At 41.4% G+C, this 144,179-nt stretch overlaps 1 protein-coding gene and 2 pseudogenes across 7 annotated transcripts; 2 read left to right on the forward strand and 1 right to left on the reverse strand.

Annotated features, from left to right (window-relative positions):
• Nucleotides 1–5,413: 5,413 nt before the first annotated feature.
• On the forward strand, nucleotides 5,414–89,384 carry PTPDC1 (protein tyrosine phosphatase domain containing 1). Of its 7 annotated transcripts, none has more exons than XR_006655163.2 (11): nucleotides 5,422–5,715; nucleotides 36,165–36,249; nucleotides 63,649–63,820; nucleotides 65,847–65,927; nucleotides 66,157–66,275; nucleotides 67,269–67,406; nucleotides 69,399–70,627; nucleotides 82,482–82,667; nucleotides 84,822–84,932; nucleotides 87,444–89,067; nucleotides 89,160–89,384. XR_006655163.2 is itself a non-coding variant. In XM_045193664.2 (11 exons), the coding sequence occupies exons 3-11, from the start codon at nucleotides 36,171–36,173 to the stop codon at nucleotides 87,558–87,560; spliced, it is 2,232 nt and encodes a 743-aa protein (XP_045049599.2). In that variant the 5' UTR covers nucleotides 5,422–5,715; nucleotides 25,178–25,326; nucleotides 36,165–36,170; the 3' UTR covers nucleotides 87,561–89,384. The 7 variants fall into 7 exon arrangements, 6 of the variants coding, with proteins under 6 accessions (XP_045049600.2, XP_045049599.2, XP_024414051.2 ...); XM_045193664.2 differs by adding an exon at nucleotides 25,178–25,326 and having other exon boundaries at nucleotides 87,444–89,384; XM_045193665.2 differs by having other exon boundaries at nucleotides 5,414–5,477; nucleotides 87,444–89,384.
• LOC112302910 (diphthine--ammonia ligase pseudogene) lies at nucleotides 72,105–82,053 on the forward strand (annotated as a pseudogene).
• A 2,412-nt stretch (nucleotides 89,385–91,796) lies between the features above and the next one.
• On the reverse strand, nucleotides 91,797–92,530 carry LOC112302898 (eukaryotic translation initiation factor 6 pseudogene; annotated as a pseudogene).
• Nucleotides 92,531–144,179: the final 51,649 nt, after the last annotated feature.

Consider the following 144,179-nt stretch of genomic DNA (forward strand, 5'->3'; position numbering starts at 1 on the left):
TACACTCTGCACAGTCCCCTGCTCGCCAGCTGTGCTGGTCAAGTCCCACAGTCCCTTCAGCATGACTCTATCACTCTCGGTTCTTTGTTGGCAGAGCCACTACCAGCGCTCACATCCACATGCTAGCACAGGGTCCTGTCCCAGTCTCTAGTCTTGCTTCAGCTCCTTTTTTAAAAGAGTTTCCACCCTCGCTGGTGTGGCTTAAAGGATTGAGTGCCAGCCTTGGAACCAAAGGGTCGCTGGTCCGACTCCCAGTCAGGGCACATGCCAGGGTTGTGGGCCAGGTCCCCAGTAGGGGGCATGTGAGAGGCAACCACACATTGACGTTTCCTCCTTCTCCCTCCCTTACCCTCTCTCTAACCTCTCTCTAAAAATAAATAAAATCTTTAAAACAATGTTAAAAAATCTCCCTGTGTGACCAACCCCCCACACTTGTAGAACCAAGCTCTGAAGGGGCCTGTTCTGCACACATCTCCCTCCCCCCAAAAGCACAAAGTCTCTGTCTCTGTCAGGGCTGCCCACAGCCTGCCAGAGTCTCTGACAGCATAAAGTTTCTCTCTGGATCTCTCCTGGGCGGCGCTGAATATAGTCCTGCAGTGAAACTGTAATACCTGGCAGTGGCAGGTACTCTAGCCACTCCCTCTAGTGATTGTGAGCCTCAGGCGCACTCCCACCATGCTGTTTCTGCACCCAGCACCGCCCTGGCCACCTCTCTCCACCCCTGGAGCTGGAGGCTCATGAGCCAATTTGCAGTTTCCTCAGTCAGATTCTGTCCCATTTTCAGCTCTCATGGTGCCTGGGGTCAGGGAAGGGCTAGCCCCTATCCAACTAAGTACTGCAGTCCCTGGATCCTAGCTCCTGGCGGTGACGGGGGTGCATGGCCCTGCCCAGGGTGGAGGGCACAGAGACTGGTCTGGTCACCACAGTGCAGGGACTCTGGAGGTTTCTTCCTGAGGAGGATATTTTAAATTCCTCAAAATGTCTCCCATCCCAAAGCTGAGTGGCTTCTGGCTGCTCTACTAGAAGAACCTGGGCCTCCCACTCCCAAATGTCCCACAGGCTAGCTGGATCTTGCCCTCTCATGCACATGCCCTACACACTCGTCCACATACACACTCACTCACACGCAGTCTCACTCACTCTCAGCTGGATTTTTTAGTTGATTGCTCTGCGGTTTAGCTGCAAGGCCAGTTCAGGGCTGGGAGCAAATGGATGGAGCTTCCAGCTACTCTGTAGCCATTTTGGATCCTCTGCATGACTCTTTAATGTGCTCTTGCACCTCCTCTCTTTTCATACCCTCCCAGCAATCATATGTACCACTATTTTTGCCATCTACATACTTTTGTGCTATCATTCCCTACACTTAGCTTGGTCCTCGCCAGTTCAATTTTCAAGACTGTGCTCAGTTATCATCTCTTTAGAAAGTCTTCTCTGACAACTCTTTCTCCCTCCCCTCCAGGGGATGCCCTTCTCACATGTTCCCATACCACCCATCATTATCATGGTATGCTCAAATTTTCTTGTGTACTTTCCTTCTACCCATAGAGTGTGGGCTCCCTGAAGGAAGGCAATGTCTAACTTAGCTCACTAGTCCTTGATGCTTAATGGAGCAGCAAGTATACAATAGGCATTAAAACCCATTGAATGGGAGAACCAAGAGGGAGGCGTAGGTAGACACACTGCGCCTCCTCGCACAACCAGAACTGACAGAAAATCAAACGGCAAGGAAGTCCGACACCAAGGAAATAAAAAAGAAACATTCATCCAGACCGGTAGGAGGGGCGGAAATGGGCACCGGGGTGGAGAGGACTCACGTGGCTGTGGCGGGACCAAGACTGGCGGAGTGTGGGACAAACGGGGCAGGCAGTCTGACCACTAGCAGACCCTGCGGCCCCACATTTGCACACAGATAAACCGAGAGGGCCGGACTCAGAGTGGCAGAGAATGGGGCAGGCAGAGCGGGGGGTAGCACCCCGCAGCCCCACATTCGCTCACAGATAAACCGGACAAACAGTGGGGAGCGAAGGAGACCGCGCAACCCAGGGCTCCAGCATGGGGAAACAAAGCCTCAAACCTCTGAGTGAAAATGCCCGTGGGGGTTGAGGCAGCAGCAGGAGAGACTCCCAGCTTCACAGGAGAGGTCGTTGGAGAGACCCACAGGGGCCTAGAGTGTGCACAAGCCCACCCACTCGGGAACCAGCACCAGAGGGGCCCAGTTTGATTGTGGGTAGCGGAGTGAAAGACTGAAATCCGGTGGAGAGGGGAGCTGGCACCATTGCTCCCTCTTGGCCCCTCCCCCACATGCAGCTTCACAGCGCAGTGACCGGTGTTATCCCGTCCTGGTGAACACCTAAGGCTCCGCCCCTTAAAGTAACAGACGCACCAAGACAAAAAAAAAAAAAATGGCCCAAATGACAGAACACTTCAAAGCTCCAGAAAAAATACAACTAAGCGAGGAAGAGATAGCCAACCTATCGGATGCACAGTTCAAAACACTGGTTATCAAGACGCTCACAGAATTGGTTGAATCTGTTCGAAAACCATATGAAAAAATGAAGGCTATGCTAAGAGAAACAAAGGAAAATGTACAGGGAACCAATAGTGATGCGAAGGAAACTGGGACTCAAATCAACAGTGTGGATCAGAAGGAAGAAAGAAACATCCAACCAGAAAAGAATGAAGAAACAAGAACTTGGAAAAATGAGGAGAGGCTTAGGAACCTCTAGGACATCTTGAAACGTTCCAACATCCGAATTATAGGGGTGCCAGAAGGAGAAGAGGAAGAACAAAAAATTGAAAACTTATTTGAACAAATAATGAAGGAGAACTTCCCTACTCCGGCAAAGGAAATAGACTTCCAGGAAGTCCAGGAAGCTCAGAGAGTCCCAAAGAAGCTGGACCCAAGGAGGAACACACCAAGGCACATCATAATTACATTACCCAAGATTAAACGCAAGGACCTACATCCAAGATTACTGTATCCAGCAAAGCTATCATTTAGAATGGAAGGGAAGATAAAGTGCTTCTCAGATAAGGTCAAGTTAAAGAAGTTCATCATCACCAAGCCCTTATTATATGAAATGTTAAAGGGAGTTACCTAAGAAAAAGAAGATAAAAAATATGAACAGTAAAAATGACAGCAAACTCACAGTTATTAACAACCACACCTAAAACAAAAACAAGAGCAAACTAGGCAAACAACTAGAACAGGAACAGAACCATTGAGATGGAGATCACATGGAGGGTTGTCAATAGGGGAGTGTGAGGGGGAGAGGGGGGAAGGTACAGAGAATAAGTAGCATAGATGATAGGTGGAAAATAGACAGGGGGAGGGTAAGAATAGTGTAGGAAATGTAGAAGCCAAAGAACTTATAAGTATGACCCATGGACATGAACTATAGGGGAGGAATGTGGGAGGGAGGGGGTGGGCAGGATGGAGTGGAGTGAGGGGGGGGGGAAATGGGACAACTGTAATAGCATAATCAATAAATATACTAAAAAAAAAGAGTTCACTCATTTGCAACATTTCCTACCTGCAAACTGGATCTTTGTAAGAGTTCATTCTATCTAATCTAAATGGAGCTAGTGCCTTCTGAAAGTGTACAGAAGATCCAAATCACTCTGGGGGATTGCTAGGTGCACAGATTTGCTAGCTCAGATTTTCCTTGGGGAAGCGAATGAGGAAATTTTAGGACATATTTGGTTTGCTTTACTACTAACTCTTTAGAAGTGCACCCCCAGACATCTCAGCCCAGAAGCATCCCCAAGAAAAGTTGTCTGATTCTTGCCTCCGTGGTTTTTTTTTTTTTTTTTTCCCATTATATGGAAGCTGAAGACCACGGGGCTTAAACCATTGGCTCAAATAAAAAAAAAATCAGAGCAAAATAAAACAGAACAACAACAACAACAAAAAAACACCTCTAACTTTGTAAAAAGGTCAAGTGAAAGTTTGATGAAAAATTACTTAAAAAAAAACCCATTGAATGCATAAATGAGTTCCAATACATATTAATCACCCTTGGTCCATATTAGGAAATATGAAGTTCAAAATTTTCAATTTGTTTCAATTTGTTTTTATACCATCATATTGGTATTTGACATGAAGATATCTTTATATTGATACATCATATAGAGCCTGCTTCCAGAGATACAGATGAGTGGCCTTATCTTTATCTTGTTGATTCTTGTCAGCCTTAGACAGAGTGGCATTTGCTTACCTAGCACCCAAACTTATATTCCTTAGGCTTATGTGCTTGCAATATTGTACAGCAATTCATATCAGACCATTTGGTCTATCTAAAGGCTCTTCTGCATTCTAGTTTGTTACCATTTTGCCTTCCAGGGTTCATCTGCATCATGGGGCTAGAAATGTCTGCCCTGCAGAGTTAATTAAATAGAAGAAAAGCTTATATGTGAAGCATCTGACACAGTGTGAGTCACAGAGTATGTTTTTCCTAATAAATTGTTGAGTGCAACCAGGGGGAAGGTCTTATTTCTACTGAGCTGTGTGATACAGGGCCCCTTGCAAGTGCTTTAAAAGCAACGACATGTAGTAGGCTCTGTGAGACATCTTATCCAAATGCATTTTATTGAGAGCAGATATGTGCTTAGACTACATCTCCCAGCTATGTGAGGCCTGTGGCTAAGTTCACATCTATAAGATGTGGATAGAAGTTGTTGGATGTGGCTTCTATAAAGGCCCTTTTGAAAATAAGGATGTGATGGCTGGAGCTTCAACACCTATTTTGGCCCATGAGGTAAATCCAAGGGTGGGAGCCAAGCTGTAAACATGATAACACAGAGAGTTTGGATCCCTGGGCTACCTAACACATTCTTTTATGACAGAATTTAAAAAGCCTAGGGATTTAGAATATCAAAATTTTGGGGTTTTTTGTTACAGGTATTGAACCCCATCAGCTCATCTGTTGATGTAGCAGGCATGGGGTGCATACTTGGCCGTGCTCTAATTCCAGTATTTCCCAACCCTACTGGAAGAGTCCTTGGAAACATCATGCCACCAATGGAGGCTGGGTGTCCACTGTAAGTAGAGGATAGCAATAGCCATACAAAGGTGGGAAACTAGAAGCAACCCCCCATCCTGGGAGAAAGGAGAGCCAAACCTTGGCCTCTTGTTTCCCTTCAGTCTCTCACCGCCTTTCGAGACTGGTCTATGATCTCAGAAGGAGTCAGAGCCGCACTTGGACGCCTCGCAGCCTAGCAGAACGCAGCCCACGCCCGAGCCCTCTCACCACTCGAGGCCCAGCCTGCCACTCTCTCACGCCCTTTTCTCCGCCTCTGCACGGCCCACCAACCCCACAGTGACCGCGCCCTCTCACCACGCCCAGAAAGTCCGGTAGCGTCATGGGCCGCTACGGGCTATCATTGGCCAGCGTGCGTCACGTGCGGCGGCGCACGCGGCAATTGGGGCAGACAAGGTGGCGGAGCAGCGGCTTCTCCGCCGGTAGCCTCTGGTAACGGTGAGGGGCCGCACGCTGCGTGGTTGTGGGGCGTGTGGGTGAGGCGGTGATGGGTGGGAGTACTGACAGTCCTGTGGAGGGCGGGCGGGGATCCCGCTGCCCCTGAGTTCAAAGCGTGGCTTGTGAAAGCCCCATCGGGCGGGGGCCGCATCAGCAGAGCTGGGAACTGGGTGCCGACCAACTGCAGAGGCAGCAGCACCAATGGCTCCCGGGCGTCCTGGTGTTCGGCTCCTACGCGGTGAGCGCTGGGGACCCTTCGTTGGGGGGCAGGGGGGTTTCGGGCCTCACGTTCCGGGGCTGCAGGGCCCGCGCCGCTCTGGACCGACCGGGTCTCGAGAAGCTGAATATCGGGATTCTCACTTGGAAGCTCCCGATTTTCTAATACTGGCAACTAGTTAAGAGTAAATCATTAAAATACGGGGGAACCACAGGAGACCGTTGTGACCGATGGAGAACTGATTCTGCCCTCATTTGCAGTGTGACCTGACCGAGTCATCTCTCTCTAGGACGTGCGTTCCATGCTCATATTCTTGGGATCAAAAAGGGCTTAGAGAATACAGTGGCTCTTGGCATCCCTAAAGGCTGCAGAGCATAAGCAAGTGTACAAATCTCACTGTGACTTTTAAACGTCAGGGGGGCTAGTGGATTAGGAGAGAAAATGTCTAGAAAGGATCCTGGAGGGAGAGGGAAGATAATGAGAAAAAGGTAATGTGAAACACTGCTTTTGGGGAAGAGAAGCAGATGTTTCTAGATAGTTGTATATAAAGGGATTAAAGCAAACTAGCATTCACACCCGTACCTACACCCACTCATAATTTTACTTGGTCTTCACTTTCTGTATGAAAACAATTGAGGCTCAGAAAGTTGGGTGACTTTCTGCAGTTAGAACTATTGAATGGAAAAACTGAGATTAAACCCAAGAGTGCAGGATTCCAAACCCACCCGCTCATCATGTTGTCTCTCAGCCTCCAGTCCAGTATGTCCAGTGTGCACAAATAACTTTGTGCACAAGTCTTCCACCTTGTGACTTTTAAAAGATGCAGATCCCCAGCACCCCCCCGCCCCCTTTCAGAAATGTGGATTCAGTATCTGTAACGGGGCCTGGGAATTTGCATTTTAACCACTTTCCTAGGTGATTCCATTTTGGTGATCCAGAGAGCATTCTGAGAACTACTGTAGTCTTAATTTCCCACTTAGTACCCGTGGGGCTTAGTGTACATGGGGTTGTACCCAAGGGACTCAAAATTTCCCTTCTTGAGCAGGGATTCCATCTCCTCTGCCAGACAGGTGAATGACCAAGCTTCGGGAGGAAATCCTTTATTGGGAGAAGCTGAGGCTTAGGAGGTAGCACCTTGCACTGCTGAATACCTCTTCAGTTTGAGAAAGTGCTGACAATTTGCTTTGCGTTTTTGGTTTTTGTTTGTTTTTTGTTTGGGGGGGGCAAGGGGTTGGTAGAGCTTTCTTCAGTGATATTCTGACCTTCCTAAAAAAAACAGATCAAGGCATTTATTTCAAAGTTAATGTTAAACAAGCTTTAAAACACCACAAAAAAAAAAACCCTTTAAAAACCACAATTCATCCATAAATGCCACCAGTCTAACAGAATTATTTTCATGTTCTGTTGTATTGTCCTATAAATATTAACTATCTCCTTGTTGTTAATCGTGTAGATCAGGGGTTTCAGACTCATTTTCACCAGGGGCCACATCAGCCTCTCAGTTGCCTTCAAAGGGCCGAATGTAATTTTAGGACTGTATAAATGTAACTACTACTTAACTAGGGGCAAGGAGCTCAACACTGCACCTGGGTAGAAGAAACAAGATGCCCAGCCAGATAAAACAAGGATTTGGCCCTCGGGCCTTGTGTTTACCACCTGTGATGTAGATTGTTCAGTTTCACAAAATCTAGAAAATTCTTCTGAGAGATGGGCTTGAACTTTAAATTCCAGTTGGAAATCTGAAAATTATCCTGAAGATAAATCTTAAATCATGATTCTATTGAAGGCATGTCTCTTCATTTTTCCAAACTAAAAATGCCTTCAAGTCTGAAGATTTTTAGTTCTACAATAAATGGTGTAGTGGGTTTGAAAATGTATACATTGAAATGTTTCTTTTCTAGTGGCTTTATCTGTTCTTTCCTATATCACTTTAATCTCACCAAAACAAACATCTAATTTAGTTATTTAATTTACTTATATATTTCCTGTTGTAAAAATTATATAAATTGAATAATCTAAATAGTTCTTTGCAAATAATAACTGTCATTTAATGCATTTAGTGTGTGTTACTGGAAGAAGTTATATAAATATTTTATATATATATATTTTTTTTTTTCTGTAGACACAACATGGAGTAGAAGAAATAAAGTGGGCTTTGGTTTAAGGAAGAACTGGTATTCTAATCCCTATTCCAGCACTTTCTTGACCTTGGACTAGTGACTTCCTCTCTCTCACTTTGCTTATGTTTAAAATGGGGACAATGCCTCCAGAGTTTTATTAATATGCCATGTATTGTATAAAACCCTGGTAGAGTAATAAATATAACTTTTTTTCTTTTGTTAGTTCTCTTTCTCCTTCACTCTCTTTAGAGCATATTTGTGAGTTCCAACCCTGCTGTAATAATTCAGGGTCATTTTCATTTCCAAAAAATGATGCAACTTTTTTGAGGACCTACTATGTGTGAAACATTTTTAAAAGTCCATAAAAATAATTATCTAGCTTTTAAAATTTTTCTGAGAAATATAGGAACACAGACTACTTAGCTCTTTGTCATATTTTGCTCTCTGTGACTGAAATCATCCATTTGTTAATTCAGTAAGTACTTCTGAACACTTGTTAGTGCCAGGTACTGTGTTAGATGGACAAGGTACACTAGTGAAGACAGGGTAATTACTGATTGTGATAAATGCTTGAACAGTAAAACTGTAAAGTCTCTGAATGTTAACATGGCGAGAAAATGTGTTTCACACTGAGTGTCATTTGTAACAAAATATTGGTTAGAAAATTCTCTTAAATTTAGGTCTCAATTAAGATTGTGCAGGTAGGTTGTGTCAGAAAATGGGGAATTTAAGGAAAATAAATTATCAAAGTTAAAGATTTCCCAGGTCTGAAATACTGTTTATGGGTGATCCAAGAGATATAGTTTTCATCTGTTCCATTAAAATGTCAGTGCTTTGATAGTCTTTTGGCTTAATTTCTAGGAAGTTATAATCTTATTTTTTCTTGGAAATCATTCCCTTTGACAGCAATTATATGGGCCTCTAGTTTGGTAGAAAATTATGTCCAAAAATCTTTCTTATTTCTGTAAAATTTACTGATTTTTAAGCCAATGAGAATTTTAACACAAACAATGAGTATGGACTGACCATTAAAACAGGTGTGTGAGAGAACTAGCCCAGTAACCTTAGACATACTTCAGAAGTTACCTATTTTAATTTTTCTCATTGATCAAACAGTGATCCATCTGATCACAACAAAGTGAACAGATTGGGTTTTTAAAGAAACTGAATTTTGCAAGTGACTATTTGTAAAGAAGATTCAAAACTCCCTAACTACTATTACTTGCATGAAAAAAATAACTCAAAATATTAATAGGGATTCTGCTTTAGTATTTTCTCAGTTTGTTATTAATCATGCTTTTCGGCTTTCTAGTTAAATATTTGAACATTACTTTTTTGTCATGGTTTAAAATCTAACATTTTTTCTGTTTGGTGCTAAACCTTATGATTTTAATTCATAACCTCTTGAGTGGCAGTTTCTACCAGGACATGAATCACCTTGCCTCATTCTAGCTGCTATGAGAGAATACTTCCTTTCTTTGTACCTTCTGTGTGGGCATGAATAAGTATCAATCTCTGGATCAGACTTTTTGTTTGCACGCTGCTTGCAGTGTTTATAGCACAAGGAGCTGGCCTTTGCAGGTAGAGGATAGTTAGGAGAAGGCCCACAAATTGTTTACTCGAGGGAAACAAAGGCACATACCCTTTCCATCTCTGTATCATTTCTATTCACTGCACTTCAAGCAGCACCATTTCTTCTGTCTTGCATTTAATCTAGTAATTGTGACATTCTACTCTTCAAAAGGAGAGTTGTCTGGAGATAGATACACAAGGTCTGTCCAGAAGGTATCCAGTCATGTAATATGGAAAATAGAGACATTTACTGAAGAAGATACAAGATATAAGAAACACTTTAGGTAGGACAGTGACGCCTCAGTCCCCTTCAAAGTAGGCACCTTGGGACCTCACACAGTTCCCCCAAGCACCATCAGCTGCCCCATCATATTTTCCTGAATCTCATCAGTGGTCTGAATCTCTTCCCTTTCAAAGGTAATTTTAATTTTGGGAAAGGCCAGAAGTCCCAGGGCGCCAAATCTAGGCTGTAGGGGGGTTGAGTCACCTGAGTGATTTGATGTTTCTCCAAAAAGCTCTGTACCAGATGTGATGCATGAGCAGGTACATTGTTGAGATGAAGCTCCCTATCACCAGTTGTCTATAGCTGTGGCCTTCTGAATCACCCGGATAGTTTTCATGGAGGAATGTTAAAGCTTCACACAAAATTTGATGCAGATTCATTGCTCTACTCACTCAGTCATTGTGAATGCACTGGCCACACAAGTATACATGCTCACTCAAGGGTGTCTGCTGCCCCCACTGACTAGTATAGTGAAGTTGTCATTGTTCACACATGTTCATTCTAGTCCATTGTCCTTCACTGCCAGGTTACATTGATGTTGTGCAAACCATTCTTTTTATGTTAACAGTGGCTGGACTTTTTCCGTACCATATATATATGTTTTAGAAGGGCCATGTGATCTTAGCTACTCATGGAAACTTTTTTCATTTAGAATCATGCTTTTGCAAAATCATCTTTGATAAGTTACTTTTATAGCTTATAAAGTTTAATAACTAGGTGAAAAAGGTTCTAGAGAATGACATTTTCTTCATTTTAAAACATCTGTTTTAGGAATTAAATTGCCCAGTCATTTACTTAGTGTTGTGACTGTGTTTTCTTTTTATTCTATTCCCAATACTGTTTCCCAAGAAATTTACATGTAATATATATGGTCTTTTAAAAAATAACATTTTTTAAAGGTAATGTGTATTCAGTGTCAAATATTGCTAATCAGGAAATAATAAAATATACTTAATATTTTGATATACTTTGCATCTTTTATCTATGCACATATTTTATATCTTTATAAAAATGAGTTCATACTCTGCATTCTACTCTATTGCTTGTATTTTTTAACCTAGTATTACAATATATGGTAAATAAGTGCTTTCTAATCACATGATTCCAATTCTTTTTAAGCAGATTTATTGCTAGAATAGGGACCAAATTATCCATTTACTGAATTGCTCTATAGGATAAAGTTAGAAGCCCAGACCACCCCCTACTCAGGAAGAAAATCTGCTACACTCTGTTCCTTAATTCCGATCCCCTGAATCCCCTATCAGCCACCCTCCTACCCCTACCTCCAGAAGGGTTCTTTGGGGGGAATCTCTGAAGGAAGATTTATCTAGTCAGTTATACATAGTTATTAATATTTCAAGTTCTCAGCCAACCCTTCAGAATTTTTATTTTTTACTTTATTTGCTCAAGGCAAAGCATCAAGGGTGGAGTTGGGAAGATATGAATTAATATGGGGAAGTAAAATCATATGCTGGAATTCTTTTTCAGAATCGTAGGGAAGGGAAAGATAACTGAATATAAATGTGTTTAGAGTTGAGCAGTACATTCACATTTAAAATCTGTGTGTTCCAAAGAAAATGGCCCAATTTTTAAATTCCATTTTGCCTTTTGTATGTTACCTCAAACTTTCTAGCAATTTTATTATATCTACTGCTAATGTGCAAATATATTTCACTATTAAATTATTGCTGTTTTGAAATACACAATATTTTTGTCTTCATTTTTAAGGTTTGATAGTCTATATAAATGACTCAGGTCACAGGTTAAATTTGTATTAAATATTTAAAACAATGGTGGGAATATATTTTAAAATTTAGCATTAAGTACCTAAAAATGCATGTAATAGTGACCAGTGCAACTACAGAATATTTTAAAATTAACATTTTTATTTCTATAAAAGTAAAACATTGAGTATAGAAATTTAGAAAATACCCATAAGCCCCCTCTTAAAAACCTAAAACTACAATCCTACCACTGTTAATATTCTATTAGTTTATTAATCTAATTTGCTTTTATCTTAATCTATAGTAGACTTTATTTATAACGGTCATATAAAATGACAGATCTCCTATGAGGGCTTTGACTTTCTTCATTGAGTTGAAATTTTGAACCATTTCCATAAATGGATGGGCTTATTCTTATTTTAAGGTCAATTTTTTTTTTTTTATCCACACTCTATAAACCACCAGATTTTGACTTCCTTTGGATCTCTACAGGCATCTGGCCTGTCATGTGTATTTAGGGAAAGGTGTGAGTAAACTAATTTGTTAAGTTTGTTTTAGTCATCTGAGTCATAACAAAATAAGAAATAATACAAATAAAAATGGAAAATTCAGAAATATAAAGGAATAAAAGTCAACCATACTCCCATTATCAGCATTTAGATTAATCTCTTTCAAGGCCATGAAAGAGATTTTTTCTCTGTCTATTTGTCTTTATAAACTATGTGTACAATTCTTTAATAGAAATAATTTTACCATTTTAGTCCTGACTGGTGTGGCTCAGTGGGTTGGGTGTCATCCTATAAACCGAAAGGTCACCAATTCTATTCCTGGTCAGGGCACATGCCTGTGTTGTGGGCCAGGTAACCAATTGGAGGTGTGCTAGAGGCAACCGATGATGTTTCTCTTTCTTTCTCCTCCCATTCTCCTCCTTCTTCAAATAAATACAGTCTTTTTAAAAATTAAAAAAGAAATGTTTTACCATTTTAAGTCAATTTTTAACATTTTAGTATGTTGCTGAAATAATGTATTGCAGCTAATTCCAGTGTCTGTCTTTCCCAGCTCCTCTACCTGAGGTTTCCTGCAGGCCAGGTTCCTCCTAGATGCTGACCACCCTGAGCTGCACACTTAAAATATTCACTGTCATTATTGCTCTTATTTCTTTAGCTTGTCTTATATTTCTGTACTTTATATTGTCAGCTTACTTAAACAAGCTTATCTTCACCATGTCCTAGTGAGCCCTGTTACTGGACTGCTAGCCCTTTCTTCCTCACAGCTGAGTTCATTTTGTCAGCCCCAGTGCTGACTAATCTCCACATTTCCTCTACTGGTCTGTTTTGCAAAGGTCCTAGCATGCATCTGATTTAGCCTGCCTAATTTTATCAGTAGAAGGCTTTACAAAGTTAGCTGACTATTCAGTGTTTTCTTTCCTCTGAGCAAAAAGCTCATTGAAAACAGATGATTAGTATGACCCCAGGGGAGGTTTTCTTCTCTCTTTGATTAGTTGTGTGTGTTTTGCTGGTGCACATGGGGAAAGTATTCTCATTTAGATAATTTTCTTCTCTTCTATCTAATGCAAATGATTTGATATTTCAGCAAGGAAATGTGGATTTTTAAAGTGTGAATGCCCTTAATGGTCTAAATGGCTGTAAAGAGATTGTAGAGATCAGTGGTAGACCTTGATAGACAAATCAAACTTTAAAATTCTTTACATTTGTGAAAATGAAATAAAACTGAAATATTTTTCTTTATATTAAATTTTGGACTTTTATGTTTTATACTTTCGGAAAAACTAATTTTTCTAGGTGACTTAACAACATAGGGTGGAAGTAATATCATTTTTGTCACGTAAATGGTGACATTTATTGGTTTCAGCAGAGAAAATACTGTTGTATTGGGCATTAGGGGAAGAGATCTTAATATATATTAATCACTAATTTTGTACCAGCCATTGAGCCCAAGTCAGCCTGTTATTGTAAAAAGAAGTTTTTGTCGTGAATAGATGTCTGATTTTGTTTCTGCTAGATATATTAATATGATCACATGATTTTTCTTGTTCAATCTATTAGTATGGTAAGTTACATGAATTGATTTACAGAAGTTGAATCAGCCTTGCATTGTTGGGATGAACCCCACATGATCATGATATATTACCTTTTTTATATGTTGCTGGACTCAGTTTGCTAGTATTAACATCTAAATTAATGAAAGATATTGGTTTATAGTTTTCTTTTTTGTAATATATTTATCTAGTTTTGGAATAAGTAAATGCTGGCCTTAGAAAATGAGTTGGGAAGCGATCTCTCTTCTGTTTTATGGAAGAGATTGTAAAAATGGTATTATTCTCCTTTAAACAGTGTGGTGAAATTCACTAGTGAAACCATCTGAACCTGGTGTTTTCTTTTGGGGGGAAGGTTTTCTACTAATTTAATTTCTTTGTTAGATATAGGTCTATTTATATCACCTGTGTATTCTTGAGTGAGTTTTGGTAGTTTGTAGCCTTCAAGGATTGGTCTATTTAAATTATCAAATTTATGGTCACATATCTGTTTGTAGTATTCCCTTATTATCTTTTTGATATCTGTGGGATTAGTAGTGATGAGCCCTATTTTATTTCCGATATTGGGAATTTGTGTCTTCTTCTTTTTTTCTTGGTTAATTTGGCTACAAATTTATCATTTCCATCCTTTTACTTTCTTTATGTTTAATTTGTTTTTCTTTATCTAGTTTCCTAAGTTGGAAGCTTAGGTTATTGGTTTTAGATCTTTCTTTTGTTCCAAAATATGCATTTAATACTATAAATTTCTCTGTAAGCACTATTTTAGCACTCTCCTATAAATTTTGATGTTGTATTTGAAAAAAATACCAGGATCCTGGAGCTGAGCCAACCCCGATATGGCAGCAGCCATCCTGCTTAGGCAGACCAGTCTTCTCTGAGCAGCAGCAGCCTGAGGACAATAGCTTTCACCGTAGGACAGATTCTGCCCTGCCCTACGGTGCTTAAACCTGACTGCTGAGTGCACAGTGACTAGATTAACAACTAAAGGTGACAGCCAGGGACAGTACATCCATTAAAGTCTGGAACATGCTGCCTAAGGTCAAGGCAGGGTCAACATCTGACATCACCAGAGGTAGATCCAGAAAGAAAAAAACAGTGGTAAATACAAGAGGCTACCAAGACGAAATCCACTGTGGTCTTCTCTATTATTTGTGTATCTTCTTTCCTGCATAGCTTTTTAATATTCATTTCTTGTCCATCAAGTTTGTACATACTAAGTTACTAGGTTTTATACTATAGTATATTCACCATATACATATTCACATATTTTGCCCCTCCCTTTTCTTACCCCTTGTTACCTTCCCCTTTACTGGCATTATTTTCATTTTAAATTTTGTTTTTTTCACTCGATACAACTTGTTTCCATTCCTCAATCTATTTCTTCCCCGTCCAGACACACAAAACCAATTTTCTTGTCAATAGTTATCTCACATCTTTTTTCCCCACTCTTAAAATACCCTTGTTCTCTTCTCCACCTTTAGCAATCTTTGCTAGTTGGTTGTGGGTAGGGTAGTTGTTACCTTTTTTTTTTTTTCAATTTTATCTCTATAGCTTCACTAATTTTGTACTTCAAATATCAAATTTTACTGGTCCCTTCCTACTCCTTTTTTTTTTTGTCTCAAATTTTTAATTTTGCCATCTTAGCCTGTTCTTTTCTTTTTTGTCTTCTATTTCTCTTTCATCCTGCCCTTTTTTCTTCATTCTTCTTTGTTTTTCCTTTCTCTTATATTCCCAATTTTAATTTTTCCATCTTAGCCTGGTTTTGGTTCCTCAGGTGTAGTATTCCCTCTCCCTCTATCATTTCAAACTCACTTCTCATTCCTCTACATAACTCTCAAACTTTTCTTTGTTTCTTTTTTCCTTCTTATTCCCATATCATCTATATTAATATTAACTTTAGTTTGTTCTTGATACTACTGTGATTTTTATTAATTATTTTCTATTTTCCTTCCTTTTTCTCTCTCACTTTGTTTTATTATTTTAATTTCTGTTTAAACCAATACTATATGTTTCCCTTATTATACACCATTCCGCAGTCATCATTCCCTTTTGTATACGTAATATAAATTTTACTTTCATAATATAAATTTTACTTTCACTCTTTGCATTGTTCTACTTCCCAACTCTTATTAGTGCTCCTCCCTCAGCCCTATCCAAATCATTTTTCTTTCAGTAGGTCATCTCCTATCCACTCTCCTTTCTTATAATAGTCTTAATCTCTTTACACCCTTGTTAATACTGGTTCATTTGCTATTGATACTGGGATTACAGAAGGGTGTTATTTTCTGGAATTTGTGGTTTTGTTCTGGCAGCACCTGCACAACAAACACGAGACATGGTGGGCTGAGTGACCCTCACTCAATTGACTGGAGCGAAGGACACACCAGAGAAAGAACCAACAACAATCAAAACCCAGTTACATCCAGAGAACCAACATAAAAGGCATAAAGGGTATCCCAAGATCATCTATTTCATGTGATCAAGGAGACTGCACCACTAAATTTCACAGGCCTCCTACCATAGAAGTTCAAAATCAGGAAGTCAAAACAGATCAATTAAAGAAGCAGAAGCAAACAAGACAAGTTTTACAAATAAAGGGAAGACAAAGAAACCCCCACTTGAAAGGAAAGGAGGAAACCTCAGAAAGAGTGCTAAATGAAATAGAGGCAAGTCAACTATCAGATATTGAGTTCAAAACAGTGGTTGTAAGGAAGCTCAATGAGCTTACTGAGAATTACCACATACTGCAGGCAAAACATAAGGAATGTACTACAAAGTATATCAGCATTAAAAAAGACATAGAAACAATCAACAAGAGCCAAGAGGAGATGAATACAATTTATGGATTTAAAAATCACAGTAAAAGGAATCAAAAGCAGGCTAGATGAAGCAGAGGATCAAGTCAGCAAGCTGGATGACAAGATGGAAAAAAATTCTCAGAAAGAGCAAGAAAAGGGAAAAAGACTCAAAAAGAAAGAAGAGGGGTTTAAGTGAACTGCATGATAACATGAAATGTAATAATGTCTGTACAATAGGGATACCAGAAGGAGAAGAAGAACAGCAAGGGATAGAAAACCTATTTGAGAAGTAATGATGGAAAACTTCCCTAATTTGATGAGAGAAAAAGCCACACAAGTCCAGGAAGGACAGAGAGTCCCACTCAAGAGGAACCCAAAGAAGCCCACACCAAGACACATAATTAAAATGGCAAAATTCCAAGACAGAGAATTTTATAGGCAGCAAGGGAGAAATGGGAAGCAACATACAAGGGAGCCCCGAAAAGGCTAGCAGCTGAGTTCTCCACAGAAACATTACAAGCCAGAAGAGAATAGCGAGGCATATCCCAAATAATGAAAAATAAAGGCCTGCAGGCAATACCACTCTATCCAGCATGGCTCTCAATTAAAGTGGAAGGCAAAATAAGGAGTTTCCAAGACAAAAGAAGACTAAAAGAACCCACCTCTACCAAACCAGCATTGCAAGATATGCTAAAGGAACTCCTTTAGGAAGATAAAGAAACAGAGTGAGAGAGAGGAACGGAACATAGGTACAAAGGGAGTAAAATGGCAATGAATAAGTACCTATCAATAATAACCTTAAATGTAAATGGATTAAATTCTCTAATCAAAAGACATAGGGTAGCTGAAGGGATACAAAAACATTACCTGCCCATACGCTGCCTACAAGAGACCCACCTCAGAACAAAAGACCTACACAGACTGAAAGTGAAGAGTTGGAAGAAAATATTCCAAGCAAATGGACAGGAAAAAAGAGCTGGAATAGACATACTTCCATCTGACAAAATAGACTTCAAAACAGAGGCCATAAAAGGAGACACCAAAGGACACTTCATAGTACTCAAGGGAAGAATCCATCAAGAAGACACAAATATTATAAACATACATGCACATAACATAGCACCCAAATATATAAGGAAATTCTTGAAGGATTTCAAGAAAGTTATACACAGCAAAACAATTATAGTGGGGAATTTCAATACCCCACTGTCAACAATAGATAGATCTTCAAAATAAAATATCAACAAGGATATTGTGGAACTGAACTATACATTGGATCAAAGGGTTTTCACTGATATATGTAGAACCTTTCATCCCAAAGAAGCAAATTACACATTCTATTCAAATGTACATGGAACATTTTCAAAGATAGACTACATGATGACACACATAACAAGCCTCAACAAATTCAAAAATGAAATCATGTCAGGCTTTTTCTCAGACCACAAGGGCATGAAACTAGAAACCAATCTCAAGGAGGAAATTCAAGAGTATACAAACTTATGAAGACTGAATAGCATGCAATTAAACAATGAATGGGTTAATAATGAGATCAAGGAGGAAATCAAAAAATTTCTGGAAACAAATGAAAATGAACCCACAACAGTCCAAAACCTATGGGAAGCAGCAGAGGCAGTCTTGAGAGGGAAGTTTGTAGCAATTCTGGCCTACCTAAAGAAGATAGAAACATTTCAAATAAACAACCTGATCTTATATCTACAAGAACTGGAGGAACTACAACACACAAAGCTCAGAGCAAGAAGAAGGAAGAAAATAATCAAGGTCAGAGCAGAATTAAATGACATAGAGACTAAAAGAACAATTCAAAGGATAAATAAATCCAAGAGCTTGTCAAACAAAATCGAGAAGACTAACCAGATTCATCAAGAAAGGAAGAAGAGAGGACCCGAATAAACAATCAGAAATGAAATGTTACAACTATACCACAGAAGTACAAACAATTGTAGGAAATTACTACAAACAATCAATGCCAAAAAATTTGAAAATCTAGATGAAATGGACAAATTTCTGGAAATGTATAATCTTCCTAAACTGAATCAAGAACAAGCAGAAAACCTAAACAGACTGATAACAGCTGGTGAAATTGAAACAGTAATCATAAAAATTCTGTCACACAAAAGCCCTGGACTGGACTGTTTCACAGGAGAATTTTACAAAGCATTTAAGGAAGAGCTAACCCCTATCCGTCCCAAGCTATTACAAAAAAACCAAGAAGAGGGAAGGCTCCTGAACTCTTTTTATGAGGTCAGCATCATCCTAATCACAAAACCAAACACACAACAAAGAAAGAAAACTACAGGCCAGTATCGCTGATTAACATAGATGCTAAAATTCCCTACAAAATATTGGCAAACTGCATCCAGCAATACATCAAAAAGATCATGTATCATGATCAAGTGGGACTCATCCCAAGGATGCAAAGATTCTACAATATTTGCAAATTGATAAATGTAATGATCACACAAACAAAAGGAAAGACAATCACATGGTCATATCAATAGATGTGAAAAAAGCATTTGATAAGTTACAGCACCCATTTATGATAAAGACACTCAGCAAAGTGGAAGTAGAGGAAGCATACCTCAACATAATAAAGGCCAGGTACAAGAAACCTACAGCAAACATCATACTCAATGGGCAAAAACTAAAAGCTTTTCCACTAAGATCAGGAATATGACAAGTGCGTCCACTTTCACCTCTTCTATTCAACATAGTATTGGAAGTCCTAACCACAGTGATCAGACAAGATAATGAAATAAAAGGTATCCTCATTGGAAAGGAGGAAGCAAAACTGTCATTGTTCACAGATGATGTGATAGTGTACATAGAAAATCCTGCAGACTCCACCAAAAAACTACTCAACCTAATAAGTGAATTTGGCAAAACAGTGGGATACAAGGGCAATATTTAGTAATGGAAGGCATTTTTGTACACCACCAACAAAATATCAGAAACAAATCAGGGGAAAAAATCCCATTTCGTACAGCAATAAGAAAAATAAAGTACCTAGGAATAAACTTAACCAAGGAGGTAAAAGACCTGTACTCAGAAAACTAGACAACACTGAAGAAAGAAATTAAGGAAGACACAAACAGATGGAAGCATGTACCATGTTCATGGATTGGAAGAATTAACATCATCTAAATGTCCATACTACCCAGTTTATAGATTCAATGCAATCCCTATTACAATAAGAATGACATATTTCACAGATATAAAACAAAACACTTCAAAAATTTATATGGACCCAAAACAACCCCAAATAGCTGCATTAATTTTGAGAAAGAAGTACAAAGTAGGAGGGATCACAGTACCTGACATCAAACTATACTACGAGGCCACAGTAATCAAAACAGTCTGGTACTGGGATAAGAACAGACATAGATTAATGGTATAGAATAGAGAGTCTAGAAATAACCCCAAGTCTCCACGGTCAATTAATATTTGACAAAGGGGACAGAAGCATAAAATGGAGTAAAAATAGCTTATTCAACAAATGATGTTTGGAGATCTGGACAGCTACGTGCAAAAAAGTGAACCTCGAGCCACCAACTTATTCCATACATAAAAATAAACTCAACAGGGATAAAAGACTTAATTATTAAGTCATGGCACCATAAAAGTCTATAGGAGAACATAGGCAGGAAAATCTGTGATAAACCATGCCACAATATTTTCTCTTTTTTTTGTTGTTTTTTTAATTTTAATTTTTTATTGTTATTCAATTACAGTTGTGTGTCTTTTCTCCCCATCCTTCCACCCCACCCCAGCTGAACCCACCTCCCTCCCCCTCCTCCGCCCTCCCCCTTGATTTTGTCCATGTGTCCTTTATAGTAGTTCCTGTAATCCCCTCTCCTCACTGTTCCCTCCCCACTCCCCCCTGACCATTGTTAGATTGTTCTTAACTTCAATGTCTCTGCTTATATTTTGTTTCCTTTTTACTTTTGTTGATTATGTTCCAGTTAAAGGTGAGATCATATGGTATTTGTCCCTCATCGCCTGGCTTATTTCACTTAGCATAATGCTCTTCAGTTCCATCCATGCTGTTGCAAAGGGTATAAGCTCCTTCTTTCTCTCTGCTGGGTAGAATTCCATTGTGTAAATATACCATAGTTTTTGGATCCACTGGTTTGCTTAGGTTGCTTCCAGTACTTGGCTATTGTAAATTGTGCTACTATGAACATTGGGGTACACAGGTTCTTTTGGATTGGTGTTTCAGGGTTCTTAGGGTATAATCCCAGCAGCGGAATTGCTGGGTCAAAGGGCAGTTCCATTTTTGGTTTTGTGAGGAAATTCCATACTGTTTTCCACAGTGCATGCTGCAATATTTTCATCAATATGTTCCCTAGAGCAGGGGGCATAAAGGGAAGAATGAACAAATGGGACTTCATCAAAATAAAAAGCTTCTTCACGGCTAGAGAACATCAGCAAAATGAAATGGAACCAACTGCATGAAAAGATATATTTGCCAATGATATCTTGGACAAAAGTTTGATTTCCAAAATATTAAAAGCACTCACATGACTACATTCTAGGAAGACAAATAATCCAATTAAAAAATGGGCAAAGGACCGGAACAGACACTTCTCCAAGGAGGGCATATACAAGGCATAGAGACATATGAGAAGGATGCTCAACATCACTAGCCATTAGAGAGATGCAAATTAAAAGCACAATGAGATACCACTTCACACTGGTCAGAATGGCCATCATAAACAAATAAACAATAAGTTCTGGTGAGGTTGTGGAGAAAAGGGAACCCTAGTACATTGTCAGTGGGAGTGCAGACTGGTGGAGCCACTGTGGAAAACAGTATTGAATTTCCTCAGAAAACTAAAACTGGAACTGCCTTTTGATCCAGCAATTCCACTGCTGGGATTATACCCTAAGAATCCTGAGGCACTAATTCTAAAGAACCTGTGCACCCCAATGTTTATTATACCAGCACAATTTACAGTACCCAAGTGTTGGCAGCAAGATAGTTAGCCATCCATAAATGAGTGGATCAAAAAACTGTTGTACATTTACACAATGGAATACTATGCAGCAGAAAGAAAGAAGGAGCTCCTATATTTTGCAACAGTATGGAGGCAACTGGAGAGCATTATGCTAAGTGAAGTAAGCCAGGTGGTGAAAGACAAATGCCATATGATCTCACCTATAAGTGAAACCTAATCAACTAAACAAACAAGCAAGCAAGAACCAGAGACATTTAAATAACAGACTGACAATAAACAGAGGGAAGTGGGGAGGGAGATAACGGGAAAGAAGGGAAAGAGTCATCAAGGAACGTGTATAAAGGACTCGTCAACAAAGCCAAAGGGTCAGTAGGATTGAGGGTGGGAGGATGGGGCAGGGAGGGGGGAGTGGTGGTGGGAAAATGAAGGCAACTATATTCGAACAACAATAAAAAAATGATATAAAAAATCCTCAAAAAAGTTAAAAAATCTATAAAGTAACATTTTATACAGTATAATCTCATCAACTAATTTTTGTAATTGTTTTATGCAGTTGTCTTTTAAAACAGGTGAAGAAATTAGTTATATTTAATGTATTTTCATAATACCTGTTAGGTTTTTTGTGCTCTTCCTTTTTGTGGGTTTGTGTTACCTTTTAGTGTTTTTTATTTCAACCTGAAGGAAACCTTTTCATGTATTCTGTCGGGTAGGTGCTGGCAACATATGTTCTCAGTTTTTGTGTTGTTGTTTATTTTTATTTGTTTTTAATCTGGAGATGTCTTAATTTCTCCTTTATTTTTCAAGGAGGGTACAGCCGGATGTAGCATTCTTGGTTGAGCATCTGTTTCTTTCAACATTTAGAAGGTGGTCATCTCACTGTCTTTATCTTTTCTGATTACGTACCTCCCCTGCTATATAGGGAGCCTATCTGTGTAGAATGGCAAGTGTAGCTCAGCGCTATGGGGAAGCCCATAGGTGCGTGTGGCATGCAGGATGCCAAACCCACAGATCGGTTCTCCTGTGGAAAATCAGGCCTGCATTATACCTAGGCTGGTTTGTGACTTGCTCTTGCTAAAACTCCCTCACCCTGAGTTGAAGCATCAAATGCTTACTGCAAATCTTTAAAGTAACTTCCCAAAGTCTGTACTAATTCTCCCAAGGACTGAAGTGTAACCAGACCAATTACTCTTATCGTTCCCTTGCATTTGGAACATTTTTTCCTTGTTAATCTGTAGGAAGTAATCAGTAACATCCTTTCCTTTGTTATCTGCAAAAAGTAATCACGTGAAGCAAACCTGAGCATAATGAATGAGAACCTTTTTTGAGGTTTGCTATTGAAAAAGCCAATAAATACCTGTCTGTGCAAGGGTCGGCGTGCTCTCTCCTTGAGAGAGTGGCCACGCCATCCCTTTTTCTCCATGGGACTCAGTAGTCTGTGTGAATTTGTTTTGTCTCATCCACACTGCTGCAGACACTGCTGGCTAGCGTCTGCATCACTGCTGTACCCTGTTCATGATTGTATTCTGGGCTACAACTTCCTCAACTCAATTTAGTTTCTCTGGACTTTTAATTTCTTCTTACTGCTTGCATTCTCCCAAAAGCTTACTGAGGTAACTAGTCCATTGATCACTTCCTCCTACTCCTTGCCCTGTAGGCTTATTCTCTTCAAAATTTCTTTCACCAGGGCCTAAGGAGGAAGGGGAAGCTAGTGTGTGAGCTCAATCCACTACTTAAACCAGATGTTCTCTATATCTTTTATGGAAAGTCCAATCTAAGCCTGTGAAGTCCCAGGAGCCACATACCTGCCTTTGTTTTAAGTCACCCAGATTTGTCATCCAAGTACTTGAAATATGTTTTGTGGAATGTTTTTTTCTTAGAGAAATAGTTCAGGAAATGGAAGAAATAGAAAATCTTATCCTTCCTAGTCTATAAATAAATGGGAATAGTAAGGTGAATACTCCACTCTACTCAGTACTTTAAGCTTTTCATATTGAATTAATTCTAAACAGTATGTCATAAAATATGTATTAAAATGTTAATATAATCATATATCCACAACATTTATATATTTATGAAAAGGACTATTCAGATAGTGAACATTTATGGGTTAGGAATAAAATTATGGTGTCCAAAATGGTGTATATCTGGTGCTTGACCAAAAAGTGGCTGGTGTGGGTAGTCTTTCTTCTTCCTGATATCACCTGCACAGCATGCCCTGATTCCAGGTGTTGTGTTTGGTTTAAAATAGAATTTTTGTAGGAACATTAGTACCTAGGCCTTACCCAGGAATATGAGGTTCTTTCTAGATCTGGTTGATAAATGTGGAGCTTCTTCGTGTATTTAAAGATTTTGTGAAGACTGGCTCAGGAACTCTAAACAGGCTTTGTGGTTTGACACCTAAACAACTCAGGAGACACACCTTCATAGTAACCTGTATGAATACCAGCTATTAGGTAAATGCAAACTGCTTACCTAATGTAGTGGTTCTCAGAACATCAACATCACTGGAATCTAATTAGAAATGCAGATTCTCATCCCTACCCAGACCTCTTGAGTGGAAAATCTGGAGTTGGGCCTAATAGTCTGGGTTTTAAAGAAAGTCCTCCAGGTGGTTCTGTTGAAGTAGGAATTGTTGACCTCTTGATGAATTTAGAAGTATGTGTGGTAGAGACATTGACATGAGGTTGATTTAAACCTGTAGGAATAACTAGCCAAGTGTGGCTGTTTGTGAGAAAAGGCAAGGGAGTATGGAAATCTAACTTGTGAAAACAAGCTTTATCTCATTAACATTTTACTCATCTGTTTTGTCATAGTGTATGTCCTGTAGAATCTGAACCAAACAACATGCTCTCTTGAAGTGATGCAATCTTGAGGCTCTTGCTATAGTGTTGTTTTTCCCTAATGTGTGACAAGTCTCCTGAGAGTGGGGACCCTCCCTAAAGTGTATTTAAGATGTGAGATCATAGAAGCCAGTGAAGTCTATAGTGAACTGCCAGACATGTATATTCAAAGCAGCCCTTAATATTTTCCCTGAGGACTTGTTAGAAGGCTGTGGCAGTTGGTGGGGGACTGAGAAAAAGAAAAGGTAATTTTTTAATGTTGCCTAACTGCCCCAGGAGTGATTGGAAGAGAAAAGGGATCTTATGCTCTGGCTGGGTGGCTCAGTTCATTGGAGTGTTTTCCTGTGCAACAAAAGGTTGCAGGTTCAATCCCTGGTCAGGGTGCATATGGGAAACACTGATCAATGTTTCTGTGTCACATCAATGACTCACTCTCCTTCTCTCTGTCCCCCTTCCTCTCCCCCCTCCCTCCCTTTCCACCCCATGCCCTCTCTAAAAATCAGTAATTAAAAAAAAATCCTCGGGTGAGGATCAAAAAAAGAAAAAGAGATTTTATATAGTTCTGAAATTTATTTGAGGTTGCAGATTAAGAGATAAGGACATTTCAATTTAAAGAAACCTGTTTTGTTTTACTACATAAAGAATCTTAAGGAGTACTTTAATTCTTTAAGTACAAAATACTATAATATTACGAAACTATGTTTTATAGCATCTGAGCTACTGGATAAATCTTCAGTCAGCCCTTCATGAGGAGGAAATGTGAATAAAATGTGTAATTGATGTCAGGTAAGGCATCCTGAGGGAGAGAAAATTCAGGCAGAGGGTTGGAGTTAATGTCACCATGCATATTTGTTGGAAAAGAAAACAGATTCAGCCTTCAGGGAATTAGAAGGAACACAAATCTGTCAGGTTGAAGATCAGCAACAAGTTAAGGAAAATACTTTGTCTTGTATTTGCATAGTGCTGCTGTCATGTCATTGATATACTCTTAGCAATAACCTAGAGTTCAGTAAGGCATGATTGTCCTCCTTTGTAGATGAAAAAGTGAGGTTCAAAGTGATTAAGTGGTGGTGGTGGCAGCTATTTTTATTGATTGTTTATTTTTATTCAGGCATTTATTCAACAGATACTTATTTAGTACCCATCATGTGCCAGACCTGGTTGTATGCTTTGGAAATAGAAGAGTTGACAAAGAAGACAGAAATCTGCCTTCATGGAGCTTACATTCTAGTAGGGGAAAGCAGAAAATACATGGAATAAGTAAGTAAATTATACAGGGTCCGGCACAAATAACGCTCCCCCCCCTTTTAGGTGAAATGTTCAGATTAAAACTAAATTATTACACCCATATTATTTCCCTACCAACATTTAAGCAGGTGTTACTTCTGCTGGACCCTATAATATGTTAGATGTGTTTTCTTCCGAAGTCCTGAGGAAAGGAGTGAAGCAGGGAAGGGAGCTGATTTAAATTGTAAACAAAGTAGCTAGAAGGGTTTTGAAGAGAAGGATGACAATAACCCAGCCAAAGTTAACGAGATCACTTTGACTGCTTGTTGAGAGCAAACTGAATTATGGATCAGGCACAAATTAAGTCTGTACAGGCTCTCAGGTCATCTTTCAACAGCCACAAGATAGGTGATGAGTCTCAAAGATGTTAATAAATGTGCCCAAGATCACAGAGCTAGTAAGTGCTGACAACTCTATTGAAAATGTGTTTGGATTTTATACTCTTATGTTCAGACCAGCTGCATTTGCATTTCTGTTCGGAGGGAGGAAGCTAAAATGTATGAGGAGCTGTGTTCTTGATACACTCATGAATTCCTTGGCCCCACCCTTAAAACATCTGAGTTAGTAAGTCTGATGAGAAGTTTAACAATCTATTATCAAAACACTCCAGCTCATTCTGATGTAGGAGGTCCTCTGCCTGCACTTAAATGCTGTCAATATGATTAGATTCTACATAGCAATCATGGTAGCAGATTCTGAGGATGAAAAACTTAAGTATGTTTAGGGAAAAATAGAGATGGAAGCCTGGGTATATGAGTAAACCTATGAAAGCAATATAAATATTTTTATGTTCACAAATAATACAATAATAATAATAACTAAAACACATAAGCTTACTCCATATCAAACAGTGTTCCTGGTACTTCATATAATCCTCGTCACAATGCTATTGAGTGAACACTACTATTACTCCCATTTTTAAAAAACAGTTGATTGAGAGGATCCAAGTAGGCGACAGAGCAGGTAGAAGCTCAACTAACCTCCCAGGACCAAACTGGAATTACAGCTAAATTATAGAAAAATCATCCTGAATAACCAACTGAACACTAAGTGGAGAGAAGCCTGTAACCAGGGACTTACGGAAGAAATACCACCACCACAATGAGACTGGTAGGAAAGCAGAGGCCCAAGAGGGCTGACTGGGCTCCAACAGGCAGCCACTGAATGTTTCCAAGGGATATTTCAGCAGCTGGGGGAAGGGGGAGCAGCCCTCCCCCTCCCTGAGGGGGTGTGGTGTCTAAACCTCAAGCTTGCCTCCCCAGCCTAAAGCACTAGACTGGGAAAGGCACCCATGTGACAACCAGCTGTGAAAAGCAACAGGATTTTTGTCCTCCAGAAAGAGACTGTTAGAGACGTAGCCACCTTCTTAAAGGGTCAACACATAAAATTTAGTTTGTAGCCACTAACCCTTGGCTCTGGCAGAGGGAGGGCCTCTCAGACTAGAGCCCCATGAGGGGTTGGTGGCTCTGGGGAGAGGACTGAAGGGTCAGCCACCAGAATCCCTGTGCTCAGTCATTCCCTATAATGCAGAAGCTATCTTTCTCAAGCAGAGCACTCCCCCCCATGCGGCATCAGCCTAGGGGGAAGCAATAGCCTCACCCATAGGAACCCCTCTTTCCCTGCCTTGTAGAGCTTAAGCCCTGCTGAGGAGTACAGCTAGACACTCTTTCAGGGTTTAAGCCTAAAAGGCAGCCTGCTGGCAGAGATAGATCACTGGGTGCTTTGAGACTTTAGCTGACCCTCCATGGGGCCCAGTACTGGTAAAAGCTAGCTTTGGTGTGCACCTTGGTTCTTTATGCCTGTATCTAGGCCAAGTAGAGGGAGCCGCAAGTAGTGGATCACTGATAGCTCAAAACAAGTTTCATGGGGCCAGTCACAAGCAGTGTCTGATACAGGTTTGCACCAGAGTCTTTACAGATGTACCTAATGCATAAAAACAAACACAAAGACACAGCCAAAATGGGAAGACAAAGAAGCAGGACCCAAATGAAAGACCAAGAGAATTCTCCAGAAGAATAGCTAAATGAAATGCAGACAAGCACTTTATGAGATATACAGTTCAAAGTAATGATTATAATGATGCTCAACAGCGTGAAAAAATACATAGAAACCATAGAAAAGGACCAGTCAGAAAGCAATAAAGAATGCAATATCTGAAATAAATAATACACTGGAGGGAATTAACAGGGTTAGATGAAGTGGATTGATTTAGCAATTTGGAAGACAAGGTAGGAAAATAAACACCTAATCAGAAGAGGAAAAAGAATTTAAAAAAATGAGGATAGTCTAAGGGACCTTTGGAACACCGTGAAGTATAACAACATCCATATCATAAGGATACCAGAAGAGAGAAAAGGGATTGAGAACCTATTTGAAGAAATAATGACTGAAGACTTCCCTAACCTTGTGAAGGAAAAAAACACACAAGTCTGGGAAGTATAGAGAGTCCCAAACAAAATGGACCCAAAGAGGCCCACACGAAGACACATTATAAATAAAATGTCAAAGCTGAAAGACAGGGAGAAATTTTAAAAGCTACAAGAGAAAAGCAGGTAGTTACCTACAAGGGAGCTCCCATAAATATTCCTCAACAGAAACATTTCAGGCCAGAAGAGATTAGCAAGAGATACTCAAAGTGATGAAAAGCAAGGAACTACAACCAAGGCTACTTTACCCAGCAAGGCTATAATTTAAAATTGAAGAAGGAAAATGAGCTTCCCAGAAAAGAAAAAGCTAAAGGAGTTTGTTACCACTAAACCATCATCACAACAAATGTTAAAGGGCTTGCTCAGAGAAGATTAAGAAAACAAAAAAAAAACCAAGCAACATAGTTTAAAAAAATAAAATGGCAATAAATATGTACCTGTCAATAATCACTTTAAATGTAAATGTCTTAAATGCTCCAATCAAAAGACATAGGGTAGATGAATGGATAAAAAAAACAAGGTCCACATATTTGCTGTCTTCAAGAGACCCACCTCAGAATGAAAGATACACAAAGACTGAAAGTAAAAGGATGAAAAATGATATTTAATGCAAATGGAAATGAAAAAAAAAACATCTCAGGTAGCAATACTTATATATGACAAAACAGACTTTAAATCCAAGCCTATAGTAAAAGACAAAGAAGAACACAACACAATGATAAAAGGGAAAACTCCAACAAGAGGATATAATCCTAGTAAACATTTATGAACCCAACATAGGGCCACCTAAATATGTAAAGCAAACCTTGATGGGCATAAAGGGAGAGATCATTGGAAATACAGTTATGGTCAGGAATTTAGTTTTGAGAAAATCCAAAAGTTGCAGGGCACCAAATCTGGGCTGTAGGGGGGCTGAGTCCCCTGGGTGATTTGATGTTTCACCAAAAAAACTGCATGAGACGTGATGCATGAGCGATGCATTGTTGTGATGAAGCTTCCAATCACCAGTTGCCCATAGCTGCAGCCTTCTGAATTGTCTGAATAGTTTCGGTGGCGGAATGTTCAAGCTCAATGGAAAATTTGATGCAGATTTGTTGCTCTACTTGCTCAGTCATTTTGAATGCAACAGCCACACAGTACACATGCTCACTTAATGGTGTCTGCCACCCCCAATGACTAGTACAGTGAAGTCATCATTGTTCACACATGTGCATTCTGTTCCACTATCCTTCACTGCCAGGGTACATTGATGTTGTGCAAACCATCCTTGTTATATTTGCAATGGTTGGACTTTTCCCAAACAGACCTTGTATATTTTCTACAAGCACCCAAGGTGATTTTGATGCAGTTTGGATGCTGGTGCTGTGCGAGTCTAGAAAGAAGTACATCACATTTCTGACCTCCCAGGCACTTCAGTTAGTTCCCACAAATTTGCTCCAAAAAGTACCCATGTAGGTTTTGGCAGAACACTCTGTCTAAAAAATGGAAGGGAAAGTAGTGACTCAAGAACTCAGTCAACCTCAGAACCCAGTCTCTGTGTGAAATGTTTTTGTAGAGTAGAACATTTTTTATGTCAAACTCTCATTTTGTGACAACTCTTCTTAACAGCATGAGTTCGTTGTTCTAAGTTCTGAGTATAAGTTACTAATTAGTGAGCGTGTGCTTAATCCTAAGCAGTTGAGTCATTTGGGGGACATTTTTTGGATAAAAGCAAAATATATGATAGAGTGAGCAAAATATATGTCCTTAGCAATAGGAAATGAAATTAAATAATTTTTTATTGTGCATTGAAATGACAGGATTACTAATTAAACCCTTTTTCTCCTGACTCTACAACCAGGCCCATGAAGTAAGTTCAGTTGTGAATAGAATTAGTATTTTTCATGAATTTTCTTGAGAAACTCAACCATTACTAACTACTGGCAGGACTATTTTACAGATAATGAAGTGAATATACATTCTTTTTTTTTAAAGACTTTATTTATTTATAGAGAGAGGGAAAGGAAGGGAGAAAGGGAGGGAAACATCAGTGTGTGGTTGCCTCTCATGCACCCCCTACTGGGGACCTGGCCAACCACCCAGGCATGTGCCCTGACTAGGAAACAAACCAGTGACCCCTTGGTTCTCAGGCCAGCACTCAATCCACTGAGCCACACTAGCCAGGGCTGAATATAAATTCTTACTACAATAAGAGGGAAATGAAGTGAACACAGGCTAAGAAGGAAAAGAAACAAAAAGATGTTACAGATACTGGTTTGCAAATTAAAAAAACAAGCATTTATTGAACATCTATATGAGAAACTTTAGGAACACATACACACAATCTCCATCTTCAGAGCAGTCGAAGAAAGTAATCTTGTAATCTTGTTTCACAGAAGAGAAAATTGAGGCTCAAAATGGTTCACATAGCTGACAATGAACAGAGTCAAGATTTGAATGCAGAACTTCTGACTACTAGCCTAATTGAGCTATATATAATTGACCAGAAATTATACATAGTTGGACTATAAATTCATGTTTTTATGCAAAGCTGACGCACAGTGAGCATTGTTGCAGAGTTCCCTTGGATTCGAGTTATCTGAAAAGGGCCCACGGGATTTCTGCTTCCAACCAATATGAAATAACAGACTAGAATTATCCTCCTGCCTTAAAACAACCAGTCAAAATATATAAAAAATGGGTTTTGGACATTGGAAAGCAAGCAGCTCAGGACTGTGGCCTCTGAGGGAAGAGAAACAAACATGGTGAGCTTAGAATTGCACAAGTTGCCTCCCTGGAAGCATTTTTCAGGCTGTAATGCAGCAGGGAGGCCCTAAACAGAGCCTGCCTTGGAAATGAGCAAGAGAGCAAAGGTGGCTGGAATTTGCAGTGCAGGATACCGGAGAAAAGGGAGCAACAGAAAGAGTGATCTCTGGAGACATGCAGTGGACCTCCAGGTCTCTGTTGGCCTAAGCATTTTTGCATGACTACTGATGTGTTCATTTCTTCCTGAGTACTGAGGCCAGGGGAGACACAGGTAGGAGCAAACAGAACAATTTTCACGGTTCTCAGAAGGCTGGAAATAGTTCATGTTTGCACCAGTCAGTGAAGAAAGACCTCATGATACCCAGAGCAGCAGGTGAAAGCCTCAGAAAGGCATCGCTTGGCAGTATGGCCATTAGCCTTAAAATGAAGGCAGCTCTGGAGCTGCCATCCTGATTTCAAATAACAAGGAAAAGAAGTCAGTAATGAGACCTGTTGAATGAGTAATAGAGATTTCTCAGAGGAAGTCAGAAGGAGTAAACGTAAAACAGGATGAAAAGTATGCCAGGTACTTGGGCAAAGAGGAAAGTTATTTAATTTGTAGAGCAGTGGAACCGAGGCTGCTAGACTTGTAGATGAAGACAAATGATGAGCAACTGCAAGAAGAATGAGGAAGAATCTGTGCTGAATGCCTCTGAGGGCCCTACAAATATAAGTAGGGCTAATTCTTTGTTTTAACTCTCAGACTTTGACAGGTCTTGAAATACTTTGTTTCTCAAGCTAATATATTTTGTGTATCTTAGATCTTTGGAAATTGGTAGTTTAACTATTATAACCCTATATAGTAACTCTTAGGAATTGCACCTTTAATACTTTCCATTCTTCCACTGGTTTTGCTAGATTAGAAGAATTAATTTTTCTTAGCATGTATTCATGTTGTTTGATAAAAACATAGTACAATATTTAAGCTTTACAAATGTAGATAATTCACACATAAAGATATTTTATTACTCTTTATAGTCACATTAGGATACATATGACATTCTTTGAAGATGGACTATCTTTAATTCTAATGATAAACTATGAAAAAGATATTTGACAAGCAGAATCTAAGGACCAGAGGACTTGACTCAAGGATGTAATAAAGACATCCTAGGTTGACAGCTAAGTAGTGGGTCTGGGAAGCTTCTCATCCATACTGGAATAGGAATTCAGAGGGCTCAGGAAAATATTTTCAAAAAGCAGATAGATGGTAGATATAGCCATAGCATGATTAAGACATTGAAAGATCTTAGGGATATGATAAAGATTTACATTTATTTGGTCAATAAGAAAAAGGCAATTAAAAACCAGCAGGGGGCTTGGCTGGTGTGGCTCAGTTGGTTTGGTGTTGTCCTGAAAAGCAAAAGGTCAACTGTTCTATTCTCTGTCAGGGCACATGCCTGGGTTGTGGGTTAAGTCCTGGGTTGGGGCGCATACAAGAGGCAACAACTGATCAATACTTCTCTCTTATGTCAATGTTTCTCTCCCTCTCTTATCTCCCTTCCTCTGCCTCTAAACAAACAAACTTATTTAAAAAACAGGGAAGTCTATAAGAAACCCATGGTCCAAATTTACAGCAAAACCTAATTTGCCCTTGTTTTACGCAACTGATGAAAGAAGGGGAAGTCCATTTGACACTGCTTGGAATGTTTAACTTTGAGCAGCACAGGTGTGATAATAACAAGATTATACTTCTTTTATATGGGTCTGACCACAGTACTTGGTAAGTTATTTTCTAAAAAGTTGTATGTATACAAGTTATGTGTACATTAAATATTGTGCTGATTTCCTCATCTTTTATGGCAGGAATTCATAATATGGTTTAAAGATGATGAAATCATAACCGAGGTGTAAGTATAGTGACTACCTACCCCCCAGAAGAAATAAAGCCAATGATTACATTGTTACCTCTGATGAGTAAAACGTGGGCTAGGAGATAGGCGTGGAGACTTTACTTTTTATTCTCCACCATTTATTTCACTTTGAAGTTTGATGTATGTTTGACCATCCATACTGAATGTGTATATTTTAACCTTAGCATGTATTACAAATAATTTCTAGCCAGTTTTTTTTCCTTGACTGTTGATGTATCCTGATATGTATTGAGACTGCTGAGAATGCTAATGTGTTGATAAGCCACATACACTGTCCAGACAAGGGAGCTATTTTTGTTCTAATTTTCAGTGATCATACCACCTCTGGAGGATAGACTTCAGCTCTGGGCACTAGTATGAGTAACTATAGAATGTAAGTAGAAAGGGGTGGGATATCCAGGGTGGTGAGGTATAGACCGTTTTACACTTGAAGAGTGATGGCAAGAACTGTTGGTGTGTAGTCTGGGAAGATGTAATTCAGGAATAAGAGGAACATGATCACCAACTTTAGACACATGGAAGAAAGGGTTTTTTGTTCTGTGTGGGCTCAAAGGCCAAAAATAGGACCAATAGGCAGAAATTACAGAGCACTCATATTATGAAGAGTTTTCTAACTACCAGAGCTGTGTGATGACATCACTGTTAACTGTTCAAACAAAGACATTTTGGATGTCATGCTCAGGTTGGGTAGGATTCTGCTAGAGGACATCTCCCCCCACCACCCTAGAGACCTTCTAGCCTAGAGACCTGGGCTAAGAGATAGGAGATAATCATGGCTTGATTTTTCTGGTGACCAGCTTTCAGGTAAGAGCCCACCCAGAATCTCCTCATTAGAACAAAAGACTCTCCTAGTGCTCTTATGACTTAGGAATTTATAAGAGTTTAGTTACTCTGTGTCAGGAATCAGAGGCAGGGACCATTGTGTAAGTTTGTCATTTCACTTAGTAAAGAACTTAAGAAAGCTGAATGATTTTTGCTTTTCTGACATATAAAATGGTTTACTTAACTTTCTTTTTTTTCAGATTTTTAAAAATATTTATTGATTATGCTATTACAGTTGTCCCATTTCTCCCCCTTCACTCCACTCCATCCTGCCCACCCCCTCCCTCCCAAATACCCCCACTATAATTCATGTCCATGGGTCATACTTATAAGTTCTTTGGCTTCTACATTTCCTATACTATTTTTACCCTCCCCCTGTCTATTTTCTACCTACCATTTATGCTACTTATTCTCTGTACCTTTCCCCCCTCTCTCCCCCTCCCACTCCCCTGTGGATAACCCTCCAGGTGATCTCCATTTCTGTGGTTCTGTCCCTGTTCTAGTTGTTTGCTTAGTTTGCTTTTGTTTTTGTTTTAGGTATGGTTGTTAATAACTGTGAGTTTGCCGTCATTTTTATTGTTCATATTTTTTATCTTCTTTTTCTTAAATAAATTCCTTTAACATTTCATAGAATAAGGGCTTGGTGATGATGAACTCCTTTAACTTGACCTTATCTGAGAAGCACTTTATCTTCCCTTCTATTCTAAATAATAGCTTTACTGGATAGAGTCATCTTGGATGTAGGCCCTTACCTTTCATGACTTGGAATACTTCTTTCCAGCCCCTTCTTGTCTGTAAGGTCTCTTTGGAGAAATCAGCTGACAGTCTTATGGGAACTCCTTTGTAGGTAACTGTGTCCTTTTCTCTTGCTGCTTCTAAGATTCTGTCCTTGTGTTTAATCTTGGGTAATGTAATTATGATGTGCCTTGGTGTGTTCGTTCTTGGGTCCACTTTCTTTGGGACTCTCTGAGCTTCCTGGACTTCCTGGAAGTCTATTTCCTTTGCCAAATTAGGGAAGTTCTCCTTCATTATTTGTTCAAATAAGTTTTCAATTTTTTCGTCTTCCTCTTCTCCTTCTGGTACCCCTATAATCCGGATGTTGGAACGTTTAAAGATGTCCTGGAGGTTTCTAAGCCTCTCCTCATTTTTTTGAATTCTTGTTTCTTCATTCTTTTCTGGTTGGATGTTTCTTTCTTCCTTCTGGTCCACACCATTGATTTCAGTCCCAGTCTCCTTCCCATCACTATTGGTTCCCTGTACATTTTCCTTTGTTTCTCTTAGCATAGCCTTCATTTTTTCATCTAATTTGTGACCAAATTCAACCAATTCTGTGAGCTTCCTGATTACCAGTGTTTTGAACTTGAACTGTGCATCTGATTGTTGGCTATCTCTTTGTTGCTTAGTTGTATTATTTCTGGAGCTTTGATCTGTTCTTTCATTTGGGCCATTTTTTTCTTTTTGTCTTGGCACGTCTGTTATGTAAAAGTGCGGAGCCTTAGGTGTTCACCAGGGTGGGGTAATGCTGGTGGCTGTGCTGTGATGCTGTGCGTGGGGGAGGGGCTGAGAGGGAGCAATGGCGCTTGCCCTACTCTCTGCCGGATTTCAGTCACTCCCTCCGTTACCCACAATCAAATTGGGCCCCTCTGGTGCTGATTCCCAAGTGGGTGGGCTTGTGCACGCTCTAGGCCCCTGTGGGTCTCTCCAAGGAGCTCTCCTGTGAGGCTGGGAGTTTCTCCTGCTGCCGCCTCAACCCCCACAGGTGTTTTCAATCAGTGGTTTGAGGCTTTATTTCCCCACACTGGAACTCTGGGTTGTGTGGTCTGTCACCTGGTCCATCAGCTGCTGCCTCGCAGGGCCAGCTGCAGCTTTGCCCACCCCCCTCCACAATCAGCCACCCTGCTGAGTCCGACAGCCACCATCTTGCCTCAAGTCCTCTCAGACCGGCTGCCCATCTCTACCCCCCTACTGGTCTGGATGAATGTTTTCTTTATCTCCTTGGTCATCGGGCTTCCATACAGTTGGATTTTCTGTCAGTCTGGTTGTTTTTCGTTTTTAAATTGTTGTTGTCCTTCTTTTGGTTGTTCAAGGAGGCACAGTGTGTCTACCTATGCCTCCATCTTGGCCAGAAGCCAGTTTACTTAACTTTCCTCAGTGGATACCATAGTGACACAAGAATCACTTAGTCATACACTTTAGCCATAGATGAAAGTCTTATGTAAACCCTCATTAAACTGAATTAGTAAAGAATGAAGGGTTCTGTTTAATTGCCTAGTCCATTGTCAAGTCCACAATAAATGTTACTTCTTGAGCCCAGTTCAAAATCAAGTTTCTCCTTGATGCCTTGAAGCCATGCTAAAGTTGGACAGCTTTCTACCTTGTCCAAGCCTGTCTTGTGACACTAACCACATATTAGCATTATTTGTGTCTACTTTTTGTGTTCCTGACAGACTAAATGTATAAGGGAGAGTATGTCTTATTTTCCTCTATAATGTCCTTTACTCTCTAGCACAGCATTGTTCAGTAGACTATCATGTGACCCATGTGTTCAATTTTAGATTTTCTAGTAGCAACATTAAAATTAAGAGAATTGGAGAAAAATAATTTAAATAATTTATTTAAAACAGTATTCGAAAAATATTTCAGTGTAGAATGAAAGTAAAATATTTATTCGTGAGATATTGTACACTTTTTGTTTTTGTACTAAGTCTTAAATCTTTTACTTTACACCTGCAGCACTCTCAAATCTGTACTAGTCACATTTCAAGTACTTAGCCACTTACCTAATTACTATGGTGTTAGCAGAGGTTTAATACATTACAGATGATTAATCATCATTAATGCAGATGATTGGTAAGTGAATGTCCCATAGGCAAAATATGAAAAAATAATATTTTTTCCCCAACAGACTACCATGGCTGCAGGAGTCTTGCCTCAGAATGAACAACCCTATTCCACTTTGAATAATAGTGAGCATGCTGCAAACATGAAAGGTAATCATTCTTTAATAGACATATTTTGTCTTTTGTGCAAACTAGAGTTTAAAAACTATCTGAATGGACATGAAAGAAAAGGCTTGATTCTTCATATTGGAATGTCAAGTTGCAGGTACTATTTGTGGCCTTGAGTTTATTTCTGCCTGCCTATTTTGACCTATTAACATTTCTTTGCAAAATCTTGAATAATCACCTTGGCCTGTTAAGAAGGAAGTGTTGAAAACCAAGTTTGTTTCCTTCATTATCTCATCAAATGCCTGCTTGTGAACCAGACTTTCATTTCTTTCTTTTTCGACTTGCAGTGTCACTTGTAAAGCACATTCAAAAGTACACTAGCTCAGCTGCTCCCAGTTTTTGTCTCTCCTCAGTTGCCTTCCCACAGTTCTGATTTTTCACATGGTACCCCAGAAGGAAGGGTGCTGTGACTTGGACTCTCACTGCCATTTGCACTTCACACAAGTTCTAAACTGGAAGCACACCTTGATTTTTTGCCACTTTAGCGCTGTAGTCAGCCAAGAGATGTTGAGTAATTTTTTTTTTTTTTTACGGTATCCCTTGAAATCCCTTGCATGATTTTCTTACTGTGCACTCTGAGTTTTGCCCAAGTTCACTTTAGTTTTCCTGTATGGGGAACTTTGCATGGTTTTTCCCGCTAATTGTGGATTAGATAATAGGAGGAAAAGTAAAGGAGTATGAGTCTAAAGGTACTGGAGTTTAACACTTGCTGAGAATAATTGGTTCTCAAGAGTTGATTGTGTGCTTGTTGGAACCCAACCACTGCACCAGGGGGAGCTGTTACCATTTGTGGGCGGTTTATATGTGCCACACTTACTGTATGTTAGTTTCCCTGGTTCACAAAGAAATGCTGTCTAAAACAAACACAGTAATAGTTGTCTACTTGCTGTCTTCATTGTAGAATAATAGGTTTTTTCCCTAAGTAACTTTCTAGCTAACAAGTGTAAAAGACGAACCTTTTTCACTTTCCTTACTTCTGTTGGAATGTTACCTCTTAGTTGGTGTTTCTCATGGGGGATTTGGCCTTAGAGGTGAGGCACTTCTTCATTGTGCAGGAGAACCCCAGTAATGAAGACATTCAGTATCCCTGCCTCTCCCACAATTGAATCCAGTAATGTCCCCAAATTACAGGAATAATCAAAAATCCCTACACATCTCCAAACACCTCCATGAAGGTTATAACATCTCTTTTGTGATCCTCTGTGTAGGCTTATTATTACCTTTCCCCAAACCATCTTTTTAATTAAAATTGTCTTTATTGTATAAATATAGCTAACTTTTAATTTGGAAAAAAACTGGAAAAATAAAAAAATAATTTATATCTAATTTTTCAAAGTGTATTTCATCTATGAGGGAGTCAGTTGTTTTCTATTGGGTTAATATTGGGATGGGAAGTATTTTTTAAATGTTCACTAATGACTCATGGAAAAAATGACTCGAGATACTTCGATAAAGTGTTTAAACTATGTTTAAAAGGAAATAGAAAACTTATCAAGGACTAGTTTTGGGACTTTTGGCCAAAATGGAGGCATAGGTAGATATACTTTGCCTGCTCCCACAACCAAAATAAGGACAACAAATTTAAAGCAAAAAATAACCACAACTGCCAGAAAATTGCACTGTATGGAATTCCAACAACCAAAGAGTTAAAGAAGAAACATTAATTCATACTGCTGGAGGAGCAGATGAGCAGCAGTGGCAGAGAGGACGTGCAGCAAGGCGGCAGCTTGGGGACTGGGCAGGCAAGGCGGTGACTACCAGACGGGGGAGGGGAAGGAAGCAGCTGGTGGACCAGGAGAACAACTGGGGAGTGAGCCAGCCCACACAGCTAAGGTTCCAGCACTGGAAAAGAAAGTCTCAGAACCTCTGACTGAAAACCTGTGTGGGTAGCGACGGTGGAAGAAACTTCCAGCCTCGCAAGAGAGTTCATTGGAGAGACCAACAGGGTCCTAGAATGTACACAAACTCACCTACTCAGGAATCAGCACCAGAAGGGCTCAATTTGCACATGGGTAATGGGGTTAATGACTGAAAGCTAGCCAAGAGCCGAGCAAGTTCCCTCTTGGACCCTTCCCCCACATACATTGCCACAATGCACTGACTAGGGTTGCCCCACTTTGGAGAACACGTAAGGCCCTGACTAGGGTCACCCCACTTTAGAGAACACCTAAGGCTCTGTCCCTTACAATGTAACAGGTGCGCCAAGACAAAGAAATGTGACCCAAATGAAAAACAGATCAAAACTCCAGAAAAGAATTAAGCAATAGGGATATAGCCAACCTATTAGATGCAGGGTTCAAAACACTGGTAATCAGGATGCTTAGAGAAATGGTTGAGTGTGGTTGCAAAATAGAGGATAAAGTGAAGGCAATGCAAAGTGAAATAAATAAAAATGCACAGGGAACCAACAGTGCAGGGAAGGAAAATGGGACTAAAATCAACGATTTGGAGCAGAGGAAGAAATAAAAATTCAACCAGAACAGAATGAAAAACAAGAATTCAGAAAAATGAGGAGAGGCTTAGGAACCTCCAGGACAACTTTAAATGTTCTAATATCTGAATCATAGGGGTGGTAGAAGGAAAAGAGGAAGCGCAAAAAATCGAAAACTTATTTGAAAACATAATGAAGGAGAACTTCCCCAATCTGCCAAGAAAATAGACTTCCAGGAAGTCCAAGAAGCTCAGAGAGTCCCCCAAAAGTTGGTCCCCAGGAAGCACACACCAAGGCACATCATAATGACATTAGCCAAGATGAAAGATAGGGAGAGAATCTTAAAATCAGTAAGAGAAAAGGAGACAGTTACTTACCAAGGAATTCCCATAAGACTTATCAGCTGATTTCTCAAAAGAAATCTTATAGGTAAGAAGGGGCTGGAACGAAGTATTCAAAGTCATGAAAGGCAAGGATCTACCTCCAGGATTACTCTATCCAAAAAAACTGTCATTTAGAATGAAAGGGCAGATAAAGTGCTTCCCAGATAATGGTAAAGGAGTTCATCATCACCAAGCCCTTATTATATGAAAAGTTAAAGGGACTTACCTAAGAAAAAGAAAATGATCAAAACTATGAACAGTAAAATGACAACAAACTTACAACTATCAAAAATGGAACCTACAAAAATAAACTAAGCAAATAAGTAGAACAGAATCACAGAAATGGAGATCACATGTGGGGTTATCAGAGGGGGGAGGGAGGGGGGTGAATGGGGGAAAATGTACAGGGAATAAGAAGCGTAAATGGTAGGTACAAAATAGACAGGGAAGTTAAGAATAGTATAGGAAATGAAGAAGCCAAACAACCTACGTGTACAACCCATGGACTTGAACTGAAGAGGGGAGAATGCTGGTGGGAGGGGTGGTACAGAGCAGAGGGGAATAGAGGGGAGAAAAAAATGTGACAACGCTAATAACATAATCATTAAAATATACTTTAAAAAAGAACTAGCTTTGGAATGAGACAGGCATAGATTTAAATCTTGGTTCTGCTACTTTTGGGGGGAAAAACTTTTATTTTGGGAAATTCCAAACATTTACCAATGTATACAGAACACAATAAAGATAATTGTGGAAGTACCACACCCCCATGTATATAACAACATCACCCAGCATTAACAATTTCAGCTCACTCTCTTCCTCCATCCTTTTCTGTGCTTTCATTTATTTCATTTCACTCATTAAACATGCCATCATTACCATAACTAAAAATATTAATAATTGCTTTATATTATCAAATATCTAAACTGCTCAAATTTCTAATATTCTCGTAGATGTATGTATGTGTGAATTGGGATCCAACAAAGGTCAATATATTACATTTGGTTGATATATATCTTACACCTATTTAAACTTGGGGTTTCTCCCTATTCCCCTTATCTTTTTTTCTTACAGTTTATTTGTTGATAAAACCAGGTTTGTGCCCCATAGAGTTTGCCACAGTCTGTATTTTGCTGATTATATGCACATGGTATATTCTTTAAACTGAATTTGTTCAAGGATGTAGAGTCTAGTCAGGTTTTGGGGTTGTTCTTTTTTTGTTTTTTTGCGACAATATTTCGTAAATGGTGCTCTTCTCTTCTATCAGGATGCCCATGGTGTCTGGTTGTCTTTGTTGATGTGATGTTAGTTATTTTATTTTGAAATAGTTTCAGACTTAAAAAACGAGCACATAAAAAGTTTTTATATTCTGTTCACCCAGAGACCCCGACCCCCATTCAAGTTTCATCAGCCATCCCTATAGTATCCATTAACAGCAAAAGGATACTTGTTGTGGTTTTTTAGATTTTTTTCAATGACCATAGTTTGTTTTTTCTTGTCCTTTATGAAGATTACAGGCCATTATTTTGCAGCATGTTCCTCATTTCACGTTTGCTATTTTGTCATGATAGGATTGAGGTTATGTATTTTAAGCGGAAACATCATAGAAGTGACTGTGTGCTTTTCTCACTGTATCCCATTACGAGACACAAGATGTCATTTTGCCTCATCACTGGAAATGTTAAGTTTGGTCATGTCAGTAAAGTGGTGTCTGCCAAGACTAACCCATTGTAAATTATTCTTTACCCTTTCATAATTAATATTTATGGAGTGATGCCTTGAGACTGTGTAAGTATCCTGTTTCTTATCCAACTTTTACTCAGTAGTTTTATCATCCATTGATGTTTCTTGCCTGAATTAATTATTACTATGCTGGAAGGCTAAATGTTAGTTTTCTAATTCCATCATTCCTTCTGTATTTCTTAGCTAGCATTATAATGTATGGAAGACCTTTCTCTTCCCATTTATTTGTTCAGTTTCTTTTTTTTTTTAATTTTAAGTATATTTTATTGATTATGCTATTACAGCTGTCCCAATTTTTTGTCCACTTTTTCCCCATCCAAAAGGTACCCCATTCCCTCCGGCATTCCCCCTGCCTTAGTTAATGTCTATGGGTTGTACATGTAAGTTCTTTGGCTTCTCCATTTCCTATACTATTCATAACCTCCCCCTGTCTATTTTGTACCTACCATTTATGCTTCTTATTCCCTGTACCTTTTCTGCCATTCTTCCATCTCCCTCTCCCTAGTGGTAACCCTTTATGTGATCTCCATTTCTATTATTCTGTTCCTGTTCTAGTTGTTTGCTTAGTTTGTTTTTGTCTTTGTTTTTTTAAGTTCAGTTGTTGATAGTTGTGAGTTAGTTGTCATTTTACTGTTCATGGTTTTGATCATCTTCTTTTTCTTAGATCAGTCTCCTTAACATTTCTTATAATAATGGCATAATAATGACGAACCTCTTTAACTAACCTGGGAAGCACTTTATCTGCCCTTCCATTCCAAATGATAGCTTTGCTGGATAGAGTCATCTTGGATGTAGGTCCTTGCCTATCCTGACTTTGAATACTTCTTTCCAGCCCCTTCTTGCCTGCAAGGTTTCTTTTGAGAAATCAGCTGATAGTCTTATGGGAACCCCTTTGTAGGTAACTGTTTCCTTTTCTCTTGCTGCTTTTAAGATTGTCTCCTTATCTTTAATCTTGGGTAATTTAATTATGTGTCTTGATGTATTCCTCCTTGGGTCCAATTTTTTGGGTCTCTGAGCTTCCTAGACTTCCTGGAAGTCTATTTTCTTTGCCAGATTGGGGAAGTTCTCCATCATTATGTTTTCAAATAAGTTTTCAATTTCTTGCTCTTCCTCTTTTCCTTCTAGCACCCCTACGATTCAGATATTAGAACATTTAAAGTTGTCCTGGAGGTTCCTAAGCCTCTCCTCATCTTTTGGAATTCTTGTTTCTTCATTTCGTTCCTGCTGAATATTTATTTCTTCCTTCTCCAAATCGTTGATTTTAGTCCTGGTTTCCTCCCCTTTACTGTTGTTTCCCTGTCTGTTTTTCTTTATTTCAGTTTGTATGGCTTTCATTCCTTTATTTTATGTCCATACTCAACCATTTCTCTGAACATCCTGATTACCAGTGTTTTGAACTGTGCATCTGATAGGTTGGCTATCTCCTTATTGCTTAGTTCTTTTTCTGTAGTTTTGATGTGTTCTTTCATTTGGGCCATATTTCTTTGTCTTAGTGCACCTGTTACATTGTAAGGGACAGAGCCTTAGGTATTCGCCAGGGCGGGGCAACCTACTTCTCTGCACTGTAGCGCTGTATGTGGGTGATCAATCTGAGAGGGAATAATGCTGCTTGCTCGGCCCTCAGCCAGCTTTCAGTCACTTCGCCTGCTACCCACAAGTGAATTTTACCCTTCTGGTCTTGATTCCTGGGTGGGTCGGCTTGCATGTGTTCTAGAACCCCGTGGGCCCCTGTAACAGATTCTTCTGTGAGACTAGGAGTTTCTCTCGCTGCAGCTATTGCCACAGATTTTTATAGCCAGAGGTTTTAAGGCTTTCTTTTCCTGTGCTGGAACTCTATCTTACTCCCCAGTTGTTCCTCCTGGTTTTTCTGCACGCGAATGTCAGACTGCTGAGTCTGCCAGTCGCCACCTTGCTGTACATCCTCTGCCCCAGCTGCCCTTCTCCACCCCTCCTACCAGTCTGGATGAATGTTTCTTCTTTTAACTCCTTGGTTGTCAGACTTATACAGTTTGATTTTTCTGGCAGTTCTGTTGTTTTGTTTTTAAATTGGTTGTTATACTTTTTTTGATTGTGCAAGGAAGCAAAACATACATAGCTACGCCTCATTCTTGGTGGGAACTTCCTATGCAGGTTTATTTTCTGTTACCCAGTTTTATAATGCTGAGGTCACTGTAGCCATCTCATATCACCTCAGATTGTTCAGTTTCTTTATTTATTGTAGATTTCCTGGTTTGTTCAATGGAATATAATTCTTTGTTTTGATGCTCAAATTGTCCCATATTTGGCCAGTAAAAGCCTCCTCAAGCTCCTAGCTACTTCTTTTTTATATGTCCCCATCATTTCTGCATTCCTGCATTCCTTGCTGCCTGGCATATCGAGGTCTTTCAGTCTCATCTTGTACTTTCCCTGTGTCCGCTCTAAAATCAGCTATTTCCCCCTGGGTCCTTTTATTTGGAAGTGGTGTTTAGATGGCCTCACTATTAGATGTGCTCACTACTACTGGAGTGTCATCATTCCCAAGCTCCCTAGAAGACAAAGCTAGGAAATACATGCTCGTATATACACATATATGTATCTACCCACTTTTTTAACAAAAGGTTTTATTTATGTATTTTTAGAGAGAGGGGAAGGGAGGGAGAAAGAGAGTGAGAGAAACATCAATTTGTGGTTGCCTGTTGTATGCCTGCTACTGGGGACTTGGCCCACAACCCAAGCACGTGCCCTGACTAGGAATCAAACTGGCAAACCTTTGGTTCACAGGCCTATGCTCAATCCACTGAGCCACATTAGCCAGGGCTCTAACCACTTGTACATGCATATTTATTTCTGTTTTTGTTTGTTTGTTTTGAAAGTCATGAGTTTGTATTGGTACTTCCCACTCTAATCAAACACTATACCATCTTTCTAGCTTTTCTCATTTTTATGTTTGTAATTCTTGTCTCCAAGAGGTTCTTACTATCCCCAAAGCATGTACTTATTTACTCAATCATTCTTTTCATAACCGGTCTTTGAGCCCTTCCTGGCCATCACCCCACTCAGGTCTTTTTTCCACACAGGGCTCACACGGTGCCAGGTCATGTGGCATATATTGTATTATTTGCCTTCCCTAACTTGTCCCTGACCTCTGCTAAATAACCTTCACTTAGACCTTCCTTGTGGCTGTTTTTTTCTTTGACTATATATATATATACTTCTAATTAAAATACTGAAATGATGGTATAGTCACATGCAATTGTAAGAATACAGAAAAATCCCATTTACCCTTTACTCAGTTTCTACCAATAGTACCATCTTATACTTTACTAAAACTATGTACAAAATCACAACCAGGATATCAACATTGTTACAGTCAAGATACCAGTCATTTCCATCACTACAAGGACCCCTCCTATTGCCCGTGTATAGCCAAACCCACCTACATCCATGGCTCTGGCCCCTGATGACCCACCATTAATCAGTTCCTCATTTCCATTATTTTATTATTTCAAGAATGTTATATACATGAAGTTGTACAACATGCAATCTTTTAAGTTTTGCCTTTTTCACTAGGCCTAATTCCTTTGAATTTCATCTACATTGTTGTGTGTATCTACAGTGTTTTTATTTTTATTGCTGAGTAGCATTCTCTGGTATGGATATACCATACAGGAGTTTATCCATTCATTCATTCATTGAACAACCTCTGGGTTGTTTCTATTTTGGTGTTATTATGAATAACATGCACATATAGGTTTTTGTGTGAGCATGAGTTGTGTCATCACTCTGAGATAAATAGCCAAGAGTGTACTTCCTAGGCCATATGATTGTTGCATGTATAGTTTTATATGAAACTGCCAAACTTGTTTCCCAGAATGCCTGTACCATTTTATATCCCCACCAGCAATGTATGGGTGATCAAATTTCTCTGCAGCCTCACCAGCATTAGTTGTTATCACTGTTTTCTTTAGGCATTCTAGTAGGCATCTATGGTATCTCATTGCAGATTGCTGATCACTTACTAGGTCTAGGAGGGTTTTGGAGAGTCTTTCAGATTTTTCATATAAATAGTCATGTCTGCAAATAAGTATAATTTTGGTTTCTTTTCTTTACAATACATATGCTACTATTTCTTTTTCTTATTTTATTGTAGTGGCCTAGAACTCCTACTGAACAGACTTAAGAGTCATGAAAGCAGATATCCTTGCATCCTTCCTTATCTTAGGGAGAAAGTATTCAGTCCTTCACCTTTCAGTATGATGTTGAGTTTTCAGTAGGTGCTCTATGACAAGTTGAATTAATTGTCCTTTCTTGTTAATTTGCTCATATATTTTTTATTGTGAGTAGGTGTTGCAATTTATCAGATGTTTTTCTGTGTAATTGATAAAATCATGATTTTTCTTTTTTAGTCTGTTGATATGGTGGATTAATATATTGATTGATTTTTGAATGTTCATCCATTTTTACGTGCCTGCAGTAAATCCCACCTGATAATGGTGTATAAATCTTTTTATGCATTGCTGGATTTGGTTTGCTAATACTTTTGTTGACAATTTTGTGCTTAAGTTCTAAAGAGATACTGGATTATAGTTTAATTTTTTTGTATTATCTGTCTGACTTTGGTGAAGGAGTAATCCTAGCCTCATAAAAGGGGTTGGAAATGTTCCATCCACTTGTGTTTTCTGGAAGATATTGTGTAAAATTGGTGTTTAGTCTTTAAATGCTGGGTAGCATTTTCCAGTTTCTCAGTGGTAGTCTTTTGCCCCAGGAGGCTGCTGCTTTTTTTGTCCATCACACAGTATTTTCAAATAATGTTCATTACTTTTCTGCCCTGAGTACCTATATCAGTCCTTCAGGTATTCCCCAGAGAAGTTTGAACAAACACACCATTATTTGCAAATAAGGTCTACTTTGCTCCCTCTGGAAGAGTCCCACACTGGAAATTCAGACTGCCATTTTTAAGAGTGCCTGCCAAGCTGGGGAGTGGATGTTGCAGGGTACAAGTGACAATCTTGCCTTTTTCTTGATTCAGCATTTTAAAGTTGTCTGTTCTTGTTGCAGCATTTGCTTGGTTGTTGTACAGCTTTCAATATTTTCCAGAGTTCTGACAAAGTGGGTTCTGATAACCTCCAATTGTTTTTTTTTTTTTTTATTGTTATTCAATTACAGTTGTATGCCTTTTCTCCCCATCCCTCCACCCCACCCCAGGTGAACCCACCTCCCTCCCCCCTCTCCACCCTCCCCCTTGATTTTGTCCATGTGTCCTTTATAGTAGTTCCTGTAATCCCCTCTACCCACTGTCCCCGCCCCCACCCCCACCCCCGCCCTGGCTATTGTTAGATTGTTCTTAACTTCAATGTCTCTGGTTATATTTTGTTTGCTTTTTTCTTCTATTGCTTATGTTCCAGTTAAAGGTGAGATCATATGGCATTTGTCCCTCACTTCCTGGCTTATTTCACTTAGCATAATACTCTCCAGTTTCATCCATGCTGTTGCAAAGGGTATAAGCTCCTTCTTTCTCTCTGCTGCGTACAATTCCATTGTGTAAATATACCATAGTTTTTGGATCCACTCGTTTGCTGATGGGCACTTCAGTTGCTTCCAGTACTTGGCTATTGTAAATTGTGCTGCTATGAACATTGGGGTGCACACATTCTTTTGGATTGGTGTTTCAGGGTTCTTAGGGTATAATCCCAGCAGCGGAATTACTGGGTCAAAGGGCACTTCCATTTTTAGTTTTCTGAGGAAATTCCATATTGTTTTCCACAGTGGCCTCACCAGTCTGCATTCCCACCAACAGTGCACGAGGGTTCCCTTTTCTCCTCATCCTCTCCAACATTTGTTTGTGGATTTGTTTATGTTGGCCATTCTGACTGGTGTGAGATGATACCTCATTGTGGTTTTAATTTGCATCTCTCTGATGGCGAGTGATGCTGAGCATCTTTTCATATGTCTCTGGGCCCTCTGTATGTCTTCCTTGGAGAAGTGTCTGTTCAAGTCCTTTGCCCATTTTTTAATTGGGTTGTTTGTCTTCCTGGAGTGGAGTCGTGTGAGTTCTTTATATATTTTGGAGATCAGGCCCTTGTCTGAGGTATCATTGGCAAATATGTTTTCCCATACTGTTGGTTCTCTTTGTAATTCGGTGCTGTTTTCTTTATGCATGCAGAACCTTTTTATTTTGATGAGGTCCCATTTGTTTATTCTTTCCTTTATGTCCCTTGCTTTAGGGGATGTGTCTGTGAGGATGTTGCTGCGTGGAATGTCTGAGATTTTCCTGCCAATGTTTTCCTCAAGGACTTTTATGGTGTTACGGCTTATATTTAAGTCTTTTATCCATCTTGAGTTTATTTTCGTGTATGATGTAAGTTGGTGATCGAGTTTCATTTTTTTGCACGTAGCTGTCCAGATGTCCCAACACCATCTGTTGAAGAGACTGTTTTTGCTCCATTTTATGCTCCTGCCTCCTTTGTCGAATATTAATTGATCGTATAGATTTGAGTTTATTTCTGGGCTCTCTATTCTGTTCCATTGGTCTATGTGCCTGTTTTTATGCCAGTACCAGGCTGTTTTGATGACAGTGGCCTTGTAATACAGTTTGATAGCTGGTATTGTGATCCCTCCTGCTTTATTCTTCTTTCTCAAAATTGCTGCAGCTATTCGAGGTCGTTTATGGTTCCATATGAATTTCTGCAATGTTTGTTCTATATCTGTGAAATATGTCATGGGTACTCTAATAGGGATTGCATTGAATCTGTAAATTGCTTTGGGTAGTATGGCCATTTTGATGATGTTAATTCTTCCAATCCATGAACATGGTACATGCTTCCACTTGTTTGTATCTTCCTTAATTTCTTTCTTCAGTGTTGTGTAGTTTTCTGAGTACAAGTCTTTTACCTCCTTGGTTAGGTTTATTCCTAGGTACTTTATTTTTCTTGTTGCTATATTGAATGGGATTTTTTCCCAGATTTCTGTTTCTGCAGTTTCGTTGCTGGTGTACAGGAATGCCTTTGATTTCTGGGTATTGACTCTGTATCCAGCTGTTTTGCCAAATTCATTTATTAGGTCGAGTAGTTTTTGAGTGGAGTCTATAAGGTTTTCCATGTACACTATCATGTCGTCTGCAAACAATGACAGTTTCATTTCCTCCTTTCCAATTTGGATGCCTTTTATTGCTTTTTCTTGTCTGATTGTTGTGGCTAGGACTTCCAATACTATGTTGAATAGGAGTGGTGAGAGAGGGCATCCTTGTCTTGTTCCTGATCTTAGTGGGAAAGCTCTAAGTTTTTGTCCATTGAGTGTGATGTTGGCTGTAGGTCTCTCATATATGGCCTTAATTATGTTGAGGACTGCTCCCTTTATTCCCACTTTGCTGAGTGTTTTTATCAGAAATGGGTGCTGTATCTTATCGAACGCTTTTTCCCCATCTATTGATATGATCATGTGATTTTTGTCTTTGCTGTTGTTGATGTGATGTATTATATTTATTGATTTGCGAATATTGTACCATCCTTGCATCCCTGGGATGAATCCCACTTGGTCATGGTGGATGATCTTTTTAATGTATTGCTGGATGCGGTTTGCCAATATTTTGTTGAGAATTTTAGCCTCTATGTTCATCAGCGATATTGGCCTGAAGTTTTCTTTCTTCGTTGTGTCTTTATCTGGTTTTGGGATTAGGATGATGTTGGCTTCATAAAAAGAGTTTGGGAGTCTTCCATCAGTTTGGATTTTTTCGAATAGTCTGTGAAGGATAGGGGTTAGTTCTTCCTTAAATGCTTTGTAGAAATCTCCTGTGAAACCATCTGGTCCAGGGCTTTTGTGTGATGGGAGTTTCTTGATGACTGCTTCAATTTCCTTTGCTGATATTGGTCTGTTCAGGTTTTCTGCTTCTTCTTCTTTCAGTTTTGGAAGATTACATTTTTCTAGAAATGTGTCCATTTCATCTAGGTTTTCAAATTTCTTAGCATACAGGTCTTCATAGTAATTTCTTACGATCCTTTGTATTTCTGTGGTATCAGTTGTAATCTCTCCACTTTCATTTCTAATTCTGTTTATTTGGATCCTCTCTCTTTTCTTCTTGATGAGCCTACTTAAAGGCTTGTCGATTTTGGTTATCTTTTCAAAGAACCAGCTCCTGGATTCATTGATCCTTACAATTGTGCTTTTAGTCTCTATGTCATTTAACTCTGCTCTGATCTTGGTTATTTCCTTCCTTCTGCTTGCTCTGGGCTGTCTTTGTTGTTGTTCCTCCAGTTTTTGTAGGCATAGGGTTAGGTTGTTTGTTTGAACTGTTTCTAACTCTTAAGGTAGGCCTGTATTGCTATGAACTTCCCTCTCAGGACTGCCTTTGCTGTGTCCCATAGGTTTTGGGTTGTTGTGAGTTCGTTTTCATTTGTTTCCAGGAAGTTTTTGATTTCTTCCCTAATCTCGTTCTTCACCCATTCATTGTTTAATAGCATGCTATTCAGTCTCCATGATTTTGAGTGTTTTGGGTTTTTACCCTTGGGGTTGGTTTCTAGTTTCAGACCCTTGTGGTCAGAGAAGATGCTTGATATGATTTCAATTTTCTTGAATTTGTTGAGGCTTGCTTTGTGTCCTATCATGTGGTCTATCTTTGAAAAAGTTCCATGGACACTTGAAAAGAATGTGTATTTTGCTTCTTTGGGATGAAAAGCTCTATATATATCAGTTAAGTCCATTTCCTCTAGGGTATTGTTAAGTGACACAATATCTTTGTTGATCTTTTGTTTGGAAAACCTGTCCATTTTTGATAGTGGGGTGTTAAAGTCCCCTGCTATAATTGTGTTGCTGTCAATATCTTTCTTGAAATCCTCCAAGATTTTCTTTATGTATTTGGGTGCTCCTATGTTGGGTGCATATATATTTATAATGTTTATGTCTTCTTGGTGGATTCTTCCTTTGAGTATTATGAAGTGACCTTCTGGGTCTCTCTTTATGGCCCTTCTTTGGAAGTCTATTTTGTCTGATATGAGTATTGCTACCCCTGCTTTTTTTTCCTGTCCGTTTGCTTGGAAAATTTGTGTCCACCCCTTCACTTTCAGTCTGTGTAAGTCTTTTGTCCTGAGATGGGTTTCTTGTAGGCAGCATATGTGTGGGTCATGTTTTCTTATCCATTCAGCTGTTCTATGTCTTTTGATTGGAGCATTTAATCCATTCACGTTTAAGGTTATTATCGATAGGTAGTTATTCATTGCCATTATTTCCTACCTGTGTTCCTCTGTCTTTCTCTTTTCCTTCCTTTCCTTAAAGCAGTCCCTTTAGCATCTCTTGCAGAACTGGTTTGGTGGAGTTGTATTCTTTTAGACTTCTTTTGTCTGGGAAACTCTTTATTTAGTCTTCTATCTTGATTGAGAGCCTTGCTGGGCAAAGTAGTCTTGGTTGCAGGCCTGTGGTTCTCAGTACTTGGAATATTTTTTGCCATTCTCTTCTGGCTTGGAGCGTTTCCATTGAGAAGTCAGTTGCTAACCTTATTGGGGCTCCCTTGTATGTTACTTCCTTTTTCTCCCTTGCTGCCTTTAAGATTCTCTGATTGTCTTGGAAATTTGCCATTTTAATTATGATGTGTCTTGCAGTGGGTCTCTTTGGGTTCCTCTTGTTTGGGACTCTCTATGATTCCTGGATTTGGGTGACTTTTTCTCTCCTCAGATTAGGGAAATTTTCCATCATTACTTTTTCAAACAGGTTTTCTATCCCTTGCTCTTCTTCTTCTCCTTCTGGTATTCCTATTATACCGATATTGTTACGTTTCATGTTGTCCTGCATTTCCCTTATTGCCTCTTCATTCTTTCTGAGCCTCTTTTCCTTTTCTTGCTCCTTCTGGGTGTTTTTTTCTACTTTATCCTCCAGCTCGCTGATCCGATCCTCTGCTTCATCAAGTCCGCTTTTAATTCCTTCTACTGTGTTCTTCAATTCAGAAATTGTATTCTTCATTTCCTCTTGGCTCTTGTTGATATTTTCTATTTCCTTTTTCATGTTGATATAGTTTGCAGTGAGTTCATTGTAGTTTCCTTGTAGTTTCTGGTAGTTCTCTTATAGCTCAGAGAGCTCAGTGAGCTTCCTGATGACCATTGCTTTGAACTCAGTATCTGATAGTTGACTTGCCTCTTTTTCGGTTAGTATTCTTTCTGAGACTTCCTCCTTTCCTTTCATTTGGGAATTGTTTCTTTGTCTTCCCATTGTTTGTGAGGGTCTTCTTGTTGGCCTCTGCTTCTTAAATTGCTTTGTTCTGACTCCCTGGATTTATGATATGAACTTCTATGGTAGAATGCCAATGGGATTCGGTGGTGCTGTCTCCTTACTCTCCTGTGCTCACTGGTCTTGAGCTGACGTTTATGTGTTTAACACGGGCTAACTCTAGTCTTTTCAGCACTCCAGGTTTTGTTGTCTCACCGTCAGATCTTTCAATGTCCTCTATCTTTGGTCTCTGATCTTCGTATATGCTGGAATACTGATGGCTGTTCGCTGTGCTCCTCAGATCAGCTAGGTATTTCCCTGGCGCTGAGGGGAAGTGGAGTCCGCTCCCACCTATGTTGCCGCCATCTTCCGAGACCACCTCCGATTGTTTTTTATGTTTCTGTTGGTATGCTGGGTGTTTAGAGCTGTCTACTCCTCTGTCCTGTTGTTGTCACTCCTCTTTTATTCTTGAATAATATTTTTGCCAGATATAAAATTTGCATATGGCAGTTATTTTCTTTCAGAAAACTTGAAAAATGTTAATGTCACTTCTTACTAGCCTTCATTCTTTTAGGTAAGAAGTGGCTGTCATTCAAATGGGGCTGTTCCTAGAACTGTGTCATTTCTCTTTGGTTGCTTTCAATATGTTTTTGTCTTCAGTTTTCAAAAGTTTTATTATAATGCATCTTGGCATGGATTTCTTTGGTGTATCTTATTCAAGGTTCATTTAGCTTCCTGAACAAGTGGGTTTAAGTATTTCCCCCATATTGGGAGATTTTTGGCCATTATTTCTGCATACGTTTTCAGTCCCATTCTCTTCCTACTTTCCCTCTGGGACTCAAAATGATACGAATGTTGTTAGCTCTTTAGTTAATGTCCTACAAGCCTCTGAGAATCTGTTCCTTTTTATTAGTCTATTTTACTCTCTGTTGTTCACATTGTATAATTTCTGTTAATCTGTCCTCAAGGTCAATAATGATATTCTCTGTCATCTTCACTATACTATTGTGAGCCCATCCAGAGAGTTTTAAAATTGTGTTTATGTATGTTTTAGTTTTGTTATTACTGTTTGATTTTTTTTATAACATCTACTTCTTTGCTGAGCATTTCTATTCATTTGTTTTAAGAGAATTGGTAATTATGTCGAATTAGTTTTAGGATAGCTTCTTTAAAATCCTAATTGGATATTATCAACATATCCATGTCTCTGTGTGATGCCTATTGATAGTCTCTTCTCATACTAGTTGTGATTTTTTTGGTTCTTGATATGACAAGCGATCTTGTATTGTAGCTATTTTGGATTATATTTCTTCTTATTTTAGTGAGTATTCTCCCTGTTGATGAGAAGCTTGAGAACCAGGTGAGTGTGTATGCTCAGCTTCCCCTTGAGCCTTATTGACACCACCTCGACAAAAGTGGAGCACTTACTTATACTGCCGCCTTGCACATGAATGAAGTGGAATTTCAGCTCCCCATTAGCTCTGACACCTTTGTGGAGAAGGTGGGGCATTGCCCTGTGCTCTCACGTTACTTTTGAGTGGGGGTATAAGACAGATTCTTGGGTAAAAAAAAGACGATCAGCTCCCCACTAGGCCCCACAGCCATCTGGGATAGGGGGATTGAAAGGGTGAATTCCCCTATCCACATTGTTGCTGCAGGGTGTCACTGATGCTCATTGTCCTGCTGTGTCCTGTGGACATGGAAAGGGAAGGTGGGAAGCATAGTGCCAACTATCCTACTTCTTTTCTCCTCACATATAGCAGGCGGACTTGGAGGCTCAGCTCCTCACTGGGCCCACATTGAGGACAGTATGGGGCAAGACAGAAGAGCCAACTAGCCTGCTTCACACATGTTTTATGCATTCATCAGTTGGTGGACATTTGTGTTGTTTCCACTTTTTGGCTATCGTAATACTGCTTTGAACATTTGTGTTCCTGTTTTCATATGGGTATATGTTTCCACTTGGGGGGGTATACTTAAGAGTAGAATTTATATGCTAATTCTTTGCTTATTCATTTGATGAACTGTCAGATTGTTTTCCAAAGTAGTTTACCATTTTACATTCCCACTGGCAGTTTGTGAAGGCTCTCACCTTTTCACATCCTCACCAACACTTACCTGACTCTTGTGGGTATGAAATGGTATCTCATTGTGGTTTCAGTTTGCATTTCCCTAATGACTAATGATGTTAAACATCTTTTCATGTGCTTATTGGCCATATTTGTATCATTTTTGGAGAAATGCCCATTCATATCTCTTGCCTATGCTTTTTTATTATTGGGGTAAAATTTACATACCATAAAATTCACCTTTAAAATATTCAGTGGTTTTTAGTATGTATATAAAGCTGTGAAAGGATCACCATCATCTAAATCCAGAACATTGTCATCCGATCATAAAGAAATTTTATACCAATTAACATCCAATCCCCATTCTTCCTTCTCCCTAATCCCTGGCAACTGTTAATCTACTTTTGTCTGTAGAGATTTGCCTATTCAGGACCTTTCATATAAATAGAATAATACATGTGATCTTTTGTGTCTGCCTTCTTTCATTTAGCATGTTATGTTTTCAAGGTTCATCCATACTATGGCATGTATCAATACTACATCGTTTTTATTGCTGGATAATATTCCATTGTATGAATATACCACATTTGTTTATCCATTTGAATTGAGAAGACAATTGGGTTGTTTCTGCTTTTGGGTACTATAAATAATGCTCTTAAGAATTTTTCTGTATATGTTTTTGTGTGGATGTATTTTTAATTGCCCTTGAGAGTATACCCAGGAGTGAAATTGCTGGGTTGCATGGGGACCCTATGTTTGACATTTTGAAGAACTGTCAAACTGGTTTTTAATTTGCATTTCCCTACTGACTAATGATATTGAACATCTTTTTATGCTTATTGGCCATCTGTATATGTTTTTGGGAGAAATGTCTATTCAGATCCTTTGCCCATCTTTTAATTGGGTATTACATCTTTTTATTGTTGAGTTGCAAGAGTTCTTTATATACTGTGCATACTGGTTTGTTATATTAACCTTGTTTTTTGCCCTTTCTGTTTTTCTTCATTTGTTCTTGTGGATGTGAATTATCGTCTTCTGTCATGTCCTTGATTTAATACAACTCTACTCCCACCTACTCATTTGTGCTGTTACTGTCACATATATTACATTTCTAAATGCATAGGCCCAGCAATATAATTATGTACATATTGTCTTGTACAGTCATTTTCAAATCACCTAATAGAAGGGGGAAGAAAAATATTTTTACCGTCTTATATGCTTGTGTAATTATACTATCTTATAATTTACCAGTATCCTTTCTCTTTTTCTATGGATTTACATTAATGTCTTAGGTCTGGTATCAAAATAATCTTGAAAAAGAAGAACAAAGTTAGAGAACTTGCATCCTGATTTCAAAACTTAATACAAAGCTGCAGTAATCAAAACAGAGTGCTACTAGCATGAAGATAGATGTATAAACCAATGGAATAGCATAGAGATCCCATAGAAAAACCATTACATATGTGGTCAAATGATTTTCAACCAGGGTGCAAGACTATTTGGTGTGGAAAAGGCAATCCTTTCCTCAGTTTCTGGGGGCAATAGTAGTACACAAATGCAAAAGAAGGATGTCAGACCTTTACCTTATGCCATAAACAAAATTAAACCAAAATGGATCAGAAACCTAAATAAACATAAGGGCTAAACACATAATACTCTTAGAAGAAAACATATGGGAAAACTTTCATGACATTGGTCTTTGCATTGATTTCTTGGTTATGACACCAAAAGCACAAGCAACAAAAGAAAAAAGAAATTGAACTTCATCAAAATTGAAATTTTTTGTGCATCAAAAGACACTATCAAAAGAATGAAAAGTCAGCCTACAGAATGGGAAAAATTATTTGCAAATCATATACCTAATATGGTACTAATAACCCAGAATACAGAATAACCAGAACTCCTAAAACTCAGAAACTAAAAACAAACAATCCAATTCAAAAATGGACAGAATGACTTGAATAGATATTTATTTTTTTATTGAATTGATTGTGTGACATTGGTTAATAAAATTATATGGGTTTCAGGTATGCAAGTCTAAAATAATCATCTGTATATTGTATTGTGTGTTTACCACCCTAAGTTAAGTCTCTTTCCATCAACATTTTTTAAAAATATATTTTATTGATTATGCTATAACAGGTGTCCCATTTCCCCCCCTTTTTTCCCCTCTGCCCTGCATTCCCCCCCCTATAGTTCATGTCCATGGATCATACATATAAGTTCTTTGGCTTCTACATTTCCTATACTATTCTTAACCTTCCCCTGTCTGTCTTCTACCTACCATTTATGCTACTTACTCTCTGTACCTTTTCCCCCTCTCTCCCCACCCACTCTGCCTCTGATAACCCTCCATGTGATCTCTATTTCTGTGATTCTGTTCCTGTTCTAGTTATTTGCTTAGTTTGTTTTTGATTTTGTTTTAGGTTTGGTTGTTAATAACTGAATTTGTTGTCATTTTACTGTTCATATTTTTTAATCTTCTTAGATAAGTCCCTTTATCATTTCATATAATAAGGGCTTGGTGATGATGAACTCCTTTAACTTAACCTTATCTGGGAAGCACTTTGTCCTTCCATTCTAAATGATAGCTTTGCTGGATAGAGTATTCTTGGATGTCGGTCCTTGCCTTTCATGACTTGGAATACTTCTTTCCAGACCCTTTTTGCCTGTAAGGTCTCTTTTGAGAAATCATCTGACAGTCTTATGGGCACTCCTTTGTAGGTAATTGTCTCCTTTTCTCTTGCTGCTTTTAAGATTCTCTCCATATCTTTAATCTTGGCTAATGTCATTACGATGTGCCTTGGTGTGTTCCTCCTTGGGTCCAACTACTTTGGAATTCTTTGAGCTTTCTGGACTTCCTGGAAGACTATTTCCTTTGCCACATTGGGGAAGTTCTCTTTCATGATTTGTTCAAATAAGTGTTCGATTTCTTGCTCTTCCGCTTCTCCTTCTGGCACCCCTATGATTTGGATATTGGAACGTTTAAAGATGCCCTGGAGGTTCCTAAGCCTATCTTCATTTTTCCGAATTCTTGTTTCTTCATTCTTTTCTGGTTGAATGTTTCTTTCTTCCTTCTGGTCCACACCGTTGATTTGAGCCCCGGTTTCCTTCCCGTCACTGTTGGTTCCTTGTACATTTTCCTTTATTTCACTTAGCATAGCCTGCATTTTTTCATCTAATTTGCAACCATATTCAACCAAGTCTGTGAGCATCCTGATTACCAGTGTTTTGAACTCTGCATCGGATAGGTTGGCTATCCCTTTGTTGCTTAGTTGTATTTTTTCTGGAGCTTTGATATGTTTTTTCATTTGGGCCATATTTCTTTATCTCGGCACACCTTTTACATAGTAAGGGGTGGAGCCTTAGGTGTTCACCAGGGCAGGGCAACCCACTTATCTGTGTTGTGATGCTGTATGTGAGGGAGGGGTCCAAGAGGGAACAGTGCTGCTTGCTCTGCTCTCTGCTGGTTTTCAGTAACTTCCCCTGCTACCCACAGTCAAATTGGGCCCTTTTGGTGCTGACTCCTGGGTGGGTGGACTTGTGTATGTTCTAGGACCCTGTGGTTCTCTCCAATGAACTCTCCTGTTAGGCTGGGAGTTTCTCCTGCTGGCGCCTCAACCCCCAAAGGTGTTTTCAATCAGAGGCTTGGAGGCTTTATTTCCCGGGGCTGGAACTCTGGGTTGCCAGGTCTGTCTTGTTCCCCAGTTGTTCCTCCTGGTTTATCTGCACATGAATGTGGGACCGCCCCATCTGCAATCCGCCTCCCACCAGCTGCTGCCTTGCCTGGGAGCTGCAGGCTTCCCTGCCCAGGTAATCCAGCTGCTTTCTTGCCATGAGTCCTCTCTACCCGGCTGCTCCATCTCCACCCCTCCTACCAGTCTGGATGAGTGTTTCTTCTTTAACCACTTGGTTATTGGACTTCCATACAGTTTGATTTTCTGTCTGGTGGTTTTTTTGTTTTTGAATTTGTTGTTGTCCTTCTTTTGGTTGTGCAAGGAGGCACAGTGAGTGTGTCTACCTATGCCTCCATGTTGTCCAGAAGTCTCTTTCCATCACCATTTATCCCCACATTACCCCCTTCCACCTCCTTGAATAGACATTTCTGTAGAAAAGATACAGATATTTATAAGCACATGAAAAGATGCTTTACATTATTAACCACTGTGGAAATGCAAATCGAAACTATAGTGAAATACTACTGCATATGCCTTTGGATGACTATTTAAAAAACAAAACAAAACAGAGCCCTGGTTTGCGTGGCTCAGTGGATTGCGTGCTGGCTTGTGAACCAAAAGATCCTAGGTTCGATTATGCCTGGGTGCATGCCTGGGTTGTGGGCCAGGTCCCTGATCGGGGGTGTGCGAGAGGCAAGCACGCATTGATGTTTCTCTCCCTCTCTTTCTCTAAAAATAAATAAGTGAAATCTTTTAAAAATAAAATAAAAAATAAAAAAAAACAGAAATAACAAGTGTTGGTGATGATATGGGGAAATTGGAACCCTAATATATTGCTGGCATGTAAATGCTACAGCCACTAGAGAAAACCAGATGGCAGTTTCTCAAAAATTAAAGATAGAATTACCGTATGATCCAGCAATTCCACTTCTGGGTATATACCAAAAGAATCGAAAACATGATTTGAGCAGGGATATTTGTACACCCATAGGCATAGCATTTACAACACCAAAAGTTAGAAACAATTGAATCTTCATCAGCAGGTGGATGGATAAACAAAATATGTATATACATACAATGGGATATTGTTCAGTCTTACAAAAAAAAGGAAAGAAATTATGACACATGCTACAACATAGGTGAAATAAGCCAGTGTTAAAATGACAAAAGTAATTATATGATTCCATTTACATGAGGTACCTAGAATAGTCATATTCATAGAAACAGAAAATAGAATGGTGGTTGCCAGGGGCTGGGTGAGAAGAAGTGAGGAGTTAGTGTTTAATGGGTACAGGTTTCCCATTCAGTCTGGGAAGATATTCTGGAGATGGATAGTGGATGGTGATGATAGTTACACAAGTGTGAATGTACTTAATGCCATGGAGCTGTACACTTAAAAATGGTTAAATGGTAAATTTTATGTTATGTATATTTTACCACAATTAACAAAGAAAAAATAAAGAAAGTAAGGAGCTTTCTCTTCCCCTTCTTTTCCCTTCCCTTCCTGAACAATTCAGTCCAAAAGCCTCTGGGCAAGGTCATGAAAAGTAGCATCTACACCAGAGAGTAGGTCAGGCTGCAGTGCTGTGAGCCAAGCGGAGTGAGGGGCATCCATACGGGGGTAGCCCAACGCTCATGATACCTGGGCAGAATAATGTCACAGAGAGACTGTCTTGATTCAGTGTGTTAGAACACTACAGGTGTCAGAGCTTAGGTATGGTTAGGAGGTCTCCTGCATGGCACAATGGCCCTGCATAGAGTATCAGAACACAGGGTGAGGAGGTATCTCCACAGGTAGGTGACAACAGCAGCCTGGCTTGGGGTATTAGAGTCCAGATGGGGAGAGGGAGGCATCCACATAGAAGAGGGGGCAGTAGCAATGAGTGAGCCTGGTCAGGTAAGTAAATATGTTAAGGGTAATGGTAGCAGGGTTCTCACCTTCTGAGAAGAGACTTATAATTACAGAAAAGAGGGGAGAGTAGGAGGAAGTCTGTTGTTGGATTAGAATTGGTAATACCAGGGTGAACTCTTTGCTTTAAATATACATTCATACATATAGGAATAACTACGCATGTAAATGTGTGATGTGTTTGCATGTATGTAGTACACATATTCCTTAGCTCTGTCCACTGAGAGGGTCCGTTGGTGACAACACTCAAACAGCACTGAGCATGACTAGCACCCAGATTTGATTTCTAAATACCAGTACTATCCAACAAACAGCAAGACTTCTTGGATATTATCATGAGGAAACAGACATACCCAAAATAAGGGGCATTCTGCAAAATAACTGGCCTGTACTCAAAAGTCAAGGGCGTCAAAAGTCAAGGAAAGACTGTGAAACTTGTTCTAGAGTGAAATAAATAAAGGAAACAATGACTTAAATATGCTGTTGTATGAACATAGTATGGTATGATTTTACTATAAGGAATATTGAGATAATCAGTGAAACTTGAGTGGAGTCTGCGGAATAAAGGGCAACTAGTAATGGATTAATTGTAATTTTCTGACTTGGTAATCGTAGGGAATGTCTTTGTTTATGGGAAATAAATGCTAAGTTATTTGGAGTAATGGGGCAGCCTGACTGCAGCTTACTCTCAGATGATTCAAGAGAAAATATTTTGTGTTAAAATTTTTCTGTAAGTTTGAGATTGATTCAAAATAAAAAATAAAATAAAATCCTCTCCAAAAAGTTTTTAAAATTCAAACCAAGTTGTTCAACTGTGTTGCATGCTGCAGCGCAGACAGAGAAGACAGTCCACTTTGAAACAGAGGCCATTAGAGACCTTATCAAGAGCAAGTTCCATTGGGCAGTGGATGCTGAGACCAGGATTGAAAAGAAGTTGAGGATGAGACCTGTGACAAAAGGAAATGGAAGATGTGGTCAGCTATTTAGTTTAAATGTGGAAGGGGCAGAGGGGCCCTCAGAAGAAGGGAAATCATAGTGAAGGATCTGGAAACAATGATGTATACTAGTATGTTTGGAAAATTAAGAGTTGTCCTAAATAAGGGAGGTCTTGGAGAAGTTCTGTCTTTCAGTATTTGAAAATCTTGCCAGTCAAAGAGATGCTTTGTTTTTTTATTTTTAGAGGGTTGAGCTGGAACCAGTGTTTACAGAGAAATTGATTTTGACCCAACATTAGAAAACCTGTTGAGCTGCCCAGCAATTGAATACTTAGTTGCTGTGTGAGAAGTGAGCCTCCTGTCACAAAAAGTGGAAAAGGAGAGGCTGGAAAGTAGGTGTTCCAGCCCAGTTCCTGGATATGACTGTTGATTTTGGACTGAGATTAAAGATGGACCTGCTCCTACCACATTCTCAGATTCATTGTTGCACGAGTGTTTAAGTAGGAATTATTACCCCTTTCTGAAATTTTGAGTATAACAGGAAATTTCCAGTTCTTGAGGTTCCTCTTTAATTTTGCTGATTATTGTGCTTATTACAAGTGTAGATAATTTCACATTTTCAGTGATCAGTATCTCATTTAGTTCTAAGAGTCTAAACAATGTATCATTAGCAATCTATAATTGATCCCAATTTAAATTTTTTAATTGATTTTTAGGCTGTGGTGCAAATATGCTTTCTTATAGATGTGTAAAACAAAAACGTGGGTATATATAACTGAATTGACCCACAAAATTAATAATGAGAAATATCTGGGGTCAAGAAGGTTGGCACAAAACCCTGTCAGAGACAGCATCTCTTGATCCATATTTTAGTGCTGTATTTCTCTCTGACCTCAGAAAGAAACCTGTGTTGAGTTGCTAAAAATATTACCTCTTTCAATGTCATCATACTTGGTTGTTGAAATATGTAGTTAAAAATATGAGCTTTCAAAATTAATTTTGCTCACCAGTCATATCATCCCCAGAAATTTACTAAATGAGAAACATAGAATCAAAAAAGGTTCTAGTCCTCAAAATGTTTGTTCTCTTTTTTAAATAAAATAATTTATAATAACAGTATCTAACAACTAAAGAATGATTAGCTTGATGTGTCATAATTATTGTACTTCCATTAATGAGACTAAAGCAAAAAGTGTATTTGCAATATGATTATAAGTATGGAGAAATTCCATGTGGACAAAGACTGGAGGGATATGAGTCTAGAGTGTTAGGAGTGGGACTGATGGTGTGCTTCCCTATTGTAAAACCACTTGGCATAAATTAAAACTAGTTTTCAAAAATGGATTTGGCTATGTATTGGGCATTTTGCCAAGGAATAGTTTGAAGCATGAGATGATAGGGCAACAATTCTGTTGTGTCTAGGGGAAGCACAGGCCTCTGCCTTCACCTACCCATAGGTGGGCAGTGCTCTGCTTCAGCACCAGTCTAGCTTCAGGCACATCCCAGCACCCACAGGAGCCCTGGGTGATGTGAAGGACATTCTGAGAAAGAGGGCTGCTTTAGTTCCACTTCCGTAAATACCCCTAGTCACTTGCACTCTACTCTGTAGATGTCCTTAGAGTTGCAGGCATCAGGATCTCCCATTCACTGCTGAGACCTCCTGTTTGCCACCTCACAGGCCTTGTATCTCAAATGGAGCTGACCTGCCTGGTTGTCACACACCTGCTCCACACTAGCTCCCTTGTAAACCAGCTTCAGTGTCTCTGTCGCTCACTTAGGCAGGAAGTCCCGGCACTGTCTCCTGCCCCTGTCTTCCTGCTGCCACTTATCAGACCCTGTACTATCTCATACCCAGGCTTTGCTCCATTTATAGTCACTGTCCCAGTAGGTCCCTAGTCTTGGACTTCCAGCTCTGTCTCTGCAGGGCAGCATTAACTTCTGCATGGATACTTGTCCAGCAACTTGAATCTAACTCCCTGTTCCCCAGGTAGCAGGTGCAGACCCCTTAGTTTGAGCACTTAGGGCCATCTGCCATCAGGTTCCAACTTGCCTTCTATACTGCACCTGCTCTTTTCTCTCCTGTAAAGCTCTGGAAGCCTGAAAAAATTACTCTCTGTTGCTGTATACAAAATAACCACAGCATAGTGCTACACTGTGAGTAGGCATTTGATCACCAAATTGTCTGTCTTATTTGACAGAGTGCATCCTGCTGGGGAGATTGCCGGGGTGGGGGGTATATTTTAAAAAGTGCTTGCTTAAGGCATTATTAATTGTTAAAATAAAACATGTCAAAATTAAAAAGAGCCCTATCTGTGGCAATAGATTGTTTCTGTCTGCACACGGCTGAAATAGAAGTTTGGAGACTGGCAGACAGAAAGAGGAGAGTTGGGGTAGGAGAAGGGGGCAGTATAGCTTGACATTAACCAGAGAGGAGGCGGACAATTGGTGATTGTTAAGAGTTTCTGTTCTCTTTATATTCTTTATCTTCAAGTTGCAACCTCCCCCTCACCCAGTTCCTTAAAAAAATGTGATCCTTAGTGAGGCTTTTTGTTTTGGGTTTTTGTTTGTTTTTTTTTTTGAATGCTTTTGCCAAGACATTATCCAAGTTTCTTTTTCCCCAGTAACCGACAAAAAGCATATAATTGTGTTTTGAGTTTTTGAGAAGCCTGGCTATTATAACTATCCAATAATAGTATTACCAAGAATTGGGTTTTCACATTCTGAAAATAAAAATATAAAACTGTTTTCTGATTAATTTATCAGCCCTAAAGATGTCTTTATGTGTTTTATCCAAGTATTTAATAGTTGAAGAAAACAGAAGATTTTTTGGTTTTGAAAAATGGACTGGTGTTTTAATAATGTTATCAGATATCCAGCATGTCCCATTTCATTACAATTAACTTTCTCTCTGCCCTGTTCCTGAGAATAGTGAAAACTTTTTTCAACATGTTCAGAGAATAGATATGAAATAAAAGAATTTAAACCTTTTAGTATATGTGTAAAAGACAGTGTTTACATCATAAAGACATTTTTCTAACTCCATTACAGTATTTTAGATGTCATTTTTTTGAGCAGTCAGATCTTTTAAATGTGCTTGAAAAACAAAATAGTCACAATTTAGGAATAATTTATTTAAAATACATGTTAATCCTCCACATAGTTGAACAATCAATCTGCCCAAATGACACTTCATTCCTATGGGACTTTGTCTGTACAACTCTGAGTGGGAATCAGTAGTTTCTTTGTTCATTGCTATGGAAACAAGTCAGCCTATCCTGAATGGCTGTTAGATCATGCAGAGTGATGCTCATATCTCAGTGTAACTTCATCACGGAGCAGGCTGGCGCTGACATCTCCTGGCCTCCAGCTTTCCTGGCCAACCGCACCATGCAGGACCCGCCCCAGTGGCTCTCCGCCATGCCCTTTCTCAGCTCCATCTTACAGGGCCACCGACACTCAGTCTCAGACACGGGACTGCGACTGCCGCAGGGGCAGCACGACTCTGTTGCCAAGATGCTGTCCTCTTCTTCTCTCCAGGTGATGGTAGCTGGGTCCTCTGTCAGCTGTGCCAAGAGAAACCCAACTTGCCCCAAGAGAAAAAGTAAAATTCCTTTCTTCTTAAAGATTACCACACCTTTGAGTTTAAATTTAAGGAATTTGAAGAGGCTGTGCTGTGTTTATACTTTTGTAAATTTTGACAATTCTATATTATACGTTTTACCATCTGTTATGGTAAGAGTTTTAATGAATATGTAATAGGATACAAGTGATTGAATGTTTTGTGTTTTTATATTAAAAATGTAGTTTTTGAACAAACATTATGTAAGATGTGCTTTTAGAGTTGCTTCCTCTGTGTGACCACTGTGGCATGTGAAATTGTGTCTGAAAGACACAGTTGTGTTTGTTATATTAAGAGATAGTGCACTTGGTTTTAATCTTGACAAAGTGAAGGGCAGTTAACGCCAGCTCCTCATCTACAATCCTGAAATAAAATGGAAACTGTTTCCCAGGTCACTATTCTGTTTGGAGAGTGGAATTTTGAATCCCTTCCTTGCACGTTCTAGGCAATTCAGGACGTCCAACACCAAAGTATACAAAAGTGGGAGAGCGTTTACGCCATGTCATTCCTGGACACGTGGCCTGCTCCATGGCATGTGGGGGCAGATCATGCAAGTACGAAAATCCAGCCCGATGGAGTGAGCAGGAGCAGGCCATTAAAGGCATCTACTCATCCTGGTGAGTGATTCTGTCATCTGTGGTAGCAGCTGTATAGGAAAAGGGAATGAAGATGTCTGTGGTGCTTGGTGGCCAGAAACTGTGGAAGAGGGAGTATGGGGATTTGAAGTTGGAACCTTGCCTCCAATCCCTGGCCTTGCTGACTGACAAGCTGTGGCCTACTCACACAGGCACTCTGAACCTCATTTTTCTCCTCTGTGAAATGGAAATAATAAAAACAATTCCATAGGGTCTTTTTTTAATTAAGTAAAAGAATGTAAATATCTTAAGGAAATGGTAATAAGATAAATAGCTCTTAAATTTCAGAAATTGGTAGAAATGTTAAAAATGTTGCACTCTAAATTTGAAAAATTATGAGGTACATATGTGGTTTTCAGTTTCATAAAGGTAAGCTATAGCCTTGTTTTAATTTTGGTCCGAACTCTGCATGAAAGGACCCGTTTTCACACACATACTCTTCTAGTCTGTCTCACTAGGAGTGGAGTAAGTTGTTGGTTCAGTGGACAATGTGAGATGACTAATAACCTTGCTTTTTTATGGTGTGTATATACAATTGAATCACTGAATCATATTGCTTTTTATTACTACTAGTAAACTGTCAAGTGTATCTTTTTGGTGTGGTGCTACCTCAAGAGTTTTGATAATCAGACCAAATCCCTTTTGAAACACACTTAGAGGAAATCACTGTGTAAAGAATGCTAGTGGTGAGTCATTTTATATAGCAAGAATTCATTTACATTTTAGATATTTGTCAACCAGCAACTCCAACTTGCAACCCATACTTTTTCATGTTGGATTTTCTGGTTACATAGCTAGTGATGTAGTGGGGGGACCACTGTCACTGTTCTCCACAGATCATATTCTAGCCTTTCACTGTCTGTCTTCAAGAATGTTATGAAAAAGCAAACACTCTTCCTGAGGTGTGGTCTGACAAGTAAGTTTCTAATAATGAAGTGTAAGGCCACATAAATATTTTTTATTTATTGTTGACTAAACCATCTGAGTCTTTTTTTACCTCTTTTGATTTCATGTTACATCTCTTCTCATACTAAGTGCTGTTAAATTTGGGGGTTCTAAAGCTTTTGGGGTCCCTGTTGAGTTTCAGGCATTACCCTGGAGAGAGGGTTGTTATCTTTTTGGATCCTGCCCTCTTCATTTAATGTTACTTCTCAAGTTGTGACCCACAACTTTCAATAGAGTGCCTGATATACCTTCTACCAGAATACTGATGAGAAATTCAACCAGAACAGGGTGAAGCCAGAGCCCTAATGAGGGACAGCCATTTGTTGGGTCTCTATTTGTATACTCAGTAAACATGCATTTGGCTACAGGCCAGGCACTGTGCTAGGCACTTTCAAATTATCTCATCTTCATAAAACTCTTATAAAGTAGGCATTGGTAGAGTCATTTTATTGATATAGGAATTGAGGTCCAGAGAAACTAAGTAATGTGCTACACAGCTAGAAAGTAGAAAGGCCAGCATTTGAAACTAGGCCCAACTGATTCCAAAGCTCTTATTTTTTGCTAAATTGCAGTAATTCAGCATTTATTTATAACCATGTGTGGGGATTTTTGCTAAAGACTTTGCAGCCATATCATGTTAAATTTGTACACCAACCCTACGAGGCAGGTATTTTTATTCCAGTTAACACATACTGAACTGCAGATAGCTCAAGAACTAGAAATGCCTTCTAGTTGGTCTTCAAATGACTAGTAACCTTTGGATAACTCACCTAGACTGTCACCTTTGCTGCCAGTTGAACTTTTCTCTATCATGTGCAGTAGAATCTCTTGAGTGTCTTAAAAATGCTTTGTTGCATCTGTAAATACTTTTTCCAGAGATTTAAGCAGCTAGGGTTTTTTAGAATCCTAATCATAATGCAAAATTGAAGCCAGATTTGTATAGGAATTCTTATCCTACAGAGTCATTGAAATCATAGGAAAACTAGTGGACTGCTCTCTCAGTCCTTGGAGCTGGAACGTTCTAGATTTTGTGTATCTCACCAGTCCCTCCTCCCATCTGTAGGGTCACTGATAACATCCTGGCAATGGCTCGCCCATCCACTGAGCTCCTTGAGAAGTACAGCATCATTGAGCAGTTTCAGAGGTAAATGCCACATTGTTCACACACAGTTTCATAAGCCAACTTGTAAGTTTTCTCCTCCATTGCTTTTGGCTTCGATGGAAACGTATTTTCATTTTAATGATAGATATAAATAACTTATTTCAAATAGGAAATTTGAGAATAATTAATGTTTATTAATGCCAGAAGTGTTACTTTTTTAACAGTGCTAGCTAACTGCCAATATGACTAATTTTTTTCTTTTTCCTTTGAGCCATGGCTTAAAAACAATCATTAACCTGCAGCGGCCCGGTGAGCATGCCAGCTGTGGAAACCCTCTGGAACAAGAAAGTGGTTTCACGTACCTTCCTGAAGCTTTCATGGAAGCTGGCAGTAAGTCCTCACACCCTCCTCTCCATGAGTTATCAAGGACAGCACTCAGAGCCTTCTGTCTGCTAAGCTCTTAGGTTTAAAGGTGATGTAAATAAACACTTACTGCATGGTGGTAGGGCTCCTAACTTTGACTTTAAAGAATGCTACTATTTGTGTGTGTGTGTGTGTGTGTGTGGTATTGCTGTGGAAAGTGCAGGCTTTCTTTCTCTATGAGAGGGACCTTGGGAAGAGAAATAAGGGTAGCATTTGATTAGTGCCTGCATCGATTAATATTAACAGTGTGTCAGATCTATTGTCTCATATTTATCCTTAAAACAGTTAAGTAATGTAGTTGTTTCCACTTCACACAAGACCACACACACTTAGCAAGTTCTGATTTGCTCAGGGTCATACAGCTTAACCATGTTAAAGGATTGGAACCCAGGACTCACTGCTGCTTTTGCTGTGACACAGCAGTTCTGCCCCTGGGTAGGATGCCAGGATTCCTTATGTGGCAATTCCAGAAGCTTCTTAGTCATGGGAGCTTTGGGGTAGAATTATACCAGGCTAGAAAGAATCAACCAGTGCAGTTTTGGAATGTTTTTTTCAAGAAGCTGCATCTAGTTCTTTTTTCCCCAGTAGGTTGAAAATGTGTATGTACCATCTTCTGCCTTTTATCAGTCATTTTAGACGCATTTCTAAGGTTCAGGATTGTATGCTTTATCTCTGTAGCTGAGACGTTTTGTCATAGATTATTGACTTTATTAATTTGCAGTCCTGCTTTTCCATAATTCTTTCTGGCTGAGTTTCAGTAGGAAATGCCTTAAATAATATGGACTGTGCTTTGTAAGAAATGTTAATAAATTTGATGGAAATGTAAAAAGCCTATTATTCTGGGCCTACACTTCCACTGAGATCTTTCAACTCTTTATGAATACTCACTGTCTTCAAATATCCTTGCAAGTGTTTTTCTTGTATGTTGACTTTTTTCCTGTTCTCTTTTCCATTGCCCAGTTTATTTCTACAATTTCGGATGGAAGGATTATGGTGTAGCATCACTTACCACTATATTAGATATGGTGAAGGTGATGACATTTGCCTTACAAGAAGGAAAAGTAGCTATCCATTGTCACGCAGGGCTTGGTCGAACAGGTAAATTCAAGGAGACAGTTTTGTTGTCTGGTAGCATATTTAAACATATAAGGAATAACATTTTTAATACCCAGTGTCTTTAAAAATGTAATTTTCCATAACCAAATAATAAAGAAAATAACAAGCATTGTTTCAACTACTGTTCTATTTACACTTGCTGTCTTATTAATTCTTTAGCAAGAATGTGAGTTTTGAAGACACGAAAGTTATTTGCTACCTCCAGTAAAGTGGCAGAGCCAAGATTTACATTCATGGCTGTCAGAATTCATGTTTGTGAAGGAGAGTCTATCCGTGTCTGGACTTCTATATAAAAATCAATGATTTTACTTAAGAAGGCAGGAGAATCTCTGTGCTATGCTGATACAAGGGCAGAAATAGGACTATTGTGTTGGAGTCTTCATTGCCATTTGGTTCAGCCAGACACCTGAGCTTGACTCTCTCCACAGTGTACCTGTGCATCTGCTGTGCACTTTCCCACCTGCTCAGGAGCTTTGTCAGGATGTAGATTCAGTTCTGCTCAGTATTGTCAGCTCTCATGGTCAAACCAAAATTTTGCTGTTCCTAGGATTCCATGTAATAATAGGTCTGTGGATATTTCATACTTAACACTAAAGGCTTTCCCTGTCCTAGTGAAAATGATATGTCGGACCGTACCTCCCACATACTGAAAGAATATGCAGTATTCAGAGGTTCTGATATATGTAATGATATTCACAGCTTTGATGAATCACACAAATGTCTTTTGATTGCCTTTTACTTTGATAGTAATTAACTATTATATTTTAACTAAATGGTTAATTGTCACCTTTTCAATATTCATTTTAATTTGAAATTAATAAAAATGCCCAATCTTTATAATGTTAAGGCTGTTTTCCTTAATATTAAGTGCTTATAGCAATATATAATTGTATCATGGTATGGAGAAAAACACATATTAGTGTAAAGACAAATCTACAAGAAGAATTGTCAGAGGAAAAGAAGTTTGTGAATGTGAGTAATTCCCAACTCTAAAAATGTCCCAAGTTGATAGAATGCCAAGCAGGAAAGTGTCAACAATTGATAGCAAAGGCAGAAGTGGGAAGTTCCAAGTACAGTGTATGGAGATTTCCACTGCATAGAAATTTTCAGAAACTGTTAAATGGGAAATAGAAGCAGGATTTCATTTCTCCCATCTTGGAGTTGGACATAAGGAAGATAAACATACCGGGTCATCCCCCTCTTACTCCACAAATTCTCAGCCATTCCCCTTCACACTTAGTCATCCCCCCTCACTCCACACTTACTACTCAGTTGTTACCCCTCAGTCCACACTGATGTAATGATTCCTCCTTATTCCATTCCTACTCAGTCATCCCCCTCACTCCACACTTGCTGAGTCAACCCCCTCACCTCATAGTCATCCCTTAACACTCCATACTTAACTCAGTTATTTCTCACCTACTCTATATTTACTCAGTCATTCCTCACACTCTCCACACTAGTCATTCTCCCTCACTTTACACTTAGCCATCCCCCCTCAGGCTACACTTAGTCACTCCCCCTTACTCCACACTTAGTCAGTCACCCCCTCCCCAACTGCACGTTTACTCGGTCATCCCTTACTTATTCTGCACTTAGTTATCCTCCCCCCATGCCACACTTACTCAGTTATTCCTGAGTATTCGTTCATTCCACAACTACTCAGTCATTCCCCCTTACTCCATCTTATTCAGTCATCCTCCCTTTGTCCACACTTTGCTTCACTGGGACAGTTTCTCTGTTCGCCCCTGGGTACAAGGGGCACTGAGTGTTCTCAGTCAATGTGAGGGTTACCATATAGACAGGTAAATATATAAATACCTTTGCAAAAATCTACAAAATTATATTATCCTTAAAATATTTCTTTATTTATATGGTTTTCTAACACATATCAAATTTAAATCATTAAACATTGATACATAAAAATACATATATGAGCTTTTCTCATCCAGTTCTTTCTTCTTCTCCACTTAGGTGTTTTAATAGCTTGTTACTTAGTTTTTGCAACAAGAATGACTGCTGATCAAGCCATTATATTTGTTCGGGCAAAGCGACCCAATTCCATTCAAACTCGAGGACAGCTATTGTGTGTGAGGGAATTTACTCAGTTTCTGATTCCTCTTCGCAACATATTCTCTTGCTGTGACCCCAAAGCACATGCTGTCACCTTAACACAGTATCTGATTCGCCAGCGGCATCTACTTCATGGATCTGAGGCACGACTTCTGAAACATGTGCCCAAAATTATCCACTTCATATGCAAATTGTTGCTGGACTTAGCTGAGAACAGGCCCATAGTGACAGAAGTGGTAGAAGTACCTGGCCTCTCTGCTGAAATTGAAAAGACTGTTTCTGAGATGGTCACGATGCAGCTGGATAAAGAGTTACTGAGGCACAATAGTGATGCATTGGACTCTTTCACTCCCACTGCAGTGGCGGCAGATTTGGAGAATCAAGATGTGATTCTTTCCAGCGAACAAGAGTTTGACCCTCTTTGGAAGAGGCGGAATGTAGAGTGCCTTAAGCCCTTGACTCACCTGAAAAGGCAGCTCAGCTACAGTGACTCAGATTTACAGAAGGCTGAGTCACTTTCGGAGCAGTCGGGGACTCCATGGACAGTGCCTGCTCAAGCCTCGTTTTGCCATAGCCCCAGGCAGCAGACACCCATTAGCCACAGTGATGCTTCACAGATTCCACAGCTAGATTTCAGTAAGGAAATGCTGATCTGCAATACATTTTCTTTCTGGAATCAGGCTAAATTTAGAGAGTTAGAAGAATTCAAAGATGATGGGTCACCAATTTTCCAAAAGATGAATATTACAAAGGAAGTACAACGGAGTAAAACCTTCTCTTCAGGTGTTTCTGGTTCATACAACCCTGGAGAACCAGTTACATCCAGCATTGCAAATATCCCCAAGGAACCACACTGTTCTCCCCAGCAAGGCACCCTATGCCTGTGCGAAGTTCATGGTGGCTACAGCAGCCCTGTGGACTGTGGCTCCAGCCCTAAAACACAATCCTCGCAGTCATCAATTGGACCTAAAACCCAAAACAGCAAAGATGTTCCTGAAGTTACTCTATACACTGCTCTGCAGTCTGAACGGAGTGTTGAAAAAAGGAGAATACTGGCAGCCAAAGCCCTGGCAAACTTAAGTGAGTTTGCAGAAAAGGAGGAAGTGAAAAGGAAAGTAGAAATGTGGCAGGTATTTGAATTTCATTTAATTACATATGCTTGGGAAATACTTATGTCAGTGCAAAAACATCATGCATTTTCCCAAATTTAGTTGTAGGAATTTGAAGACACGTTGGTATACTTTTGAACTTCAGGTTTCTCAGCTCTAACAGGAGCCCAATGTCATAGAAATGACAGACACAGGCTGTTGTGCAGGCTTGCTTCAGCCTCTGAAAGAAAGCTCTTAGCACTTTGCAGGGTGCTTGAGTAAGAAAAGCATAGATATGATTGATATCAGTAGCTTCCTTTTTTCTTGCTGGGTTTGTGGGATACACTGACAGACAGACACACCATAGCAAACAACTTAAAACTGACCTGAAGGATGTCAAGGTCAACCCAAGGCCTAGCAGGGAGCCACATTTTTGAGAACCACTGACACATACATGAAATCAGAGCAAATTCTTTTCCAGAGCTCATCTGCACAAGTATTGAGTGAGGTCAGGAGGAAGCATAAGAGATGCTGTCTGCTCAGCATTCCCTCTTATAGACTCCCCAATCCTGCCTCAGTGAGACAGCTGCCATATCTGGAAATCAGATGGGAGTTACTACAGAGTATCTGTGTGCTGAGATTAGGTCTTTGGGGTCCATTTCTTGGCTTTTATTTAAATTAGAATGTGAAATATAAAATTTTAATCCTTTTTGTGTTGTACTTTCAACACAAAAGAGTGGTATACAGTCTTTTTTAATTTTTATTGTTATTCAGTTACAGTTGTCTGCATTTTCTCCCTATCCCTCCACCCCACCCCAGCCAAACCCACCTCCCTCCCACACCTCCACCCTCCCCCTTGATTTTGTCCATGTGTCCTTTATGGTAGCTCCGGTAAACCTCTCTCCCCACTGTCCCCTCCCTACTCCCCTCTGACTATTGTTAGATTGCTCTTTACTTCAATGTCTCTGGTTATATTTTGTTTGCATTTTTCTTTTGTTGATTATGTTCCAGTTAAAGGTGAGATGATATGGTATTTGTCCCTCACCCCCTGGCTTATTTCACTTAGCATAATGCTCTCCAGTTCCACCATGCTGAGGAGTGTTATACTGTCTTAAATCAGCCATACTCTGCCTTGAATGAGCAGCTGAACTAGAGAAAAGTTATCAAAAACTAGTTATCAAAAACAGGTAAATTGCCCAAATGTGGGGCAGTGAAATCTTGACTTGTTAGTCTATAATCTACCACATGTTATTTGTATAGCTGCCCTTCTGTATTCTGCCATTAATTAAGCACGTTGGGTATACTTTCAAAGAGGGCCAGTACCTTCCAGATGCAGAGGTGGTAAATCAGGCATGGAGCCTCACACCTACTTACAACTGGGGAGGAGAGCATTTCACACACTTTCTCCATCAGAATTGTGTTTTGCTTAACAAATAGTTAAATGTATTAATTTTTTCAACATGAAGTTCTTTATTTCCTACTCGTAAATTAACAAGCTGCCTACTTACTGTGTATCACAATAGCTTGCAATAGATCCTTTGGCTTTACATGTGACAGCTCGTGTCCTCTCGTGGGTCACCCCCATCATGTGCCCACGCTGCTCAGTGCAGTACCTGAGCCAGATTGTTTCAACATATAACATATGAAAGCATTTCTAGAGGTGAACACAACATACAACCTTTGGTTTGGAAAGGTTTGCCCTTTTTTTCATTTCTAGATTTTATTATGAGCCTTTCAGTAATAAAAACAAATTAGTTGAATTCTGGAAAGAGTAAAATGAGGCTTCAGGTTAAGATGGTAGAAGGTTAATTACCTCCTCCCACAATTACATCAGAATTACAACTAAACTATAGAATATTCATCATTCAAAACTGCCTGAAACCTTGCTGAACAGAAGTCCTATAACTAAGGATATAAAGAAGAAGCCATGTAGAGACAAGCTTTCAGTCCAGAAAAGTCCCCATAACTTCTTGCTGTGAAAACTAGCAGGGATGGTGGCTAAGTGAGATCAAGGGCTTCTGGAGTCCCAGGTATTCCTCTGAAAGAGCCCATGCACAGACTTACTCAGACTCACAGCAGTTCAAAATGCATTAGGGACATACAGAGAGGAACTAAATTGTCCAGCAAGGGTGGGGCAGCTTTCTCACAGACAGAAGTACTAGCAGAGGCCCATATTTTCTTTGCTGAGCCTTCTACCTAAAGAGCCTGCAGGTGGGCACTATATCTGAGTCTCCGTCAACCTAACACTTTTCACCCTTCCCTGGTTATTTCCTGAGACCCTGTTCCACCCAACTTCCAAGTCCACCCAACCATTCCCAGTGTCTTCCATACTAATGGTCTGTTTTGGTTCATGCTGCAGACTTTCTTAAAATCTCAGACAAGCAACATCTGGTCTTGGCATGCCTCATACCTCTTGCTAAGTGGCCCCCAGCCTGGCACTATCAGCAGCCAGCCTTGATAGGCACTGGGCCTCTCCCAGGCATCTCCCAGCCCAGTACAAGTAGCAGTCATCTGAAGATCACTTTGAAGCACCTTCCCAGTGGCCCCAGGCAGGGCACAGGAAGCAGCTGACCTTGGCCTGCACCTCCTAGGAGGCCCCAGAACCAGTGTACCTGGTAAGCAGCTTCAGACCATGCAAAAGCACCACCCAACCACCTCCACAAGCAACACACTCAAGGGGTAGACTTAGTGGGCACCAGAGCCCCACCGAAGCCAGTTCCGCTCTATGGGGCAGGTCCTCCTGAGTGGTCATGGCCAGTGCATGTAGCCAAAATGTCTGGGGGTACATCCTACCCACTGATGTACCAACAGCAATCAAGGCTCAGCAATAACAAGAGGGTGCACACAGTCCAAGTAGTGGACACACCTGAAATGCCCAGATAAGGTAACTGGGGAGGCTGCGCCATTGGGCCCCTTAGAACACCTACTACATAAGGCCACTATACCAAGAGCAGGAGACATAGCAACTCTACCTAATACATAGAAACAAACACAGGAAGACAGCCACAATGAGGAGACTTGTCCCAAATGAAAGAATAAAATAAAACTCCAGAAAAAGAGCTAAACAAAATGGAGACAGACTTTCTGTCAGATGCACAGTTCAAAACACTGGTTATGAGGATGCTCAATGATCTCAGAACTTCAACAAAAATAAGCATAAAAATGGAGATAGAAAACAAAAGAACCAGTCAAAAATGAAGAATACAATAATTAAAATGAAAAATACATGAAATCAACAGTAGAGTACATGAAGCAGAAGATCAAATCAGTGATTTTTAAGCTAAGGAAGCAGAAAACACTCAATGAGAAAGTAAAAAGAATAGAAACAAATGATACTATAAGAAGCCTCTGGGACAACTTCAAGCATATCAACATTCACATCACGGGGGTGCCAGGAGGAAAAGAAAACAAGGTGCTGAGAACATGTCTGAAAAAATGGTGATGGAAAACTTCCTGACCTGGTGGAGGAAATACATGTCCAGGAAGTACAGAGAGTCCCAAACATGAACCTAAAGAGGCCCACACCAAGATGCATCATTATTAAAATTCTAATGGTAGGCCTGCTACACGTGCACTGTGCCCAGCATGAGAGATGCTCTGATCAGTGATGGGAAGGACAGCTGTTACATTATGATGCAGTGCATTCCTGCCGGGCATCAGATTGTTGCTTTAGCAAATCTAAGACCAGCTGAAAACTAAGTGCAGTTAAATGAACTGGATAGTTACATGTGTCAGACATAAGGTCATCATGCCATTGATTTGTATGCAGAAGCAATGGCTCTTCCCCTCTGTTGCTTTATCATAAGAGGAAGGTATGTGGATACAGGACAAATGCGAAGGTGATGAGGTTAAAGATCTCTGACCATTTGAAATTTGTTAAAGAAAAAGTGGAAGGAATATCAGTAGGTTCTATACTTTCTCATTATCAGTGTGTTGGAATTGAAAATGTGTGTAAAAGGCTTACTCTTCAGCTTTCAGCTTATCTTTTGCAAAGAAACCAAGATTTGTTCCAAGAGATGATAACACCCAGGCAATCATCATCAAAGTGGCAGCTTTGAGTTTAGAGCCAGATAAGCATCTTAGAAAAACCCTGGATCAAATGGAGCCTTATCTCTTAGAGCTTTCTAAAGAAATAATAGAGTTCGTGTTTATGGAGATGGTGAAAAGTATGAAACATCCACTTTGGACTGTTCTCTATTTAGGAAGAAAATAATTGTAGATTCATCAGAAGTAACACATTCACCTGATGTATTTGTACCTGTGTCTTACCTACACTTACTTTTTAGAGTTGCACTTGGAAGACAGGATGTCCCCAGTGACTGACAACTACTGAACATTTAATTATCTACATGATTCTTTTTTTAATTGTTTTTTAGCTAAGATTTACCTTATTTATTCATTTATTCACTTATTTATTTTTAATTCTTTTTTCTGTAGATTTTTCCAAATTTTCTTTTTTTCTTTTTTTTAAATATATTTATTGATTATGCTATTACAGTTGTCCCATTTCCCCCTTCAACTCCATCCTGCCCACCCCCTCCCTCCCACATTCCCCCCCTATAGTTCATGTCCATGAGTCATACTTATAAGTTCTTTGGCTTCTACTTTTCCTATACTATTCTTACCCTCCCCCTGTCTATTTTCTACCTACCATTTATGCTACTTATTCTCTGTACCTTTCCCCCCTCTCTCCCCCTCCTATTCTCCTGTTGATAACTCTCCATGTGATCTCCATTTCTGCGGTTCTGTTCCTGTTGTAGTTGTTTGCTTAGTTTGCTTAGTTTGCTTTTGTTTTTGTTTTAGGTGTGGTTGTTAATAACTGTCAGTTTGCTGTCATTTTTACTGTTCCTATTTTTTATCTTCTTTTTCTTAGATAAGTCCCTGTAACATTTCATATAATAAGGACTTGGTGATGATGAACTCCTTGAACTTGACCTTATCTGAGAAGCACTTTATCTGCCCTTCCATTCTAAATGATAGCTTTCCTGGATACAGTAATCTTGGATGTAGGTCCTTGCCTTTCATGACTTTGAATTCTTCTTTCCAGCCCCTTCTTGCCTGTCAGGTCTCTTTGGAGAAATCAGCTGACAGTTTTATGGGAACTCCTTTGTAGGTAACTGTCTCCTTTTCTATTGTTGCTTCTAAGATTCTCTCCTTGTGTTTAATCTTGGGTAATGTAATTATGATGTGCCTTGGTGTGTTCGTTCTTGGGTCCAGCTTCTTTGGGACTCTCTGAGCTTCCTGGACTTCCTGGAAGTCTATTTCCTTTGCCAGACTGGGGAAGTTCTCCTTCATTATTTGTTCAAATAAGTTTTCAATTTTTTGTTCTTCCTCTTCTCCTTCTGGTACCCCTATAATTCAGATGTTGGAACATTTAAAGATGTCCTGGAGGTTCCTAAGCCTCTCCTCATTTTTCCGAATTCTTGTTTCTTCATTCTTTTCTGGTTGGATGTGGCTTTCTTCCTTCTGGTCCACACCGTTGATTTGAGTCCCAGCTTCCTTCACATTACTATTGGTTCCCTGTACATTTTCCTTTGTTTCTCTTATCATAGCCTTCATTTTTTCATCTAGTTTTCGACCAAATTCAACCAATTCTGTAAGCGTCCTAATAACCAGTGTTTTGAACTGCATCTGATAGGTTGGCTATCTCTTTGTCGCTTAGTTGTATTTTTTCTGGAGCTTTGAAGTGTTCTGTCATTTGGGCCTTTTTTTTTTTGTCTTGGTGCATCTGTTACTTAAAGGGGTGGAGCCTTAGGTGTTCACCGGGGTAACGCTGGTTGCTGGGCTGTGACGCTGTATGTGGGGGAGGGGCCGAGAGGGAGCAATGGTGCTTGCTCCACTCTCCGCTGGGTTTTAGTCACTCCCTCCGCTACCCACAATCAAATTGGGCCCCTCTGGTGCTGGTTCCTGAGTGGGTGGGCTTGTGCACACTCTAGGCCCCTGTGGGTCTCTCCAATGACCTCTCCTGTGAGGCTGGGAGTTTCTCAGGCTGCTGCCTCAACCCTCATGGGTATTTTCACTCAGAGGTTTGAGGTTTTGTTTCCCTGCTCTGGAGCCCTGGGTTATGCTGCCGGCTTTGCTCCCCACCGTTGGTCCTGGTTTATCTATGCGTGAATATGGGGCCGTGGGTTGCTACCCGCCGCACTGCCTGCCCCGTTCTCCGCCACTCTGAGTCTGGCCCTCTCGGTTTATCTGTGTGCGAATGTAGGGCCGCAGGGTCTGCTACTGGTCAGACTGCCTGCCCCGTTGGTCCCACACTCCACCAGTCTCGGTCCTGCCATGGCCACGCGAGTGCTCTCCGCCCCGGTGCCCGTCTCCGCCCCTCCTACCAGTCTGGATGTATGTTTCTTTTTTATCTACTTGGTGTCGGACTTCCTTGCCGTTCTATTTTCTGTCAGGTCTGGTTGTGCGAGGAGGCGCAGTGTGTCTACCTACGCCTCCATCTTGGTTCTCCAATTTATTTTTAATTCTCAAAAAGTATTTTTGAACATTGTTTACTAAGCTGCCATATTTATGTGAAAAAAATTACCTAGCATTTTCTCAATTATTATGTCCAGCTTTTTCTCATTACATTTTTGATTCTTAAAAATATGTGTCATCTTCCCTGGCCTGTGTGGCTCAGAGCATTGTCCCATAAACCAAAAGGTGGCAGGTTCTATTCCCAGTCAGGGCACACACCTAGGTTTCAGGTTCGGTCTCTGGTCAGGATGTGTATGAGAGGCACCCAATTGGTATTTCTCTCTCTCTAACTTTCTCTCCCTTCCACTCTCTGTAAAAATCAGTAAGTATGCCCTTACATGAGGGTAAAATGAGTGTGTGTGTCTGTGCGTGTATCATCAGAGAAAGTTAATAGAACCATTTATTAATGGGGGAAATATGAATGCTTTGTTCATTATGTTGTCAAGTTATTCTGGATTCACTTTGACTTGTTAACACATCCCATTCATGTCCTCTATATCATATGTGCCTTTTTTTTCTTTACTTTTGCATCATGTTCCTGTGACATTTCTTTCATCACACTGGTTTATTTTCCTCTATATCTCTTTCCTGCTCTCACCTCTGCCAATAATATCATGGTGTGAAAGCATTTGAAAATGAATATGAAAAAGCAACCACTTTATTTAGCCAGTCAAGTTTATTCTATTAGGTGTCACCAAAGTGCTGTATCATTTTTGTTTTCAATATATTCATTGTTTCAACGTTTATTATTGGACAGTCAGAAAGACTATCATTAACTCTTACTGGTTATTTTGTAACTGATTTTTAAAAAACTTTATTGTGCTAACATTAGACAACATTTTAAAAATAGACTTTCAGTTTTGGGTTCATAGCAAAATTGAGCACAGCATACAGAGTTCCCATATACCGCTGCCCCCATACAAACAAGTTACCCCATAATCAACATCCCCCACCATAGTGGTATATTTGTTAAAATTGATGAATTGTGGTATAAACTGTGAACTTTGTTATGTTGACATGTTACCCAAGATTCATAGTTACATATAATTCACTTGTTTATTGTACATTGGGCAGATGCATAATGACATGTACCCATCATTATGTATTATATAGAATGTCTTCACTGCCCTAAAAGTCTTCTGTGCTCCCGACTTCTGGCAACCATTGATTTTTTTTACTGTCTCCATACTTTTGCCTTTTTGAGAATGTCATATAGTTGGGATAATACAGTATGTTGGCATTTTAGATTGGCTTCTTTCATTTAGCAAGGTGTATTTAAGGTTCCTCCACGTCTTTTCGTGAGTTTTTAAGTGCTGAATAATATGCCATTGTCTGAATATATCAGGTTGTCCAAAAAGTTTATGTTTTTTTTTTCTATAAGATGGCTCTAGTAGCACTGAGTTGTCTTTAACTTCATTCAAAACAATTTTGTTAGATTGTACTGTGGCAGCTGTCATATCAACAATGCAGTTTTTTTTAAAAAACCTATCAAAATTGGAGAATTTTTGTGTAGCCATTTTAATATGAAGATGGAAGAAAATGCATATTTTTGGTGTGTTATGCTTTGATATTTCAAGAAAGGTAAAAATGCAACTGAAACACAAAGACTTGTGCACTGATTGAACATGTCAAAAGTGGCTTGCAAAGTTTCATGCTGGAGATTTCTCATTGGACAATGCTCCATAGTCAGGTTGACCAGTTGAAGTTGATAGTGATTAGTGATAAAATTGAGATAATAATTGAGAACAATCAATGTTATAACACACAGGAGATAGCTGAAATACTGAAAATATCCAAATCAAGAAAGTTATTGGTGAAAATCAAAAATGTCTTTTATTTTATGGAAAAAAAAAACATACAGATTTTGGCCAACCCAGTACCACAATTTGTTTATCCATTCACCTACTGAAATACATCTTGGTTGCTTCCAAGTTTTTGCAATTATGAATAAAGCTACTGTAAAACAAAAATAAAGAAAAAAATGCTAATGGTTAAAGACAAAGAGAATCTTAAAAGCAGAAACAGAAAATTATTTAGTTACCTACAAGGGAGTTCCTATTAGACTGTCAGCTAATTTCTCAACAGACACTTTGGAGGCAAAAAGGGATTGGCAGGAAATATTCAAAGTGACGAAAAGCAAGGACCTCTACAACCAAGATTACTATACCCAGCAAAGCTATCATTTAGAATTGAAGGACAGATAAAAAGTTTCCCAAAGAAGAAAAAGCTAAAGGAGTTCACCACCGCCAAACCAGCATTATAAGATGTTAAAGGGTCTTTTTTAAGGAGAAAAAGATAAAAAATATGAATTAATAAAATGGCAATAAATACATGTCTATTAATTACTTTAAATGTAAATGATTTAAGTGCTTCAGTGAAAAGATATCAGGAGGCTGAATGGATAATAAAACAAGACCCTTACATATGCTGTCCATGGGAGACTCACTTCAGATTAAAAGCCAGACACAGACTGAAAGTAAAGTGATGGAGAAAAGTATTTCATGAAAATGGAAATGAAAAAAATAAAAGTTGGGGTAGCAATGCTTATACCAGAAAAATGGACTTTAAAATAAAGGCTATAAGAAGAGACGAGGAAGGACCCAGCAACTCTACTTACAGGTATTTATCCAGAGAAACCCAAAACAATTGAAAAGGCATACATTCATATATTTATTGCAGCATTATTTACAGTAGCCAAGATATGGAAACAAACTAAGTGTCCACCATTAATGAATGCATAAAGATGTGGTACAGATATAGAATGGATTATGATTCAGCCATAAAAAAGAATGAAATCTTTCCATCTGCAACAACATGAATAGATGTAGAGGTTGTTGTACTGAGTGAAATAAATCAGACAGAGATAGATGTCAGATGGTTTCACTTACACGTGGAATCAAAAACCAAAATAAATGACCCTGACTGGTGTTGCTCAGTTGGTTGGGCATCGTCCCAGTGAGTGAAAGGTCACTGGTTCGATTCCCAGTCAGGGCAATGCCTGGGTTCCAGGCCCAGTCCTCAGTTAGGGTGTGTGAGAGGCAACCAATCAATGTTTCTTTCATTGATGTTTCTCTCCCTCTCTTCTCCACTCTTTGTGAGTAAATCTTTAAAAAATAAATAAGCAGAACAGAAACAGAGTCATATAAGGGGGAACCCCCCCCCCACAATGGAATTTATTTATAAAAATTGTGTATTCTTGCATGGTTAAACTTTAGTCACCTTCAGTGTACTGTCCATTTGATGTAATACATCTATTGAGACATTTTTCCCACCACTCAAAACAGTTGTTGAACCCTTCAATTTTGATACCTTTAAGTGCTCCTGCTGTTTTTTGTTTCACCTCTTCCACATCGGCAAAATGTTTCCCCTTGAGAACTGTTTCATCGGGGGAAAAAATAGTCACTCAGGGCAAGATCATGTGAATAGGGAGTCATGCCTTTTTTGGCCAAAAACAACTCAACACTCACTCAGTGCAGTGTGGGCAGGTGCACTTGTAAATCACCCATCATGAAATGATCTAGCAGAGATTTCAAAAAAAATTCACCGAAGCTGAATGCAGCCTCTGGCACGCTGATGCAGATTGGTTCTGAGAACACTCACCTAGTAGGGAAAGCTTATACTTCAAGGTGTCTGCCCTCCAGAAAATAATTCTGGGTGTATTTTTTGGTGGGGAGGGGCGAGTCCCCCTGGTAGAGACAGGAACATTTTGATGGTTGCCAGAGGGGAGGGGAATTGGAGGACTGGGTGAAAAAGGTGAAGGGATTAAGTAAAATTTGGTAATTACCAGAATAGTCATGGGGATGTAAAATACAGCACAGGGAATATAATCAATATTGTAATAGCTGTGTTGTACAGTGTCAGATGGGTACTAGACTTACCAGGGTGATCACTTTGTAAGTTATATAAATGCCTAACCACTGGATTGTACACCTGAAACTAATATAATACTGTGCAAGTAGAATTGAAAAACTAAAAAATTATTTTTTAAAAAAGGAAAATGAATATGATTTACATAGCATAATGCCGCCTGTGCCTGTACTAGGCCCTTCCTTGTCTTTTATCTCATGTGATTTTCACAGTAATCCTTTGAGGCAGATGATAGTTTACAGGTCCTTTATTAATCTGTACAGTCCTTATGAATTAAGTAAGTATCACAGATGGGGAAACTAAGGGTCACAGGTGTCAAGTGACATGCTCGCAGTAATGTGGTCCAAATGCAGCAGAGCCAGGATACAGCTCATGTGTTTAATACTTTTAATCATTTTTATGTCTTTTTCCTAACTCCGCTGAAGACTTCAGAAAACAACGATATAACAATCATTTACTAAGAGGGTCTTTGAGTTTGTCATTTCTATCCAGCTTGTCTTCTCAAAGTATTGGCTTATTTATGAGATAATAAAGAGAACCCTAGTGCCACAGTGTCATCGCAGGAATATCACAGACTGGGGTGGAGTAGACCTGTGTAGGAATGCCTGTTTTGCCCCTTTCTCAATGTGGGCTCCTGGGCAAGTTATTTCATCTTTCCTGAGCCACCCAGTACCTTTGTCTGTAGAAGGGCCTCACTGATGGGTTGTTGTAGAATCAGAGGTAAGTCATGTATCATAATTTCTGTCATATGGTAGCTGTTCTACAAATATGGAATGGGTGAAGGAATGAATGGTAGCAGTTAGTATGCTTATTATTGTTGTAAACATTTTATTTCCTAAAACATAAATCTAAAATGTCCTGTCAGAAATTAAAATTCTTACCTCACTTTTCCCCTACTCTGTGAGGTAAAGTTTTAAAAGCACCTGTCTAAATTATCTCCAGGCACTTCGAGTAGTGGCAGGACTTCCTAGTTGTTTTCACTGTTATCAAATTTCCGGGTACAGGTTTTGTTATTTGTTAAATTTTACATAGGATTCTAAAAAGGAATTTGAAAGCACATATACTTCACTTACCAATTATAGGCACTTTTGGGGGATGCACTTTGAAGTTTCAGTCAGAAGCTTTCCCTTATTTCAGGTTAATGTTCTCTTACTTATGATTTTCAATCTACCATTCTACTACTTCATTGCAGCAAATATTTCTGTTTTGTTTACCAGGACCCTGAAAAAGCAGACTCCCTTCCTGAACTGTTCTGTGGTTTCTGAGTGAAGTGAACTAGGTTAACTAAGCCCTTCTTTGCACTAGGAGCTTTAGCAGACCTCAGTCATCAACACCTGTGGGGTATGGGTACATTTAGTAGAAGGAAACAGAGGCTTAGAAAAGTTCAGTATCTCAACCCAATGTGCCTCCTGGGGATGGTCCCAGTCCATACCCAGAGCCTGAGACTTGTCTCCTGGACAGCCTGAGGATCTTCAGATGCCAAATGGTACCTTGCTCCCTCTCCCCCTTCCTCCCTCTTCCCTTCATATTTCTCTCTCCTCCCTCTTTCTCTTTCTTCCTTTCTTTTTAGAAAGAACTGAATTCCCGAAATGGAGCTTGGGAAAGAATATGTGGTGAAAAGGATCCTTTCATCCTGTGCAGTTTGATGTGGTCATGGGTGGAGCAGCTGAAGGAGCCTGTGATAACCCAAGAGGACATGAACATGTTGGTTGACAGGCATGCAGACACTGCAGAAGCACTGTTTTTATTAGAGAAGGTAAATTAGCTGTTGGACCAGTTTATGATGTTAACTGTATAGGTTTCACAAACTAAATAAAAATTATAAAAAGGGAATTCATATGGAATCCCATATCTGGGTCTAATTTAAGTTTTTTAGGTTAAGAGAAGAAATACTCAGTATAAACGTTTAGAAAATAAAAAGGGAGCCCTGGCTCAATGGTGTGTCTCAATGGATTGAGTGCCAGCCTGCGAACCAAAGGGTCACTGGTTCAATTCCTAGTCAGGGCACGTGCCTGGGTTGCAGGCCCAGGTCCCCTGTTAAGGGCCTATGAGAGGCAACCACACACTGATGTTTCTCTCTCTTTCTCCCTCCCTTCCCCTCTCTCTAAAAATAAATAAATCTATTTTTTAATAAATAAATAAGAAAATTCCCATAACCCAGAGAAGAAATACCCAGAATAAACATTTAGAAAATAAAAAATAGAAAGGGAAATGCCCATAATCCGAGGAGAGCCACTTTAAAACATTTTCAAGTCTTCAGTCTTGAACATTACATACAGTACTTGGTAAAATCATTTCACATACAACTTTATTCTTCATTTTTGATCAAAATTATAGGTAATTACCATGTTTAGTGTAAGTTTTTCATAAATATTAACTTTGATGGACAGGTAATACTCTAACGTGAGGGGGTATGTCATAATTAACAATTCACTTTCAAGTATATATTTTGCTTATTTACATGAGCAGCATATAATGAGAAGAGCTGTGAGGTAGGTTGGAATATGCACTCATTTGTATTTTCTTTGAAAGAGGAGTGTGTCACATACATAGTTATGTCGTACATGTATAAAATATAGAAGACTATAGAAGGAAAAACAAACTGATAATGTGGTTGCCTTAAGGAACACACTAGCAGACAACGGTTCTAGGAAAGGAGAGACGGATACTAATCATTGTAGATCCTTTTATACAATTTAATATTTTTGACCATATTGAGGTATTAAATTTTCATTTAAAAATACACTTTGTTTTAGGAAGCAGTGTTACCTCCTAAGGAGCCTTGAGTTACATACTGTGTTGCAGTGCCTCCTCGTTCGCACACCTGCTAATGCACACGCAGACACGCAGACACGCAGTAGTGTGATACACATCTTTAAACATAAGATTTTTTCTGTATTGGGAGTTCTTCTCTTAGGCTATTTCTCAGCAGTTAAATTATAGAGGTGGATCTAGAGAGTGGATAAGAGAGGCAGTTACCCTTCTTGGACAATGGCGGGCTGGGCCCTTGCTAGGATGTAATTTCCATTTTCACTTTCTTTCATCCCCATACCTGGAAAGGTAGAGGGCCTATTTTACTGAAAAGGGAAGGTGAAGTAACCCGCCCAAGGTACATAGCCTGTGTTGGAACAGAATTCAAACTCCAAAAGCGCTGGCACAAAGCTCTGCACCTTTTGTCACATCATGTGGTTCCATCATCACTTTCTCCGACCCCATGTGTAGTCTGTTGACATTATTTCCAGGTTTTTACTTTCATAAGCATCACCGATATGATCATTTGTATTTACAGGTATTTCTGTGTTTTAGATTATGCCCTTTGGGTAGATGTCCAGGGTGAAGTCAGTGGCCCTTAAGGGGCAATGTGTACTGTATGTACACTGTCCAACGGTGGGGTTCCTCCTTTGTTTCTCTAATGTGAGCAGCCCCAGGAATCAAATCAGACTTGTTTGTCAAAGACCTTCTCCCTAAAGTTCTGGCATGCTCCTGGAGGGCTGTCCTGTCTCTTCTCCCACCCCTCCTGCCTCCATAGCATCTGCAGTGGGCAGAGCTATAGGCAGTGCAAATCCATGGTTGCTGTGACACGTCAGCATAAACCAGCCCAAATGAAACAATTGTGTCCAGAAACAAGAATGGATCATACTCTCAGTTCACCTCAAGGAAGACATTTCATTTGAAATTGTGCTTCGTGTAGTAACTAATCAACTTTGATTTTCTCTCCTGAAAGCTTTCAAACACATAACAGTAAACATTGGTAGAGCCCTTGGTAGATAGTGTGGTATTAGAGGTTTTGAATATTTGGTCATAAACCAGTTCCTGGCTTTGCATTTGCTTTGAGTTTGTTTCTTGAGGTGTTTTTCAAAAAAAAAATTAAAAAAAAAAACTTGTTTTATTTTGATTTCTGCAAAAACAGGGCCAGCACCAGACTATTCTTTGTGTGTTGCACTGCATAGTGAGCCTGCAGACGATTCCTGTGGATGTGGAAGAAGCTGTCCTTGCTCGTGCCATTAAAGCTTTCACTAAGGTGAGTGATACTGTCCCTTCCCCCTTCAGGCCACAAGCACCATGATCTTTGCAAATTAGAATCCAGAGGTCACCCGCTGCCTCTAAAATAAAACTTGTAGCTGTGTTTCCTCTTAATGGAAATGTGTTTTGACATTTCTTGAAAGTAGTTGCAGGCTTTGGCCCAAAAATACCAGTTTTCTAACAGTGATATTAGAAAAAGCTGACCTGTGGGGTTTTATTGGAAGGAGAACATTTGAACAAAGAACATTTATAGAGAAAGAAACAATTGGGTATTGAGAAAGTATTTTGAAATGGTGTGCTAGTAGGAGTCAGAGAATCTTGTTGTTGAGCCAGTTCTACCTTGGGTCTAAACAAGAAATCATCTAGTGAGAACTCGGCATCCAGCATCGATGATTTGGTAGTATGTCCTGGTTGGCAAATCCCTAGCAAAGAGTAAAAAAAAAAAAAAAAAAAACTTTGTTGATTATGTTCCAGTTAAAGGTGAGATCCTATGGTATTTGTCCCTTACTGCCTGGCTTATTGCACTTAGCATAATGCTCTCCAGTTCCATTCATGCTATTGCAAAGGGGATAAGCTCCTCCTTTCTCTCTGCTGCGTAGAATTCCATTGTGTAAATGTACCATAATTTTTTGATCCACTCATTTGCTGATGGGCACTTAGGTTGCTTCCAGTACTTGGCTATTGTAAATTGTGCAGCTGTGAACATTGGGGTGCATAGGGGCGAGGGGTCTATAGGAACTACTATAAAGGACACAAGGACAGAATCAAGGGGGAGGGTAGAGGTAGGAGAGGGAGGTGGAACTGGCTGGGGTGGGGTGGAGGGATAGGGAGAAAATGCAGACAATTGTAACTGAATAGAAATAAATAAATTAATTAAAAATAAAATTTAAAAAAAAAAAACATTTCCTTCCTCTGCACATCCTTTTTGGCTTACAGCAAGTTTTCCTGGCTGAAGAAAAGAACCAGGTTCCTGCCAGGTGAAGAGGTTCCTCTCACCCACTCAGCTAATTTGTTGGTACCTCTCTCATTTATGAAAATGTCATTTAACAAAGAACCCAGCTTTTCAATGATGATGTCTGTGGTAAACATTAATGATGATAGCAGTTATCTGTACTCATTCACCAGTCTCCTCCGCCTCCATTCCTTCCAAAGTGATAATATTGTGGCAGGCTTTCTTGTTCCTCATCTGGAGCTTTATGGCACTAAGTTTCCAGAGTCAGCAGTGCAAACCCTCATTAAGTGATCCTTTAAGTCTTTATTTTATTACATTTTCATAGACCTTCATAGACCAAGAGGCTACTTGCTTTGTGGGGAGGGTTGTGGTTTGGTGTTTAACAAGTAGATGAAATTTGTTAATGTTAGTAAGAAGCTTCTGCAAATAGGATAGAAAATATAATGGTTAAGATAAAAATGTCTGAATTAACTGAAAAAAAAAATCCTTAATATTGGTCTCCAAAACTCCTGGGCTCTTCAAGGAATCCTGTGTGGCATCTGCTTCCTGTGTAGTAAAGAGAATGTCTCCTTCAGGCCAGAGCTTAGCAGGCTTGCTGCAGCTGCTACCTTGAGATCATCAGCCATGATGCAAACACCCTGCTTGTGCAGCCTCCACCTGTGATTATGTTGTTCAAGTTAGAAGGTTCTCTGTCTCTGACCTAGCAGTCTAATGTCTTCTGCCAGTGACCTCAAGCTGGCAAGTGAGCTTGTTAGCTTGTGAACAGTGAAATCCCATACCATTCCCAGCTTTTCACAAGAGGATAGCCCTCCCTCCACTTGCAGGAGGAGGGAGTCACTTGCCAAGATCTGATCCTGCCCCGAGGAGTCACACATTTCTTTGGGGTTGGGGTGAAGGCATGCTCTGATTCTCTGTCCTGCATCACTCCTCATCTTGCAGTGTGATGAACTTGGGCAGACAGTCCACATATGTGTACATAGTACCTTCCCACAAAGGGGATAGGAAACTGCTATGTAGGTTTTTCTATGTTTTACACACATGTCAGGCTCTCATATTTAGTACTCACAGAACCCTAAAGAGATGGGAATTGTGCTCTCCTTTTTATAGAGAGGTCAGATATGACCCGAGGTTGCATGGCTAGCAGGTGGGGAGGCAGGCTCCTGTTCAGGTTGCCCCAGTGCGACACTGACAGCTAGTGCACGTTGCTTTCATGAAGAGACCTTTTCCTTGTATCATCAATGATCAGTCTCTGGATTCAAAACTCACTTCATACTCAGTATTGATTTGTTTCCTGACAGTGAATGAGTATACTACGTATCCAGGCACTCAACTTAATTCTTTGTTTTTTCATTGATAAGGTTGGCATTTACATAATTGGCAATTCTAATACAGTCTTTCAATTCAAATTAATATGTGAAATGTGTATACTTTTAAATTTATATATAATTTTGTGTGTAAATATTAGTTCTATTTTTCCACCATGTATTTTTTCTCCCAAAATAGATGGGTTAAAATTCTTGTTACAGTGTCCTGAATATAAATTTTCTTTGTCACCAGGTTAATTTTGATTCTGAAAATGGACCAATAGTTTACAACACCCTAAAGAAAATATTTAAGCACACACTGGAAGAAAAAAGAAAAAGGTCAAAAGACAGCCCTAAGCCTCGTGTTTAGTGAAGCTGACTTTCCCCTCATGGCATGTATTTCAGACCAGAAGATCCAGATGGCATTTCTGTTCATAGGTGAACAAGTTAAAGTGTGGTGCTGCTGTGTGTCCTAGCACTTTATTTCAGATGCTCTGGGTTTGTGCTAAGAATGACTGTTTCTCTTTGGAGCAATTATTTCTTTTAAAATGTCAATGCACTACATTTTTGTGTTAAAAAATTGCCATAAAGTTGTTGCCACTTTCTTTTATTTATTTAACTGAATTAATATTGTTGTATTAATATTTTAAGTATGTAGTGTTTACATCCTTATTCTTTTTGACATTTTGGAAAAAGTTGTAACTCTTCTTTCCAGAACAATTATCTTATTGACGGAACTCTTTCTAGAGTTTTTACCAAATAGATGTCAGTGATAAAACCTCACTGTTTATTCATCCCTGATGCATGATGTAAGAAAGTCACCAAGTGTCTTAAACCAAGTGTTTTATATTTATTAATAAGAAGGCTGTTGATACAACATTTTTAAAGGATTTTTAAAAATTATTTGAATGTTTTTTATAAATGTGGCAGAGGGTTTCAAAGTATATTATTTTTCAGGGTGGTTTAGTTTTACATTAAAAGAATGACTGTGAGATGGTTGGGATTTTTTACTTCTAGAAAGTAGACTTGCTCAGGCTTTTAGATGACTTTGCCAACCTCTAATGTCACAGGAGGCAGGAGTGGCTCTCACACATTAGGCCTTATTCTCACTCCCCTGGGCTGCTGCTGAGCCAAATCACATCTTTACAGGGGAATTGGGATCAGCTGTGGGCGCTGTGGTTACTGGACACTCTCTGAAGCAGGACTCCATGGGAAGGCCTGTCTCATGGCGTGGGCACTGCAGCCCTGCTCTCTCCAGGCGCTGTTGCTGCTCCCCAGAGCCATGTCTGTTCATACTGATGGTGTGATAGTGTGAGATCTGGCCCATGCCTCCCAGTCTGCCATTCCATAGACCCAGTTGCCTTTGACTGTCTTTTGACTAGGACAAGTAAGATTTTTTAAATGAATTTAACCCGCTTAGGTTACATTCACCCTACTGGCTTTAGATAAGAAAAAGTTACTGCCTAAACTAGTTCCTTGTAGAACCAAACTATAAGTCAGCTATTGAAGCCATAACTACTATTCAGATAAACACATGGAGTACCATGGGCCAAGCCAGAGAGGATCGAAGTTTTTCCCAATAAAGTTGATATTAATCAAACCAATTTCAAACTAAAGAAGTTACTACTTAATCATAAAGACAGAATATTAGGGAAAGCTAATTTATAACAAATGAAGTTTCTCTAATCTCTGCATTTGTGAATCAAGCTCTAGCACATTAAAAATATTTTATTATTAGTCTTACTAACTCTGATGGCAAACACTAAATGCCATTTTCTTTCACATTCTTTGAATTTTCTTAGGATATCAAATTCAGTGTTTTTAATGAACTGGGTTGCCCATTGCTGATATTTCTCATTTTCAAGTGCCTGATCTGGGTAAGTAGGGGAGAAAACAATTACATTTTATCCAAAGGTACCTTATAAAAATGTGTTTTACCCAAAAAGATGTCTGTTCTCTTCTCATTCAGTCTCATGTGGGCAAGTAGCACCATGACTCATTTGATGAGAGCTATTGGCCTATGAGTCTGAAGGAATCATTTCAAAGTAAAGGATAGATCCTGCACAGCCACTATGCGACCATGGCAGTGCACGCCTAAGACCTGAGTGCACCAACCTGAAAGGAGAGTTGGTGGGAGAATTAATCAAGCTGTGTACAATTATTGTATTTATTTGAATAAAAGTGAAAAGAACAACCTAAACCCTCATCTTGTACTTTAGCTGGAGAGTCATGTACATCCTGATGATAATGATGCAGTTTGTGAACAAGCAGATTATAACCAAAGACACTGAAATTGAGAACAGGCTGACAGTGACCAGAGGGGAGAGAGGAGGGGATTATAGGGGAAAAGGGTGAAGAAGGGTTTGCAGGAACTATTATAAAGGACACATGGACAATAATGGGGTGGGGGTAGAAACGGGAGGGAGGTGGGGAGGGCAGGGGGGTTGGGCTGGGGTGGAGGGAAAAGACAGAAAACTGTACTTGAACAACAATAAAAAAAAAAAGTAAAATGATGCAGTTTGTGGTTAGATTATCCTGATGGGCAGGCTGAATTTGTAGGCTGAATAGTCAAGTGACCAAGTTCTGGTCAGTTGCAACTCTGGTGGTTCAGAATGACCAAGTGGATTGGGGAACTAGCATTGAAGAATTCTAAGAGGAATGGATGAGGAAAAACTCAAGGCTGACAGTATTCCAAACTTCCTACATTTGAATGGATGAGTAGGTCTGTCTTGCCCAAAGAATAGAAATCTACCTATAGGAAGAAGTTACATGCTTGCAAAATTCAGCTCAACGTAAGTGGGAAGGGCCAAGAGCACACACGTAAACTACCTCAGAGAGATTTATTTGTCTTACCAGACTGAGAAGAGAAGTATTATTCATAACTGACTGAGGATGCAATCCCAGTCTGACGAATTCTGAACCATGCTCTCTCTCCTGAACTCACCTGTCTACGGAGCTCCTAACCAGATAGAGCTGCCCACCATGGAGCACCCTGTCAGGAACCTTGAGGCCCTCTTAGCACTAGACTCCATGATAGTGTTACAGAGCATCATTTTGTCTATAAGCGCTATGAAAATAGACCACGTTTTTGGTCCTCTGGAAAAGGTTGAACTGGCTGTGTTACTCATAAGATTTCTAGCATATCACAGAGGAAGTGCATGACTTCTTGCCACTTCTGTTTTTTTCTCTTTAACATTTGCTGATGTTCTTTGAGATAAGGTACTGCTGATTCAGAGATTGCCTTGTATATTTGCATAACTCAGAAGTACTGTGCTGATCGATTTAGTGACATCTTCAACCAGCTTCCCAGTATTACCTGAGAAAGAGTATGTACTTTCATCACTCTGGGTTCCATTAAATAGCCATATGTCATAATAAAGTTTTTCTATTTTCTTTTAAATGGAGAATGCTTACTCATACACTTGGGTGCTATTTCAGGCTATTCTTTAAATGTCTGAAAAATTTTTTTTCCAGGAACAGTGTGCTATAGACAAAATGTATGCTTCAAGTTCTTGATTTTTGAAGTCCTCCAAATTATTTTGGGGCTTGATTAAAAGTGACAGTTTACTTACAAGATCTTCATTCTTGTCCCAAATTAACAAGCATTGATACATTTTCAGCGCAAGTAAATCAAGCACAACATTCCCTTTGGTGTTTTTTAGTAAATGTGGCCCAGGATTAGGACCTTATGTCAAGGAGTTCTCAATTCTAGATGGTTGAACATTGTGTACAGATAAAATGGCAGTAGAAAAGTACCATAAATCCTGTTATGCAGTAGTGTATTATTTTTTAGTCATGCTTTTAGGCAGGAGCTGATCTTGATTAGCCTGGCACTGGCAATACTGATTTATAAGCAGTCACAATGGGGACATTCACCACGGGAGCTGTGGTAAACCTTTGTTCCAAGCCAGCCAATAAAACATGTAGTCACTGAAAATAATGTCACAATAAGACTTTCATATACTCCCTTTTGCACAGAAAATACAAGTTTTATATATCCACTACAACTTGTATCACAACAGAGGTCTATTAGGCCCAGCTTTCTTGATTATAATAAAAAGATATTTTATTCTTAAGATTGCCTATTTGGAGAAGTAGCTGTGTTTTTGGAAAAGATTCCTACTTCTGTGACTGTTTGATCACAGTCTTCAAGTACTACTTGGTTTTGATTTAGTAGATTGCTTGATCATTTTCTTTCTCCTCTTAAAAGTAAAAAATGTAAACAAATGACTCAAACATTGAATTGGTTGAATCATGTGGAAAGGCCATTTCTTTAGGTCAAAATGACCAAATATTAGCCATTTCATATGATTCGACCAAAAAAATTTTTTTAATGGACAGAAGAAGCTGCCTTTATTTGGGTGGCACAGGACAGCACAGCTCTCTGCCAAGAGCCATAGGGCCTGACAGCCAGTACATGACAGATTTTTGCGGTAACTATAGATTCAGGAGATGGGCACAGGTGAAGAAGGGCTGGGCATCCAGCTATTCGATACCAATGAGCTCTCTGCCACCCTTCTGCCAGCATCCAGGACACACTGGGTGGGACAGAGAGAGAGAGACAAAGTTCAGAGCCAGGAACATGCAAAACAGCATGGAAGGTGTTTCAGGTTAGGCTGTCAATGAGGGAATCCCACATGCCCATAGCAATCATGCTAGGCTGGGATTCATTCAGCTGGAAGACACTCCACCACTGAAAGCTCTGTGCTGGTTGTGTCCTGGCCACAGAAGGCACACCAGTCATTCACCACCATCCCAACAGCAATTACTTCACTGTTGTGGTTCACAGTGCCCACCACAAGGTGGACCTGAAGGAGAGAGGACAGCTCATCCTGGTCTTCAATTAAAGTGTTGGGATGTACTAGCCCTCCCTGATTGCTGAAGATGCAGTAGCTTCCTACTAACACCTGTTCAGCCACTGTCTGTCTGAAGACTTCCACCTTGAGCACATCAGCCAGGATTTCTTCTGTCCCCCTGTCCAGGTCTGGGTGGACAAAGGCCACGTAGTCATTGCAGGTGGTGACATTGCCCAGGGCTGAGTGCCTCTCCTCTACCCACCAGATCCGCACTGAGTCTGGGAGGGAGTTTTGAGTATGTTGCAGCTCCTGGTAGGTGGTGTTGCTGGGTACTAGCAGACCATGGCTGTTCCCCACACACATACACCCGATGATATGACAGCTGGTGATGGATGCGTGCACCACTGATACGGCCTTGGTGGGCTCACCCTCCAACACTGTAGAATGTCTCTGACCCTCTGATGGCCACCAGGCGGTAGGTATTGATAAGTTTGGCAAAGCAGCAGATCTCACAGTTGTTCTCGAACAACGCTCAGACTGCCATGAGGCCTTTGTGATCGCCCTCCACACAGACTCTCCAGGTAACCTCAAACTCCACAAGACACAACAGGCCCTTCTCCATCCCAAGTAGGTTTTTGTTTGATTCAACCAAATATTAAATGTAGTATTTCTGGGACCACTAGGTGGCATTTCCTGGGTAATTATAACAAAGTTAATTAGATGATCAATTATTTTCTAAGAATATTGTGTATGCTGACAGTAGAGTCCCAATACAAGTAGAAGACACCAGTATGAGACTCATATTCTTTCAGCAACAGGATTATACCTACTCTGTGCTTGGCCCTCTGCTGATGCTGGGAACACACAGGATCATTTATTCAGTCGTACCTCCATCCAGAGCCACATCTAGTGCATATCCACGTCTACCACATCACTTGTTCATGCAGTGTTCTCCTCTGTCAGCACTCTAATTGAATTCTGCAATGTCTGCCACATAGCTACCTCCTTCTGTCCCCACCTCCATTCTTCCTATACAATGCTGGAAGGTTAATTCTCAACACTTTATCATTTCATTAATCCAGAATGTCCCTCAAAACTTGGCTCTGATTCCTTGGAATAGAATATGAGCTAATTAACTCTTTGTTAAATGTAATTACATTCATCTACCTAATTACCTCATAGCCCAGGGGAGTGGGGAGGTACTATTTAGGAGGGCTGTGTTGAAGTTTCTGTGTTGAAGTCCTAACCCCTGATACCTCAGAATGTGACTCAAAATTTGGAAATACAGCCCTTAAAAAGAAAATTAGTTAAAATTAAGTCATTAGAGTCAACCCTAATCCAATATGACTGATGTCCTTATAAGAAAAGGAGATTAGGACACAATTTCCCCACTCTAATGGGGGGTGGGGACGGCTCCTGAACGAGTTGAGCAGTGGAGGTGGCTGATCACACTCCTGTAGAACTGCTTCCCACCCAGCACCAATGAAACTAAACAAAGTGGCACAAAGGACTGATCAGCATTCCCACCAGCAGCAAGGGGGCAGAGCATGGTGATGAGGCCCATATAGTAGCTGACTTGCTGCCTTCTTACCCTCCTCTCCCCTAGGACAATGAGCTTACACCACCTGAAAGAAAAGGGCTGCAGGAGGGGTTAGGGGCTGAGGGGGAGCTGCACTGCCCCCACCCATTATCAAGGAGACAGTGTGAATCAGCACTGCTGGGGTGGGGGCAGGCCCACTGACACACCCACCCAGTCTGCATCTACACCCCAAGCAACTGCCCGATCAAAGATGGTCAAAGGATATCCTCTGAAGAAAGCAACTGCTATGGAAAAAAGGGGCTTAAAATTTCAGAAAGGAAAAGACAACATTGTAATGAGTCAACATAATAGACTAGCTCATAAGTTTATTAATTCCTACTTAATGGTTGCAACAAAAATGATAACACCATCTGGTGTAGTGTTCAGCATACATAGGGGAAGTACCTGGGGCAATTACATTTAAAATGAGGGAGTGTTCCCTGACCGGCGTGGCTCGGTTGGACATCATCACACAAAGTGAAAGGTCTCGGTTCAGTTCCTGGTCAGGGTACATTCCTGGGTTGCAGCCTGGTCCCCTGTTGGGGTGTGTGCAGGAGGCAGCCTATGGATGTTTCTCTCATATATCGATGTTTCTCTGCTGTTCTTCCTCCTTCCCTGTCTCTCTAAAAATAAATAAATGAAATCTTTAAAAAATAAATAAAATGAGGGAGTGCAGTGAATAGTGACATAATGGCAGCAATTGTTCTGCACTTCAAAGTAATAAAATGTTGCCAACAGATTGTGCCAAGTCACACACGTAATACCTAAGGAAGCAATAAAAAAATATGAAAATGACATACTCAAAAACCAGGATAACTCAGAATGGAATGTTTTTTAATTTTAATTTGTGGATTGGATCCTGTGACCAAAAAAGGACATTAGAAAATTAATGAAAACGAAGTGTTGGGTTTAGTTAATAGCGCTGTACCAATGTTTGTTTGTTTGTTTCTTATTTATTTATTTTAGAGAGAGGGGAGGGGAAGGAGAAAGAGAGGGAGAGAAACATGATGTGAGAACCATCAATTGGTTGCCTCTTGTACATTCCCTGACTGGGGACTGAACCTGCAACTCAGGCAACCTTTTGCTTTGCAGTATGATGCCCAAACCCACTGAACCACCCAGTCAGGGCCTAGTGTTGGTTTTTTAATTGCAGCAAATGTACCATGGTGATGTAGAATGTTATCAATAAGAAATTGGGTCAGGAGTATGCAAGAATTTTCTCTACTATCTTTGAAACTTTTCTGTTAACCTGAAACTTCTCTTTTTAAAAAATAGTTTTAAAAATATAATTTTAAGATGTGTTATGGACTAAATGATTATGTCCCCCCAAAATTCATATGTTGAAGCCCAAACCCCAATGTGAATATTTGGAGATGGGGCTTGTGAGGAAGTCATAAAGGTTAAATAAGATCACAGTGGTAGATCCCAACTCCGAGAGGGCTGGTCCCCTTATATGAAGAGGAAGAGACACCAGATTCATTCTTTCCTCTATGTAAGGACGCAACAAGAAGGCAGCTGTCTACAAGCCAGGAAAAGGACTTTCACAACAAACCAATGCTCCCCGGCCTTGGTCTCAGACTTCCAGCCTCTAGGACTGTGAGAAAATAAATTTCTGTTAAGTCACCCAGTCTCTGATACTTCAGCTGTTAAGGCAGCCTCAGCAGACTAATCTAAGATGTCTGATTGTACTATGGTAGGGGTGTGTACAGGATGCTACTAGAACACTACAAAAGAGGAATTCAGATTATGAATGCCTCGTACTATTATACAGCACAACTTGTGAAATATTTACCAAAAAAAGCGAACTTGAATCACACCTAACTACAAGCTTATAAGGGGACAGAGAGTCATGCGGAAGACAACATGGGGCTGCAACCAGAATATTGTCTTTGGGAAACCATACAGGACAAATGACCTGGTTTCTTCATAAGTAAGTCAGAAAGGAAAATTAGGCACAAATTCTATAGATTAAAAAAAAGGCCTATCTACCAAGTGTAGACCTTGTTAGGATTCTGATATGAACAAACTGTTAGAAAACAGTGATAATAACTAGACAGTTGGGGATATTAAGGAATTACTGTCATTCGTTTTTTAAAAGTCGCATATCTTAGAGATACAAACTGAACTATTTGCAAATAAAATGATGCAATGTGTGCAATTAGTTTCAAAATTACCTAATAGAGGAAAAGGATCCTCATAAGATCAGGAAGTAATACATGAAACAAAATTGGCCATAAATTAATTTTGTTAAAGCTGGCTTAGTTGGCTACATGGAAATTCATTATTCTACTTTCTTTAAGTTTGTATACTTTTGAAATTTTCCATAATAAAAAGTTTAAAAAAGAAAAGCAATATGTACAAACTATTTTTTTAAATGTACATAACACTTTATATATGACCTCCCCTTGCAGCCAACCAAGATGGAGTAATTGGGACCATATTTACCTTCCTCCTGAAACAACCAAACACATACCACCACTACCACCACCAACAACAGTATTTAAGAAACTGAACCTCAGGCAATGAAAGACTGATTTTTGACAGATTGGAAACAAAGGCTGTGAGCTACAAAGTTGCCACAGCTTACTGCCTCGAGAGCATTTCTAGACTATAGCAGAGGAAAGAGAACTGAGAGAGCCTGGAAGTTTCCTAATTGAGGAGAAGGAGACAAGAGTTGAGAAACCAGGCAGCTAGAGCTTCCAGAGGGCCACTGAAGAGGGAGCTGCAGGCACAGCAGTGCAGAGCTCTGTAAGGACCCTTCCAGTGCTTAGCTGAGTGGGGCTCATTACATGGATGAGGAAATTACCATATAACGCTTAGAAAAGAAAAAATATACAATCATCTTCAAAGACACACTAAAAGCATGACAAAATTCAACATCCATTCCTGATTTTAAAACTCTCAGCAAACAAATAATAGGAAGGAACTTTCTCAACCTAGCAAAGGACATCTTCAAAAAGCCTGCAGCTGACATCATCTATAATGAGCTGTTAGGAGGAAAATCAGGGAGGGTTGTACCAGCCACACAGATTCGACATTGTACTGGAGGTTCTAGCTACTGCAATCAGGCAAGAAAAAAAAAAGACATCAAGAGTAGAATGGAAAACCATTTCTATTCTTAGACATGATCATCTTTTGATATAGAAAATATGATGTAATGTACAGAAAAAAGGCATGAGAACTAATAAGTGAGTTTAGCAAAGTGGGGGGATAAAATATCAATATACAAAAATCAGTTGTGTGTCTAAATACTAGCAATGAACAACCTGAAATTGACATTGAAAAACAATGTAATTTATCATAGCATCAAAAAGATGAAATACTAAAGAATAAATCTGACAGAAAGTGTAAATGACCTGTTGTATTAGTTTCCCAGGGCCACCAAGACAAATTACCACACACTTGGTAGCTTACAAAAATGGAAATTTATTTTCTCCCAATTCTGGAGGCCAGATGTCTAAAATTGTGTCAACAGGGCTCCACTCTCTCCAAAGGCTCTTGGGAAGGCTCCTTCCTGTCTCTTCCAAGACTGGCGGTTCCAGAAGTTCCTTAGTGTCTGTCTTAGCTTGTAGCCACATCACTCCAGTCTCTGACTGCATCTTCACATCACCTTCTCCTGTTTGTCTTCTGTGTATCTCTTATAAGTATACTTGTAATTGGATTTAGGGGCTATCTGGATAATACAAGATGAGCTCCTCATCTCAAGACCCCTAATTACATCTGCAAAGACTTTTTTTCTAATAAAGCCAAGCTCTCAGACTCTGGGGAAAAGTTCTAGACATCTTTGGGAGGGGCATGGTTCAACTCACTAAATCCATGCAATGAAAACTACAAAGTATTAAACAAGCCTAAATAAATGGCCATGAGTCAAACGACTCAAGATTGTTAAGATATCAATTCCTTCCAAATTGACCTATAGATTCCATACAATCCTGATCAAAATCCAACAAGGTTTTCTCACATGAATCGGTAAACTAATTCTAAAATTCATATGGAGAGGCAAAGGACCAAGAACAACCAACACAACTTTGAAACAAAAGTTAGGGGGCTAATGCTGCCTGATTTTAAGAATTATTATAAAACCATAATAATCAAAACTGGTGGAAAGATAGACAATTAGATCGACAAAATGAGGAGTCTAGAAATAGTCCCACACATCCTGGACACCTGATTTTTGGCAAAGGAACAAAGGCAATGCAGTGGAGAAAGGATAGTCTTTCAACAAACAGTGCTGGTACAATTGGATGTCTACATTAAAAAAAAAATACTTGGATTCATATCTTGCATTATCTACAAATGAAACTCAAAGTGGATCATATATCTAAATGTAGAATCCAAAACTAAAATTTCTAGGAGAAAATATGTATCACCTTGGGCTGGCCAGAGATTTGTTAGATATGACACCATCCGTAAAAGAACAAGCTAATAAACAGGCCATCATCAAAAGTAAAAACATTTGCTCTTCAAAAGACACTGCTAAGAAAATGAAAAGACAGCCACAAAGTAGGAGGGAATCTTTGCAAAGCATGTATCTGATAAAGAACTTATGTATAGACTATAAAAAACCTCTCAGCGCTGGCCGGTGTGGCTCAGTGGATTGAGCACTGGCCTACAAGCCAAAAGGCCGCTGGTTTGATTCTCAGTCAAGGCACGTGCCTGGGTTGTGGGCCAGGTCCCCAGTTGGGGGCATGTGAGAAGCAACCAGTCACTGTATCTCTCACACATTGATGTTTCTCTCCCTCTCTTTCTCCCTCCTTTCCCATCTCTCTAAAAGTAAATAAATAAAATCTTTTTTAAAAAACCCTCAAATATAACGTGTAACAATAGGAAAAAGAAAATATAGCCTACATTTTAAAAATGCAAAATATTTGACACACTACCAAAGATACGGAGTTGGCCAATAAGCACGTGAAAATATACTAAGCATTATTAGTCATTAGAGAAATGCAGTGAAAAGCATGAGATACCACTGCGCACCTTTTAAAATGGTAAAATAAAAAGACTGCACCAAGAGTTGTTGAGGATGCAAAGAAACAGGAGCTCTCATATTTTGCTACTGGGGATGTAAAATGGTACCACCAGAAAAGAGTTTGGCACTAACTTCGAAAGTTAAATATACACCTACCACATGATGCAGGCATTCCACTCCTAGGCATTTACCCAAGAAAGGTATACCAAAAAAGGTATACGTCCCTACAAAGGCTTTTACACAAGTGTTCAAAGCAGCTGTATTTGGAATAGCCAAAAACTGGAAACACAAGTGTCCAGGAACAGGTAAATGGATAACTAAATCGTGGTATATGCAAATGTAGAAAGCTGTGAAGGAATAAAGTGATGAACTGTTGATGCAGACAACAGCAACAGGAATGAATCTTAGCTTAATTGTGCTGAGTGGGACAAGCCATACCAAAAACTAAGTACAGACTATATGATTCCATTTACATAAAACTCTAAAAAAAAATGCAAAGCAACCTGTAGTGACAGAAAGAAGACCTGTGGAAGCCTGGCAGTGAAGGAATCACAAAGGGCCTCAAGGAGACTTAAGGAGATGGATATACTCACTGTATTGATTGTGGTTTGGGTTTCATGGGTGTATACATGTCAGAACTTATCAATTTGTACACTTTAAATATTGTATGTTCATTTTACCTCAATAAAACTGTTAAAGAAAATAAACTAGCCCTGGCTGGTGTGGCTCAGTGGATTGAGTGCCAGCCTGTGAACTGAAAGGTGGCCAGTTTGATTCCCAGTCAGGGCACATGCCTGGGTTGCAGTCCAGGTCCCCAGCTGGGGATGTGCAAGAGGGAATTGATCAATGTATATCTTGCACGTGTCGATGATTCTCTCCCTGTCTTCCTCCCTTCTTTCCCCTCTCTTTAAAAATAAAGAGAGAAAGAAAATAAACTATATTTGCAAGTGAAGAAAAATGTTTTGGAAGGAGGATTGTTAAAATGGTCATCGTTGTTTTCACTGTGGAAGGGATTGAAATGGGCCAATACGTTCAAAGGGGACTGGAATTCTAACTTATTACTTGGATTTTTATAAAACAAATGTGCCCATATATCAACTGTGTTATTTTTAAGTTAAAAATAAATGGCTAGCTTGCAAATGGGATCTGGTGTTTGTTGACTCTGATTCTTCAGAGAACCTCTGAGTTACAATATTTTTACAGTAGGAGCTTTGTTTTTATAATCTAAAATATCTTTCAATGAATTGCAATTTATTTCTCATTTAAAAAGCTTTCCTTGAGAATTTCCGAAGGACTAAGATTGGAAAAATCTGCTTTTTAACAGATGTTTTACATTTCCTCCCAAGTTCTGTCTATAAACATGTAAAAGTAAAATACGATTTTTTTAGACTCTGACTAATACATGGATTTTGGGGCCACTGCCCATTCAGAGCACACCTCTATTACCAGATGTTTCTCTCCCTGCTTTCCATAATTAAAGATTTCAGAGGAGATGTGGCTATTACAGCCACATTATTATATTTTTTCAACAACTAAAAATTTTGACAACCAGTGTTCACAGACAAATTTGAAGGCACAGAAATCTCAATTTAATTGAAGAGCCTCAGAAAGGTTTCTGTCTGTCACCTCCCCACATGGTGCTATTGGTATGCCCTGAAGTCATTACCTAGGGAATTCTGACAGGGCACCTCCTGGCCACCATCCAGAACTGTGAGTCATGAAGAAATGCTGTGTGTAAAATAAACCTCAGGCAAATGAGAAATGGTACTTCAGAAAGTACTGTGTCCAAATCACAGAGTAGAAAACTAAATTAAATACAGGACCATCTAAATCCTTTTCCTCTGGTGTCATTTACTCAGTCCTCACTCAGGTACCTTCAGAGTCCCCAGTCTTGGGATACAAGACATACAGCTGGCTCATCACTAAAGAGACAGGTGGCCTTGGGAACACGTAGCAGTCCTGGACAAGACAGTCTCTCCCATGGAGCAGGAGCAGGTCCTTGGGAATCAGGCCCAAGACACATTCCTTTGGGAAGATGGAGGAGGCTCCACAGTAGGAGAGGGGCACTCACTTGGACTTGGCCTACAGTTTCATGTTAGAAAATATAGGGATGGGAATTCTGGATAATGAAGCAATGTCTGGAGGGACTTCTGGTCTTTTGTTCTGGGATGACCAAGTCATTCCTTGTCCTTGGACTACAGGAGAGAAGAAAGTTGGGGGAGAAAGTCAAGAGGCATTCTAGTGCCAAATTTCAAAGAGCCCTCCCCCTAATTTTTTGAATCCACAAACACAGGTGGGCAAGAAATATCACATTTCTTCTTCAAATCAACTCAGTGTTGACTCCAAGTTCCCATTAGCCCCATCACCCTCTCTCCCCATGTTGGTGAAATATCTGATCTCAGTGATTGTGAGCCCCATGGTTGTGCCGAGGTTTAGAGGGACCACTTGTGGCCCTGAAATGTGGATAAGCCCCTTGGGCCTGGGTCCTCTGCTCCTCTTCCCAGCTGCCACACTGGGCTTGAGGCCCAAGGACCTTCAGCAAGGCTGGAACATGTACATATTTTTTCCTGAAAATTTAGAATTGCATCCTGGGAACTAGCCTTTCCAGAGAGGCAGGTGGAGTCTTCATTCCATGACAAAGAGTGGATGCTGTGTGTACTGTTCATGCCCATAGACATGCTGATGAACAAGGCTACAGGAACTCAGAGACCCATCCTCTAATTTGGGGTCCTCTCTTGACCCTGGGGAAATAACTATTTTCTGTCCCTTAGTCCAGGGTTGGCTAAGGAGATCGCTCTTGCAGGGGCTCTCAAAGCTCTTAGAGAAGGTGATGAATGAACTAGCTCAGCTCCAGCATGCCCACAGGGCACTGGCTGTGTTACAGAGGGGACATCTTGGCTGAAGCTTTCCCAGAGAGACACGAAAGAAATGGGGACCTCCAGGATCTCTCCCTCCACCAGCTCCAGGGATCAGACTTACCTGAAGTGGCTTCTTCCCACATCCTCCCCCTAATGCCTGGCCCCACATTTCAGCCCCTTTTCAGGCACCACAGCAGCATTAGTCAAGAGGGCTCAGCCACCTCCCTCAGGAAGGCTGTCACCCCAGTGGCCACTTATTTTTAAAGTTAGGTATATTGAAATATACTTAATCTATAGCCAAATTCTCTGCTTTTTGTGCTTGGTATTGACAAATATCATTGTGACCACCACCAGTCAATATTCAGAATCCCTCCATCCACACAGATGGCCCCTGGTGTCCCTTGGCAGCCCCTACCATAGCCCTACACTCACTCATCTGTTTTCTGTCCCTCTGGTTTAAAATTTCCCAGAATGTCACTCTCTATGCAGCCCTTGAGGTCTGGCTTCTCTCACTTTGCAATTCATCCAGGCTGTCATGTGTAACAGCCATTTGCTCATTTCTGTGGCTGAGGACATTTCCACGGGTGGACAGATCACAGCGTTAACCCAAGAATACTTGGGCTGTTCTAGTTTCAGTCGATTGTAAGGAAAGACATGATTTGCAACCTTGGCAGGTTTTGCTGTGAACTCGGTGTTGATTCTCTTGGTCACAAGCCTAGCAGAGGACTGGCTGGGCTAGGCCATAGGCACCCTCCACAGAACAGCTTGGGCCCTGCCTCCCCTCTCATCACCTCTACCTTCCTCTTCCCTCGCCATGCTCACAATTCGTCTACAGATTCATAGGCATGTGAAATTAAAAAAATCCGAAACATTTACGGAGAACCAAGATGGAGGCGTAGGTAGACACACTGCACCTCCTCGCACAACCAGAACTGACAGAAAATCGAACAGCAAGGAAGTCCAACACCAAGGAAATAAAAAATAAACATTCATCCAGACCGGTAGGAGGGGTGGACACAGGCAGCGGAGAGGACTCGCGTTGCTGCGGCGGGACCGAGACTGGAGGAGTGTGGGACCAATGGGGCAGGCAGTCTGACCACTAGCAGCCCCTGCTGCCCTACATTCGCACACAGATAAACCAAGAGGGCCGGACTCAGAGTGGAGGAGAACAGGGCAGGCAGAGCAGCGGGTAGCACCCTGCGGCCCCACATTCACGCATAGATAAATCGGACTAACGGCGGGGACTGAAGCAGACCACGCGACCCAGGGCTCCAGCACGGGGAAATAAAGCCTCAAACCTGTGACTGAAAGCACCTGTGGGGGTTGAGGCGGCAGCAGGAGAAACTCCCAGCCTCACAGGAGAGGTCGTTGGAGAGACCCACAGGGGCCTAGAGCGTGCACAAGCCCAACCACTCAGGAATCAGCACCAGAGGGGCCTAATTTGGTTGTGGGTAGCACAGGAAATCCGGTGGAGAGTGGAGCAAGCACCATTGTTCCCTCTCGACCCCTCCCCCACGTACAGCTTCACAGCCCAGCAATCAGTGTTACCCCGCCCCAGGGAACACCTAAGGCTCTGCCCCTTTAAATAGCAGATGCGCCAAGACAAAAAAAAAAAAAAAAAAAAAAAAAAAAAGGCCCAAATGACAGAACACTTCAAAGCTCCAGAAATAATTCAACTAAGCAGCGAACAGATAGCCAACCTATCAGATGCATGGTTCAAAACACTGGTCATTAGGATGCTCACAGAATTGGTTGAATTTGGTCGCAAATTAGATGAAAAAATGAAGGCTATGCTAAGAGAAACAAAGGAAAATGTACAGGGAACCAATAGTGATGGGAAGGAAACTGGGACTAAAATCAACAGTGTGGACCAAAAGAAAGAAAGAAACATCCAACCAGAAAAGAATGAAGAAACAAGAATTTGGAAAAATGAGGAGAGGCTTAGGAACCTACCTCCAGGACATCTTTAAATGTTCCAACATCCGAATTATACGGGTGCCAGAAGGAGAAGAGGAAGAACAAAAAATTGAAAACTTATTTGTACAAATAATGAAGGAGAACTTCCCCAGTCTGGCAAAGGAAATAGACTTCCAGGAAGTCCAGGAAGCTCAGAGAGTCCCAAAGAAGCTGGACCCAAGGAGGAACATACCAAGGCACATCATAATTACATTACGTAAGATTAAGCAGAAGGAGAGAATCTTAGAAGCAGCAAGAGAAAAGTTACCTACAAAGGAGTTCCCATAAGACTGTCAGCTGATTTCTCAAAAGAGACCTTACAGGCAAGAAGGGACTGACAAGAAGAATTCAAAGTCATGAAAGGCAAGGGCCTACATCCAAGATTACTGTATCCAGCAAAGCTATCATTTAGAATGGAAGGGCAGATAAAGTGCTTCTCAGATAAGGTCAAGTTAAAGAAGTTCATCATCACCAAGCCATTATTATATGAAATGTTAAAGGGACTTATCTAAGAAAAAGAAGATAAAAAATATGAACAGTAAAAATGACAGCAAACTCACAGTTATTAACAACCACACCTAAAACCAAAACAAAAGCAAACTAAGCAAACAACTAGAACAGGAACAGAACCACAGAAATGGAGATCACATGGAGGCTTATCAATAGGGGAGTGGGAGGGGGAGAGAGGGGGAAAGGTACAGAGAATAAGTGGCATAAGTGATAGGTGGAAAATAGACAGGGGGAGGGTAAGAATAGCGTAGGAAATGTAGAAGCCAAAGAACTTACAAGTATGACCCATGGACATGAACTATAGGGGGGGAATGTGGGAGGGAGGGAGGGGGCCGGATGGAGTTGAGTGAAGGGGGGAAATGGGACAACTGTAATAGCATAATCAATAAATATATTTTTTAAAAAATCCTAGTTCAGCCAAGGTACTCACTGTCTCCGTCATATATTCCACCTTTCCTGGCTCCACGCATTGGCTCCCAATGGGTCCTTTTGCTTAAGAGCTTCCTCTCCTTTTTGTGTCTGCATGTACACACATGACCCAAATTCCCTGTCTTCCAGAAGTTATGCACGTCAGCCAAGAATAAGATACAGCACGTCCAACTGACAGGACACAAACAGTGAAGATGGCTACTCTACTTACAAGAAGTTTGGAGCAAGGTAGTTCCAGGGTTCTTTAGCAGCTCACTGATGAACAGTCTGGGCTGGCATTGCTGCTGATCTTCAGGACTTTACTTCTTGATCATAAGGCTGCTACTGTAGCTCTGAGGTTATGTCTTCACACAACTGAACTCAAGGCAGCAAGAAAGGGAGAGGGAGAGTTCCCTCTTATTATGGAAGGAAATTTTCCTGGTAACTTTCCAGCAAAGTTTCCCTGATATCTCATTGGAGAGAATTTGGCCAGGTAGCCAACCTAGTCCTAAATATCCAGGTGACTGGAATAGTTGCTATCTGGTTGGAAGGATGACATTGCTGTTAAGGTGTTGTCGCAGGCAGGGCTCATCTCAGGATGAGACACTTAGGACTCCTGAGTGTCACTGGAATGTTACTGCCAAGCTCTACACAGAGTAAGCAGCGAGAGCAGCTGCCATCCCTTCCACAATCCTTTCTGTTCCCATTTGTGAGTAATCTTGTAATCTCTAAATGTTTCTGGCTTCTTGTCTCTCATGGTTTATAATATTCTGGACATGTTTTATCAGCTAGAATTGTAGATGCAGTCCTGATGACTTGGTTTTCTCATTTACAGTGAGCTGGAGGGAGGTAAGCACTAGCATCAGTACAGCAGTTCACGGACATCAGGCTCCATATCTGTGATCTTCATGGTTGCAAAATGGCTGCCACAACACCAAGTTTTGCTTTCACCAGGAGAGCAAGAAAGTTTCCTGTGGGGGGACTCCACCCACAGACCCCCCCCCCCCGCCCCCTGGCCACCACAGATGAGAGTAAGTCTACCAAGACATGATCTGCTTGGGGAGGAAATGTGGCCAATCTCTCAAAGGAGAAGGGCCAAGAGCTTTTTCCTCAATGGGCTTTTATTGGGTTCATTTTGCACAGGAATACAAGTAAAGCTCATCAATCATTGTCAGGCAGTAGGATCAAGCAATAGATAACATACAAAGAACTGTGAGGGCTTATTCTGAGTTAGGGTCAGTTAGTTAAAGGGCTATACGACTTTGGGAAACAAACTCATTTCAGGCTTGGACCCTTATCATTTAAGCTGAGGGTATAAACAAAGCAGGTTTCACAAGATTTTATGCATTCTTTCCTAGGCCTGATTGCCCCGGGGAATCCGCCCCTCCCAGCACAGGACTGCACTGCCCTCTGTCATTGTTTCAGGCTTAAGTCAGGCAGGGGAAGTAAGGCAGCCAAGAGATTAGGAGACTTCTTGCAGACAGAATGAGGACTCAGGCTATGTCAAAGCTGAGGGGCGAGGGTCCATCATGCCCGTTTTTTATAGCCCTCCAAGTCCTTCCCTGTGGGCCTTTTTTTGTGACCATGCCTGTCTTAGGTCGTCCCTCCCTTGAGGAATCTTACCCATCATTGCCTAACTGGTCAAGCTCAGGGCCAAGCAGGGTAAAGTAAAGTGGGCAGAGATGGCACCCCTGCCAGGGAGATAAGCTTTGTCTCTTTAGTGGCTTATGGTCCCAAGGTCTCTGACTCAGCCTTAACCATGGGGTTTACAGCTTCTGAAAACAGGCAGGGCGGTTCCCAACAGTTTCCCAAAACCTCTCAGTGCAAGCGCACTTCAATATAACTCTCATTGGCCAAGATCACACAACAGGACCACCCCCAGTGTCAAATAGTCTGAGGAAGAAAGTTGGCATTTCTGGCTCCATCCTGGAAGACAGCCAGAAAAGGAATGGCTGGTGGGCTGGCTGGACATTAGCATCTTTCCCTCTGACTTGCTTCTCCTTTGGACTGACAGCTTTCTGTGAGCAGGCACTTGCCTTTTCTTTATCCATGAATTAATATGTATCACACAGGAACAATGTGATGAGTAAATGCAATGGTGTGTGCTGAGCCACAGAGTGACTGTCACTGTCATGAATAACAAGACCATCTCAGCCCCTACATATCACAGCCCATCATGTGTCTCAGCTGACTGCTCAATCCATGTTTGTAGAATGGAGACTGAGAGTGGGTGGTTTTTTACTCATTTCCCCCTGCTATCACAGCCTTGTGAGCACATCTAAGAGCATAAAGAAACCACACATTTTCACATCAACAGAGGATCTCATCTGTGAGGCAATATAGCCTGTTAGAAGCAAAGGAAGACTCAAATGGGATGTGACATGTTTTCATGAACTGCGGCCATGGGCTAGTCATTTCACCTCTTCATAACTCTGTTTCCCTGACTCAGGTAAAAACTAATCACTTGAGCCTCATAGGGTTCTGGAGGTTAAATGAGATATAATGTGACAACTGCTTGGCCTAGGTGCGTATCAGTGCTCCTTGTTGAGACTAGTTGATCTGCCAAGGAACCCAAGGACCAGGCCAGTCTCTGCAATCATCCCCTTTATGAAAGGGGTGGCAGTTTGGGAATGCTAAGTAACACGCCAGAGACTACAGGCATCCAGAATTGCCCACTTCAACAGATTGTGGGTGGAGAAACAGGAGGAGAGAAGCTGGCAGTCACGGCCCTCCAATCACACAGGACTGTGGGTTGGAGGCTGGAGCCAAGGCCTCTGCTCCTCACTCACTCCCCACCAACTTCTATAGTTGAAATGAGTGGAATGTGCATATGAGAGGTGGGCTGGATTTCAGTTACGTTTATCTGCTAAGACAGCAAACTCTTTAAAACCTGGAAAGTAAATATTTTAGGATTTGCAGGCCAGGTATAGTCTATCTTCCCTTTTTTGCTGTTTTTTTGTTTGTTTTTGTTTTTTTACAACCCCTTAAAATGTGTAAAAAACCATTTGTAGCTTGTAAGCTGTGCAAAAAGCAGCTGCAGGCTTGATGTGTCTAGCTGGTGTATCAGCCACATCCCTTGATATGTCCTAGTGCTTTGGGCATCAGTGGAGCTCCCTTGTTTCTGCTGTCCTCTGAGCAAAGCTTTGTTCTGTCCATTGTGACCTGTATCACACAGCTGTGTTCGGTGCCTTGGGTGGGGGACGGGGGCAGGCAAGCCTTCAACCACTGTGGAGACACTGAACACTTCACTGTTCTGCCCTCTGTGCGTGGAGTTGTTTGCACCCTCTGTGCTACTCCTCTCCTGCTCCAACAACTTCTGAAAACAGTGCCTGGAACTAATCTTGCTGTGCCAGTGCTACACCCATGTTGATGGGCAGTTCTGCTGTCCAGTGTGTAAGAAAGTAAGAGGAGTTTTGGGCCCTTCTACTCCTGAGGCTGCTGACTTCTTTCTGGTCAGCACTTCTGGGACTCTGTTCCATGAAAGAAGTGGGGGTGGTTGGCCTGCAAAAGGATGACAGGCTGGCCATCTCTGAAGGGCTGTAGGGCAGGTGGGAAGCAGGCTTCGAAGGCACAGTGGGACTAAAGGTAGGAGCTTCAGAGGACACACTTGTGGCTTAATGTGAGAAAGAAGGTTCTACTTCTAGGGTAGGGGAGCATTTACTAGCTCTTGCTAAGGGCCTTGTTCCTGTGTCAGGATCCCAGAGATGCTGAGAAGAGTAAGAGCTTGTCCTCACGGGAGACGGTGGCCCTGAATATGGTGAGAGGTCCCATACTGCAGAGACAGAAGACTACAGAGAAGTTGACAGCTGGGAGAGTGTGCAGAGCAGGGCAGCTGTGGATGGAGAGGGCATTCTGGGAAAAGCAAACAGTAATGCCAATGCCCAGGAAAGGGGCCTGCAACTGGAGACCCTTAGGACTAGTCACTGGACAAGGAGGCTTCAGTGTAAGGCTATGTGAGATGCCAGGGCACTAGGGGAGCCACAAGGAGTCAGGTTAACACATATGGAAGGAAGTGTTACATTGTGGGGGAGCTTTGTCCAGCAGACCTCCCCCGGCTGCCACGAATGAGAATAAGTGTATCAAGACATGATCTGCTTGGGGAGGAAAGGCTGACCAGTTTCTCAGAAGAGAAAGGCCTCTTTCTCAATCTGTTTTTATTGAGTTTAGTTTGCATAGGAATACAGGGTGTATACATAAAGCTCATCAATAATTGTCAGGCAGTAATGATCAAGGAATAGATAACATTAAAAGAACTATAAGAGCTTATTCTGAGTCAGGGTCAGGTAGATAGAGTGACGCCAAAGGGCCATAAAACTTTGGGAAACAAACTCATTTTGTGCTTGGACCTTTATTATTTAAATTGAGGGCATTCTTAGCAAAGCAGGTTTCACAGAATTTTATGCTTCTTTCTTAGGCCTGATCAGCCTGGGGAACCTTCTTTTCCAGCACAGGGCTGCACCCCTCTTCAGCACTGTTTGAGGCCCGAATCAGGTGGGGCATGTGGGCAGCCAAGAGATTAGGAGACTTTTATAGATAAAATGAGGACTCAGGCTATGACAAAGCCTAGGGGTGACGGTCCATCACCCCTTTTCTATAGTCCCCTAAGTCCTTCCCTGATGGTCCCTTCATGACTGTGCCTGTCTTAGGTTGTCCTGCCTCCCTTGAGGAATCTTACCCATCATTGGCTAACCAGTCATCCTCCTGGGCCAAGCAGGGGGATATGAGAGAGGGGATAAATTTTTGTCTCCTTATTGGCTTATGTCCCTAAAGCCTTTTTACTCAGAGTTAGCCATGGGCTCTGTGGGGTTACAGCATCTGAAACTAGGCAGGGCGGTTCCCAACATTACATGTCATGTGAAGGTTTTGCATTTTGTCCTACAAGCAAAGGGGAGCCAGAAGAAATGTTAACCTGGAAAGATCATAATAGCATTGGCCCTGAAAGTGCGCCTTATCTACATTACATATTCACATGGGACCTTTTTGTTTAGTTAGTTGTGTAGCATCTCTGCCATCAGCTGGATGTACAAATCATGACCATTGTTTCTCCAGGTTATTTGGGTACCTGTGAAGGACCAATGGAAGAAAACAGAGAATGAATGGATTGCAGAAGAAGGATACCATCTCAGGATCTCTGTCAGTTGAATATGGAAGCGGGGGGGCGGTCAGGAGTTCAAAACCACCAAGAGCTTGGAATTATTTATGCTTATCATTTTTCAACTTGAAATTTTCACTTGCTTGTGCATTGTTTTTTAAATTTTATTTTTTTATTGTTATTCAACTACAGTTGTGTGTCTTTTCTCCCCATCCCTCCACCACACCCCAGCCAAAACCTCCTCGCTCCCACACCTCCACCCTCCCCCTTGATTTTGTACAGGTGTCCCTTATAGTAGTTCCTGTAATCCCCTCTTCCCACTATTCCCCCCACCCCGGCTATTGTTAGATTGTTCTTAACTTCAATGTCTCTGGTTATATTTTGTTTGCTTTTTTCTTCTATTGATTATGTTCCAGTTAAGGGTGAGATCATATGGTATTTGTCCCTCACCGCCTGGCTTATTTCACTTAGCATAATGCTCTCCAGTTCCATCCATGCTGTTGCAAAGGGTATAACCTCCTTCTTTCTCTCTGCTGCGTAGAATTCCATTGTATAAATATACCATGGTTTTTGGATCCACTCGTTTGCTGATGGGCACTTAGGTTGCTTCCAGTACTTGGCTATTGTAAATTGTGCTGCTATGAACATTGGGGTGCACAGGTTCTTTTGGATTGGTGTTTCAGGGTTCTTAGGGTATAATCCCAGCAGCAGAATTGCTGGGTCAAAGGGCACTTCCATTTTTAGTTTTCTGAGGAAATTCCATATTGTTTTCCACAGTGGCCTCACCAGTCTGCATTCCCAACAACAGTGCACTAGGGTTCCCTTTTCTCCGCATCCTCTCCAACATTTATTTGTGGATTTGTTTATGTTGGCCACTCTGACTGGTGTGAGATGGTACCTCATTGTGGTTTTAATTTGCATCTCTCTGATGGCGAGTGATGCTGAGCATCTTTTCATATGTCTCTGGGCCCTCTGTATGTCTTCCTTGGAGAAGTGTCTGTTCAAGTCCTTTGCCCATTTTTTAATTGGGTTGTTTGTCTTCCTGGAGTGGAGTTGTGTGAGTTCTTTATATATTTTGGAGATCAGGCCCTTGTCTGAGGTATCATTAGCAAATATGTTTTCCCATACTGTTGGTTCTCTTTGTAATTTGGTGCTGTTTTCTTTAGGCATGCAGGGGCTTTTTATTTTGATGAGGTCCCATTTGTTTATTCTTTCCTTTATGTCCCTTGCTTTAGGGGACATGTCTCTGAGGATGTTGCTGCGTGGAATGTCTGAGATTTTCCTGCCAATGTTTTCCTCAAGGACTTTTATGGTGTTACAACTTATATTTAAGTCTTTTATCCATCTTGAATTTATTTTTGTGTATGGCGTAAGTTGGTGATCGAGTTTCATTTTTTTGCACATAGCTGTCCAGATCTCCCAACACCATCTGTTGAAGAGGCTATTTTTGCTCCATTTTATGCTCCTGCCTCCTTTGTCAAATATTAATTGACAGTAAAGTCTTGAGTTTATTTCTGGGCTCTCTGTTCTGTTCCATTGGTCTCTGTGCCTGTTTTTATGCCAGTACCAGGCTGTTTTGATGACAGTGGCCTTGTAATACAGTTTGATAGCAGGTACTGTGATCCCTCCTGCTTTGTTCTACTTTCTCAAAATTGCTGCAGCTATTCGGGGTCATTTATGGTTCCATATAAATTTCTGAAATGTTTGTTCTATATCTGTGAAATATGTCATGGGTACTCTAATAGGGACTGCATTGAATCTATAAATTGCTTTGGGTAGTATGGCCATTTTGATGATGTTAATTCTTCCAATCCATGAGCATGGTACATGCTTCCATTTGTTTGTGTCTTCCTTAATTACTTTCTTTAGTGTTGTGTAGTTTTCTGAGTACAGGTCTTTTACCTCCTTGGTTAGGTTTATTCCTAGGCACTTTATTTTTCTTCTTGCTATATCAAATGGGATTTTTTTTATTTCTTGTTTTTTAATTTATTTTTTATTGTTATTCAATTACCGTTGTATGCCTTTTCTCCCCCTCCCTCCCCCCACCCTGGCTGAACCCACCTCCCTCCCCCACCCCCACCAGCCCCCCCGATTTTTTCCATGTGTCCTTTATAATAGTTCCTGCAATCCCCTCTTCCCACTGTCCCCACCTCACTCCCCCCTGGCCACTGCTAGACAGTTCCCCCCCCCTCAATGTCTCTGGTGGTATTTTGTTTGCTTTTTTCTTTTGTTGATTATGTTCCAGTTAAAGGTGAGATCATATGGTATCAAATGGGATTTTTTTCCTGATTTCTGTTTCTGATGTTTCGTTGTTGGTGTACAGGAATGCCTTTGATTTCTGAGTATTGACTTTGTATCCAGCTGTTTTGCCAAATTCATTTATTAGGTCGAGTAGTTTTTTGGTGGAGTCTATAGGATTTTCCATGTACACTATCATGTCATCTGCAAACAGTGACAGTTTCATTTCCTCCTTTCCAATTTGGATGCCTTTTATTTCTTTTTCTGGTCTGATTGCTGTGGCTAGGACTTCCAATACTATGTTGAATAGGAGTGGTGAAAGAGGGCATCCTTGTCTTGTTCCTGATCTTAGTGGGAAAGCTCTAAGTTTTTGTCCATTGAGTATGATGTTGGCTGTAGGTCTCTCATATATGGCCTTTATTATGTTGAGGAATGCTCCCTTTATTCCCACTTGGCTGAGTGTTTTTATCAGAAATGGGTGCTGTATCTTATCAAATGCTTTTTCCGCATCTATTGATATGATCATGTGATTTTTGTCTTTGCAGTTATTGATGTGATGTATTATGTTTATTGATTTGCGAATATTGTACCATCCTTGCATCCCTGGGATGAATCCCACTTGGTCATGGTGGATGATCTTTTTAATGTATTGCTGGATGCGGTTTGCTAATATTTTGTTGAGAATTTTTGCATCTATGTTCATCAGCGATATTGGCCTGAAGTTTTCTTTCTTCGTTGTGTCTTTATCTGGTTTTGGGATTAGAATGATGCTGGCTTCATAAAAAGAGTTTGGGAGTCTTCCATCAGTTTGGATTTTTTTGAATAGTCTGTGAAGGATAGGGGTTAGCTCTTCCTTAAATGCTTTGTAGCATTCTCCTGTGAAACCATCTGGTCCAGGGCTTTTGTGTGTTGGGAGTTTTTTGATGACTGCTTCAATTTCTTCTGCTGTTATTGGTCTGTTCAGGTTTTCTGCTTCTTCTTCTTTCAGTTTTGGAAGATTATATTTTTCTAGAAATGTGTCCATTTCATCCAGATTTTCAAATTTCTTAGCATACAGTTCTTCGTAGTAATTTCTTACAATCCTTTGTATTTCTGTGGTATCAGTTGTAATCTCTCCTCTTTCATTTCTAATTGTGCTTATTTGGATCCTCTCTCTTTTTGTCTTGATGAGCCTACTTAAAGGCTTGTCGATTTTGGTTATCTTTTCAAAGAACCAGCTCCTGGATTCATTGATCCTTAGAATTGTGCTTTTAGTCTCTATGTCATTTAACTCTGCTCTGATCTTGGTTATTTCCTTCCTTCTGCTTGCTCTGGGCTTTGTTTGTTATTGTTCCTCCAGTTCTTGTAGGCATAGGGTTAGGTTGTTTGTCTGAAATGTTTCTATCTTTTTAAGGTAGGCCTGTATTGCTATGAACTTCCCTCTCAGGACTGCCTTTGCTGTGTCCCATAGGTTTTGGGTTGTTGTGAGTTCATTTTCATTTCTTTCCAGAAAGTTTTTGATTTCTTCCCTAATCTCGTTCTTGACCTATTCATTGTTTAATAGCATGCTATTCAGTCTCCATGATTTTGAGTGTTTGGGGTTTTTTCCTTTGGGGTTGGTTTCTAGTTTCAGTCCCTTGTGGTCAGAGAAAATGCTTGGTATGATTTCAATTTTCTTGAATTTTTTGAGGCTTGCTTTATGTCCTGTCATGTAGTCTATCTTTGAAAAAGTTCCATGGACCCTTGAAAAGAATGTGTATTTTCCTTCTTTGGGATGAAATCTCTATATATATCAGTTAAGTCCATTTCCTCTAGGGTGTTGTTAAGTGACACAATATCCTTGTTGATATTTTGTTTGGAAGACCTGTCCATTTTTGATAGTCGAGTGTTAAAGTCCCCTGCTATAATTGTGTTGCTGTCAATATCTTTCTTGAAATCCTCCAAGATTTTCTTTATGTATTTGGGTGATCCTATGTTGGGTGCATATATATTTACAATGTTTATGTCTTCTTGGTGGATTCTTCCTTTGAGTATTATGAAGTGACCTTCTGGGTCTCTCTTTATGGCCCTTCTTTGGAAGTCTATTTTGTCTGATATGAGTATTGCTACCCCTGCTTTTTTTTCCTGTCCGTTTGCTTGGAAAATTTGTTTCCAGCCCTTCACTTTCAGTCTGTGTAAGTCTTTTGTCCTGAAATGGGTCTCTTGTAGGCAGCATATGTGTGGGTCATGTTTTCTTATCCATTCAGCTATTCTATGTCTTTTGATTGGGGCATTTAATCCATTTACATTTAAGGTTATTATCGATAGGTTGTTATTCATCGCCATTTTTTTCCTGCCTTTGTTCCTCTGTCTTTCTCTTTGCCTTCCTTTCCTTAAAGCAGTCCCTTTAGCATCTCTTGCAGAGCTGGTTTGGTGGAAGTGTATTCTTTTAGACTTCTTTTGTCTGGGGAACTCTTTATTTGGTCTTCTGTCTTGATTGAGAGCCTTGCTGGGTAAAGTAGTCTTGGTTGCAGGCCTCTGGTTCTCATTACTTGGAATATTTTTTGCCATTCTCTTCTGGCTTGGAGCGTTCCCATTGAGAAGTCAGTTGCTAACCTTATTGGGGCTCCCTTGTATGTTACTTCTTGTTTCTCCCTTGCTGCCTTTAAGATTCTCTGATTGTCTTGGAATTTTGCCATTTTAATTTTGATGTGTCTTGCAGTGGGCCTCTTGGGGTTCCTCTTGATTGGGACTCTCTGTGTTTCCTGGATTTGGGTGACTTTTTCTCTCCTCAGGTTAGGGAAATTTTCCATCATTAGTTTTTCTAACAGGTTTTCTATCCCTTGCTCTTCTTCTTCTCCTTCTGGTATCCCTATTATACAGATATTATTACGTTTCATGTTGTCCTGTATTTCCCTTTATCCCTCTTCATTCTTTCTGAATCTTTTCCTTTTCCTGCTCTTTTTGGGTGATGTTTTCTACTTTGTCCTCTAGCTCACTGATCCGATCATCTGCTTCAGCAATTCTGCTTTTGATTCCTTCTACTGTGTTCTTCAATTCAGAAATTGTATTCTTCATTTCCTCTTGGCTCTTGTTGATAGTTTCTATTTCCTTTTTCATGTTGATATAGTTTGCAGTGAGTTCATTGTAGTTTCCCTGTAGTTTCTGGTAGTTCTCTTTGAGCTCAGAGAGCTCAGTGAGCTTCCTGATGACCATTGCTTTGAACTCAGTATCTGATAGTTGACTTGCCTCTTTTTCAGTGAGCATTCTTTCTGAGGCTTCCTCCTTTCCTTTCATTTGGGAATTGTTTCTTTGTCTTCCCATTGTTTGTGAGACTCTTCTTGTTATCCTCTGCTTCTTAAATTGATCTATTCTGACTCCCTGGGTTTATGGTATGAACTTCTATGGTAGAATGCCAATGGGATTCAGTGGTGCTGTCTCCTTAATCTCCTGTGCTCACTGGTCTTGAGCTGACGTTGATGGGTGTAACACGGTCTAACTCTGGTCCTTTCAGCACTCCAGGTTTTCTTGTCTCACCTGTGGGAAAAAGAGAAAGGCGGGAAAAAAGAAAAAAAAAAAGAAGGGAAGGAGGGCAAAAGGGAATAGAAAAGGAAAGGAAGGAAGGAAGAAGGAATAAAGAAACATTGGAGGCAAGATAAGAAGGAATTTTAACAAAAATTAAAACAAAAGAATAAATAAAAGAAGGCAGGGAGAAGGAATAAAAAAGGTAAAGCATGGAAGGAAGAAGGAATAAAAAAAAAGAAAGAAGGACAGAAAGGAAGAAGGAATTTAGGGAGAAAGGAGGAAAGAAAAAAAAAATCTGCTGCTGGCTTTAAACCAGTCAGATTAGTTCTGCTGGTTGTCCTGTCTGTGGAATGGGGGGGGTGGGGGGGGGGGGGTTTGGAAGGATTGGTTTCACTTTTCTCCCTTCCTGAGCCACACTCTTCTTCGCTGTTGTTCAGCCTGCAGTCCAGTTCTTCAGGGTCCTTCTGCTCCCCACTAGGCCTTTAGTTCACCAGTTGTGCTGTCCTTGAGTTGCACCAGTTAGGGGCAACTCACACTCCACCTTCTTGTTCTTTGCTGTCTTAGATGCTAGAAGCTCTCGGTGCTGCTATGGGGTGGTTCAGCCCCCTACTGGGTCGAGTCTTTCCAGGGAATGCAGTCTCCCCTAGCCCTGCAGCTCCCCTCTGCTGGGTGTTCTGCCTTCCTCCTAGAGAGCCAGTAGGCCCTGCAGGGCTCTTGCACAGGGGTTAGGTAGGAGTTGTAGGTGTGGTCGCCTGCAGGCAGCCAGGCCGTTGATCTGCGGATCTGCAGCTCTGGGCTTGAGTCTCGCGGGCCAGCTGAGGCAGCCGCTTTGGGCCTGTGGGTGGGGCAGCTAGCCTCTGCTCCGGGTGTGCACCCACCCAAGGTTTCAGGTGTGGGCCCCCAGTCTGCTAATCTGGGTGCAGGCAAGCGGGCTTCAGGTGAGCGCCGGGGCTGCTTGTCCCTTGTTCACTGTCCCGGGGCTGAGGGGGAGGGGCGCCCGTGCCAAGGCTGCTGCGGAGAGTTCTCTAATTAGCTGCTGAGTGCCTCTATTTTCTTTTTCTTTTTGAGAAATTCTTCCTATTCAAGCCCCCCTGGTCCAAACAAGTACCTGGCTGCTCACACAGCTCAGCCTGGCTCTCTCCCAAGAATCCTGCAGCAGACCCTGCCCCCGAGCTGGGGCTTCAGCCGCCCTGGTCCCCGCACTGGTCCCAGGGACCTTATTGTCCTTAAGCACTCTTCTTATCCTCAGATCTTTCAATGTCCTCTATCTTTGGTCTCCGATCTTCATATATGTTGGAATACTGTTGGCTGTTCGCTCTGCTCCTCAGATCAGCTAGGTATTTCACTGGTTTTGAGGGGAAGTGGACTCCGCTCCCACCTATCTCGCCGCCATCTTCTATCCCAACTACTTGTGCATTTTTAAAAGTATATATCAAAATAACACACACGGGTTAAATGGTAAACCCTAGAAAAGAGTTTATAGAGAGAAGCTCTGCTCTCTACTCTATCTCCTCCCAGTACAACTTCTCAGAGACATCCTCTTTAAATTTCTTTAGATAGTTCTTCCTGCATTTACCTCCACAGTTCAAAATAATGTGCTCATTCCACATTTCTTTTGCGGGCATTACTGACCTTCACTCCTCTGAAACTTGAGCATTGCTCTCAAAGGCCTTTCCCCACCCACTACCCCTAGGTGCACTCTTCCCTACCTTTAGTCTTTTCAGCCTGATTTTAAGTAACACACTTAAACTTCTGCTTCTTGTTCCAGCAACTAGAAACAACAGAACCCTTTGACTACCCACTTTGTAGAATGAGTCTGCCCATCCCCTTCCCTCCTGTGGGTTTCCTCCTCCCAAAGGCAGACACAGAGCCCTGCGGACTCTGAGAGCCCATGGAAAAATGCTCAGGGTACAGGGAGTCCACTAGAAACTTAACTGAACTTGTATTTGAGTGGGGTGGGTTGTGCAGGTGCAGTCCCCAGGGAAGGCTGGCATTGAAAAGGACACATAGCCTGAGGGGTAAGTATTCCCATCAGCCCTGCTTAGTGGGAGAAGGAAGGGAAAGAGCTTCAGAATGATGGAGCAGAGTTAGGGAGCTGGGAAAGTGGGAGGAAGAGGACTGGACACCCGCAACATTTCAGTGCTCTTCAATTTTGTTTGAAAAGAAAAAAAAAAGGCCAGATCCCAGGCGCTGGTACTGGGGTTCTGGCCAATTCATTTTCCATGGGACATTCATGCTTCTGAATTCTGAAGGGAGGAATATGGCATTTTGTAGTGAATGCTAAGCTGCTGTTCAAATCTAGGTCCACCCCCTCCCAGGAGTGTTTGTTCTCATCTTGGAGGAACCAGGGAAATTCTGTGTAGGGGGCAGCCCCTACTGAAATGGCATGCTGCCCAGCTCCTCAGTCCAGAGAGAGGGACAATCTAGAAAGATATGCTAACATTTACTACAGGGATCACAAGGAAGATAATTTCTAAATCTCAACCTGCTCGCATTATGGGACCTTCCAGAAAGCTTAAGTAGGTAATATTTTCAAAAAAGTAAAGCAAATTCACTTTAATAATAACAATGATAGTAACCCTTTTAAATCTGTAAGGCATTTTTTTGTTGAGGAGATTCCCACACAGCAATCTGAGGAGTTACAGACAAGGGGCTGGGGTCTCCATCTTACAGGAAACAAAGAGTTCAAGCTAAAGCCACCATGTTCAGGTTCAACAGTGTTTTTTTTTTCTCAGAGCATAGAACACATACTGTGAGGTACACTTAATCTCTTTTTTTTTAAATATATTTATTGATTATGCTATTACAGTTGTCCCATTCCCCCCCCACTCCACTCCATCCTGCCCACCCCCCTCCCTCCCACATTCCCCCCCCATAGTTCACGTCCATGGGTCATACTTATAAGTTCTTTGGCTTCTACATTTCCTACACTATTTTTACCCTCCCCCTGTCTATTTTCCACCTATCATCGATGCTACTTATTCTCTGTACCTTTACCCCCCTCTCCCCCTCCCACTCCCTTATTGACAACCCTCATGTTCTAGTTGTTTGCCTAGTTTGCTCTCGTTTTTGTTTTATGTGTGGTCGTTAATAACTGTGAGTTTGCTGTCATTTTTACTGTTCCTATTTTTGATCTTCTTTTTCTTAGGTAACTCCCTTTAACATTTCATATAATAAGGGCTTGGTGATGGTGAGCTTCTTTAACTTGACCTTATCTGAGAAGCACTTTATCTGCCCTTTCATTCTAAATGATAGCTTTGCTGGATACAGTAATCTTGGATGTAGGTCCTTGCGTTTAATCTTGGGTAATGTAATTATGATGTGCCTTGGTGTGTTCCTCCTTGGGTCCAGCTTCTTTGGGACTCTCTGAGCTTCCTGGACTTCCCGGAAGTCTATTTCCTTTGCCAGATCGGGGAAGTTCTCCCTTATTTGTTCAAATAAGTTTTCAATTTTTTGTTCTTCCTCTTCTCCTTCTGGCACCCCTATAATTCGGATGTGGGAACGTTTCAAGGTGTCCTGGAGATTCCCAAGCCTCTCCTCATTTTTCCAAGTTCTTGTTTCTTCATTCTTTTCTGGTTGGATGTTTGTTTCTTCCTTCTGGTCCATACCATTGATTTGAGTCCCAGTTTCCTTCTCATCACTATTGGTTCCCTGTACATTTTCCTTTGTTTCTCTTAGCATAGGCTTCATTTTTTCATCTGGTTTTCGAACAGATTCAACCAAGTCTGTGAGCATATTGATAACCAGTGCTTTGAACTGTGCATCTGATAGGTTGGCTATCTCTTCGTCGCTTAGTTGTATTGTTTCTGGAGCTTTGAAGTGTTCTGTCATTTGGGCCATTTTTTGTTTGTTTGTTTGTCTTGGCGCGTCTGTTACTTTAAGGGGCGGAGCCTTAGGTGTTCACCGGGGCGGGGTAATGCTGGTTGCTGCGCTGTGACGCTGTACGTGGGGGAGGGGCCGAGTGGGAGCAATGGCGCCCGCCTCACTCTCCTCCAGCTTTCAATCTTTCACTCCGATACCCACAATCAAACTGGGCCACTCTGGTGCTGGTTCCCGAGTAAGTGGGCTTGTGCACACTCTAGGCCCCTGTGGGTCTCTCCAACAACCCTCCTGTGAGGCTGGGAGTCTCTCCTGCTGCCGCCCCAACCCCCAGGGGCGCTTTCAATCAGAGGTTTGAGGCTTTATTTCCCCGAGCTGGAGCCCTGGGTTGCGCAGTCTGCTTCGCTGCCCGCCGTTCGTCCGGTTTATCTGTGGGCGAATGTGGTGCTGCAGGGTGCTACCCGCCACTCTGCCTGCCCCACTCTCCGCCACTCTGAGTCCAGCCCTCTGGGTTTATCTGTGCAAATGTGGGGCCGCAGGGTCTGCTAGTGCTCGGACTGCCTGCGCCATTTGTCTCACACTCCACCAGTCTCAGTCCCGCCACAGCCACTCGAGTCCTCTCCACCTCTGGGCCCATCTCCGCCCCTCCTACCGGTCTGGATGAATGTTTATTTTCTATTTCTTTGGTGTTGGTCCCCTTTGCTGTTCGATTCTCTGTCAGTTCTGGTTGTGCGAGGAGGCGCAGTGTGTCTACCTATGCCACCATCTTGGTTCCACCCCCACTTAATCTCAACAGGTTACACATGCATATCTCCACAGAAGCCCACCAAGACCAAGATCTGGGACATTTCCTATACCCTCTACACTTCCCAGCCAGTGACTCCTCCCACAAACACAAGAGACAATTTTGACTTCTTTCACCATGGGTTAGTTTTGCCTAAATTATATAAATCATGTTGTACATATTATTTGTGACCGGTTTCTTCTACTAATATAATTTTTTTGTGACTCATTCATGCTGTTGTGTGTACCAATAGTTTATCTTTTTATTATTGCTGTGGTATTTCACTGCACACACAGACACACACACATATGAGAATACACATGTAAACATGCACACATACATATGCATGTACACATGCATACCTACTTACTTTCCTTCTCTTTTTTTAAGTGTTGAGATTCTTCATTAGGACATTAATGTTATGGAGAAATTATTTTTTAAAATATATTTTATGATGATGCCATTACAGTTGTCCCATTTTTTTCTCCCCTTTATTCCCCTCTGCTTGTCACTCCCCCTCAAAACAGCATTCCCCCCCATTAGTTCATGTCCATGGGTTGTACATATAAGTTCTTTGGCTTCTCTATTTCCCATACTAATCTTAACCTTCCCCTGTCTATTTTGTACCTACCATTTATACCTCTTATTCCCTGTACCTTTTCACCCATTCTCCCGTCTACCTCCCCACTGATAACCCTCCATGTAATCTCCATTTCTGTGATTCTGTTCCTGTTCTAGCTGTTTCCTTAGTTTGTTTGTGTTGGGGTATTTTTACGTTCACTTGTTGATAGTTGTGAGTTGGTTGTCACTGTACTGTTCATACCCTTAATCCTCTTCTTTCTCTTAGATAAGTTCCTCCAGTATTTGTGTTGCTACCCTTCAAAGGCAGGCAGGTTCATGGTATTCATGCAGACAGAAAAATATTCACAGAGCTATTGGGATGTCTGGTATGCCTTTATTTATGGGTGGGCAAGCCATGCACGCTGCAAGCTGCATGTCTATCTGCATGTCTCTGCGTAGCATATGAAATGGCCCTTGCTCCCCAGCATGGCACTCATCGTGGCACCTGTCCCTTTGTGTGTCTCTCATCATCATTGCCCCCAGCAGGGAGTTCTTACCTGTTCAAGTACTAGAGGGGAACAAAGCTGGCAAGATGCCAGAAATTATATAACATAACATAATTCTGCACATGGAAGCCCACCTCATGTTATGGAAACAGTTTATCGGACCCACTCTCAAGGCTATGAGAACACTGCTTATCAGACCCCTCCAAGGCTATGGGAACACTGCTTCCCTTAGATACCCTGTGTCCTGGATAAGGAAGCCAGACTGCCTCCACATACTCTACAGTCCACCCCTTCTGGGTTCCTCACCTTACAATCTACACAAGCATGTCTTCCTTGAAATTCCATTGGCGAGGAGGGCAGAGCCCCGCACCCATAACCCACAACAGCAGTACAGGCTACAGCAACAAGCAAGCAAAACACAAGGACTGCCGCGGCAGCAGTACAAGCTTCAACAGCACACAGCCAAAACACAGGTGATCAGGCCACCCCTAGGTACAACGGCCAGTCCAATTCCCATACAAGTAAGGCCACTCATGTGGGCCACCTACCCAGAGGGTCCTAGTGGGAACAGTAGCCCATGCACTATTCTGTGCCTCCCAGGATGTCCAAGAATGTGGGTCTGACACTGACCTATCAGAGTCCAGCCCACCTGGGCTTGTGCTTTGGAGTTCTCAATGCACAAGGGCACTGGTCCAGCCAGTTCCACAGCCTCAGCTGTGAGCCACACCAAGCCATCCCATATGGAGTAGCTGCTTAACAGCCGGGGCCGTTCATATTGCAGCTTTGCCCCAGCATAGATGTCAGTCCAGGCCACATTCTACAAGGGATGTTCACTGTTCCACTGGTTCTGAAGCCAAGTCCAATCTGAGACAGGAGCAGGAGAGATGCACCATGGGAGGTCGGCCAACATGCTCAGGGGGAGTTCAGTGCAGACCCAGCATGCTGATTGGTCAGCCATTAAGGCATAGGTATGAACCCAGTTCACAAAGGTGTTACCTTGCACTCGAGCAGGGCGAAAAGACAGAGCAGTTATAGGCACCAGTAAATGCAAGTTAGGACCCTCTGGCAATAAACAACAAGCTTCTGGTCAGCTGATAAGACAGTGGCTGGCAGAGGGGGTCTTCCTGGGTGTGAATACCAGACCTTTCATGCTTCAACTGGGGCCTCAGCATCTATTTGCAATAACAAGGGAGAACTCATAATGGGCCATAGGGAAACCACAAAGGTGCCATGAAGAAACATTTCATGGTCTGCTGGCCCTGGATATGTCACCTTTAAGACGGGCCCATGTCCCAATCACCCAGGGCACTATTTGTAAGTTTCTCTGCACCCCTTGGCCCCAAGAGCAACCAGGGCCACCAATGCATGTGGCGGGCTTCGATTTCCTAAGGCCACATCCAAGTGGTTTTTTGACCTCGCTCTAGGCCCTCTGGAGCAGGCAAGAGAATATTCCCCTGTTTTCCCATGCCTGGTTTCAGCACAAAATCCTTAGTCTGTACCTGCAGCTGAATTGGAGCTGCAGTCCAGTGGAGTAACACTTCCACCAGGGCTGGGCCCCCGCTCCGACTCCTCTCATTTAGAGTCTGGAGGACAGCCCATATGCATTTTGTCCAACCCCTCAGCGTAGGGGTGGCAGCTGCAGCTCACAGGCCCTGCTTTAGGAGACCATTGTACCTTTCAATCATTCCAGCAGCTTGAGGATGATAGGCTACATGAAGTTTCCAGTCAATCTGCAAGTCCTGAGCCCACTGTTGTACAAGGCCCCAGTAAAACGCATCCCCTGAGCACTTTCAATGATTAAGGATCGCCTGTAAGCAGCACATAACTGCTCCAGCACAGCAATTAGTGCTTTCTGATCTTGGTGCCATTCGGGATAAGCAGCTAAGAGTCCTGTGCTTGTGTCCACACTTGTAATAGCATACTTATATCCCTCTAAACTAGGTAGGAGCCCGATTACATCCACCTGCCACCAGGTCAGTGGTACCCATCCCTGCATTACCTGTCCAGAAGTTCCCACAGGCCTTCAGGGATGTTCTCACGAGCAGACAACACAGGCCTCACAGGCTTCTTGTGCTTCCACCAATGTAACAGGTGACCTCCAAGATTTGATAGTGGACCACATGGTCTTCTGCCTAGCTTGTAAGAGGTGACAGTGTAGCCACCAAGCTACTTCCCTTCCTGACGGAGTGGCAAGTACCGTTTCTAGTCACTGCACCTTGGCTGGAGTATCAGCCTCATCATTCCCAGGGGACGCAAGAGGTGCATGTTCAGTAACATGATATCCAGTGATTTGTTTCTGGTGGCCTAACTCCCATAAGTCTTATCACAAAGCCTGTCCTCACAATGACCTATGCATAACTATCTCTTTTTTTTTGTATGCTATGTCGAGATCCATAATGTTAGCCCCCCCGATACACTACTCAAATACCTGTGCAAATAGTCAGGGGTGGGCCTTCATTGACTGCCATGAGCCACATGGCTCAGAGTTCTGCCCATTAGCTGCTCTGTCCCATGCCAGTGTCAAACCAGATTGTGTCTGTCTCTGGTTGGATTGACACAGCCATCCACACAGCAGGCTGGCCCCTGCTGGACCCATCAGTGTACCATGCATCTAAGGGAATAGGTTCTTGCCCCTCCTGGAAGGAGCTAGCTTCTGTCTCTTCTATAGGGACAGGAGCAGATTTCTCAACTACATAATTAACTGGACCTAACACTTCCTGTAGCTCAGCCCTCAAAGGGCGGACAGAGTACTCCTTTGTTGCAGATAGCCCACCCATTTAGCTAATGTGGGCGTCTGAGATGTCCCCCTATGAGGCTTGGTCATCCAGTCCTGGAGTACCATGTCTCTGCTCCCTTCCATAGTTGGGACCAGAGACCCAAGGGTTGACGAAGCCACTCCAGTCACTGTCTCAAACCCCATCCAAAGCATTCCTGTGTCACATGCACATCTAGATCACAGGGCCTAGCAGAATATTTCCTCCCTCTTCTTGGGAGGTTGGCACAGTCAAATGACTCTTTAGTCGCACAGGACGGGCCTTTTTGGGTCACACTCCCCAAGGTTTGGACAGATAATCTAGACCTGCACCAGAGCCAGTGTGCGAGCACCAGGAGCTGCACTTGTGCAGCACTAGTGCTTGCCACCGGGTGCATGACAGCAACTGGCACCACCACTGCATCCCGTCGGGTCACTGGGCCACTGTTTCTGAGACTCCAGTGATTCCTGTGTCTGTGGCTCCAGGTGCCACTGTCATCTTTTGGGACCTTCTGGGGCAGGCACTGTGCTCACCTGCTGCCACAGCCACTTCAGTTCTCTAGCCCCTCCCTATCAGTGAGCTTTCTGGGTGCCAGTGCCTGCCTCCTTGTCTTGTGCCAGCTCCAGGCTGCTCTTTGAAGCCTCCCAGGTTGCACCACCAACTCTAACAGCACCCACAGCTGCCCCTCCTCCTGGAACACTGCTGCAAAGCCCAGATCCTAGCACTCAGCCTTGACCCACAGGCACAGTAGCTGACACTACTCGCCTGCAGGGGTCCCTGCCTCTTCTGATCTGTGTGCTGGGAGCAGAGCTTTCTGAGCACTGGTACCACTGCTACCAGAGCACCAAACCCTGGGCCAGCCCTCTGGTTGGTCACTCTCAGCAACTGTGTTCCACGTCTGTGTTGGGCAGAGGAGGGAAGGGGATTCCCAGACCCAAACTTCCCCCAGGAACCATAGGCCGCTGACCTCAAGGAACTCAGTTCCTTTCCCCCCCACCCTTTTTCCCTGAATCACTCACAATGAGTGGGGAGGGGGATTGGAGTAGCTCAGCTGCTCTGAGACTTTTTACCAGGGCGCAGACTCGAGCCTTCAAGGCTTTTTTTTCTCTGCCTCTGTGTTCACATAACTTGCAGCGTCAGGAAGTGCAGTCTTCTCTTCTTCAGCCTTCAGGGCTTCTGCTCCTTCTCAGGGCTCTTGGAACTTCACTTTGTCTCAAAGCATAGTCTCCATCTCAGCTCGCATAGCTGAAAGAAACACCCAGCCCATGACCCCCATGGGTCTTCCCCACAGGGCTTTCTCCACTGTACTGGATGTGCCATTGACAAAGGGACAGTCACGGGGTGGGAGGGCAAGTTGCCAGGAACCCAGCCACCGAGCACTACCTGTTGGTGATTGGCCACTCCACGTCCCCCTGCAGGGGTGCCGGTTCCATAGCATTCTTCCATGAATCCCACCAACTACGCCAATTGTGTTGCCACCCTTCTTGGTCAGGGAGGTTCATGGTAGTTGTGCAGATGGAAAAGTATTCACAGAGCCGTTGGGATGTCTGGCATGCCTTTATTCATGAGTGGGCAAGCCATGCACACTACAAGCTGCATGTCTATCTGCATGTCTCATGTCGTGGCCCTTGCTCCCCAGTGTGGCACCCATTGTGGCACCTGTCCCCCTGTGTGTCTCTCATCATCATCGCCCCCAGCAGGGAGTCCCTACCTGTTTAAGTACTAGAGAGGAACAAAGCTGGGAAGATACCAGAACATTACATAACATAACATAATTCTGTACATGCACGCCAACCTCATGTTAGAGGAACAGTTTATTAGACCCATCAGACCCAGTCTCAAGGCTATGGGAACACTAGTTATCAGGCCCCTCCAAGGCTATGGGAACACTGCTTCCCTTAGCTATTCAGACCCCTGGGTGAGGAAGCCAGACTGCCTCACTTACCCTACAACATTTCATATAATAAGGGCTTGGTAATGATGAACTCCTTTAACTTGACCTTATCTGGGAAGCACTTTATCTGCCCTTCCATTCCAAATGATAGCTTTGCTGGATACAGTAATCTTGGATGTAGGTCCTTGCCTTTCATGACTTTGAATACTTCTTTCTAGCCCCTTCTTGCCTGCAAGATTTCTTTTGAGAAATCAGCTGAGAGTTTTATGGGAACTCCTCTGTAGGAAACTCTCCTTTTCTCTTGCTGCTTCTAAGATTCTCTCCTTCTCTTTAATCTTGGGTAATGTAATTATGACGTGTCTTGATGTGTCCTTCCTTGGGTCCAACTTTTTGGGGACTCTCTGAGCTTCCTGGACCTCCTGGAAGTCTATTTCCTTCACTAGATTAGGGAAGTTCTTCACTATTTTTTCAAATAAGTTTTCAGTTTCTTGCTCTTCCTCTTCACCTTCTGGCATCTCTATGATTTGCATGTTGGAATGTTTAAAGTTGTCCCAGAAGTTCCTAAGACTCTCCTCATTGTTTTGAATTCTTGTTTCTTCATTTTCTTCTGGTCGAATATGTATTTCTTCCTTCTGCTCCAAACCGTTGATTTGAGTCTCAGTTTTCTTCCTGTCACTGTCAGTTCCCTGTACATTTTCCCTTATTTCACATTGCATAGCCTTCACTCTTTCCTCTATTTTATGACCATACTCAACCATTTGTGTAAGCATCCTGATTACCAGTGTGTTGAACTGTGCATCTGATAGGTTGACTCTCTCTTTGCCCCTTAGTTGTATTTTTTCTGGAGCTTTGATCTGTTCTTTCATTTGGGCTTTTTTTTTTTTTTTTGGTCTTGGAGCACCTGTTATGTAGTAAGGGTTGGAGCTCAAGGTATTCACCAGCATGGGGCAACCCACATCCCTGGGTTGTGGCACTGTCTGTGGGGAAGGGGTCTGAGAGGGAATAATGCCCCTTGCTCAGCTTCAGCTGGCTTTCAGTCACTTCCTCTGCTACCCACAATCCAATTGGGCCTTTCTGGTGCTGATTTATGGATTGGTGAGTTTTGTATGTTCTAGGACCTTGTGGGTCTCTCCCACAAGCTCTCCTGTGAGGCTGGGAGTTTCTCTCATTGCAGCAACCCCTACAGATTTTTACAATTAGAGGTTTTGAGGCTTTATTTCCCCACAGTGGAACCCTGGATGCGGGGTCTGTTTCACTCCCCAGTTGTTCCTCCTGGTTTATCCACACACAAATGTGGGACTGCCTGATCTGCCAGCTGCTGCCTCACTCGGTCTACCAGCTACCACTTTGCTGCAATTCCTTTGCCCCTGGTGCCCATCTCTGCCCCTCCTACTAGTCTGGATGAATGTTTCTTCTTTAACTCCTTGGTTGTCAGACTTCCATATAGTTGAATTTTCTGGCAGTTCTGGTTATTTTTTGTTTTTAACTTTGTTGTCCTTCTTTTGGTTTTTTGAGAAGGCAACGTGTATCTCCGTATGCCTCCATCTTGCCCGCAAGTCTCTCTTCTTCTCTTAAATGATATTTTGTATAGTTTCCAGTTCACAAAGATGGAAGTTGGAACTTAGATTTTTCCATTCAGATTCCTGGTCTCAATTACCATATGTTTTATCCACATAGTAGTAGCAAACATAAACAGTTGCTTACTCACCCTGGCCCCAAGGTAGCACTGGCGGAAAAGACCACTGGGCCCAAGAGAGTTTAGATTCATTGTCTGGCTGGAGATCTCAGATGCAGCTAACATATCACTTATTTGGCACATCTATTTCCCTGAATAGCACATCAGCCCCTGAGGGAGGGGCCAGGTGTATCTGTCCTGTTCACTATCTCATTTCTAACATAGTAGGTGTTTCATAAAAGTTTGTTAAACAAATGGATTTGAAGGTTGTTGCCAAATAGATAGACTGTGATGGTCACTCAGGGTGGCATCTGGTCTTGTCTCTTCACTTGTAGGTTTTATTATTATTCAGATATGGCAAGGCCAAAAGACAGCTGCCATTGAAAGATAGTTTGTAGCTCGCTGTTTCCAAGAGGAGGGGACACACCACATCAAAGGGGGGGAAGGGATATGGGGAAGCACTGGGGTGGGTTAGGAGGCAGCGATGAAGGGGAAATACGGGCAAGAGCCTTTATTGTGGCTTCTGCAGGAAGAAACAGGTGAGACAGGGTAAGCAGGTTCAGGATTGGCCAGTTGAACTAACATCAGCTGCCTCTGGGGCATAGGGGATCTCCCTAGCTGTGTGGTACCTGGCCCTGGGATGACTAGGATGGGTGGATAAAGGAATAACAAATATAAAGGAGGTGGTGGGGGTTGTGGGCTCTGGAAGTGTTGGTTTGCATATGAGACACTTCCTCTCAAATAAGACCCTCACTTTCTCTAGGAGTTGGATAGCCTGGAAGAAGCCATTCCTCTAGGTCTGCAAGGCTCCAGATACCACAGCATCACAACATAGTAAATAACATTGGAGAGCAAAGTTGTTTTGCTCTTCAATGTTTAAATCAGGTGTCTTTTCTTGTGACACCAGCCCTGATCTCCTCCATCACTCCAAGGAGAGAGAGTTCTTCCTTCTCTGCACTCCCCTGCTTATCCAACACCACAGCCATCTGCGAGCATCTGTCTTCCCACTGGGCTGGGCTTCTGTGGAAGACAGAGAGCTAGCCCAGAATCACAGGGGAAGATGACAGGTTCCTGTTTCTTCTGATGGAGTGCATTGCAGCTATCTCTCCAAATGGTGAAAACGTACACACTAGCCCAGGCAGGAGGGCTGTGGAGTAAGAGGAGTTTTTTTGCACAGGTGAGGAGAATTTCACAGTCACTTCTTTTGAAAGTCCTGCCAGCACTCCCTCAGCGGGTGGTGTGTTCTCCCCCTGATACCTCAATGGTATTTATGTGTGCAAGAAGAGAAGAGTCTCATGCTTTCACCTTGATAGTTGGTAATGGGAATTTGTCACCCGCTCATGCTGTCTCTGTGTTTTAGGTCATTTATTTCAGTGAAAGAGAGAAAAGCGGTTGCAGAGGAACATCCTGGCAGAAAACATACTTGAAAAGTTTAAGGAAGAATTCGAGACACTTCAGTCCAAGGATCCAAAAACCACCTCCCTCAAATGTATGAAATGCATGGAGAAATCATGAATCTGCTATTTAATTATATTTTATTTTATTTGTTTATTTGCCTAGTCTGCCAAATTACCCAGAACTTAGAGTTGAAACCAGATATTTGCTTAGGAATAATTAGAGGATTACTTTCCAAATAAATGCATACACCATGTTGACTACATTCTTAGAGAGGGAGTCTAGGGATGGATGTGTGTGCATTTGTGTGCACATCTGATATTCAGCCCACAGCAGTGTTTAAGGGACCCCGGATAGAGGGACTCACATTGCTATAGTGAAGTAGCATCATATTTAAATTTATGAGAATTTAGCTACCCTTGATCATCCCAGAGAGGGAGGGAGGGTAAGACAGAACAGTGAATCTGTTATTCCTGTGTGCCTATTAGGAGTGAAGAATTTTGAGAGCTGAGTATGATTCCGATGTTTAGTCTTCAGCGAGAGTTTTTTATACAGTATGTCCTATCAACCCCTTATTTATGTTGTATGATGCTCTATGTTCTGGACACCTGTATGTGCATGCCTACAGCTTGATTTATACAAAGCCATGTGCTCTCTGCATACCACATTCCCCAGCTAAGGGATTGTCAAAGGTAATTTGACATATGTGGCCTTCCCTTTGGTACTGACTTTAGGACACTTCTTGAGTCAGATATAAATCAGATATGAATTAGAAACAGCATTAGGAATTCTGCCACTGCAACTCTAATCCTTTACTATTGATAAAGCACATTCTCAGTCTTGAGCCAATTTGATCCCTCAGCAACCCTGGAGGAGGCTGTAAGGCAGAGTTTCCATGTTTCACAGCTTAGGTAGCACCAACCACTGGGTTCAGGTTGCTGTTTTCTGTCAGGGGAACACTAAGGTGGAGATTTCTTTGCAGGGAGTCAGAAGTGCTCCTGAATCCTCATAATTTGGCACCGACTTGAAACACTGCAGCTGACTCGTGATGCACAGATGTAGCTTCTAATGAGGGTCAGGGAAGAGCATCAGAGATCTGTATTTGTGGGGCAGGGCTTCTCTACAATTCTCCCTTGGCCAGTCTCAGACTGCTCTGAGCTTTGCCAGCCTCTGCTCTGTTCCGTTGTCCTGCCTCTTCCTGCCAGGACACAGTGCCCTGCTGGGGGTTCCACAGCTTAAGCTACTAAGAGGATTTAAAAGAATGGGAGATGATTTGGTATTCCCATTTGGACCCTGCCTTTAAATTTTGGTTTTATTTGCCACAAATTCACAATGGTTCTGTCTGATCCTTGGCAATTACCTCCCTTTCCATGACTTGAGAGTTCATTGCAAGACTCCCTGTTAGCTGAGTGGGGAAGGTGTGAGGGACCAGCAGGGCAGTGAGGCTCCCCCACAATTCCTTCTACCTGAAATGTGCCCAGGGTATCTTGAGACTGTAATGGACTCAAGGTCTTTATGATATTATCAATAGCTACCATGTCACAAAATCTATGAGGATCAGGTACTCATTAGGCATGTTATACCCATTGCAGTGTTCAGTCCTGACAGGTGGTGGCTTGGTAAATTGGAAGAGGCTTTGATCTTGGAGTCAGAAAGCCCCCATCTTTTAATCCCAGTGCTGTCCCTGTCTGGAAGTGTGTTCTTGGGCAAATACATCTTGGAGCCTTCTCAGCTTTCTTTACAAAACTATCTAAATAAAAAGGGTTCTTGTGGGAATTCTATGAAACACCAAGTGTGAGATGTGCTTGCTAGATCACCATTTGAGTATCCTAGTGTTACCATCACCTTTGTACTCCACATGCCAGGGCTTCCTGTGCAAGTGACTTTTGACACCTGCTTAAGAATACATTTGGAGTTTCCAACCAAGATGGAGGCATAGGTAGACACGCTGTGCCTTCTCGCACAACCAAAAGAAGGACAACAACAACAATTTAAAAACAAAAAACAACCAGAACTGACAGAAAATCTAACTGTATGGAAGTCCGATAACCAAGGAGATAAAGAAGACACATTCATCCAGACCGGTAGGAGGGGCAAAGACGGGCAGCCGGGGCAGAGAGGACTTGCAGCGAGGTGTTGGCTGGCAGATGCAGGGAGGTGGTGGGTTGTGGAATAGGGCAGGCCAGGCTGCAGCTACCAGACCCCACAAGGAGGTGGCTGACAGACCCTATGGCCCCACATTCTTGCATAGATAAACTGGGAGGAACAGTGAGGGAGCGAACAGACTGTGAGACCCAGGGCTCCAGCGCGGGGGAAATAAAGCCTCAAAACTCTGATTGAGGTGGCAGTTGCAGAAACTTCAAGCCTCACAGGAGAGGTCATTGGAGAGACCCACAGGGGCCTAGAGCGTGCACAAGCCCACCTACTTGGGAATCAGCACCAGAGGGGCCCAATTTGATTGTGGGTAGCGGAGGGAGTGACTGAAATCCAGCAGACAGTGGAGCAAGCACCATTGCTCCATCTCGGCCCCTACCCCCCACACAGCATCACAGCACAGCCACCAGCATTACCTCACCCTGTTGAACACCTAAGGCTCCGCCTCTTTATGTAACAGGCACACCAAGACAAAAAAAATGGCCCAAATGAAAGAATAGATCAAAGCTCCAGAAAAAATACAACTAAGCAGTGAAGAGATAGCCAACCTATCAGATGCATGGTTCAAAACACTGGTAATAAGGAAGCTCACAGAATTGGTTGAATTTGGTCGCAAATTAGATGAAAAAATGAAGGCTATGCTAAGAGAAACAAAGGAAAATGTACAGGGAACCAATAGTGATATGAAGGAAATTGGGACTCAAATCAATGGTGTGGACCAGAAGGAAGAAAGAAACATCCAACCAGAAAAGAATGAAGAAACAAGAATTCAAAAAAATGAGGAGAGGCTTAGAAACCTCCAGGACATCTTTAAACGTTCCAACATCTGAATTATAGGGGTACCAGAAGGAGAAGAGGAAGAACAAAAAATTGAAAACTTATTTGAACAAATAATGAAGGAGAACTTCCCCAGTCTGGCAAAGGAAATAGACTTCCAGGAAGTCCAGGAAGCTCAGAGAGTCCCAAAGAAGCTGGACCCAAGGAGGAACACACCAAGGCACATCATAATTACATTCCCCAAGATTACACAGAAGGAGAGAATCTTAGAAGCAGCAAGAGAAAAGGACACAGTTACCTACAAAGGAGTGCCCATGAGACTGTCAGCTGATTTCTCCAAAGAGACCTTACAGGCAAGAAGGAGCTGGAAAGAAGTATTCCAAGTCATGAAAGGCAAGGACCTACATCCAAGATTACTGTATCCAGCAAAGCTATCATTTGGAATGGAAGGGCAGATAAAGTGCTTCTCAGATAAGGTCAAGTTAAAGGAGTTCATCATTACCAAGCCCTTATCATATGAAATGTTAAAGGGATTTATCTAAGAAAAAGAAGATAAAAAATAGGAACAGTAAAAAGGACAGCAATCTCACAGTTATTAACAACCACACCTAAAACAAAAACAAAAGCAAACTAAGCAAACAACTACAACAGGAACAGAACCACAGGAATGGAGATCACAAGGAGGGTTATCAACAGGGGAGTGGGAGGGGGAAAGAGGGGGAAAAGGCACAGAGAATAAGTAGCATAAATGGTAGGTAGAAAATAGACAGGGGGAGGGTAAGAATAGTATAGGAAATGTAGAAGCCACAGAACTTATACGTATGACCCATGGACATGAAGTATAGTGGGGGGAATGTGGGAGGGAGGGGGTGTGAAGGATGGAGTTGAGTGAAGGGGGGGAAATGGGACAACTGTAATAGCATAATTAATAAATATATATTTAAAAAAGAATACATTTGGACTGTCATGGTTGTCCTGAGTGCACAGGACTGGAACAGGAAGGGAACAAGTGTCACTGACTTTTCTTTTGTCAATCAGATGTGCCTAAGTGATGAGGAACCAATATGTGGAATGTGCAAGCTCTTTGGGAACCACAAATATCACCAGGTGGCCAAGATTTCTGATGCCTATGCAGAAGGAAAAGTGAGCTTTGCCAAGGATATTCAGCTGTTGCTGTAGAAATCTAGGAATACAGCACAGGCAATGCAAGTATGGCTTTCACAGCTTGTGGCATCTCCCCATGTGCCCAGCTGGATGATGCTGGGTTTCAGTTCAAATGGTCTTCTCTTCAAGTCACTAGGCTGACTGAGACAGTACTTAAATGCAGAGGAGAAATTACATGTGGCATTCTCTAGTGACTGACTCTATTTAGGTGTGTCCTGAAACATGTCAAACTTTGAAATGTGCACCTTGAGAAATGAGTGAATTCTGATCGTTTCAAGGGCTTCCAAAAATAGTAGGTTAATGGCCATATCATTTACCCTCTTAAAAGATGAATGACTGAGGTGTGTCCTAGCTTTGATGGCCTGCTTTGTTTATTGCATATTTTCTCCCTGCAATAAAGGTTTTAGGAATTAATCTCTGGATACACTTTGTCAAGGGAACAAAATTTTCTAACTCATACACACATACACATGTGTGATACTCCAAGGACTAGACAGTCTTTCAGAAACAAATTCTAGCTGTGAGCTTTCAGGTCTTCTAGAGAAGAGACATCTACAGATGGCCAGGGAAGAGGCCCCTCGGGTCTGATTTTGGCCATACTAGCCACCTAAGTGTTGGTGCCACTGGTTGGGTTCTCTGGAAACAGAATTAAGACAGAGTTTTGGATACAAGATATCCAAGATCAACCCTTGTAAAAGAAGGGAGAAGAAAGAGATGAAACAGAGGGGAAGGCAGGCTGTACCAGCAGCATCTGTTCAGGCAGAGACTCTGGAAGGAGCATCGCCCATCAGAATGCCATGTTGTGCTGAAATGGACAGGCTAGTACAAGTTCGCTTGCTCAGCCACTGAGCATGGCTGCTCTGGGAAGGCAAACTGAAGGATCTGACAATGGGGGGCTGGTCATACCATGCAGGCAACAAGTCCTCCCTGGAAAGGCAGATCTTGGAAAAATATCTGTGTCCACCACAGCTGACTGTTACAGATCTTCTCAAAACCTAAAAATATTTGTTAAAATTGGGTTTATTAATTCTTCATCTGGCCAAGATGAAATAACAGGGACTTCTGACCAAGATGGAGGCATAGGTAGATACACTTTGCCTCCTCACACATCCAAAATAAGGACAACAACAAATTTAAACACAAAAAATAACCAAAACTGACAGAAAACCAAACTGTATGGAAGTCCAACAACCAAGGAGTTAAAGAAGAAACATTCATTCAGACTGGTAGGAGGGGTGGAGATGGACATCTGGGAGGAGAGGACTTGCAGCCAGGCAGCAGCTGGCAGACAGGGCAAGGTGGTGGCTGGTGGAGTGGGCAGTCCCACGTTTGTGTGCAGATTAACTGGGAGGAACAACTATGGAGTGAGACAGACTGTGCAACCCAGGGTTCCAGTGTGGGGAAATAAAGCCTCCAAACTTCTGACAAAAAATCTATGGGGGTTGCAGAAGCAGAAGAAATTTCCAGGCTCACTGAAGAGGTCATTGGAGAGACCCACAAGATCCTAGAATGTACACAAACCCACCCACTGAGGAATCAGCACCAGAAAGTCCCAATTTGCTTGTGGGAAGAGGAGGGAGAGACTGAAAGGTGAATAAAGGGAAGAAAAAATGGGACAACTGTAATAGCATAATCAATAAAATATAATAAAATTTAAAAAAGAACTAAATGCAAATCTGAAAAGAAAAGATGGAATAACACGGTCTGAATTCACTCTTCTGTCTGAACCAGTAACAACAAAATACATAGAAAAATATAGGAAACAATGGTTTGCAAGACACTGGCGCTCAGGCAATGAAAAATAATAATTCCTGAAGTCAATAGAGTAGAGAGCTGCTGGTCAAGATGGAGGTGTAGGTAGATGTGCCTCTCCTCATTGCACAATCATAAGAAGGAACACAACTAACTTGAAAACAAAAAACACCCAGAACTGCAAGAAAATCACCCAGAAAAAACACCCCAAACTGTTTGGAAGCCCGACAACCAAGGATTTAAAGAAGCTATATTCATCCATCTGGGTAGGAGGGGTGGAAACAGGGAGTCAGGATGGAAAGGACTCTGTGTGGAAGCAGCGGGGCAGGGGGTGTGGAGAGGCAGAGAGATAGTGAGGTGGTGGCCAGCAGAATGGGCAGCCCCACATTCACATGTGGTGGATAAAAATCGGGGACACACCTTATGAGTGAATGAGCCCAGCCCCAGGCAAGACCATACACCCCAGGGCTCCAGTGCTGGGAAAAGAAATCCTCATAGCTTTTGACTGTAAACCCAGTCAGGGTTGGGGTGCTAGAAGAAACTGCCAGTTTCTCAGGAAAGCCCAGAGCGTACACAAACACACCCACCCCGGGAACCACAACCAGGACAGAAGCTGGAGGGGTGCCAGTTGCATATGGCAAGTGGGTGAAGTGACTGGAAACAGGGTGAGGGCCAGACAAGCCCCCAGAAGTGAGCCAGCTGGGACATTGTCCCCTTTTCAACTCCTCCCTGATGCACAAGTCATGGTTGCCCTACCCTGGTGAATACCCGAGACTCTGTCCCATATGACTTAACAGGTGCACTAAAATAGTACATAGACAAAGGGAGGCTGCCAAAATCAGGAGACAAAGAAATATGGCCCAAATGAAGGAGCAGAACAGAACCTCAGAAAAAGAACTAAACAAAATGGAGATAATCAAACTATCAGACAAAGAGTTCAAAATACTGGTGGTCAGAATGCTCAAAGATCTCATTGAATATGGCAAAAGCATAAGGGAAGAAATGAAGGCTCTACTAAGGGAAATAAAGAAAAATCCACAGGAAACCAACAGTGAAAGGAAGGAAACCGGGATTCAAATCAGTGATTTGGGACATACGGAAGAAATAAACATTCAACCAGAACAAAATGAAGAAAAAAGAATTCAAAAAAATGAGGAGAGTTTAAGAAGACTCTGGGACACGTCCAAAAGTGACAACATCTGAATCACAGGGATACCCAAAGGAGAAGAGGAAGAGCAAGAAATTGAAAACTTATTTGAAAAAATAATGAAAGAAAACTCCCCTAATTTGGTGAAGGAAATAAACATACAGGTCCAGGAAACACAGAAAGTCCCAAACAAGTTGGATCCAAAGAGGTCCACACCAAGACACATCATAATTAAAATGCCAAAGGTTAATGGGGGGAAAAGAGGGAAGAGTCTTCAGGAACATGTGTAAAGGACACATGGACAAAACCAAAGGGGGATAGGATCAAGGGTGGGAAGTGGGTATAGCTGGGGTTGGGGGGAGTAGTGAGGGAAAAATAGAGAAAACTGTACTTGAACAGCAATAAAAAAAGAGAATAGGTAGTGGAATTTACAAGTTTTGGTTTTTAAAATTGATATTGACATTGTTTCAATAAAGCTATATATTAAAGATTTATTTAAAATAAATAAAATGCCAAAGGTTAGAGATAAAGAGAGAATCTTAAAATCAGCAAGAGAAAGGCAGAGTTACCTACAAAGGAGTTCCTATAAGACTGTCAGCTGATTTCTTAAAAGAAACGTTGCAGGCAAGAAGGGACTGGCAAGAACTATACAAAATGGTGAAAAGCAAGGACCTACATCCAAGGTTACTCTATGCAGCAAAGCTAACATTTAGAATTGAAGGACAGATAACATGCTTCCCAGACAAGGTAAAGCTAAAGGAGTTCATTATCACCAAGTCCTTATTATATGAAATATTCAAGGGACTTATTTAGGAAAAAGAAGAAGATCAAAACTGTGAGCATTAAAATGACACCAAACTCACAATTATCAACAACTGAATCTAAAAAACAAAAACAAACTAAGCAAACAAGCAGAAGAGTAATAGAATCATAGATATGGAGATCACATGGAGGGTTATCAGCTGGGAGTGGGTAGGGAGAGAATAAGGAAAAAGGTACAGGGATTTAGAAGCATAATTGGGTAAGTACAGAATATATGGGGGGATGTTAAGAACAACACAGGCAAATGGAGAATCCAAAGAACTTACATGCACAACCCATGGACATGAACTAAGGGGGCAAGGGAATCACAGGAGGGAACCAGGTGGAGGTGGACAAAGGGGGAAAAATTAGGACAACTGTAGCAACGTAATCAATAAAATATACTTAAAAAAGAAAAATAATAATTCCTGAGAGATGGGATATAAACAAGGTGAGCCCTACAAATGCTCCAGCTTACTGCCTTGAGAGAGTTTCCAAGCCAAGGGGCAGAGAGAGGGAGCCCAAGCAAAGTCTGACAGATTCCCTGAGTTCAGGAGACAAACCTAAGAGTCTGGGGAGGTCAAGGCAGGTCAAGTACATAGGTCAGAATCCAGAAGAGAAAGCACTACACAGAGGACTCAGAGATCTGAGATCTGCAAGAAGTACCATGAGTTTTCAAAAGAGAACTGGTCTGTCAGCACATGTTTGTAAGGTAACTGCTGTAGGTGGGAAGGAACTGTAGGAAAGGATTAAGGGAACAGTGCATGAAGCAGAAAGAGGACAGGGAACAATGCCTATTTCAACTAAAAACACTGGGCAAACTCATAAATCATGGGATACTGGGACAGTACTCACTAAGTCTTAGCACCATCAGACCACTTAACAAATAATGAAAGCAAGAACTGAGAGGATCAAACTCTTTCCAAGTAACTTATCCCAGGACAAAATTTAAGGTTCATAGAAATACAAAGATATCAGCATCCAACAAGGTAAAATTCACAATGTCTGGTACCCAAAGATTACCAGGCAGCCAAAGAAGCAGGAAATTATGGCCTATAAATGAAAGCAATAATCAATAAATTCAAATCAGAACCTAGGCAGATGTTAGAATTAGCAAAGATAATAAAAATTATTGTAATTGTATTCCATATTTCAGAAAGTTAGTGTCATAGAAGATATTTAAAAAGATTCAAATTGAATTTCTAGAGACGAAAACTGCAATGGCATGAAAATTCACTGGATGAGATGAACAGGCAGGTTAGATAGACACTGAGAAGGAAAGTTTTATAAATTTGAAGGCACAGCAATAAAAACTCTACAAAATGAAACAGAGGAATAAGGATTTTTTAAAAACAGCATTAGCAAGCTGTGGAACAACTTCAAGTGTCCCGATACATGGGTAACTACAGTCCCTGAAGGAAATGATGGGGCTATGGGTCAGGGAGGGGGACAGAAAAAGTATTTAAAGAAACAATGGCCAAATATTTTCCAAACTTAATGGGAACTATATAAACCCACATCTGGTACCTCAAACATAACCTAGAGAGAAAGGAATTCCAGATTTTCCCCAAACCTGGTCCTCCTAATTTCCTCAGGACCAGTCACAGTGATAGCTGAGGCATCATAGTGTCACCTCTTCCCTTCCCAGATGCATCCCCTCTATGCACCTCCCAGGTCCCCTTCCCCCACCCCCACCCCATCTCTCCTGGCCATTCTTACTGCCCTCGTCTGGACACCCTAATGGCTTCCACACAGGCTCCTCCTACCCACTCTGCCCTAATAGTAGTCAGAGTGATCACTCAATGTTTTAGATCATGACATGCCCTTGTTCAAAATCCCCAATTAGAGGGGAGTCCATTATACTTCAAATAAACCCACCTCCTGGCCCAACCCACATTTTTGCCTTCCTTACCCCCAACTCTGAGCTGGGCTCAGTCTCCAGACCTCACCACCCTCAGATATGACGATTCCTTGGCCATTATTCAGTCCTCTCCTCAGAGGTCAGATTCTCTCAGATACCTTCCCAGATCACCTGAAACAAAGAGCTGCCTCCTTCCTCAGCCCTCAGCTACCACCAGCACCCTTCCTTTGTCTTTCTATAGAGCACATGTCTATAGAGTACCCCGAAGTTCTGTTGTATATTGATTATGTCTGTTTGGTTTTTTTATTATCCTCAAGAAGATTAGTCTAGCAGGTCAAACAAAACACCCAAGTACATACCAGGCAGGCAACTCATGGTAATAAATGCTAGAATATTTTTGTATATTGTGAACTATGGTGACATATCTGAGACCTGTGGAAGCCTGCAGAATATGGCCTCTCATGGCCTAAGGGGAAGAGGTGTCAACAAAGGCAAGATCAATTTGTTCAGTGCCTACTGTGTGCCTGGTCCAATGTGGGGCACTACATAGTCATCGTCTCATTAGTCCTCTTTAGAACCCACTATCTCCCTTTCACAAGGAAGGATTATGATATGCAGGACTCTAGCTACAATAGCCACGATCATGCCTGGGGTCTGCCTGACCTCACCATCCAAGCTGTCCCCCACACTGTGTGAGTCCCACAAGGGAAGACCTGATCATAGGGGTGATGCTACTAGAGCCGAGATTTACAGGATGAGCTAGAGACCAGCAGGTTGACCAGACAGGAAAGGGTGCTGTAGACTGTGGACAGTCGAGAGAAAAAGATCTGTACTTCTTAGAAATATCACAATGGGTGGGTCTGAGATTTCATTCCTCTCAAAATTATTAAGGTAATTTCTTCCATTTGGCTACACTTTCAAAAAGGATCTGGATTTGATTGTGATAGAAACCCATGAGCAATGGCTTTTAAAAAATGAGGAGTTCTACTTGTTTACTTAATGAAATGTGCAGAGGTAGGGAAGCAAGGCTGTCAGCTTGGTAGCGCCCCAAGACTCCACCCTCTTCTTTCACTGATGCTGTGTGTGCTGGTCAGCACACAGTCACGAGGTGGCTGCTTCATGTGAGCATTGACTCCAAGTCCTGGAGGAAGGAAGGGGGGAGGCAAAGGGAAAGGCTTGTCCCAGAGGCCCCACCCAACAACTCCCACTTCTGCTTCTGTGGCACACCCAGCCACCCCTAACTGCACGGAAAGCAGGAAACAAACATAATGTTTTTAGCTGCCCACATTGCTGACCTGAAGAGTCAGGGTTCTTTGTGTAGGAAAGAGGTGAAAAGTGTGTACTGGGCAGGCAACCAGTAGTGCCCACCACACCTATGGTGTCCCTGGTTCAGTGGAGTTGGGGAGGCTGAAGCAATTCCACAAACCAGGTGCCTGGGCCTGCCCTCTGCACATCTTTCCTAAGGATATGTTCATGCTGCCTCCACAGGACACAGAGAAGTTCATGGGGGGGGGGCGGGGGGTGTCCACCAGTGCCACCTACACATGGACCATGACTGACACCATTGGAGACAGCCTGCTCAATGGCATTAAATGCCAGGTTGTCACCCTGAAAAGGCAGCTGGAGTATGACTATGGCTCCAAGCTGAAAAAGCTGGAGAAGTTTCCTGGTGGCCTGGGGAACTGGAAGCCCCCCAACAGCTTTACCAGCAGATGAACCACTCCTACAGCATCACATGAGTGCAGTGCTGTTCCTCCATGAACGTAAGAGGCTCAAGGTGAAGATGCAGAGACACATGGAGGGCAGTATGTCCTCCTCAGGTCCCTACCAAAGACATTATTTCCATCAGGCATTATTTTAAAGAGCTCATTAAAGGAATGGACATCACTGTCTTTGTCCCCCCCGATACTGGCTAAGTGCTGACCTGCTTGGCTAGCTCCACAAAGCCTGGCAGGCAGGCTGTGCCATGTAGGGCCATCTGTCCCAACAAGCACTGGAGGATATATTGTGCAAGGCAACATTGGGTTCGGTGCCAAAACCAAATAAAAAGGCAAAGATCCTCAGACTCATCTTATTTCTCCTCTCCTTCCTCCACCAGTGAGACCTCTGCATAGGGAAGTGAGGTTGGGTCTCGGGAATCAACTGTATAATGCAGTATACAACTTTTATCATTTTGGCTGCAACTTGAAAGTTGTTAGACTTCACCTTTTAAAAAGCAAAAAAAGGGATTCTTTCCACATTGTGGTACTTCTCCTGATTCAGGGTCTTACTTTGATAATTGATCATCCAAAGCTTTAAAAAAAACCCCAGAAATCTGCTTAAAAAGCACTTGTTGCTTGAAGTTCACATAGGCAGCCTCGAATGGTGGGGGCCACTGTCTTGGGCATTTGGGTGGGTGGTACAAGAGGTGAGTCCTTGGCACAACTGAACAGAACAGCTTTGTGTTCTGATGATTTACAGTGCATTTTTAGCTCAATCAAGCCTTAGATGCTAGAAATCACAGTAGCAATGATTCCCCAGAAAGGAAGCCTTTGGCTAGCTCTCACTGTGGCTTTTGTTCTTTTCCCAGCACAATAATAACTACAGTTTATTGAATGCTTAGTATATATTACTAGGCACTCTTTATGAAAATAAGTTAACTCCATTTGAGAATGGAATTAACTGACAATAATTCCTGTTAATTCTCCTATAAATAACTGAAGGAGGTGAGAATTATTATCTCTACTTGATAGAAAGAAACTTGATCCAATATTTAAATCACTAGCCCAAGATTACGCAGACATTTAAAGGGTAGACTTAATGCAAATCCAAGTCTGTCTGGCTGGAGGCCTGGCTTCTTCTAGCCTACTCCAGGGTACTGACCTGTAAATACCTCCTTAAAGAACCCTGCCATTCTTCAGGGGGGAGCTTGCTCTTCTTTTATAGCCCACCAGTTTTTAGTAAACATCTACCATAAAATTCAATGAAGGTTATGGACTCCTTAGTTGCACCTATTGGTATGCAGTTAGTAGCATTGAATGCAATGTTTCACATAAATAACATGGGTATTTCTTTCCCCCTTAAGAGGTAAACAATAGTGTCCCCATTACAGATGAAGAAACTGAGGAGATCAGTGGTTTGTCTAAAATCACACAGCAGCTTTTTAAAAAAACATTTTACTTATTTTTAGAGAGAGGGGAAGGGAGGGGAAAGAGGAGGTAAACATCAGTGTGTGGTTGCCTTTCACATGCCCCTCATGGGGGACCTGGCCTGCAACCTAGACATGTTCCCTAGACAGGGAATCAAACCAGTGACCCTTTGATTCATAGGCCTGTGCTCAACCACTGAGCCACACCAACTAGGGCTCTGAAAGCACAAAGGAAAGGGAAGGGTGGCCTCAGAGGTAACAGGAGCCAGAGTCAGTTACTTCTGTCTTTAGTCTATTTCTCAGTAATTGTTTTTGCTTCTCTCCTGAAGAGTGACCTCTTCTCTCACCATTACAGCTTGGGGTTTGAAGCTAAGGGGTTCTTTTCTCCAAATTTCTGTTTAATACATTACCAGGAAAGGACTCCGGCCTACACCAAAACCACCGGCCCAAGTAGGGCAGCAGCAGTGCCCCCAAAGAAAAGGCAGTGAAGACACAAACTCAAATGACTATGGGAACCAGGTTCTTAATAAAAAATGAAACAGGCCTGAAAATACCATAACCTGACCAGTGCCCGAGTGAGGGAGGGGCTGCAGGAAATGCCCAAGGCAACGCAGGTAAAGCCACACTGCCTGGGTAAACAAACTAATGTGCGTCAGATCCTCTACTCCCACGCAGACACAGCAGGAAGAAGTTAGTGCACTGAGCATGCACAAGACTAGTGAACTGTTTGGCTCAGGCTAAAAGCCCTCCTACTCCCTTCCGGTCCCAGAGGACACAGGTGCATTTGACCAGAAAGGTCAACATGGCAGCAGGGGGAGGTGCTGTCCTGCCAGTCTAGCATTGGGAAAGGACAGGATTGGCTTGAGTGCTTCCCAGGAGTATGCAGAAGTTTGAGCTGGAATATTTAAACCAAGGGAAGGGAGAAATGTACTTTCTTCCTCTGGGATCCGCTGCCAGAGGCAAACATGCCACCCAGAGCTTGTGGCACCATGCTGGTCCCGCACACCTCACTGCCAATGACAGTGCTAACAACACACTCAGGCCCCAGGAGGGAGCCTGAAGCCAGAGAGCCACCCAATTAGTAGCCTCGGGCTCCAAAGGACAGATAAGGATGGAGTGGGAACTCTGGGCATTGTTTTGGGCTTTGGTAACAGTGGGGCTTGTTCCTGCTTTGCAAAAGAGAGGAGCCTGAAGATGGGGGTTCCCCATCCTCCCAAGTTGTGAAACATTTTAATAAAGACATCTTTCCTTCCCCAGCAACCTCTGCCTCCAGAATTTGCCTGTGGGTGATAGCAGGCAGCCAAACTCCATTTTTGTTCGAACAAGCAAGGAGGTAATGGGGGCTGTGAAAAATAGCAGATGCTATGCTGTGCATAAAGAAAATAATGTCCTATTGGAACATAGGATGAGTGTAGCCAGAGATTCCAGGTGTTTTTTTTTCCTTAGAAAAGCAAGGAATCCAGATATGTTCTTGTATTAAGTGTCTTAATTCATCTGAAAGCTGTGAGCTAGTTTAAAATAGATTTAAAACATTGCGTGAACATAAAGTATTTCTGTGAACCAGATGGGAGCTCCAGGCCATCAGCTGCAGTTTGCAACCTCAGGTGGGGATGTTTGCCTTGCCAGGCATCTCACTTCTTCTACTGTGACACCTCAGGCAGGAGTATGTCCTTGCAGGCACACAGGGAAGCGGGAGGCCCCTGGAATCATGGGCAGTAGGAGCAAGATCTCAGGAGGCACTGCCCAGACATCATCATCCTGATCCACACATCCCTGCTCTGCACTAAGACCTGGGCCCACTGTGGTGGGGACCCAGGTTTACCAGCAGGGGTTCAGAGCTGTGAAGAGCAGGGATACCAGAGGCAAAATGATCACCTGGGGCAATGTGCTGGGCGCAGGAGGAGCACCAATCTCACCTGGGGAATTGAGTTGCTAGGAGTGTGTTTGTTTTACTTGGTTTGTTTAGGCTGAATGAAAATGAAGGTGGAGGGAGGCTTCTGTACTGAGGCTGCCTGCAGAGAGGTGTGGACAGAAGTGGGGTCTGAGATGGCATGGCTTCAGGGACACTTGGGCCTCTGAGGTCCTGTGAAGCTTGGCTCTCTGGGAACCTCAGCAGGGGAGTTTGAAGTCTTCTCAGGATTTAGCATCTCATTCCCTCCTGGCCCACCCAGCTGCTACTGTCTCTGCTTTTTCACACAGTCTACTGGTCATGACCCTCAAGACCCGTATTCCTGCTTACTGTCCTCTCTACCTATTTTTATCCTTTGAGCTCAGCCTCCTCTGCAAACTGCCCTAGTCTCTTGGCTTTTAATTCCACACTTAAGAGATGTTTATTGAGCACCTAGGCCCTGTTCTAGGAGATGGAGACATGGCTGTGAAAATTCAGGCAGGGTTCTCGTGCTCTTGGGGGCAAACAATAAAACAAACAAGATGGTTTCAGAGAGTGCTTAAAATGCTGAGGGTGTTAGAAAAATAGAGTGGTGAAATAGTGATGGGGGTTGGTTAGGCTGGGTGGTCAGGAAACATCTCTCTGAGCAGGCCAAGTTTAAGTACCATCTGAATGACCAGGACCAGCCAGCCAAAGTGGGGACTAGTATTGCAGGAGGTTTGAGGAGTGAGTGGTTGGAACTGTGCCCCCACCAGCATGGAGAGGTAGGCTGAGGCCAGCCCTCTGGATAAGCTCCGACTTGGAACTAAGGACTACCGTGGGCTGGTTTGCCTGGCCAGCAGTTTGTTCCCTTAGTCTGGAGCACGGATTCAAATGAATGCTCTTTCTGCCTGTTGCTATCACTACAAATAATGATCACTAATGACACCTGGTTGTGCTCATCACTCAGCAGTTCCATATCACTTTTTTACTATGATCTAATTGAACACAGGGTTTCTGCCCCAGGGTGCGTCCTGTGAAACAGGAACTGGGACTTTCACCA

This window comes from Desmodus rotundus, chromosome 1, assembly GCF_022682495.2.
Source record: "Desmodus rotundus isolate HL8 chromosome 1, HLdesRot8A.1, whole genome shotgun sequence".
Taxonomy (NCBI): Eukaryota; Metazoa; Chordata; class Mammalia; order Chiroptera; family Phyllostomidae; genus Desmodus; species Desmodus rotundus.

Excerpts from the sequence above, each read along its gene's own strand:
- PTPDC1 (XM_024558282.3), top strand. The coding sequence starts at position 62,864 with ATGGCTGTTAGATCATGCAGAGTGATGCTCATATCTCAGTGTAACTTC. Across the intron at positions 67,407-69,398 it reads CGCAGGGCTTGGTCGAACAG|GTGTTTTAATAGCTTGTTAC; the intron begins GTAAATTCAAGG and ends TTCTCCACTTAG. Across the intron at positions 70,628-82,481 it reads GGAAAGTAGAAATGTGGCAG|AAAGAACTGAATTCCCGAAA; the intron begins GTATTTGAATTT and ends CTTTCTTTTTAG.